The 125,354-nt window shown below is 43.2% G+C and overlaps 1 protein-coding gene and 1 long non-coding RNA gene across 3 annotated transcripts; both read left to right on the plus strand.

Moving 5' to 3' along the window:
- Positions 1–28,194: 28,194 nt before the first annotated feature.
- PAPSS2 (3'-phosphoadenosine 5'-phosphosulfate synthase 2) lies at positions 28,195–99,489 on the plus strand. 2 transcript variants are annotated; one of them, XM_053306400.1, is made up of 13 exons: positions 28,195–28,372; positions 70,557–70,671; positions 71,976–72,211; positions 74,060–74,198; positions 74,850–74,968; positions 75,087–75,200; positions 78,961–79,072; positions 81,276–81,305; positions 86,613–86,818; positions 87,653–87,788; positions 89,851–90,119; positions 93,363–93,592; positions 95,661–99,489. In XM_053306400.1, exons 1-13 carry the CDS (start codon positions 28,346–28,348, stop codon positions 95,800–95,802), a joined length of 1,875 nt encoding a protein of 624 aa, XP_053162375.1. In that variant the 5' UTR covers positions 28,195–28,345; the 3' UTR covers positions 95,803–99,489. The 2 variants fall into 2 exon arrangements, with proteins under 2 accessions (XP_053162375.1, XP_053162376.1); XM_053306401.1 differs by lacking the exon at positions 81,276–81,305.
- A 9,909-nt stretch (positions 99,490–109,398) lies between these two features.
- LOC128352218 (uncharacterized) lies at positions 109,399–110,990 on the plus strand. Its single transcript, XR_008320263.1, has 2 exons — positions 109,399–109,910; positions 110,670–110,990. It is a non-coding gene; the product is annotated as an uncharacterized LOC128352218 (long non-coding RNA).
- The last annotated feature ends 14,364 nt before the right edge of the window (positions 110,991–125,354 follow it).

Consider the following 125,354-nt stretch of genomic DNA (forward strand, 5'->3'; position numbering starts at 1 on the left):
TTGAAAGTGTTGACTCAGTGTGCGGCAGCTGTGAGAAAGGCAAATTCCATGCTAGGGATCATTAGGAAGGGGGATGAAAATAAACATACCTATATTATAATACCCTTATACAAAACTATGGTGTGACCACATTTGGAATACTGTGCACAGTTCTGGTCATCATATCTTAAGAAGGACATTGCAGAATGTAAAAGGTGCACAAGAAGGAAACCAAGATGATGATCATGGGGCTGGAGCACTTTCTTTATGAGGAAAGCTACAGCATCTGGGGCTTCATAGTTTGGAAAAGAGTCAACAAAGGAGAGACATGATAGAGGTGTATAAAATTATGCATGGAGTAGATAGAGTGGACAGAATGAAAATTTTCTCTCTCTTTTACACCACTAGTACGAGGGGTCATCCCATGAAACTGAAGGCCAGGAAATTTAGAATCAACAGAAGTATTTTTTCACACAGCACATGTGTGAAATCTATGGATCCATACCACACAATGTGGTGATGGCCACTAGCTTGAATGCCTTTAGAAGGGGCTTAGACAAATTCATGGAGGACAAGTTTATCAATGCCTACTAGTCTAGTGGCTATAGGCCACCTCTAGCCTAAGAGGCAAGATACCTCTAAATACCAGTTGCAAGGGAACAACAGTACAATATGCCCTCATCTCTTTCCTGTGGATTTCTCAGAGGCATCTGGTGGGCCCAGGTGTGAAACAGCATGCTGGACTAGATAGGGCTTGGGCCTGATCCAGCAAATCTGTTCTTATGTTCTTACTACATTGATTATATTGCATCATACAGGAGGACCTCGATAACTGCAGATTCACATATCCATGGTTGGGTAATAGATACTCGACCTTGGCATATGTGGAAAAAACTAGGGGGGAATACATCTACCTTGCATATCTGCAGGCTGGGGATGGTCAAAAATGATCGCGGAGGTCATTTCTGGCTGCCTTTTTGTGTTTCAGCACCTCAAAATGGCTCCATTAAAAAGGGGGGATGGTCATTTTCGGCCACTTTTTCAGCATTCAGGGCACAGCTCGACTCAAGGAGAGCAGCTAAGATGGTAGGCAGCTCCCCCCGCCACATCCTCCACCCAAATTTGGTGTTTTTCTGAGGTTTTCCGGAAACCAGGAATCTAACCCCCAATTCCCCATTGCCTCAATGACTCGATTTTCATGGTTTCCGTATCCACGGTTGTAGCGTGGAACAGAACCCGCACAAACATCAAGGTCCTCCTGTATTAATTTATTACAGAACTACAATCCTAAATAAAGAGTGTGTGGTAAAAATGCAGTCTTTTTAAAGGATACATTACATTATTGCAGCACTCATGATGCTTTTTCCAGTTGTGCGTTCACTGCATTTCTGACAGTGATCATAATATGTGCAGATTACCATCTGTGCCAGAAACTTGGTAATTTTTAAGCTTTTAGGATGACCAATGAATGGATAAGCAAACGCACACACGCACACACTCCTTACACTTAATCATAGTATATTTTGCTATGTATATCACTTTCAGTGTTTTTGCATAGAAGTGGCTTGTAAATATTGGAACTCAATATCAGCAAATTATACATGTGGTACCCAAAATATCTCTGGTTCTCCTTCATTACGTGACATGGTGTTACATTCCTCTTCACTATGTGAACCTGCCTTACAATGACAGTAGAACAAACATTTGAACCAAGCATTATGTGAGAAATCCACTACAAGCAAGAGTCTGCCATAAACCTGTAATTGATGAGGTCTATATAACCTGACACACCTCCCAAGCCTTACATAAAGTAATTTGTGAGCTTTGTTCACAACCCGTGCTTGTTCAGAAGAATTATGACTTTATCCCAGCCTCATAATAAATTTTACTCCAGCTCTTCTCTCAGCTACACGCTACTCTGAGGATATGTGCCAAGACATGTTTTATAGCTGAACATTATGTTTAAAAAATGATGTAGTGTTGTAGAATATGGTCACCATTAAGCAGACATCTAGCTTATTTAATGCCCATTGAAATCAATAAGCATTAATCAGCCTGTGTTCTGGCAGCCCCCCACCACACCCCACACTACAGTTCAATTAATCATTGTGGCACAGCATCAAATGCTGCCTTTTCCCCACTCTTCAAGGGCCCCTACATTTATGGGACCCATCACCATATCTCCCAAGAAGGGAGCCCTCCTCCATTACTGTTCCACTGCAGACAGCTACATCTCCGCAGCTTGGCCAGCCCACTCCAGCCTTGTATACACAGTAGGGTGGAGTGGACTGGTAGGGTTAGAAGGGCAGGAAAGTATGGGATTTCACACAGGAAGGGTCCTGTGTGAAATCCCACACTAGGCTCTCCTTCGCTAATTGACTGCTTGATCCTTGCATGTGTACACCCTATGCTGTTAGAAAGTGGAACTGTAGCTTGGGAAGCCAGCAGTACTTACCTCCTCGTGAACTGTTAACACAGTCCCTTCATCCTTTGGCTCCTAGGGAGGGATAGCTGTATGAAGCAGAGGAGGACTGTACCAGCTAGGGGTATATGTGAGAGGGGCAAGTGAGGAAAATGACATACATACTGACAATCCACAGAGGGACTAGTGAGGGAAATCTCTCTTTGTTTTTGCCAGCCCTGCCCTGCATTATTGGCTCATTATTGGCGGAGCAGGGCTATACCTCACAGGTATTTGGGATCTTTCCCTATTAAACACAGAGATTTTACCCTGCCTCTTGAGCAAAGCAAAGGTTCCCACCACCTATGACTCTGAAGTGCTTCTCTCTTCCCTGTTAGGTAGGCCACAAAGAACATAAGAGCAGCCCTGCTGGATCAGGCCTAAGGACCTGTTTCATACAGTGGCCCACCAGATGCCACTGGTAGCCCACAAGCAGGAGCTGAGGGCATGCCCTCTCTCTTGCTGTTACTCCCCTGCAGCTGGTATTCAGAGGCATCCTGCCCCTTAGGTCTGTGAATCCAGTACAAATTGTAACATGGGCACTTTCATCCTCCCTACCACAAAAAGCTTTATCCCATACATCCCCAAACTGCGGCCCTCCAGATGTTGCTCAACTACAACTTCCAGCATACCCAGACACAAAAAAATGTGTCTAGGGATGCTGGGAGTTGTAGTTCAGCAACATCTGGATGGCTGCAGTTTGGGGGTGCCTGCTTTATCCGTTTTGAAAAATTGGGAGCGTTGAATGATGTTCTTATGCTTCTTTTGTTCAAACTCCTTGTTTCCAAATGCCCTTGCAACACTATAATCTATATAATATGACAGGGGAATATAGAGCCAGTTGCTCATGTTATTCTGTACTGTCAGTTTTATAGGGATGCTCATATTAAGTTTATTGCTTCTCTCTTAAAGAATCATCCTGGCCATATGGATCAATTTTACTTGGATTTTTTGCTGTCAAATTTTAAATCTGTTACTTCTATAAATGTAGCCAAGTTTTGTTTTGTTGCATCCAAACTTCATAGAGCTTGTATTAGCAATTTGATTATTTTGTAAATTATAAATGTATTATTTTAAATGTTAAGCTGGTCTAAGGACCGTAATAAATTTACTTACTATAATATGACATTCTTCAAAGTTTCAGGTCTTTGGCAGCCTATCTAGAGTTGCCATGGACTGAACCTGGGAGCTTCTGCATTGAAAGCAGGTATTCTACCCCTGAGCTATAGGTATTCTGTGTACTCTGGAGACCAGAAGAGGTGTACTGTATTTATCAGAATAGGAGGTAACTATCAATTTAAGATGACCCCATAACAAAACTGAGGTTAAATATAGGTTATACTTGTATTCACTGGAAAGGAACATGACACTGAATTTAAGATGACCCTTAAGACAATTTCTAACATCAAAGAACTTGGAAAAACCCTAGTCTTGGATTCAAGTGAATACAGTAATTTATTTACTCATAAGTTTTCTGTGCCTATAAATCCTACCAGCAGCACTGATGCTGCTGTCCCACTCTCCCTGGGATCTCAGTGGTGCTTGTCCTGCTCCCATTCTGATGCCACACCCTGGCTTTTGCTGCCTTTTAGCCTTATCTTTTCCCTCATGATAACAGCCTTGCAGGCCAGGCCAGATAGATAGATAGATAGATAATGAATTTAAATTTTCTGATGAGCTGGACAGATTATCATCTCATCTGGCATGTACATTTGATTTTATATATACATAGTACTCCATGTTAATTTTATGTGCTATATCAATATTTAAAGTTCCTTAATAGCCACAAGTATTTGATGGCTATCTATTCCATAGATATCTATGGAAATCTATGGAATTCTCTGCCATGGGATGTGGTGATGTCCACTAACTTGGATGGCTTTAAGGGCACTTGGACAAATTAACCAAAGACAGGTCTATCAATGGATACTAATCTGGTGGCTATAGGCCACCTCCAGCCTCAGAGGTAAGATGTCTCTAAATTCCAGTGGCAGGGGAACAACAGCAGGAGAGAGGGTGTGCTCTCGCCTGTGGGCTTCTCAGAAGCATCTGGTGGGCCACTGTGAAACAGGATGCTGGACTAGATAGGCCTTGGTTCTGATCCAGTACGGCTGTTCTTATGTTGAACTGAAATATTTTATTGGGGGGGGGTATCCCATAAAGCATAAAGAATGTGGTTTAATGATTATATACACATTCCAAGTTTTATATAGAAATTATTTTCATTGGAACAGTTGTAAAAGTTTATAAAGGTAATATTATTATTTATTTACACAGTCAGACAGGTGTTATTGACTGGTTTGTTTTATCCAGACTTCGAGTCCTTCCCAAGGACCTAGGATGGCTGAATTTTATTGTCAATGTTGTTGCTGTTGTTATAGATATCGTCGCAGAATATAGGCTGTTCCCAGTAAAGCTGCTTTTTGTAATTGGCTGGTGGTGATTTCTGTGGCCCCTATGGTGTTGAGGTGCTCTTCAAGGTCTTTTGAAACTGCACCCAGGGCGCCAATGACCACTGGGATTATTTTGGTCTTTTTCTGCTACAGCCTTTCAATTTAAATTTGTAGATCTTTGTATTTGGTGATTTTTTCTATTTCTTTTTCTTCTATTCTGCTATCCCCTGGTATTGCTATGTCGATTATTTTGACTTGTTTTTCTTTCTTCTCGACTACAGTTATATCTGGTGTATTGTGTGGCAGATGTTTGTCTGTTTGTAGTCGGAAATCCCATATTTTTACATCTTCATTTTCTTCAACTTTTTCAATTTTATGGTCCCACCAATTTTTGGCTACAGGTAGCTTGTATTTTTTGCAGATCTTCCAGTGTATCATCCCTGCTACCTTGTCATGCCTTTGTCTGTAGTCAGTCTGTGCGATCTTTTTACAACAGCTGATTAGGTGGTCCACTGTTTCATCTGCTTCTTTACAAAGGCGGCACTTGCTGTTTGTTGTGGATTTTTCGACTTTTGCTCTTATTGCATTTGTTCTTAGTGCCTGTTCTTGTGCAGCCAGTATTAAACCCTCTGTTTCTTTCTTCAAGTTGCCATTCTTAAGCCATTGCCAGGTCTTGGTGATGTCTGATTTTCCACTTGTATTGTGCAAATATTGACCATGCAGGGGCTTATTTCTCCATTTTTCTGCTCGGTTCTTGACTTGTTCTTTCTTGTAGGCCTGCTTTCTTTCATTGCTGTTGAATAGTTTCGCGTTATTGACCATTTGAAGTGCATCTTCTTCACTGTCCTTTATATATTCTTCAAGGCCTCTTTTCTTCTCCTCTACTGATGGCCTTGCAGCATTCCTCTTCCACCTGAGCTGCGAGGGAGGTATAGCCTATCGACATCACTGCGGGGGTGCAGAGCATGATTGGTGGTCATGATTTTCCTGGTCTTACGATCCAGCGTCTCTAGCTCTGCCTGGGTCCAGTCTATTATCCCTGCAGTGTATCTGATAACAGGTATAGCCCAGGTGTTGATGGCTTGTATGGTGTTCCTGCCATTGAGTTTGGACTTGAGGATTTTTCTAACTCTCCTGATGTATTCACTTCCCATTTTTCTTTTAACTTCAGTGTGTGCGATGTTATCAGCCTGGAGAATGCCCAAGTATTTGTAAGGTTCTTTCTCTTCCAGGTTCTTTATCTTGCTTCCATTGGGCAGTTCTATTCCTTCTGTTTTTGTTATTTTCCCTCTTTTCATTATTAATGCAGCACACTTGTCTAGTCCAAACTCCATTGCTATATCGCTACTGAATATACGGACAGTGCTTAGCAGTGATTCGATTTCTGACTGGGACTTTCCATACAACTTCAGATTGTCCATGTACAGCAGATGGTTGATTTTACTTGATGTTTTAGATGTTTGGTATCCGAGGCCTGTTTTGTTTAGTATTTGTGAAAGTGGAGTCATGGCGATTACAAAAAACAGAGGGGATAGTGAGTCCCCTTGGAAAATGCCTCTTCTAATGCTAACCTGTCCAAGTGCCTCACCATTGATTGTTAACTGTGTACTCCATATGCTCATTGCTTTTTTTATATAAATATCTGAATATTTTTGCTGACACCAGTTGTTTCTAAACATTTTAGTATCCATGTGTGAGGCAATGAATCGAAGGCTTTCTTGTAGTCAATCCATGCAACACTTAGATTGGTTTTTCTTCTCTTGCAGTTTTCTAAAATCATTTTGTCAATCAGCAGCTGGTCTTTTGTGCCTCTGGTGTTTGGGCAATTTCCTTTCTGTTCAACTGGAAGCTGTTTGTTAGTTAATAGGTGTTGCATCACTTCATCTGCTATTATTCCAGTTAATAGTTTGAACATGGTTGGCAGGCGGGTTATCGGTCTATAATTACTTGGATCTGCACCTTTTGCTGGGTCCTTCATGATGAGATGAGTTTTCCCAGTTGTTAGCCAATATCACCTCCTTGCAAAATGTGATTGAACTGTTTTGATAGTTGTTTATGAAGGCTTGTTAGGTGTTTAAGCCAGAAGCCATGCAGTTCATTGTCGCCTGGCACAGTCCAATTTTTAATTTTCTTTGCTCTTTCACTTATTAATTCTGGTGTTATTATTAGATCTTGCATTTGTTGGTTACATTTTTTGACCTCTTTCATCCAGCCTGCTTTTTTATTATAATCTATTGGATTGTCCCATAATTTCCCCCAGAATTGCCCTGTTTCTTCTTTATTTGGTGTTTCTAGGTTTCTTGCAGTTTCTTCTTCTATGCTTTGGTAGAAACGTCTCTGATACAACTGGAATTGGAGATTCTGCCTGTGTTGTGTAATTCTGGCTTCATACCTGCTAATCTTCTTTGACACTGCTGTTATTTGCTGCTTTATTATTTCTAGGACTTGTCTAATTTTCCTTGAATCTAGGTGGTATTTTTGGATCAGATACCGTTTGGTGTTTTCATTCTTCAGCTTCTTGTCTTTCATATCTTTCAATTTACTACCATCTGATCTAAGCCTGGAGATTTTATTTTCTAATCTAATCTTCCATTTAGGTGATGTTCTGCTTTCTTTTTTTACAGGTCCACTGATCTTATATCCGAGCTCTTGTGTTGTTATTGTTGCTGCACTGTACATTAGTTGGTTTGTTTCTTGCAAATTATTGGTTGTTATCTCTGCAAGTGCAGCATTGACATCTTTTAATGCCTGAGCGAGTTGTTTTTTGGCAACTGTTTTTAGAGCTGGAAGTGAACCCTGGTGGTTGTTTGGTTCATGTGCTCAATTATTTTTTGCTTTAGTTCTTGTTGCTTTTCTGTTAAACGGCATTCGGGTTTTTGAGGTGAAGGCAAAGGGGTGGTTGCCTGGTTTTGATTTTGAAACAGTTCAGTAACAGTGGCATCCTCGATTTCCAACACCTCCTCCACCTGCGCCTGAGCAACTTCTTCAACTGGTGGTAATTCTTCTTCCATATCTTGAGCCTGTGTTGCTCTTTGCAGTTCTTCCAGCTCAACTCCTGTGAATACTTTATTTCTTATTATGTATCTTCTCTGGTCTGCTAGCCTTTGTTCTGTTATTTCTGTATCTGGATGCTTATTTTTCCAAATTTTGTACATTCTTTTAAAATAACCTCTTCTAGTTGGACTAGACTTGTAATAGCAGATCATTATTTCCTTGTTGGCATTTTTCGTTTTTTTTTTTTTTTGGTTAAGCGATGTTTCTTCCACTAACTTTGCTGTCTTCAGCCCTGGTTGCTCAATTGAAGATCCTGAGTCCTGTTGCCCACTTGCCACCAGATGTCCAGGGACTATAGCACCTGGCGTGGTCCTTGTTGACCCGGGCGATGACCGATCCGGTAAAGATTTATTAAAGTTACGTCTCACCATATTGTTGATGGGAGAGGCACTCTTTGTCTGGCTCCTCTGGTGAGACCTGCCCAGTATGGTTGGACCTCTGGCATAGCTCTCACCTTCCTCAGAGCACACAAGCCCCACAACCACGCCAAGGTAGTGCCTCACTGGGGGTTGTTGTTGTTGTTATCTATCATCATCATCATCATCATCATCATCATCATCATCATCATCAATTATATTAATTCTCGTAGACGTGCCTCTGTGGGGATGCGTCCCGGCAACCCAGCGGATTGGCTGGGCAGTGAACGCTCCGGATTGGCTGGGCAAGGGAAGTGGAGGAAAGGAAAAGAAGGAAAGCGGGCAAGCGGAGAGGAGAACTGAACGGACTGGGGTGGGGGAGGGGGAGCTGTGGGGAGAGAAAGTGGTGGAGTGGCTGCTTCGGAAGACGCTCACTAGAGGGAGGGCCATGCAGGAAGGAGCCGGCTGAACGCTTGGCTGCCCAAGGAGGTGGTGGCAACGGCCAGCTGGGAAAACACAAGCAGCCTAGAAAGCTGTGGGGTGGGGCGAAAGCACGAATAAGAGAGAGAAAATGAGAAAGAGGGAAAAATGGAGGAGGAAGCAAGCTGGGGCAGAAGGCTGGTGGGGAGGGGACTGGGGTAGAAGGCTTGGGGGGAGAGCGGACTGGGGCAGAAGGCTTGGGGGGAAAGCGGACTGGGGCAGAAGGCTTGGGGGGAGAGCGGACTGGGGCAGAAGGCTTGGGGGGAGAGCGGACTGGGGCAGAAGGCTTGGGGGGAGAGCGGACTGGGGCAGAAGGCTTGGGGGGAGAGCCAACTGGGGCTGAAGGCAGGGGGGAGAGCAGACTGTGGGGAGTGTACTGAAGGCTGGGGGGAGTGTACTGCGGAGGCAAGCGGTGGGCCGCGGAGCCGGTACTTGGCTCAGCAGCGGGCCCGCCCGCAGAGGCCAGGCGGCAGTGGGCCTGGCTTGCCCGTGGAAGCCAGGCGGCGGGCCACGGAGGCCAGCTTGCCCATGGAGGCAAGGCGCCCGTGGGAGGGCAGGGTGGGAGGGAACCGGGCGGCGAAACTTCCCTGTTCGCCGCCTGGGAGGAGGAGCAGCGGCGGCAGGGCCCTTTGCGGCCACCCGCCACCCGCCACCCGGTAAGGCCTGTGGCAGCAGAGGTAAAGAACTCAGTGCGGGGAGGGGGAGGGCAAGAGAGAGTGGGGTAGGGGGAGGAGGGAGGGCAGGAGAGAGTGGGGCAGGAGGGAGGCGCGCGGGGGAGAGACAGAGCGAGCGAGTGAGGCGCGCGGAGGAGAGACAGAGCGAGCGAGCGAGGCGCCCGGGGGAGAGACAGAGCGAGCGAGGCGCGTGGGGGAGAGACAGAGCGAGCGAGCGAGGCGCGTGGGGGAGAGACAGAGCAAGTGAGAGAGCTGTGGGAGGACCAGCCAAACAAATTCTCCCAAATAACCCCCCAAAAGAAGTGAACTACCGCACAGATGCTCTGTGCAGGTTCAGCTAGTTATTATTAATTCGATTTCTATACTGCCCTTCCGGAAATGGCTCCGGGCGGTTTACACAGAGAAATAATATATAAATAAGATGCACTATATTATTGTATTGTATATTATATAGTATAGTATAGTATAGTATAGTAGTACAATACACTATAGTATTGTATACAAATACTTCCAACCACCCCAGTGGAACAAAATAAATGAGCCACTGCTCTTTGTGTTTGGAAGTGAACCTAAAACTAATCATAGTTTTAATTTTGCTTTCACTTGCAGTCAGAGTTAGCATAAGAATTTTACCTTGGCTGTGCAAGTCAAATAAAAACCAGCGAGGTGAATTCATAAGTTTACTTTTCATATGTATGTATATGTATGTGCACACACATACATATACCTCTGTCTCATTTCAATCAATAGGGTCATCTATGTGTGAGACATCAGCGGTGGAGGCACAGCGGGGAAGCAGTTTGCCTAGGGAGCAAGAGGCTGTTAGTTCGAATCCCCGCCGGTGTGCTTCCCAGACTGTGCCTAATAAATATATATTTGTAGTCACCTATATTGGGCAGCAGCGATATAGGAAGGTGCGGGAGGAGGATGCTCACTTCAGTGACAATGGCAAAAGGCATCAGCTCATACTGTGCAGGAGAAAGGCATTGGTAAACCACTCCTGTATTCTACCAAGAAAATCACAATGCTCTGTGGTCGCCAGGAGTCGACACCGACTTGATGGCAAAATATTTCCTTTTTATGTGACAGACAGACACAGACACACACACACCCTGGGAAGAATTACCCGACAAAAAGGAGTTACAACTTTGAAGCTGCTTAATTTACTTGATATTGTACTGGTACCTATTCATTATGTTGCATAGAGTTAAATTAGTATTTTTAGAAATGGAATTTTTTCACAAACAAAATGTAGCAGGGGAACATTTTCTACTCACATGTCCTTGGCCTCTGATTTCATGTGATCTTGCTATTTTCTCATTAAAACTTCTATGAGAAACTCGATTCATGTCTAGAAACTTTATACACTGTAATTTCACTGCTTTACAATCATTGATAACAAATTTCCTTTTATAAGCAAATTGTTTTACAATAATCAAACCAGTTCATTATTAAAGTGTCTCTTTCAATATTTCTGATAAATTAAATGCTTTAAAATAACTGACCATTATTTCACATTTTACTAGTCAATCGACTAAATCCTTTTTGACTGGTCATATGCTCAACATGATTAGCATAACACATACTCATATCAGTTTCATTTCACAGTCAATAAATACTTTATTTGAAAATTTGGAATTGCTTTCTGATAAGCAGAATGGCAGGAAGGATCCTCCCCCTTGCAATTTCTTTCACATATTAGTCATCAGTTTTTTTTAAAAAAACCCTCTTATAGGTATGCCATCACATTATTCATCCATTCACTAAGAAAGTTTCCACACTTGAGTGTAAAAAACATTCAGACATTTCTTAAAACATTTGTGCCATATGTGAATGTGGTTAATGAGGGATAACCTGAGGAAAATAAATCAGATGGACACTTTAGCCAATGAAGATTTGCAGAAGGGTCTTTTTTTTTTTTTAAGTACAAACGAATTTAAGTAGTGTGTGTGAAAATGTCCTGATTTTAAAGGTTGTGCAGCACAATCTTCAGCATATTTACTCAGATATAAATCCCACTAAGTTCCAAGTGTGCATAACTTGCCGTTCATCTTGGAAGGTCTTACTTCTGCTTTTGTGACTGCTGTGTCATACTTCTGAGGAACCTGCTGCTGAGAGGCTGCTGGATCACTGTAACCACCAGGAACAGTTGCTGCTTTATCTTCCTTGTACTTTTGCCTGCTCTAAAGATATTAATAGTTGGCTGGTTCTGGCAATATTAGCCCAACAGCACACCACAAGCTGGACCAATCTGTCCTATGTTGCATGTCTCTTCCACTGCCTTTCTGTCTCTTCCATTATTCAGTTTTAGCAAGAGAAAATGCAGTTGTATTGCATGGTTATGAAAAGTTGCAACAGTGTATTGGCATACAATAAGCATTACAAGCATAACAAACACACACACACACTTCCAGAAGGAGGGGCAAGGTATAGAGAAGAATCCTTTCTTACTCTTCACTCCCCCATGTCTTCACCTATTCCAACTAAGGAAATCTGCACTGGGAAGTAGCCTTCCACACGCATATCACTTGCTGGATGAAGAACCATGGGCCTACATCAAATTTGCATTCATTTCAAATGCATACTGGGCATGGATGCTATTTATCTGCACTGCATTGCTGTCAACAGAACACAAACTTTGGTGTGCATCTGAATGCGCGTTCTGATATGGATGCACTGGATGAGCAGCCAAGTGCACATTTAATGGGAAATAATGCAAAGCCGATAGATAACATATGCACGAATGCATATACATTTACTCTTAGATTCTTTAAAATAAAAGCGGACATTCCTCCTCATAGACAACAGCTCCTAGGTGGTGGGAAAGATGGAGAGGCATGTCTAAGGGCATGTGTCCTCTGATCCAACTCCCCCCACTCTTAGGCCCAGGCTGAGGAGAAGCAAGGTCTAGGAAGGGGTGGGCATACTTGGCCCTCCAGCTGTTGTTGAACTACAACTTGCAACATCCCCAGTCACAATAATTGTGGTAGGTGATGAAGAGAGATGTAGTTCAACAACAGCCCCTGGTCTAGGAGTTGTGGAAAGTAAAGGACAGGCAGTTCAGAGACAAGATGCCTGAAGCAATGGTGCAAAGCAGGCAACAGAGTGAGAATGAGGAACCTGAAACAAATGTAGGTGGAAAGAAAGACTTGCAGGAAAGGGCAGAGAACTATGGCAAAGGGGACTGATCAGATAGAGGCCTCTGTGGAATCCTCCACAATAAGATGAGGGGGGATATGCTAGGGCATAGACAGAGGCGTATCTAGGAAAAATAGCGCCTAGGGCAAACACTGAAATTGCGCCCCCTGTCCAAGCATCTGACACCCATCTTTCAGATAACTTTACCATAATATCAGCTGAAAAATACAAGTCAAGCTCGTTAATCTTTTAATATTTCAAAAACTATTTAGCAGTGGACTTAGCCAGACCAAAAAATGTTGGAAAACTACAAATTTCAGTATGCTGGAGCTCATGAAATACCCAAATACTATGTGGAGATGTACTTGGAAAACTAAACAGAAGTGCCTGTCTAATTCTCTACTATGCTTTGTAGCATCACCATTACATAAGTTTTAAAAATCAATGGAGAATTTGACTTTTCCCAGATACTCTGAAAATAATTAAAGGATATGCAGAGTAAACTGTGTCACTGCTTGGAATATATTCTAGTATTTCAGAAAGACAGTTAAAATGAGAGAAAGAGAGCAAGAAACTCCCAGTGGGCCTTAATCTTAAGGGTTTCACACTGATTCAAAGACAAACTCACCATTAATAGCCACATTAGCAAGACATCACATTTAACTCACTTATCACAAGAAGCAAAGTAAGAGCAAATGAATACAATCCTAGCTGTTAAGCGTCAGCTCAGTATTCACAAGCCCTGATTCTCTGTACATAGTGCCAATCTGAATATGTGTACAGTGTCTTATATTATATTTTTATTATTATTATTTTTACCCATAGCCCCTTTGGGGGGCTTCCTAAAGGCTGGGGGGGGGGTTGCAAAGATTCCCCCTCAACCCGCTGGCCTCTAGGGCCTTGCAGGGACCATTTGAGCATGTGCAGTGGACGTTTTTAAAAATAATCTTTTTTTTAAAAGGCCACTGAAAACAAAATGGCCACCGCGCATGCTCAAATGGCCTCTGCAAAGCCTGGCATGATCTAGAGCCTCACAGAGGCTATTTGAGCATGCACGGTGGCCATTTTGTTTTTGGCAGCCTTTAAAAAAAATTTTTTTTTTACAAAATGGCGTCCCCCTTCAAGTGGCGCCCGGGGCACGTGCCCTGCCTGCTCTACCCCTAGATACGCCCCTGAGCATAGAGAAGAATGTTAGAGAGGCAGGTCAATAGAGATGGTGGCTAAAGGTAATGGGACAAAATAGGCAGTGAAATGAATGGCTAGTGGAGATGCTAGACATGTTCTGACAATCATTAACTGGGTTATTTTGGGGACTGAGTGCACTCCTAATTTACAGCCGTGTGAGTTAAAAGCTAGGTTGGAGGAGGAGAAAGTGATCATGTGGGAGGCAGGCACAGGCTCTGATAGCATTTCCTTCTACCTTGGCAATTTACTGGGTAAAAGTACTGGGCAGGACGATGAGGTCGGAGACTGCACCCACCTCCCACATGATCACTTTCCCCTTCTCCAGCCTAGCTTGTAACTCACAGATGACTGAAAACAGAGAGCATGCACAGCCCCTGAAACTGGGTACGGCACCTGTCCTATCCAGTTAATGATAATCAGAACAAGCCTACTGAATTAAAGAAGACCCAATGAACAGTAGAGACTGTAGGGACTGTTCATACTTGGCAGGAAGGAGCTAGGGAGCCAAGGGGGTTAGGGTTCTTAGGTCTCGACTCTGATGCATCTGTACATCAGACATTCAAAGTGTGTTTAAACCTACCACCTATTCCAAATAATAACCACCAGTTATTTTGATGAAACTCTCACCCCTCAGTGAGAGGAGAGCCTTTGCATATTTTTAATCCCCTTTCCCTAGTGTCTATTTTCACCTCAAGCTCACTGTCCATATACGCAAATTATATCCACTAGTAGAATTAGGCAGAATTTGGAGGGCAAAATCAAAATTCAAATCAAACACCCTAAGATTCAGTGTGAGCTGATTATGAGAACAAGTGTAAAATGTAGAACATTTAAGAATCCTATCTGCCCATAATCAAGCAGAATAGAGGATACTGTCTGAAAAAAAGGTCCTCTTAACCTCTGAAACAATTTTGGTATGCTTTTTCAAACAATAAAGCCTAGGTATGATGAGGATTATTGGGGTGAGATCCAGAGAAAAGAAATGGATGGTGTAGCATATATAAGCTGTATAAGAAACTAATGTGAGTGGTTGAAAGAGTTACAAGAACTTCCCTTTAAAGACTTGTTCTAAAAGATATCATAGAAGCCTTTCCAGGAATTTTTTTTTTAAATGGACAGAAAGTATGGTTACTGTAAGCTAAAAGTGCCAAGTGTGATGAATATTTCTGAGTTAACACAAAAGGTAGTTTGATGAGGAAAGAACAGGATATGCGTATATATGCAGCTTCACAATAAAATAATAACTGGGTAGGAAGAGGAGTACAGAGCAGAATGTTTAAGTTAGCAGATATAATTCTGTAAAACTAAGGCACAGTGATGAATGCAAGTGGCACAGAATACTGTGGGACTTGGTTTTAATGTGTAATATATATACCACTTTTCAACAAAAAGCTCACAAAGCCATTTACAGATACCAGCAACAGCCACTGGAAAAACCAATATGTTGGATTGAATGGGAACAGTTGCTCTCCCCCTGCTAAATATAAGGGAACTACCACTTGAAGATGCCTCTTTGCCCAGTTGAGCTTACTTTCCAAGTATAGATCTATAGGATTGGGCAGTTGACTTCATCATGACTAGTTCCATTGCTTTCAGTAGGATTTGTGAAAAATTCTTGCTGTATTGTAAATGAAGTCTCAGGAGAACAAGAATTCAATTAAGTAATAAGAAAATGATACTGGCTGACACTCTGTGCTGGTGTAACAGTAACTGACATCCAGGCCAATACTGCACCATCGCATGAGGGGGAAGGGTGATTTTCAACAATACTCCCTGCCCTCTGAAGATCATTGTACCTCTTGAAAATATGTCCCTGAGGGTCCTGTGGTCCTCAGGGATATATTTTTGAGAGGCACACTGGGCTTCAGAGGGAAAGGGGAAGCATAGAAAGTCAGCCCTTCACCCTCACATGATGCATGACATTGGTCTGGATGCCAGCCACTGTTGTACCACCACAGTGCTAGTCTAGATGTCACTTGCTGTATGTAAGTAATCTTTAGTGTGCACCCTTTAGGCAGTGCAAGTTAGTAAAAGGTCAATTAGAGAAAAACTTTATAATCTGATAGTAGTCCACAATTTTCTACCTATGGCTTTTAACAAACATTTTGAAAATGCAAATTATTACTCACTCTTCTGCTGTAAGAATGCAGAAAGGTCACTTTGGTTTTATTGGAAAATCCCTGATATGTAGAATTTTTGCAATAGCTGATAATGTCAACCTGCCTGCCTGGCTTGGCTGCACACCTGCACCCTCTATAACATGATTCATGGCTTTTCCATAGTAGCCACACTGTTTCTCTGCTTCTGGTTCACCATGACATATACATTTCAGTCAGTGGGAATGTGATTAGTCATTCCTGATGCTGCAAAATCAATAGTATAATTGCAATGGATTGGAGAATAATACTTTATATATTTTCTGCCTTCAGGCATAAATAGAACTTTATTACCCCTCCTATAAGACCTGGTGGAAGACTTTTTAACCAGTGACTTTTAATCAAGATCTATAGGTAAGGGCTTCCTGACCTAGCCTCAATGGGTCATGCTGAGAATCAAGCCACCTGTACAGAAAAACCTCCCTCAATTTCCTTTGTCTTTAGAAAAGGCCTGAAAAGAACTAGCTGCTCAGCAGGTCAAAAGCTCATAAATCCCTTTTGTTTACAACCAACAAGGTCCGTGGCTCAGATGAGTACACCCTTGATCACCTCTCCATGCCAACCTTTGGCTATAAGATCCCCTCATCCTCTGCTCTCACTGTACGAATGTGTGTGTTGTTGTAGTTTTGATGTGTTTACTTTTCCCCAGTCCCCTTTTACCTGGTTTGCTGCAGTTCTAGAGGTATCTCACTTACACCTGTGCACCACAGAGACTACTGTTGTCTCACACAGAGTAACTTGCTTGCACCCTCTGTTTCCTGGAGATATCTCAGTGTACCCCAGGTAGTAGACTCTGGCCATGAATGGGAACACTCCCTTCCTCAAAGCCAGAAATCTTGCTGGTTTGGTTTCCTTCCCCACATCTAAAGGCCTTCACTTACTTCACAAGAAAGAAGCCAGCATCTTCGTGACACTCCCCCCCCCCACTCTAGATTTATGGACCACTGCTTAGAATAAGTATATGATAATGTCTCTGTTCCTCCTTATCTTCCATTCCTCAACTCTATTCCCTATTCTTCCACATCAGATTTCTGAATGTGCATTGGAGGCAATATGGTATTAGAGCTCTAGCCTCTTGAAGGAAAACCTCTACCCAGGAGATCACTAACTATTGCTTTGTCTTGTAAATGTGTGCTTCAGTAGCCTCTGTTTTCAAAGAACCTGCCTTGACTTGGTTACTCCCTTCAGGGCACCCTAACACTAGGAAGCGATTCTCACAACCACAGGAAAGCAGGATAAGGGAGCCTAGCCCGCTTTCCTACAGCCATGTGCTGCAATAGGAGCCGCGCAACTCCCGGCAGCAAACGGCAGAAAGTACCCCCCCTTAAACGAGGTTAGCAGAGCGAGCACTCCACTAACCCCATTTACCTGATCGCGAGTCACCACAGCACAACTCTGCAATGTGGCGACTCATGAGTAGACCCCCAACCAGGAGGCTACAACAAACCTCCTGGCATGGGGGTCTCCCTAACATACCCCGTGCACTTGCCCAGGGCATGCTGGGACTTCTGGGGGCCGGGTGGCTTCCAATCCCCACTGCCCCTACCGGCTCCGTCATGGAGCTGGTAGTTGTGTGGGTGGCAGGGCTCGGTGCTGGATCGTCTGCAGGGAGAGCGGGGAGAGCGGGGCAAGCCTGTTCTCCCCGCAGAAGTCCTGCAGGCTCTACACACGGATCATGTGTAGAGCCTCTATGTGTCTTTGCTTGCAGCCAGCTTTTCTTGGCTATCTTATTTACTAACTTGGCTGTATGCACATTTGCCCAATTTGAGTTAATTTGCCTGAAGAAGAGTCCGCAATAGCCTGATGAAGGGCTGTTGGCAAGTGTTGGTAGTTGACGAAATGTCTAAAGCTTATATATTTGTTAAAAATTAGTTGTCTTTGTTCTTGTTTGTCATTTTTTGGTTTGTTAGTTGGATAACTGCATGTTTGACCATTTTGTTTGACAACTTTATGTGAACCACATAGAGCCTTTGGAGTCAGGCGGTATATAAATTAAATGAATAAAAAAGTACATTAAATAAACAAACTTGTTTGATCATAGGGGACAGTGGGATGAGTGGACACACCATGGGAAACAATGCCTCTATCATACTTCTTTGTGTCTTGAACCAAATCCAGTTCTACACATGCAGCAGAATGAAATGGTAATGATGTAATAGAGTCCTGGGGTGGAGGAACTTCAAAAATTGTGCCCTCCAGGTCAGTCTTTTTTAATCTGCATTTTGACAGAATGACTGTTTTGTTAGAATTAGATAAATACTAGTAATATTAACAATATTATTGCAGATAATTGTAACGTAAAGTTTGCCATCGAGTTGGTGTCGACTCCTGGCAACCACAGAGCCCTGTGGTTGTCTTTGGTAGAATACAGGAGGGGTTTACCATTGCCATCTCCCGCGCAGTATGAGATAATGCCTTTCATCATCTTCCTATATCACTGCTGCATGATATTGGTGTTTCCCATAGTCTGGGAAACATACCAGCAGGGATTCGAACCAGCAATCACTGACTTGCTAGTCAAGTCATTTCCCTGCTGTGCCATTAGGTGGCTGCAAACAATTGTAGATACTAGTAATACAGTATTATAACAGTAGTAAATATAACTTCGTTATTTATGGATGGAAGCTGGGGAATGTATGTGAGCAGTTTATCCATTCTAGGTACTGCTCAAAAGTTAAACTGAAGTTGAAAGTCATTGAGGCTATTCTGACAATTACCAGAAAGCAGGCTAAGGGAGCCTAGCCTGCTTTCTGGTGCTTGTTGGAACCACCAGGCTCGCAAGTCAAGTGAGCCTGTTGGTTCCAAGGTGGCTAGTCGACCTAAATCTCCCTCCCCTTAAACAAGGTTAATGGAGCAAGTGCTCCGTTAACCTCATTTATATGCTTGTGTGCTGCCACGGTGCGCAGCGACACGAGTAGACCCCCGGCTGGGAGGCTAGAAGCAGCCTCCTGGTTCCGGGGGGGGGGCGGTCCTTGCAGAATGCCCCACACGTTTGCCATGCAGGTTTTAACCCATTAGTATCTGTGGATATTGGAAATGAGTGTCTATTAGCAGTTCCACAACTAAAGATGTTCTCCTGTATATGCATCTTCATTTGTAAAAAAAAGAGGAACCACTAGCAACTCTAGGGAGAGGAGAAGTAACAGATACACTGCTGCCCAGCAAACCTTGAGGAAGCCTGAACAGTGTTTCTTTACTTAGGGAAGCTCAAAGTCATGACTGAGATTATTTTTAACCAGCCTTAGAAAGAAATCAACCCTTAGTGAATTTACAGTGTAAATCCTCTAAAGCCACAGCAGCACAACAATGGTTTCCTTATACTATTGCATGATACAACTAAATTTGGAACAATAAATGTAGCTAAACTAAACCAATCTGTACTAATCCTTAGTATTGTCAAGATTATTTATTACAAGGGAGCTGCGTTGTGTTGCCAAAGGACCAGTTGTTATTTGCATATATATGGAGAGAGAGAGAGAGAGAGAGAGAGAGAGAGAGAGAGAGAGAGAGAGAGAGAGCAAATAACAACTGGTCCTTTGGCAACACAATGCAGCTCCCTTGTAATAAATAATCTTGACAATACTAAGGATTAGTACAGATTTGTTTAGTTTAGCTACATTTATTTCCTCAGTCGTCTTCTCCGCTTTGTGTGTAAATATTGTCTTTCAAGTTTTTCAATGGCAAAATCCGACATTAGTTATTACTGTTACATATGCAATAATTTATTCTCTTTGTTCATGGATTAGAGATGTGCTGCTGACCACGCAAATGGCACCCACGCATGCGATGTGTATGCCAATGCTGCACACGGTTTTTTGGGACAAGTGCTGCCACAGCAGGAAGCTGCATGCAACGCCAGAGAGCAGGTAAGGGCCTGTCTCCTTAAAAAAAAAAAAAAAGATCCTGCTCCCTGCTGCCAGACCAGCTCAGACCTCATCCAAACACATTGGGTGCCAAACCAGTGCACAAACCTCGATTTGTGCACATCCCTAGCATGGATAGCAGGAATATATCCTCCAATAAGATGGTTAAATGTAAATGATATATTCTAAGATAAGGGCCAAATTTAGCATGGGAACCAGGACAGAATCCTATCTTTGAGCACATGTGTTCCCCCCTTTGCTCACAAGGAGATAAAGGAGTTCACTTCCAATCCTGGTGATGTTCAAACTGGACATTCTATTTTTTTATAGCCAGTTTCCAAAACCAAACCAGGATATTGCAGCTTCAGATTCTAATTTATTTTGAAACTCTAGCTAGAATAAGTCAGGACTGCCCGTGCCCAATTCAGATACAAGAGATCTTGGCTTGTTCTAAGCCAAGATTGGAAGTAGACGCCTTCCTCCCTTCACACACAAAAAGGAGTGGGGAAGCACACACATCCGAGGCTTGGGGACGTCATATGAAGCCAGGATTCAATCCTGGCTCTGAATTATTTCCAAACAGAGCTAAGATAATGTTAACATGACTAATATTTTTCCAATTATGGCCAAGATGATGTTAATATGAGCATATTTTTCCAGACTGAGTTTATATAGGAGCAGTTTCAGTACTTATATGCTAAGATGGTTTTGCTATCTGAAATTTAAGTTCTATTAACTTTATTTTTTGGAGAGTGATTGCTCTTTCAAACACTGATCACCCTGAAATTTGAATGTTTGATGTTGCCAATTGAAATGTGAAAGACCTCTCACTCCTACTACCAAAATGCTTTTACATCTGTTTTCAAACAGAAGCAGTAATTTTGACCATAAATTACTTCACTGTTTTTTTACAAATTGTCATTTCAGTGGGGATAATTTGCCTCCATCTTGAGATGTTTTGATTATTCTATATTCCCATGCTCTAATTCGGGAGAACGTTGCTTTTGAAAGAGGCTCTCTACGTACCTATACCTGTCTAGGGTGACAGTAGTTATAATATACTAGCATTGCCTGTGTTTTGCCTTTACCTTTATTTCTAGTGTGATGTTTGAAACTTCTGTTGTATTTTCCAACCCAATATTATAACAGAGTAATACTGCAATATGGGTTTCTATAGCAGAAATTTCCAAATGATGTGCTGCAAATGAGTAAAGATACCAGACTTTTTATTGGTTCAAATGCTGTTTGTGAGAGAATGGAGTGTTAAACTCTACTTTTCAGTTGTTCAGCTATCTACATTATATAACTAGGTTTCTCATTTTCTTTTCTAGATCTATAGGTTAGAGTATGCACTGTTCTCCTTCTATTTCATATAAAAGGAGGCTACACACATGCGTACAAAACCAGGCTAAGGAAGCCCAGCCTGGTTTTGCATGCATGTGTGAACCACTAGTATCAGGCCAATCCCGGCGACACCACAGTGGCAAACGTGCTTACTGAGCCTCCCTTTAAAATGAGGTTAGGAGGGCGAGCACTCTCCTAATCTCATTTTTCCATTTGTGTGTCAATCGGAGCTACTTGCACGATGCGTTATGGGCACTTTGGAGGCCAGGATGACTCATCCCGGCCCTCAACCCTCCCTGCTGCCTGGACCAATGGTGAATCATTTGGTTGCAAGTGGAGTGCGCTCAGCAACAGCGGATCAGTCGTCTGCAGAGAAGGTAGGTTTAGCCTACCTTCCCCGCAGCCCGCCCTCAAGCCCTTCTCACTGCACGTAAGAAAGGGCTCAGTGTGTGAGAGTGTGATTGCCGTATCTTCACATAGGGTTTATTTCAGTGCAGTGAACCTCACACACAGGTTTTCCTCACTATAACACTACTTACATATATGTCAGTATCAGGACTCTCCCCCAATGCCCTGTAAAGCAGGGCACTCACACAAACAGGCAGCGAGCAGATCAACAGCTGGGGTTGCCCAGCCACAACAAAGCCAAAGGCAACCATGATGGGAGGCGGAGGAAGGCAAGAAAGCTGGGAGGGTGGCCATCCTTGACTGGGTCAGAATGGTCAGAACCCCCTCCCATCCTTCTGAGGCCAGTATGCCCAGGGGTTGTGAGGCTTGTGAAGAGGAAACGCCACAGTCAACAAAAAGGGCCAGACATCATAACATTCATTTCCAGTTACAAAAAGTTACACAATATTTCCTTACAGTAAGAAAAATCAGTCATCCAAATACATACTCAGATGCAATTTCAGGCCAGCATTTGAAGTTGTTTTAATAAATCTGCTTCTCTGCAGCATATAGGCTCTTTGGTTCATCCCATGTTGCCTCTCAAAACACACCAGTTGATTCAACTAAAATGAACCAATTCAGATCCAAAGCAAGCTGTGTTTCCTACTTCGAGTATATCTTAGAGAGCGCCTTCTGCTGCATGATCCCTACCACAGGTTAAGATCATCTGAGGAGGTCCGTCTCCAGTTACCATCAGTTTGTCTGGTGGCGACTCACAGGCGGGCCTTCTCTGTAGCTGTTCCTGGGCTATGGGATGCACTCCCAGCAGAAATCCGTAATTTGAGTTCATTACTGTCTTTCAGGAAAGCCCTTAAAACCTATCTGTTTGGCCTGGACTTCCAGGGTTTTTAGCTGTTTGAATGTTTAATTTGTTTTATTCTGTTTTTATAGTTTTGATTTTAATTTTTAATTGGTTTTAATTATTTTTATTCTGTTGTAAACCGCCCTGAGCCATTCTGGAAGGGCTAAATCAATCAAACAAACAAACAAACAAATAAATAAGCGATCCTGAAAGAAGAAGAAAATCCTGCTTTTCTATAGAAACTTCCTGTGCTCCAAATTGTGTTCAAATTAAGCCTGGAAGAAGCCAATGTGCATGATATGTATCCAATGTGCAATCTGCAAGGGCTAATGACTCAGATGCACTGCATACACATGCAGTTTGCACAGAACCTTCACTTCTCTGTGGCTGGAATGGGAAAAATATCGGGCTACAGTGGCCTCTAGCTTTGATGGCATGAAAAAATAAATTAGCTAAATGCATGGAGAAGCTATCAGAGCTGGCCTTACAATGGAGCAATATGAAGGTGTCATTTCAGGTAGAAGATTCCAGAGAGAATGGTATTTTTCCTGCCTGTGATTTTCACTTCTGCAGGGTTTTTTTGAAATTAAAAATAAATATGAGCTCTAATCCACAATGGGGATGTGTGTCATTTTGACTTTGTGCTGCAGGTGCAAAAATACTTGAGGCAAGTTTGTCTAAGATAGCAAAGAATTGAACCTCCATGTTTAATAGCAATATACCTGAGGATGGTAACAATTACCAGAGGATCAGTGTCTCTAAAGTATCCACTTTTTATCTGGCAAATAACATACAGCATAGTCATTAACAAAAACAAGTAGGACATCAAGAGGGTTATTGTGAGGATGTACAAATATGCTACCTTGCTTCACTTATGAAATAGGAAGGGAAATTTACCTATCTGGCAACGTTATATGGAAGCAGTATTAGGTGGTCAGCATTACCCCTGCTAATTGGGCAAAGAAGCACCTTATATTTAGCAGATGGACAGCAACTGTCCCTATACAGTCTAGTATAGCGTCCTTCCAGTGAATGTTGCTGGTATGTCCCTTGTATTTCTCTTTAAATCATGAGCCCCTTGGGACAGAAGAAGGACTTTATTTACAATCAATGATCACATGCACAAAAGTCAAATCCAAACCACCACCACCCCATATACAATACAATGAAATACCAATAGATACAGCAAATCAAATTAAGTATAATAATGGTAGCAAGATCAGGGGCCTAGAGCACCTTTCTTATGAGGCAAGACTACAACACCTGGGGCTTTTTAGTTTCGAAAAAGACGACTGCAGGGAGACATGATCAAGGTCTATAAAATCATACATGGGGTGGAGAAAGTGGATAGAGAGAAATTGTTCTCTCTCTCACATAACACTAGAACCAGGGGTCATCCCATGAAATTGATTGCCAGGAAATCTAGGCCCAACAAACGGAAGTACTTTTTCACACAATGCATAATCCACTTGCAGAATTCTCTGCCAGAGGATGTGGTGACAGCCAACAACCTGGATGGCTTTAAGAAGGGTTTGGATAACTTCATGGAGGAGAGGTCTATCAACGGCTACTAGTCAGAGGGCTGTGGGCCACCTCCAGCCTCAAAGGCAGGATGCCTCTGAGTACCAGTTGCAGGGGAGTAACAGCAGGAGGGTGGGCAACTCCTCAACTCCTGCCTGTGGCTCCCAGCGGCATCTAGTGGGCCACTGTGCGAAACAGGATGCTGAACTAGATGGGCCTTGGGCCTGATCCAGCAGGGCTGTTCTTATGTTCTTAAGATCAAATTACATCTTGTCAGCATTCCTTTGTAGTCTGATTTTCATGGCTGTCAAACAAAAGTTGGCTATCTTTCGGGTAACATCTACACACTCATCAGAGAGGAGAAAATGTAGTAAGACCCGTCCCTACCTGGCCTATTCAATAACAAGGGTGTAATCAAGCTGGCACGTGAGTCTTTATACAAGGAGCAGTATAAAAGAATATGGTGTATTTTCTCAAGCATTCTTTCACCACAAGGACAGATCCTATTGGCTTGAGGTGTTTTATTATACCTGCCCAAAAGTACTGCTAAGGGGAGCACATCAAATCTGGCTCTGAAGAATGCTTTACATAATTTGGGGAAGGTAAGTAATGATATTTTGCTGGAGAACAGCTGATATTTACATAATACTCTCGGGCAAAGATCATAATGAGATCCTTTTATTATTTATTATTATTTTATTATTTTTACATTTATATCCCGCTCTTCCTCCAAGGAGCCCAGAGCAGTGTACTACATACTTGAGTTTCTCTTTCACAACAACCCTGTGAAGTAGGTTAGGCTGAGAGAGAAGTGACTGGCCCAGAGTCACCCAGATAGTTTCATGGCTGAATGGGGATTTGAACTCGGGTCTCCCCGGTCCTAGTCCAGCACTCTAACCACTACACCACGCTGGCTCTCTTTTGGCATTCTACATCCTCTAGTGCTTGCGCAAAAACCCTCTGGGCCTGGACAAGGCCAAAAGACAGCAGGTACTCTAGGACAAAGATTTCTCCCTCAGTGCCATCTCCCATCCTGATTTATAATTATCAGTGAGCACCAGAGGAGCCAACCCCACAGGGGACAATTTGAGCTTCAGCTAACAGTTGCTCATCAGCTTCCATGACCTTGCCTCCACTCTTAGAATCCCTATCTCCAACCTCAAACTTACGTTGGACAAACATCTAGGTGCGCCAAGAATTGTCCTCAAGAATTTAGTTTGGACAATCTCCATCTCCTCATGCTTTATGTAAATTCCTAGTTGTGTGTCATACAAAATTTGGGCCAACAACTTGGCCTCAAACAGCTTCAGGGCAGCTGGTACCAATTCCCCCCTTTTGCCATATAAGAATCTTAATACAGCTGCAGAGCTCCTCTGAGCTGACTGCATGGCACTGCTGATGTGGGGCTTCCAAGAGCCTGTAGCATTAAGAACTACCCCCAAATGTCTAGAGCTCCGCACCTGTTCAATTTTGTTACCCCCAACTGTCCAATTGATTGATGACCTTTGGGGAATACCAGAACTTGCGTTTTCTGGTTATTAATCTCCATGTGATTTTCCAAACAATACTGGGAGACACTCCTAAGAGATCTTTTCAGGCCAATTGTTGTGCGCGAAATTAACCGCAGCAGCATCCGCATAAAGCAAACGGGAAACCTGAATACATGCCAAAATTGGAGCATGAAACTCTGGCTTATCCAGGCTAGTGGCCAACAAGGAAATATAATAAAAACTGAAAAGAGAGGGGCCCAGGATACAGCCTTGTCTGACTCCCTTCTTTACAGATATTGTATTCAATAACAACTCCTGTGGGTTACATCTTACTCATAATGAGTTATCAGAGTACAACTTTTGAATAAGTAAAAGCAGACACCTGTCTATATTGATTGCTTTAAGTTTTTTTCCCATAAAATTGACCTCGAAATGGAATCTTGGGACAGAGAACCATCTTCTTATTCCTTTTCTGTGTCAATAAATTTGAAAGTTTTTTTGTTGGTTTTGAAATGTGGTATAATAAAGATAACTAGCTGGCCTAGGCGCAGAGAATCTGCATCTCTAGTTCTCCCTCGTTCTTGGCCCCCCTCCCTCGTTCTCAGCCCTCCCACTCCCCCTCTGTTTTTTCTCTCTGGCCTGCCGCCTGGCCAGCTGGTTTTTTCCAGCTGCCCGCCACTTTCTCTCCCCCCTGGTAGCTTTCTTCCCCCCCACCTGCCACCACAGCTGCTTTTGCTCCCCCCCCCACTGCTGCTGCTTTCTCTCCCCGCCCACCCGCTTGCTGGCCTGTCTGTTGGTCTTATGTTCCCCACCCACAGTCACTTTCCTCTCCCCCTCCCCTAGCTTGCAAACTCTCGTGAGAGCTGCCACACATGAGATTAGCGAAGGGTACGTCTAAGAGATTTATATAGATAGATAGATAATAAAAATAGGGCATTAATCACAGCCATTAATCACAGTGGCAAATGCACTTGGGGGTAGTAATTAATGCAAATTTTAGAGGGTTTTTAAAAACAGTTTATGGAGATTGTGTTTTCTAAAAGGAAAATAACTAGAAAAATAAAAACTATAAACAAACTATATCCATAATATGTTCTGTTCATTATGGATAAAATCACTAAATATTATGTTTTAAGTTTTGAACAGGTAGCAATTTTAGCAATTGTTGTCCTGTTAGTGAGTGTTGCGGCCAGCCACTGTAAGACACAAAAAGCTGGTCCTTTATGTTCTTGTAGCAATACAGTTCTTAAATTCTTAACTTGTTTTTGGTCACGGTAAAGGAAGAGCCTTTCTGTGGTTTTGCAAAAGTGCCCCTGCTCCGGCACCACTGTCATTTCCAGAGGTGGTCCATTTTACTGCCTGAGGCAAAGGACAACAGGACACTTCTCTATATGAGGTGGGCACTCATTTTTTTGAGGGTAATCTAACTAGGTAGCATGGAGACATACGAGCACCAGGGGCGTAACTACCATTAGGCAAGGGGAGGCGGCTGCCTGGGGCCCCCCACACCTCGAGGGCCCCCCCCAGAGGCAAGTCACATGACTCCCCAACACCCACAGAGCTTCGGTGCTGTAGAAAAGCCAACCCCAAGTTCGGAGCAAAGGCGGCATGCATGCAGCAAAGTCCTTGTCTGCAGAAGCAACTCTGAGCCGGAGCGCTCTTCCCTATGGGAGGGTGGAGGGATGGGGTTAAAGCGAGGGAGTGGAGTTTTCTAGAGAAGCTGGCATAATGGGGATGTGAGTGTGAGTGCACTATATATTGTGAAGTGTGTGTATCAGTGAGGGGCCCATTTTAAAATTTTGTCTCTGGGCCCACTCCAGCCTTGTTACGCCCCTGACAAGCACTCTCAGGTTATGCCACCAAGCCAGGCAGTGGTAGGAGGGGTGTTTCCAGCTCAGTGGGGAAGGGTAAAGAGGTGCGCTGCAGTGGGGCACGGAGTGTAAAATGAACAGTGGGTCTCAATGGGCAAGGAAGGGTGGTGCTTGTGGTTATGGGGGCTTGGCACCTGCCATCTCCTGTACCCTTCCCTATACCTGTGCCTGAGGCAACTACCACCCTACTGCATGGAACAGTTGCCCTGGGCAATGCCTGGTCTGTGGATAGTCAGACTTAAAAAGAAGAGCATTGGGACAACTGCTTCTGCGGGCTGGCAACTCTACCGTCAGTCAGCACTTAGGTCCTCATTGCGCTCATTGTCACCTTCTTTTTGCACAGACACAGGATATTCCCAGAGGGCACTTCATGAGAGCTTCAGTGGCGGGGGGGGGGGGATTTTAAAATCTTGTCTCTGGGACCACTACAACCTTGCTACGCCCCTGCCCCCCAGTCAAACAGCATGGTCCACATGGAGATGCTCAGAACGGTGCAACCTCTACCACCTCCACCCCATGACCCCAAATCACTATGCTCAGGCCAGGGTGCTCTTCGGCTTCCTTGGTTTGCACTCAGGTTTCCTTAGCCTAGTGCCCTCTGAGAATATCCTGAAGGTAAGGATGCGCTTTTGCCTCGGGAGGAGTGTTAACGTTGCCTCTGTCCGTTGCTGCGAAGTACACCTTAAGAGGGAATTATTCTGTGAGAAAGAACAATACTTTGGCTGCAAGAAGCGCTGCCCCTGAGGGCGAATCACGAGAATCTCTCGGGTCGGATGCCCAGAAGAGCAGACAGAGCGGATGACTGTGTGCAAACGCTCAAGCGGGGTGGGGGTGGGGGTTCCTCAGCCCCTGCAGAGGGCCTATCCGCTCTCCCCTTGCCCAAGACTCTCCCCGTCCGTGGCGGCCGCCGGTGCAGGAGACAAGAGCGAGGGGAGGAGCCGGAGGAGGGGTGAGCTGTGGACTGGGAAGGCGGTCCAGACTCCAGGGAAGTGCTACGTGTCTTCCCGGCCCTTATACTTACCCGCTTCCCACTCAGTAGCCAGCTCAGCGGGAGCCAACTCTTAGCCTTTTCCACACTGCCAGCAGCCAAGGCGGTCGTCGCTGCCGGGTCTTGCCGCGCGAGCCAGCAACATGTCCGAGAACAAGAAGCAAAGGATGGTAAGTGCTGCCTCAGCAGTTCTCTCTCCGCGCGCGCAGCAGTAGCAGCCGCCGCATCGCCGTGCCTGTGGAGAGCGCTTTTGCGGCTCCCCGGCTGCGCGCGCGCTCTTCGCCAGACTGGCGGCAATCGGTGGCAGCGCAGCCGGTTGGTTCGCAGCTGGGGCAGAAGCAGGGCAGGCACGTCGCAAGAGGTTGAGCTGGGTGGCGTTCGATGCACGCCTCCTCGGGAATCAAGCCCACTGTGTTCAGTGCGTGGGACTTAACTTATGGCATACCCTCTCAGACATGCCCTCTCAGAGTTGGGCGCTGGCGCCTTGTTTGCCAGGGGAAAGAGCGGTATTGAGAAAGACTTGCTGGGTGGTTTGGGCAGAGAGGCCGCCGGGTGGTTCAGTTGCTGAAAGCAGGCTTCAAACCTGTGCAGATTTACTTTGGGAGTAAGGCAGCCCCAGACGATGGGGAAAACAACCACAACAACTGCAGGCAAGTTTGTCCACACATGTGAGGTTACTGGTGCTTGAAGTTGCATAAACATCTGATGGCCGCATGTTACTTAACAGGCTGAAAACAGAGAAGCAACCATTGTAATGTGTGAAGCTGCCCAAATTAATGCTCCGTTGCATCCAGTGAGACCAACTCCCGAGTAAATGCACAAATGAGTGTGCTACACTGAACTTTGGCTAGATCCTCTCTGTATCCCCCACCGTCAGTCAAATCCTCATTTTTCTCATTCATCAGCCTGCTCTAGCTGTCCTTCAGTGGTCTAGCTGTCCTTCAGGACATTAACGCAACAGTAGTCTGCTTCTGTGCACTTTACACCTGAGCCTCCACTGGTCTCCTGCCTCTGCCTCTCAAGCTTAAAGGAGCTGGAGAATAAAGGTGCTTAAATGAAAGGCAGTCAGCAGCCACTTAGTGCCAGGCTGTGCCAACATGCCTCCACCACTCACCCACTTCTACAATTTGTGCTGCCCATGGATGCTGATGACTACACTGCACTCAAATATTGTCTGCAGGGGCAGACAGAGAGCTAGACCAGCAAAACCCTTTGGGTGCATCTGCACTGTTAAGCCACGGAGCTTACTGGTTTGATTGATTAATTTCCAATCATCAGAATGATTTTTATTTATTTAATCCCCTCCCACATTTTTGCCCTGAAGATAACAGTTCACTGAATTTGAGGAGTGGAAAGAAGATGCCTTTATGATGGCCATTTGGTGTTCTGTATGCACTCTAAAAGAAATTGCAATAATTTTGTCCACGGTCTTGGAATTTTTAAAAAATGAGAAGTGCTTTTCTTTGACCTAGAAGGCTAGTTCTCTTCTTATGATGCCAACTTCATTGTGGTAATTGTAATTATTCAGTGATGAGGGTAAGAACTCTGCATGTTCAAAGTACCCCCCCCTTCCATGTTTAAGGAACTGCAAACAGATTCTGGTTTGAACCCTACCTCAGTTTAAGCCTCACTTCAAAGTAGGCTGCCCAATGAATTTTAAAATGACTTTTCAGAAATGATGTGAATTAGGGTTATGAGTTTTGATTTGTTTTTGTTTTTTTGCAGTTCTCACATCTGTGATCTGCATGTAAGTTTTACATTGACTGAAATGTGTGATCCATGAAAAAAATGACTTTTGCTTTCTTGCATTAACAGCATTCACAAGTGAAGCATTTCAAGTTCAAAGCCTTTCTTGGTGTGACATTTAAAAAACCTCTTTGCTTTGATGCCTGTTTTGTAGTGCCAGTATACTGAAATAAAAAGACATGCTTAGGGTATGATTGCACAGACCTTTAATGATGTGTAGGTGGGAGTGTATTTGGATGCATTTACTGAGGACATCCAATTCCCCTTGATCCACACAAGGTGGATAAGTTGGCTCACATTGACTCAGGATTAAGCAGCATTTCCTTTTCACAGCACCCTGAATTTAGTTCTCACTGCCTCCTACCCATATGAATAGTAGACAAGAATATTAGTAAAGGACAATCGGGGTGCCTCTAGAACAACTAGTTTTGGGGAGCAAAGGAGTGGTAAAGAATGTTATTAAGGGAGAGAGGATCAGCTACACGTTAAATACAGAGGTAAGTTAATTAATGTTAGTTTATTTACCTTATTAATGAAGCTTGCTTGACGTTTTCAAATTAATTCAGAAAATGGGCCAGATTCCTTTTAGAAAATACTAAGCCTATTTTTTACGACCATAATAGGGGGAGGGCAGGCTAGGGGGAGGCAGGGATGGACCTACCTTCCCCCCAGATGATTGGCGATGTCCACTTCGGCACGCCATTGTGCGCCCACATGATCTGTTGCTGCTCCGTGCAGTGTGGATCTCTGGAGACCAAGACTCATTTTTCCGGCCTCCAGGGATTCCTCTGGGAGTCAGGCACTCTAGGCAACCTTGAATTCATGACCTCAATCCTGGGGTAAAGGGCTTGCTCACAGCCTTTAACCCAGTTTAAAGCCTGGGGTAAATTGCCAGTGCTGCCCAAGCCTGCTCGTGTGCACAGCCTCACTGTCTTTTTGGAATGACCCTGCACTCACCTGCACACATGATCTCTCTCATCTCAGTTCCTGCCAGGAACGGAACTAAGAGCTGACCTGGCTCCTGGGAGGTTGAAAGAGTCTCCCACCTCCTTGGCTGCACTAGTTTCTGCTGCTTGTTCTGTAGTATAGCAGTGAGTGGATTGGTTTCTTTAAACAATGGAGGCCTTTCAAAATTAATTTAAGCTATAGAACCATACTGACTGTATTATCCGACACTTTGCTGTAAAGTTCTAGTCTGGTGGATGGGGGAGCAGGAGATATTTGGGGGAATGCTCGCTACCCCCCAGCCCTTGGAGTCATCCCTGAGGCCAGTGATGCCTCTGCTGCTTCTGGGTAAGAAGTGTCATGTCAGCGTGGAACCATTACATTGTCATCACCTTCTCCCAGGTGTCTGGTTTGGTGCTAAAGGGTTGAACTGAAAATGAGAGAATGTCCTGTGTAGATGTAAAACTTTCTTAAAGTAAAGGATGTCATAAATACTTTGCTTCCTACTCAACATTTAGAGAGAATTCAGACAGTAGATTTCTACATTGCTGGTTGTAACAGTTTATTATTAAACTAAAAGTTTTTAAAAAGAAAACTTGGGGCCAACCCCAGCTAAATCAGAGAGACAGAGCTTCATTGAGCTTTGCACAACAGATTCCTTCTGTTTGCAGAGTGCCACATCTCCTAACCCTGGCATTTGTACAGAGTCAGAGTCCTGGACTCCCCAAAAATTCTGTGTCTGGATGTGCCCTGACTTAACACCCACAGAGTACTGAGAGTTCCCTGAAAGATTAATTTCTGTTGTCCAGATTACAGCGTGTACAGAGCAGTGAGCAGGAGAAACCAAAGTACAGCAAGCCAGAGGTTGTTGCAGGAGAAGAAATGAGATTAGTAAAACACACTTGGATAGCTCAAGATAGAAAACCGCCATCACACGCACAGAGCAGAGAGAAAAGAAATCAGTGCTATGAAAGATAGTTATAAGTTACAAGTTGAACCTCTGCACAATGGGAAATTTGCCAAATTCTGGGGATATAATTCTAGTGATTTGTATGGGGCCTATTTGGTTCATTAATGAAAGTTTATAAATCAGCAACTTGGGGCACGAGTGCAGATATGTCTCACAAGGCTGGGATCCTGGGTCATAATCCATTGCCTTGTACCCAGGAGTTCCTGCTGCATTCCTTGGGTGACATCATAAGAACAGCTCTGCTGGAACAGGCCCAAGGCCTATTTAGTCCAGCATCCTGTTTCCCCAGTGGCCCACCAGATGTCTCTGAGAAGCCTACAGGCAAGAGGTGAGAGCACACCCTCTCTCCTGCTGTTACTTGCCTGCCACTGGTATCTAGAGACATCTTATCTGTGAGGCTGGAGTTGGCCTACAGTCACCAGATTAGTAGCCACTGATAGACCTATCCTCCATGAATTAGTCTAAGCCCTTCTTAAAGCCATCCAAGCTAGTAGCCATCACCACATTCCATGGCAGAGAATTCCATAGATTAATTATGCACTGTGTAAAAAAGTACTTTCTTTTGTTGTTCCTAAATTTCATGGCCATCAGTTTTGTGGGAGGACCCCTGGTTCTAGTGTTGTGGGAGAGAGAGAAAATTCTCTCTGTCCACTCTCTCTATCCCATGCATAATTTTATACACCTCTATTATGTCTCCCCATAGTTGCCTCTTTTCTAAACTAAAAAGCCCCAGATTCTGGAGCATTGCCTCATGAGGAAGGTGCTCCAGACCCTGATCATCTTGGTTGTCCTCTTCGGCACCTTTTAATGTTCTACAATGTCCTTCTTAAGATATGGTGACCCAAACTCCCATATTTGGCAGTATGCCAAATATGGCCACGCCATAGATTTTTATAAGGGCCTTATAATATTATCATTTCAATCCCCTTTTATTTTCAGTCCTCTTCCTAATGATCCTTAGCATGGACTTTGCCTTTTTCACACTGAGTCGACACTTTCAACAAGCTGTCCACCACAACCCCAAGCAGAGGCGTATCTAGGGAAAATAGTGCCTAGGGCAAGCACTGAAATTGCGCCCCCTGTCCAAACATCTGACAGCCATCTTTCAGATAACTTTACCATAATATCAGCTGAAAAATACAAGTCAAGCTCGTTAATCTTTTAATATTTCAAAAACTATTTAGCAGTGGACATAGCCAGACCAAAAAATGCTGGAAAACTACGAATTTCAGTATGCTGGGGATCATGAAATACCCGAACACTATGTGGAGGTGTACTTGGAAAACTAAACAGAAGTGCCTGTCTAATTCTCTGCTATGCATTGTAGCATCACTATTACATACGTTTTAATAATAAATGGAGAATTTGACTTTTCCCAGATACTCTGAAAATAATTAAAGGATATGCAGAGTAAACTGTGTCACTGCTTGGAATATATTCTAGTATTTCAGAAAGACAGTTAAAATGAGAGAAAGAGAGCAAGAAAACAAAATGGCCACTGCACATGCTCAAGTGGCCTCTACGAGGCCTTGCATGGCCTAGGGCCTCACAGAGGCCATTTTAGGATGCACAGTGGCCATTTTGTTTTCGGTGACCATTTTTAAATTTTTAAAAATGGCGCCCCCCCTTCAAGTGGCACCCAGGGCACGTCCCAACATAAATATGCCCCTAACCCCAAGCTCTCTCTACTGGTCAGGCACTGACAGCTCAGACCCATCAGTGTATGTGAAGTTGTGGGGGTGGGGGGTTGCCCACTTTACACTTGCTTACACTGAACTACATTTGCCATTTTGTCACCCACTCACCCAGTTTGGAAAGATCCTTTTGGAGCTCCTCACAATCTGTTGTGGATTTCACTACCCTAAATAGTTTAGTGTCTTCTGCAAATTTGGTCACTTCACGGCTTACTCCAATTTCTAAGCCATTTATGAACAATTTAAAGAGCACTGGTCCCAGTCCAGATCCTGGGTGACACCACTTCTTACTTCCCTCCATTGTGAAAACTGTCGCATTTATTCCTACCTTCTGTTTCCTGTCCTTCAACAAGTTGCCAATCAACACATGAACCTGTCTCCTTATCCCATGTATGCTAAGTTTACTCAAGAGCCTTTGGTGGGGAACTTTGTCAAAAGTTTTTTGAAGTCCAACTGGATCACTCTTATCCACACAGCTGTTGACACTCTCAAAGGACTCCAAAAAGTTAGTCAGGCAAGACTTGCCTTTGCAGAAGCCATGCTGGTTCTCCTTCAGAGTCCAATGGCTTATAGTATCTGTTCTTTCTCTCTGAAGTGCATTCTTCAAGAAGTACCTAAGTGAAATAAGTTGACAGGAAAGCCCTGCAAGACCACATTATCATGGTTTCGAATAATATTTGTTTCCTTTAGCTTCATTGTTTGACAAACAGGCACTTATAGGTGTTTCCTAGGCTCTTTAAAAGCTGCGCGTGATTGGGATAGGAGTGTACATTTTTAGAGTCAATTATCTCAAAGAATCAAAGGTACCAGGGTTGCAATCCTGCACACAAGCTGTTGAAGTCAACGGGGTTTAAGCAACCTTATCATATGAAGGATTGCGGCCAATATAGAGAATATTACTCTTTATTTAATCAATTTCTGTTGGTGAGAGTGAGGTTGGTAGAATGTTTGAAATGTTTAGTGAGGTGAGAGGAGAGAAGGAGGGCACCACCAATGTATTCAAACATGTGAAAGATCTTGGAGTTGTTGCTTGGATAAAAAAAATTAATATGTGCTAGAGAACTTAATTGCACTAATATAAGCTCTCTTTTGGTACCTGCTTGAGATTTACCTCCTCACTTACCTTAAAAAACAAACAAACTAGCTGAGCCAGGTACAGAGCATCTGTGCTTCCGGCCGACCAACCCACTGCCGCTGCCTTTTCCTCCACCCCCACCCGGCTTTCTGGCCAGGTGGCCAGCCCACTTCTCCACCCACACTTTCAGGCTGGTGGGCCGGCCGGCCCACTTCTTCTCCCTACTTCTCTGCCCCCTGCGCTTTCTGGCTGGCGACCCGGCCAGGGCGGGCCACTGCCACCTCCTCCGGGTGGGTAGGCCAGGGCCTGCCCCTGCCGTATCTTCACCTGGATGGGCCAGGGCCTGCCGCTGCCTCCCACCTCCTCCTCCTGGCAGCCAGGCCAGGCCGCCTCCTCAGGCTGCTTTGCGACCCACTGCCATTTTCTTTTTCCTCCATTGCCTGCCCCGTCTCTGAGCAGCAGCTCCGCCCCCACCTTTTCATTGGTCGCGGCTGCAACAGGGGAGGGGCTTGCCACGCATCCGTCCATCTTAGAGAATTAAGCAGATAGATAATTCTCTAAGGTGTACCCGTGGCTAATCCCGTGCGTGGCAGCTCTCACGATAGTTCACAAGCAGAAGCACCTGATTGGGTAGTGGGGATTCCATATGCAGATAGGGAGGATGAGCCTGTGGCACTGTGGTGATTGGGGAGTGGGATTCCATATGCAGATAGGGAGGAGGATGGTTAAGGTAAATTGGAATGCAGCTGTTACTGGTTGGAAGTTGTTCTTGATTGCAGAGCAGAGGCATCTATATACATAAAAGGATAGTGGGCAGGGGTCTGTGAAGAGAGAGGTCATGAGGGAGGAAAGAGCCCCTTCAGGGGAAGGAGGCTGCTGTTGTGTGGATTAGATGAAGAAACCAGATGAACAAGATCTGTTAACTCAGGAAGGGAGAGAGAGAGAGAAGGAGGAAAGGGAAGAAAGACGGGAAGAGCAAGTGGATGAGAGAGAAAGAGAGAAAAAGAAGGGAGGGGAAGAGAGAAAGAAGGAAGGGTGAGGGACAGGCCCAAGCCTTTCAGTGGCCTGAGGGGAATGAGTGGCCATGGCAGCGCCTATTGGCAGCAAGGAAGGGCCCAGTCAGCCACTGCTGCTGTTTGGGGCTACCAACGCCATTCTCAGGCAGGCAGGCTGGCTGGCAGGGGATGGACCCGGGCCTGTCAGTGGCCTGAGGAGAACAAGCAGCAGCAAGAAAGGGCTCAGTTAACTGCTGCTGCTCCTGTGGGGAGAAGCTGGAGCAGGGCTCAGGTGAGGGTGGGGAGGTCGCTGGGGATAGGGGGCTGCATCTTGGCCAATAGGCACCAGCAACACTGCAGCTGTGACCAAGAGGGGTGAGGGTGATGGTGAGGGTGATTGAGTAAAGGGATGGGGGAATGACCAAGAGGGGTGAGGGGGGTAGAAGCAACCAGATGGAGAAGGAGGAGAAGTACGGCTCAGGTGAGGATGGAGAGATCTCTTAGGTGAGGGGGGTTGTGGCAGGGGGTGAGGGGAACAATCAAATACTAGTGTGCAGAGATGCTCTGTGCAGGTTAAGTTAGTTATATATAAAGATGAGGAAACAGCACCAAGTTTGTACAAGACAGCTCTAGAGAAAAGCTGGGCGGGGAGATGGGTGGGGCGGGACTTGCATTTTTTTAGGCAACGACATAATATTTTGATGTGTCTCAGATTTACTCCAAACATGAATCAAGATGTGTGCACTTTCAGACTTCACAGATCTGTTTTCAAAGAGAGACATGTGAAGCCTAAAAGCTTGTAGTGCATTTTCCAGCACATTTCTAGCCACAGCTAGTTGTCAAAGCAGTTTGGAGGTTTAACATTGTCACAGAGGACAGCTCAGATCATACTATCTCTTCCCAAAACTTTTGCACACCTGGAGTGGGATGCTGCTGCCCTTCACTTTTCTGAAAATCAGAATGAGGATGAAACTCAAAAGCCCCAAGTACTAACATAATTGGACGAAGAGTGAGAAACAAACGTGGTAGTAGATATAATAAGTAAAACTAGCCGGCCCGGGTGCAGAGCATTTGCACCTCTAGTTCTCCTTCATTCTCAGCCTCCCTCCCTTGTTCTTGGACCCTCATTCTCAGCCCTCCCCCCTCCTCTTCCCTCTTCCCCCCTACAATTTTTCCCCCTTCTCTGGCTGGCCACTTGGCCAGCTGCTCTTTCTGGCCACCGCTTTCATCCCCCCCACCAGTTGCCACCGCTTTCTGTCCCCCCCGCCACCGCTTTCTCCTCTCTGCTGCCACTTTTGCTTTCCCCGCCCGCCGCTGCTTTCTCTCCCTGCCTGTTTGCTGGCCTATCTGTTGGCCTTATGTTCCCCGCCGCCGCCACTTTCCTCTCCCCCTCCTCTTGCTTGTGAACTCTTACGAGAGCTGCTATGCATGGGATTAGCAAGGGGCATGTCTAAGATAATTACATATATAGATCATTACCAAGATTAGACGCGAATCTGAGGCCACAGTTCTATGCACATTTATCTGAGAGTAAGCCAGTGGGAGTTGTTTCTGAGTAAACATGCATATGAACCACTAATTCCAACACATTTGAAACATCACGTATCTCAGAATTTAACAGAAGTGATGTGCAGATCCATACACGAAGACTGTGTAAATATCAGCTAAGTGCCTTCAGTTTCAGTTGACCCAGATTAGCCCTCATCGGATTTTGGGGTAGATTTCCACCCCCAGGCTCATAAAGCTGCATAAACAAGCAGACCACTACACTTCCAGCTATGCTTTTGTTGTCAAACGGTTACCTGCCATCTTCAAGTATGGACCCTTACCAGTTACGAAATTTATGTTATTAATAAAACTAGCTGACCCGGCACAGAGCATCTGCTCCCCTAGTTCTCCCCCAGCTGTGCGTGCAACCCATCTGGCTGGCTGCTGCATCTTCATTTCGTCCCCATCCCTTCAGACAGTTTGTTCTCACCCCCCATCCCTTCAACCAGTTTGTTCTCACCCCCCATCCCTTCAGCCAGTTTGTTCTCTCCCCCATCCCTTCAGCCGGTTTGTTCTAGCCCAGATCACTTCACCCCCAGGTTCGCAGCTCGTGCCACCTAGGAGGAAAACTAAAAGCTGGGTGTGGAAAAACTCCCAGGAGTGTACCTGTAAATCAGGTTTCAGGTTTGTTTGTTTAAAAGGGAAAGGTGCTACCTAATGGCACAGTGGGGAAATGCTTGACTAACAAGCAGAAGGTTGCCAGTTCGAATCCCCACTGGTACTATATTAGGCAGCAGCGATATAGGAAGATGCTGAAAGGCATCATCTCATACTGCACGGAAGGAGGCAATAGGAAACCCCTCCTGTATTCTACTAAAGAAAACTACAGGGCTCTCTGGGTGCCAGGAGTCAAGATTGACTTGACGGCACACTTTACCTTTACAAAGGATGCACTTTACATTTCTAAGCTGATTTCTTTGTTGGCATCCATGAGTTTTTACCTCCATTTTTGTTTAACTCACAGTTCTGAAGTGTGCACTGAGAGCTTTATAAATGCTTCCACTTGCACGACTGGTGCACGGTCTAAACATAGACTGTGCACTGCTGTAGTGAGACTGCTGGAGTGAGACAATCTTTCACTCATTGAGTTCATTGTCCTTGGACTTCCAGGCTGCCAACAAAGCTATCAGTTGGTATTTACTATGACAGCAAGTCAATAAGGTTAACAGTTTTGCATCGTGAAATAAGACTATCAATTTATTCCAAATAATGTGCAGCCTCCAGATTAGTTAGTCATGTCTAAGCACTACTGAAAGCAATTAAACAAGTTAGTAAAGACCAACTTAATTTCAATGGAACTTAGTAATAATTAACTCAATCTGGATCCTATTTATTTATATGTGTTACAAAAATGTTACTTAACATTCATTCAAAGAGCTTCCAAAGGATTATTGTAATCCATCCTGGAGACTGAGAGAGAATTACAAAATCTTTAGTCCAGAATTAATATATGAATTAACAATATACTTGTGAGAATTAGGGCTGTCAACCAATTAAAGGTTTTAGATTAGTAATCAACTGCCTTTTAATAAGCAATCAAATTAAATTTAAATGTATTTGCATATTATCAAAATGTTAATATAGGAGTCCTTAAAATACTGTGAGAACTTATAACTTAATAAAAGCTACAATAGACAAAAGGTTGCTTACTCATGGTGAACCGGGAGAGTGAACAGGGGTTTTGTTTGTTTTGGTGAAAAGGCACCTGGCCCTTGCCAACTCCTAGTCAAACTCCCTAAACTCCTAAACTCCCAAGGAGTTGTTCAAAATTCCTTAGTCAAACTTGTTCATCCAACTCAAGACTGTTAACTCTTGTTTGAAACAGTTTTTCAACCTTTATTAAAGATTCTTTAATTGCCACCACTTTTTTTAATGAAATCCTGTGTTCAAACAGTCTACCAAGTTATGATCGTGGTAGGATCATGTATAAACTATGCGAAGAGGTAACTAAACTATGATCTCTGATTTGTGCAGCAGTGCTTCTAGTCTATAGAAGTGACTGTGAAAATAGAACCAGGGTGTAGCTATAACTGAGTGAATGGGTTCAAAGATTACGGGGGCCCCAGCTCCACCCTCCCTATTTTCTTCATTCTCTCCAGAATCTAGGTTGAGTGGCTGCTCAGGCCAAGACACTGGCAGGGGACTACTACCAGTGGGCTGTCAGACACTGCCACCTTAAGTCTGTACACATATGGCTATTAGACTTTCCTGTGACTGAGGTTCCATTATCCAGTACTCTGACATGAAGATGACACCCTTTTAAACTGCAGAAAGCTGGCCAAACACCCACTGCAGTTTGCTAGGTGCCAGCCAACCATTAGGGAGGAAGGTGGAGTAAGCAGGTGTCCCAGGCATGAGGAGAGATGGGATCTTACCAGATAGTAGAAGGGGGTCTATTCTATGGGCCCTCTAAAATCCTGGAGCTGGCCCTGGTGAGAAGTTAGATGGGATGGGGGAAAGTGTATTGGTTACTTATGGGGAATGTAGGCAAGGGAACTCTTCTCGCGATTAGTGAGAAGAGCTCTGGGGCGGTCTGCAGGGAGAAGGCTTACCCTTCCTGCTGACGATTGTCCTTGCTTCCCTGGGCGGGCGGATTGCCCACCCAGACAACCAGCGGTTGCTCCCTGTAACTCCAAGGGTCGGGGTGCTGGGATGCACTGCCATGCGCTGCCCCGCTCCCCCAGAGCTTCAGTAATGCACCACACAAGTGTGTGGTGCATTATTGGGATCCCCCCATCCAAGCAAGCAGCCACAGCTGACACATGAGCAAATAAATGAGGTTAAGGGAGTGCTCGCTCAATCCCAGCAGCTCAATCCCAGTGGTTCACATGCATGTGCAAAGCTGGCCTGGACTCTCTTAGCCCGGTTTGGCACATGTGTGTGAATAGCCTCAAGGAATATTTTCAAACTATTTCCAAAACTGCCTTAAAACTGTAACACATGTTTTTATTTGGTCTAATATAAAATTTGTTCACCAAATTTTCAATTAATGAACACATGCTCAGATCAGAATATAAGGTGAGTACGAATAGGGTAAGTGCACAAGGCTATTTCAATTCTGTTCATATTGTTTTTGTAACAAAGTGGTACTGTACTGTTTTGTTTTTGTTATTATTCCACAAGGGTATTTTCTTACGGTGGTGTCTTCTAGCCTCTGCTCATTAGGGAAGTTCTGTGGCTGGAAATAAACCATTAGAGAAGGATGCTTATGGGACTCATTGTACTCTGAAGGTTATGAAATCTGGTTAGCTCATGCTGTGTGTTGTGTTGTTTGTGCAGTTGTTTTTTTTACAGTTTTATAAATGTGTTAGGAAACTATAAGATCATTTAAACAGCAAACATCCTTTCTTACAGACCCCTGTATTGTAACATCTTTTGAACTTAAGAACATCACAGATCGGTTTAAAAGTATCAACTGTGTCCTACATCATCATCTATTTTGCAAAGGCAAAACCCCCCAACAAACCTGATTCACCTCTTTGTTGTCAGCAAAGGAGGCTGTATTCAAACTACTGAGATGCCAGGGAGTAAATGCCTATCCTACTGCTTCTTCTGTTAATAACGTAAAGGTAAAGTGTGCTGGCGAGTCGGTGTCGACTCCTGGCAACCACAGAGCCCTGTGGCTGTCTTTGGTAGAATACAGGAGAGGTTTACCATTGCCTCCTCCCATGCAGTATGAGCTGATGCCTTTCAGCAACTTCCTATATTGCTGCTGCCCAATATAGCACCAGCAGAGATTCGAACCAGCAACCTTTTGCTTGTTAGTCAAGCATTTCCCTGCTGCACCACTTAAGGTACTTCCCCAGTTATTAGTTCTCTAGTTAAAACGCTGCTGTCCCACACCTGGTGTGGAGGAAGCATGGGGCCTGATGCTGATCAGCTGCGCTCCCCCAAATTGCTCCCTTAAAAGGGTTTTTACGCTGCCATCATCAGCTGTTTACTCTCCATGGAGGCAGGCTGACAGCCTATCGAATCACAACTTGACTCTCCCAGAGCCCTATAGGAAGGGTTCAGTGTGTTAAAGCAGGATATTCCCTTTTTAGCCCCCAAAAGGAGCAATCCTCCCAAAATGTTCCAGCGCCTTTCCAGTAGCAAAATGGCCTAATGGCAGCATGAGTAGAGCAGAACTAAGCCATTCCAGCACAGACTAGAGCAGAATTAAAACATGTAAAAATCTAATATAATTAAAGGAACAGTTTACAGGCAATTAAAATTGCAAAAGCAGATGTTCAAAAGCAAAGCGGTTTACCTTTCATTCTCCCCTGCAATGTTGCTGGGGTCAGGAGGCTAATAGTCTTAGTTACAAAGTTGGATTCTAAAGGCTGAAAGTTGGCTGCATGTTTGAAGTAGTCTTTGACCCTAGCTGGAAAAAGAACCCTTCACATGTGCAAGAGTCCTCCATTGGAGAGGGCTAAATGAAGCCAGGATAAAACTCACATCCAGCATGTTTTATAAGAGACATTAAAAAAAAAATGTTTGTGTTTTTTCTGTCTGACACTAGGAAACTGCAGAGCTAGGTGTGAATTAAAAAACAACACCACTTTTTATCTATGCAGATATCCAGGCTAGATGTTGGGAGATTGCTCGTGGGTTTTGAAGACAAAGAATTAGCTATTACTTTGATGGGAAGACTTGCCCAAATCATAGAAAAGCAATTTACCTGATGGCTCACAGATCTGATATCTTATTTATTGAGCCCGTTCTCATGAATCCTTGAGCGGGCTTGAGGGCGGGTGGTGACAAACGCAGCAGAAGCTTACCTTCCATGCAAACAATCTGGATAGAATTCCTGGGCACGCAGGTCACATGCCCATTCGAGTCACTGCTGCTCTCTCCCTTAACCTTGTTTATGAGGTGGGCTCCCTAGGCGGGTTTGCCCTCGAAGAAGGCTGCCTTCACCTTTCTGCCTTCACCTTTCCCCCCAGATGACCAAGTAGATCATCTTGGGTGCGCCTCCCACGCGCCCACATGTATAGCCCTGCTCCTTGTAGCTCTCTGAAGCACAGAGCAGGGCAGAGGGATCTGGGGCTGGAACTTAGTGTTCCAGCTTCCAGGCTTCCCTCAATGCAATACACAAGATGTGCGAGTTGCATTGGGAATTCCCCCCTCAGCATTTACTAAACTGTGGAAAGAAATATTTAATACAGCCCTTTATCTGATGTGCTCATTAGTATGCATAGTCAGCTTTTTACCTGAAGGAGCATTCAACAGTATTTTTATCCACATGAAGTAGTACACTGCAGATTCCGTACCTCAGTCAATCAACTAATTTTGCACAATATGTGGAAAGATTCCAAACAAAATTGCCAATCTAAGCATCTCCATCTTTAACCACCAAGGCATATTGGTTTTCATAACAAATAGTCGATAACTCCTGCTTCGAAATTGTATTTTAAAGGATTTTTATGGTTATCCTATGACCCTTATTTCAATGTAAGAAGTGTAAAGAGTGTATGGAGTAAACAGTGGGAGTTCACTTGTTCAAATAAGAGAACAGCTACACTAGGGATTCTTATTATTACAGTAAGCCTCCTTAGGCTAGAAATGACAAGCTTTTTGAATCCTCTTGCTTTCCTCTTCTCTTCTATGTTCTACCCAGGTACCAACAGTGCCTCTGTGGCCATATTAAGACAACAGAATGTTTAATGATCAGTTATATAAACCAACAAAAACAGATAAGCAGGAGGACTAGCAAAACACTTCACCCACATCTATTGCTAAGTGTAAAGTACCAGGATAAAATTATGGAGTGATGGGAAAAGATGTGATTCACTTTCACATAGCTTATGACTGCCCATCCGTGTATGAAGCAAGTAGATCAGATTTGCCTCCTTGCATACTAAACTCCACATTGTTGCTCACAGCAACAAGGTTAAGAATAGTCTGGTAAGAACCCGTGCCTCTATTACCAACTGTCCAAACCTCATTAGGGAAGTTCAGAAAATAACAAGTCCACTCTGAGCTTGTAAATGATGACTAATATAATCTATTACATTCACAAAAAAGTCTAATGGTGTAGTAATAATCCAGTTGGAAATATAAAACACAGTAAAACAATGTCACTAATATAGTCAAGTGCAGAAAACAAAGGTCACTCAGAAAAACTCAATACAGTAAGCATTGATGTAAATCTTCTGGAAGATTTTGAACCAGGAAGGTCTATTGAAAATAGTCTTTTAAAAATTCCAGTATCCTAAATTGATTGAGATCTGATTTAGCAGGTTTAGTTGATTTATATTTAATAAACAAAGCAAAAAAAAAGTCATAATAATTAGGGATGTGGTTAATTAGGGACCAAGGTTTGTGCACTGGTTCGGCACCATGAGGAAATGAGAGGTAAGTGGGATCTTTAAATAAGAGGCACGGCACACACATGGTGTTCGCACATGTGCGGGCGCCATTTGCATGGTCAGCAACACCATGCTGACCAAATGGCGCCTGTGCATGTGCAGACACGATGTCTGTGCCAGCGCCACATGCAGGTACTTGGGATGAGCGCTGCCGCCGCAGGAAGCTGTATGCGGCAGCAGAGAGCAGGTAAGGACCTGCTGTCCTCTTATTTAAAGATCCTGCTTGCCGCTCCCCTCCCCGCGGCACCAAACTGGTTCGGACCTAGTCCAAAACAGGTCAGTGCCGAACCATTGCCAGATCTCAGTTCATGCACATTCCTGGTGTTACTTTTGCATTTTGTATAAATAGCTCAGTTTTTCTCTGGTAGCCCAAAGTATTTAAATTTAACTATTTGATTAGTGATGGGACCAATATGATCAAACCATGATTTGTTAGTTAGATACGTAAGCTGAGCCTGCATGCTCCTTCCCCACTCCCCTAACCTCCTTGGCTTTATTGCAGAGCTGTGACATCATAATCCCGGCTTGTTTAAATACAGTTCTGTGGCTCATGTGAATCTGAGAACAGTTTGACTTGGTTACATCTTCCCTTGTAAGCCACAGTTGCTCGCTTCACATGAGCCCCATAGCTGTGATTTAACAAAGGTGGATGTCTGGTGGTTCAGCAGGAAAGGAGCAAGGGAAGAGGGAGAATGAGATTGGCTTGCATTCCTGATTGAAACTTACCTACTTAATGTGGTTTTAATGTTATGTTCAAACAGCTTCAGAGGTTTACTTTTGCACCTCACAATCATCTGGGCTGGTGGGAAAATGGGAATCCTAGACCTAAGTGGTGTGCATGCTCACAATTTTTTGTTATGAGAACCCAGGAATGTAGGACCTGCAAGCATGCTTAGCAGTGGCGCCCTTTTGACCGGACTTCTGGTCCGAAATCTGGTCCTCCACCATGGGGGTGGGGAGGGTATATTCTGCCAGGGACCTGGGTGGTGGCCACACTGCCGGCCTGTGCTGTGCTGCTGCTGCTGACCACCATACAGCAGCCCGCCCTCCCACTGATGCAGCCTGCCCAATCTCCTGTTTCATCATGAGAACATGCTCTTAGAGACTGTTTTTGTGGGAATACTTGTATTATTATTATTATTATTATTATTATTACATTTATACCCCACTCTTCCTCGAAGGAGCCCAGAGCGGTGTACTACATACTTGAGTTTGTCCTCACAACAACCCTGTGAAGTAGGTTAAGCTGAGAGAGAAGTGACTGGCCCAGAGTCACCCAGCTAGTTTCATGGCTGAATGGGGATTTGAACTCGGGTCTCCCAGGTCCTAGTCCAGCACTCTAACCACTACACCACATTGGCTCTCTTGTAAGCATTATAAAACATGTGATGAAGGAATAACAGGTTTGGCTGGTTCTGACCTGTGTATGTTAGCAGGTGGTGGCAATAAGAATGTAATAACCATATCTGCATTATTCCTTTTGTACACAGTTACTTCCTTTTGCATACGATTAATATGTTGCTGTATTCAATGAAACTGTGAACTAGTTCTCTGATTAGCCACCGATGCTATGCTCTGTGATTGGATTAAACTATCTCTCCTGAGGTTGTTTGTGTGATAATATCAGTATTACTATATTAGCCTTGTAGCTTCCTTTTCCGGGGGAGGGTGTGTGTCTCCATTTTGAGAGCCTGACATGTCGTTAAAACAAATAGAGGTACTCCACATGATTAGTATGAAGCGCTTCAAGGTGGTTTGTGGGGAGAGCACGTGTGAGTGCAGGGGCATTCTGGGGGGACCCCTGAGCCCTGGAGCCTGCTTGTAACCTCCCAGTTGGGGGTCTACTTGTGTGTCACCATGCACCGTGGCAGCGCACAAGCAGAAAAACAAGGTTAACTTCATTTAAGGGGAGGGGAGATTAGGCAGGCTAGCTGCCTTGGAACCACCGGGCTCGCCCGGTGGTTCCAACGATCACCAGGAAGCGGGCTAGGCTCCCTTAACCCACTTTCTGCTGGTTGTCAGAATAGCTCCACAATACTGAGCTAGATAGACCAATGGTCTGACTCAGTACAGGTGAAACTCGGAAAATTAGAATATCGTGCAAAAGTCCATTAATTTCAGTAATGCAAATTAAAAGGTGAAACTGATATATGAGACAGACGCATTACATGCAAAGCGAGATAAGTCAAGCCTTAATTTGTTATAATTGTGATGATCATGGCGTACAGCTCATGAAAACCCCAAATCCACAATCCCAGAAAATTAGAATATTACATGGAACCAAGAAGACAAGGACTGTAGAATAGAACAATATCGGACCTCTGAAAAGTATAAGCATGCATATGTATTCAGTACTTGGTTTGGGCCCCTTTTGCAGCAATTACTGCCTCAGTGCGGCGTGGCATGGATGCTATCAGCCTGTGGCACTGATGAAGTATTATGGAAGACCAGAATGCTTCATTAGTGGCCTTCAGCTCTTCTGCATTGATTGGTCTCATGTCTCTCATCCTTCTCTTGGCAATGCCCCATAGATTCTCTATGGGGTCAGGTCAGGCGAGTTTGCTGGCCAATCAAGCACAGTACACTGTATACTTTTTGGAGGTCCAATATTGTTCTATTCTACAATCCTTGTCTTCTTGGTTCCATGTAATATTCTAATTTTCTGGGATTGTGGATTTGGGGTTTTCATGAGCTGTACGCCATGATCATCACAATTATAACAAATTAAGGCTTGACTTATCTCGCTTTGCATGTAATGCGTCTATCTCATATATCAGTTTCACCTTTTAATTTGCATTACTGAAATCAATGGACTTTTGCACAATATTCTAATTTTCCGAGTTTCACCTGTATATGGCAGCTCCCTATGTTCCTATGTTCTTCTCTGAATTTCCAGCAAATGGTGTAAAGTCCTCCACACATTGAACTGATCACAGGTGGGATATTTCCCACATCACATGACAGTTCATTTGTATGCATTTCCCATTTGTTGTTTAAAGTGGGGTGGTGGTGAAGATCTTGCACCCCTGCCCTCCATACCTACCGTGGAAGGCAGGAATGGGCTCTGCACATATGTATAGTGCACATATTTCCCTTTCACTAACCTAAGAGACTGGAAGGAGGGCAGGGGAATCAGACGCACAGAAACCTGGGGTGAGGACAGCTGTAATCTCCTATACGTTCTACATGTTGTTTGCATATTTGAAAAAAGGGCTACAGTCACCTGTAAAAGTTTTTCACTTTTAACAGGCTGTTTTTAACTTCGATTAATGGTTGTTGGCCAGTGTTCTCTCTATTCCCCCTCCCCCGCATCTGTAGGGGGAATGATGTTTGTCCTGGGCGGCAGTATCAAGGCAGTGTGCGTGCACCTCCACTCAGAATGGGGCCATCCTGATTCACCCTGAACTAAAATTAACTCAGCAGACATTTTTAAAAACCTGTATGCATGCGTAGATGCACACACCTTAGAGGGAACACTGCTGTTGGCCCTTTATTTTTTGGCTGTTTTTATTCTCTGTTTTAATTGTGTGTTTACTGTTTATTATGTCTGATTGTTGTGGGTGAAGACCTTGCCATTGTAAGCCTCTCCACTGCTTGCGCGGGGCACACTGGGATGCGGGAGGACTTCCTCTTGATCCCAGCTCGGGACTCCACTGTGGTGCCGCTTGTGTGGTCATGCAGTGTGGCAGAGCCTGAGATGGCCGCCGCTCATCTAGGGGAAGCCTTCCCAGCAGCCCTCCCAAGCAGCGTGGCTGTATGGACAACCTTCATATAGTTTCATGCAATTCTAACTATATAAAAAGTTTATTTTATGAAGTATGCTTTTACTGATTTTAAGAGATCAGTCTTGAAAGCAGTCAACATTATGTCAGATGAGGTGCTAAACTGACTACATTCATCTGTAGTGAGCTTAGCATCTAAGCTGCCATGCACAAAAGTGTCTGTATCTTTATGGACAGACTGTGCTTTCAAACTGAAGGGGCACCTGAAAAATTCCAGTGAGTCATGGGCAACCGCAGACCTTGCCTCCGTTATTGTTTTATGTTTTACAGAGTGAGGCATTTATGGCTTGCTTTTTCCAGTGACACCTACATGCTACAGGTCTGATCTCTCTCCTCTTGCAGCTTTATTGGCATTTCCTGAATTCATTTCCAAGGAAAGTGGTGTTTTGTTTTGTTTTTAATAGTAAATGTCAGAATATAGCAAGTGCATTACATAAGTGCTTAGATTGGAGCTGCACATCATACAATCCTCATTAGCACTGCGGTGATATTACTCTGGTGTGAGAGGAAGCAAATATTTAGTATCATTGTTAGCAAGCATCTTTGAATTTCTATATGTTTAAAATGTAGTTTGGACCAGTTCAGGTGTAATGTGCTTGACCTTTTGATCTCAGTTGGAGTTGGAGTGGACTGTTGAGTTTACATGTTCTATCCCACAGTTCTTCTTCCCTTCCCTTTTCCTCTCAGAACCCCCTCTTACCCCTTGATGGTGACTCAGCACTATTATTAACCATAGCTAAGGTTATCTATGGTTCCTTCTTAACTCTCTTAACCAGGACATGAAACTTGAAATATTTCAGGACTGAGGTCAAAGAGACTACATTTCTGAACCAGCTTATCAAAGAACATTATAGGGATAACAGTAATTGCTCTAAACAAACACTGTGTTCTCATGTTGTTGCAGAAATGAGATACATTGCATTATTCCTTAGGGATCAGCTGAACACCTTAAGGTTTAACTGCACTCTTAGAGAAAAAGTAGCATTCCTAACCTTCCTTGAATATTTAGCTAAAGGGCAAACAAATCAACTTTATAAAGTCACTGTGTATCTTTCAAGAGACCATGTGTAGTGCACAGCAGTTAAATGTTTACTTTACAAGTGCAGTTAACTGCACTTTCTGCAGTTTTATGCAATGAATTTATTTTTCTGTCTTTCTCCCCAACATATTTATCACAAAGCTGTGAAATGCAGAGCCCTTGCATTCCACAGTACTGGTGAAATATGGCTGTTTTGCTTCTAGTTAGTAGAAATTTTGTAACTTGTAAAGCAGAATAAGCATACACCTACAATATATTTAACTCTGTTTTTAGATCGTTAAAAGACCTCTCTCAGGCCTCACATGCGTCTAAATATGGAAATCTGAAAGTGTTACACAATGAGCAGTTTAACATATAATATATTTTGCTTATATTAATTTTATAACCACCTGCTTTAAAATTTTAACTTTTCGGATCTTGTCAACAATTTTATGTCCACCAAGATCATAGATTTTCTCTAGTCTAGAGCAGCTAACTTTGTGGCAGAGGAGTAGGATGGAGCTTGCCAGCTGCAGTCTACTTGCCAGACAACTTCCAGATCCATTATTACATATGGAGGAGGAAAACTTTACATACACGCCATGGCTCCAGTGGACAGGAAAGCACCACAGACTCTTCCTTCTCTCCAACTGAGTTGCATAAACATATGTCATCAAGTGCAACAGCATTGTTGGGGCTAGGGTTGGGTCCCAACATTAGCAGGTGTCTAAACTTTGTGTCCCCAAGCTGTAACTCTAGCACCTGAGCTTATGCACACAGGATTGATTGATTCATTGATTCATTGATTCATTCAATTTCTATACCACCCTTCCAAAAATGGCTCAGGGTGGTTTACACAGAGAAATAACAAATAAATAAGATGAATCCCTGTCCCCAAAGGGCTCACAATCTAAAAGAAACATAAGCTAGACACCAGCAACAGTCACTGGAGGTACTGTGCTGGGGGTGGATAGGGCCATATTAGAGCAGAACTTGACAAATTCCAGGCACTGGGGGCCACAGCACCTAAACATTTAACTGTGGTGTCTAAACTAGGATATTCAGAGTTATTTGATACATTGATAAGCAGAGTTATTTGATAAATTCTTTTATTTATCGCAGCCCTAGTTTTGTTTTAAGTACATTACTTGTAAAGGTGATAAAGAGGAGCCCATTTACCCTCCCCATCCACCATGTCAGTAGCTAAGTCCGGTAATTTTGTCAAGTGCCCATTGTCTGGCTGGCAAATTGTGTGGTTTGCTTGTAAAGCAAAAAAAAAAAAAAAAGTTCAAGGCCTAATAGAGTACTTTTAGGCAAAATAATAGTATATAATGCACAGGAGTACAAAAGGGAGAAAGAATTTTCTGAAAATTTTAAATCGTATCAGGCTCTCATCAGGGAGAGTGGAAAGTTGCACCCTGGATGAGACCTTATTGTCAAGGAGCAGTACAACAGTTATCTATACTATTATTGTAGCTGTACGTTACAGAGGGGAACCACAGACAGAATCCTCTCCTATAGGTGGGTCAACCTGTAAGCTGCCGGTAGGCAGGATATAAAAAGCCAGGCTATTGGTCTGTTTAAGCCTGCATTGTCTGCTTTGACTGACAGATTTGGATTTTCAGGCAGATGTATTTTTTCAGGACTACTACCTTCAGTAATTTTCAAAGCAGAGACACTACAAATTGAATTTGGGATCTTCTACATCCAAAGCATGTGCTCTGCCACTGAGCTATAACAACCCTATTGCCCCAATCCAGTCAGGACTATTTGTGCACCACAACAAACTTCTGAATGCATATCTATCTCTGCAAGAGGCCTAGCACTGAAAGCTCCTGCATGTAAGAAAAAGGCTCCTCTCCTGCTGCTGGAGGTTGTGTATGTGGGGTGGTTTATTGGATTAGGGTTGCCTACGTAGTACCTGTATTATAATCAAAGCCAAGTCAGATCTGGCTTTCCCAAGTGCTTTAATACAACGAAAGTATTAAAGTGCTTTAATCAAGCAAAGCTGTCCCCTTCTGATGACACCACCCAACTCGAAGGAAGTTCGCTCCCTGCAAAACATGCTATGATTACACCAGTCATGAGTTTGGTTGATTAAGTCTGGCTCAGGTATTTATTTTCCATGTTTAGGATGACAATGCTAGTATTTGGTGGGGAAATCTTCATGCAGCAGCATGTACAGCCTGCCTTTACATAAAAGACTTTCTGGGTTGGAGCCAACATCTTTTTGGTGGAGAAATAAAGCCCATTTAAGCCTATAGGTATTATCAGGATTATTTTGCAGCTTATATTAGCTTGAAGGTTATGTTAAAACATAGCTGTTTAAATGCTTAAAAAAATTGAGCAGAGTGGTCTAAGGTTTACAAGAAATATGGCTCAAGAAATAAGGAGCAATTTAACAGATGATTGTGTCATTTAATGTTAATAGCTGTGATCATGAAGATTATATTGTTTGCCTTGAACTAGTGCAGAGATAACAAAGATAACAGTTTCTGATGTATCATCCTTGGATAGAGGGTCCTTAGGTGAATCTCAAGTTCATCTGTGGCAATGGGGAAGGCAGTGTGCTCTTAAAATGAGTCTTAAACAGATTTCACTGTTACTTGTAATCTGGGTCCAAGACAGCTCACAGATAGAGCCACTTTTTCCTATGCTGCCCCATGAACCCAACAAAAACAGCTTTATCAGTGTTATTTCGATCCCTTTCCGTGCCTTTAACTAGGGATATGCACAGAATCAGTTCTGTGCACTCCTAGGAGGGGGGGTGACCTTAAAGGGCAGGGAGGGTGTCTCCTACCTGCCCATCCCTGCCCTGCAGCTTTTCTCCTGCTGGTGTTCTCCCAATAAGCGTGGGTGCGGGGCTGCAGCGTTCCTCCTTGCAGCCCTGTTCAGCATTGCCATGCAAATGGCCAACATGCATGTGCATTACAGAGGGGGACCACAAGCAGAACCCTCTCCTATAGGTGGGTCAACCTGTAAGCATGTGCATCGGCCATTTGCGTAGTGATGTTGAACAGGGCTGCAAGGAGGAATGCTGCAGCCCTGCACCCATGCTTTTTGGGAGAGCACTGGTGGGGGAGAAAGAGATGGGGTGGGGTCTGGCAGGTAGGCAGCTCCTTCCCTGTCATTTAAAACAACCCTCCCCCACCCTCCGAACTGTTTTGAACGCTGGTCGATGGAACCGGTTTGTCACTCCAGAAAAGGAGCTCTGAACTGGTTCCATGCACATTCCTACCTTTAACCCATTTTCTAGTCAAGGAAAATCATCATTCTATTCAAACAGATTTTATATTCCGTACTTTTTTTTTTTAAAGGCCATCAGATCACAATTCTTTGGTGGTGGCATAAAACTAGAATTTCTTGAAACTTATTTATCCACTGCTATAGCTCAGCACATTGTTTCCCTCAGAGTGTTGAATTTTCACATCATGATTCAAATCTGAGATATTCTACTCTGAGCAAAATTAATATTGCTTGCCATAGGAGAAGTTCACACATTTTGTTTTTGAATACAAAGATGTCTGTAGTCAGGAACTGTGCTTGTAGAATGTGGCTAGTGGCAAGAATGGGCAGTGCCAGGGCACATGGACGTTTGAAGGGCCCATCAAGCGGAACCACATGATCATGTAATCTGCCTTCTCCACTTCTCTTCCAAATGCTCAGAATACCAGTAGAGAAGAGTGAATTACGGATCATATGTAAGGATGTGAATGATATCCCCTTGCTATGGAAAGGGGCAGTCTCTTCAAGAGACACTCTTGCTCTGGGAGGTAAAGGAACCCATAGAATCTTGAAGCTGGCCCTGGTGGGGAAGCCTTTCTTGGTTTGGTTTTGTTATGCACAGTGCCAGAAATCTGGTTACTGTTCGTTACAAAAGAAGAATAATCATATTTTAATGTGAAAAGACTAATTCTGGCACTGACTGATCATGGAAGGAACAGAACATCCAGGAAGAACATTTCTTCTTTTTCCAGGCTAACCTCTGGAAACAAATGGTCATTGTGTAGAAACTTGCATTTACTTGAGTTGAGGAATTTAATTCTGTGTGAATTTTTTGTCCTGTCCCTTCTCTCTGGTTTGTTTAGTTTTCTTAACAAGACAGAAGAGCAATTGAAAAGTACGCTTGGGCTCAGATTGGAACTAAACTTGATAAACTTGGGTTTGTCTTGGAAATGTGATCAGCATTACCCAGGATCACTCAGTTCAGACGTAATGAACAAATCTGATTTGAATTGGAAGTAGAATTATTTTGACTCTCTCATAGCACAGGCAATGGAGGGACGCAAAGCGCAGATGCTTGAAATCTCTGACAAAGCTGGGATATTATCTTTCCTGGCTCTGTGTTAAGTCTGGCTGACAAATTGAACCAGAAGACTTCTTTAGAGCTGCTTATTAGCTCAGAATCAAAAGCTGATTTTTGTTTGTCAATATATATACATATCTCCTTTTTGTTGTTGTTAATACCTTAGTCTAACAGTGAAATCTGAAAAAGAGTTAGTGCTCTTCAGCATGATATTGTGGATCACCCTTTCAGTTCAGTGGATCACCTAAATCAGTTTCAGTGGTTACCCAGATCAGTTAAACAATCCTTTTGCAAATGTGCCACATGTAAAGGTCATCACAAAATCAAAAACTGAGGCTATTCACGTGATTGCCCTGGGCGGGCGGGGAGGGCATGGGGCGGGGAAGGCTGCCTTCACCTTAACTTCCCCCCAGACGACCAAGCAGGTCCTCTTTGGCATGCCCACATGAGCAGCCCTGCTCCCTGTAGCGCCATGAAGCATGGAGCAGGGGGGAGGGATTCAGGGCTGGAACTTCTTGTTGTTGAGCAGGACGGAGGGATTGAGCGTGCATAGTGCATTGGGAATTCCCCCCTCAGACGGGTGCTCTGTGACTCCTCGAGCTGCACATGGCCTGAGGAATCACACAATTCCCGGTAGCCGGGTTAAGGGTGCGAAAGCATCCTTAATCTCAGCTAATAGCCAGGTTAACAGCCGGCTAACAGGCGGGCAGGAAGTGGAGGCATCCGTGAGGATCCCACTGCTTCTCATGACCAGCCTCACCCTACCTGGGACAGCCCAGGCAGGGTTAGGCTGGTTGTGAGAACAGCTTCACTGTCTTCTACCTGGGTTTGGAAGCTGTGTGTGCTCCCAATTCTTGGTTGTGTGGAAGCAAGGTAGGAGGAAAACCTGGGTAGAAGTGATTGTGTGGAAGCAAGGTAGGAGGAAAAGCTTCTTAAGTTCTCCACCAACCTTGCTTCCACACAATTACTTCTACCCAGGTTTTCCTCTAACCTTGCTTCCACACAACCAAAAGTTGGGAACATACACAGCTCCCAAACCCAGGTAGAATACTGCTTTTGATTGTGTGAATGACCTGATTGAGGTGCTTCACACGATTAGTGTGAAACGCCTCGAGGTGGTTTGGCCAAGAGCGGGCTTAGAAGACGATTGCCTGTGGAGCCCTGGGCGGCCAGATCAGCCGCCCACACAACTACCGGTTTCATCACGGAGCCGGTGGGAGCTGTGGGGACCGAGGGCCACTCAGCCCACAGAAGTCCCAGGATGCCCCGCTCAAGCGCACGGGGCATTCTCTGGGGACCTCTGAGCTGGGAAGGCTGCTTGTAGCCTCCCGGTTGGGGGTCTACTCCTGTGTCACCGTGTGCTGCGGGGGCACACGAGCAGAAAAACAAGGTTAATGGCGCGCTCACTCTGTTAACCTCGTTTAAGGGGGTGGGGAATTAGGTGGGCTAGCCACCTTGGAACCAACAAGCTCACTTGCGAGCCCAGTGGTTCCAACAATCACCAGGAAGCAAGCTAGTCTCCCTTAGCCCGCTTTCTGCTGATCGTCAGAATAGCTTCATTAAGTGCTAGCTATAGTATGAGCTACTGCCACTCAATGTGTCTACAGTACACATGGAGACTACAGTGCCTTGGTGTATTTGCTGCTAGTCTGCTGTACTGGGAAGTCGACAATAGTTCTGTGATGGAGAAAAGGAGCGCTTTCTCATGAGCAGTGAGAAAGGCCTACAGGGGTTGCTGGGAGGAAGCCCGAAAGTGTTTAGCTACCCACACAAGCAGTTTGCTGTTCTTGGGTGGGTGGATTGCCCGCCCAGATGAGCACCAGCTGCCCACAGCTCTGAGGGTTGGGGTGCCAGGATGCGTTGCCCCGCCTCCTGGAGCTCCAATAACAACAGCTATCACCCTATCATGAGTCTATCACCCATGTTATTCTTTATTGCCAGTTTTAGAAGGACACTCACCCCAAATTTATTTCTCCTATTTTAGCCATTTATCCTGGCCACACAGACCAATTTTATTTGGAAATTATGCTGGCCAATTTTAAATCTGTAATTTCAGATAATGTGGCAAAGTTCTGTTTTGTGGCGTCGAAGCTCCATAAAGACTGTATTAGTAATTCGAACAGTTTGTGATTTTGTAAACTTTTGAAATTCTTGAATTTTCTTATTAATGCTATTAATGGTTATTGTTTGGTCTGTGACTGCAATAAACATACTACTACTACAACAACAACAAATATTTATATACCGCTTTTCAACAAAGGTTTCCAAAGCGCTTTACACAGAGAAATAATAAATACATAAATAAGATGGATCCCTGTCCCCAGAGGGCTCACAATCTAAAAAGAAACATAAGATAGTCATTGGAGGGAGGCTGTGCTGGGGGTGGATAGGGCCTGTTACTCTCCCCCTGCTAAATAAAGAGAATTACCATGTTTAAAAGGTGCCTCTTTGCCAAGTTAGCAGGTTAAGTCACCTACCCACACAAGCAGTTTGCTGTTCTTGGGTGCGCGGATTGCCTGCCCAGAGGAGCACCAGCTGTTGCCAGCAGCTCTAAAGGATGGGGGCGTGTTGCTCCACCCCCCCAGAGCTCCAATAATGCACCGCACAATTCCCCCCTCCCCTGCAAGCCGCAGTGGCTAACAGATGCAGCTGACAGACGATTATGGGGAACCCCTTTCCCCTGCAAGCAGCCATGGCTGATGGACGAGCCAAAAAACGGGGTTCAGAGAGCGCTCGCTCATTTTAAATGGAGGCTTCATAGGTGGGTTTGCTGCTGTGGTGCCACCAGGATCAGTCTGATCCCAGCCGTTCACACACCCGTACGAAACTGGGCTTCCTTAGCCCGGTTTTGCACGTGCGTGTGAATAGCCTCCCAGGCAGGAGAGCAAGCCTGATATGCCATTGTCAGATCCATGAATACTTGAATTCTTTACCAGGAGTGCCCAAATCCCCCGTTGCTTATGCCATTTGTGGCACCCATGTTGCAGGTTAATCACTAATATGTCAGATCACGTTTGTAGTATACAATCTTTATCATTATGAGCAAAATAATTATGTTCAACTTCTGACTTGCCAGTGTGGTGGCTAGAACATCAGACCAGGACCAGATTCAATTCTCCATGGTTCCGCCATAAAGCTCACTGGATGACTTTTGCTCTGTTGCTGTCTCTCAGCCTAACTTAACTCTCAGAGTTGTTGTGGGGATAAATAGTATTGCCTTGAGCTCCTTGAAAGAAAGGTGGGGTAGAAAGTCATTGAATAAATAAATTATCACAGCCCAGGATGATAGATATCTGTGCTGTTTGGGGTCAATCCATTCCTTGATCCAGGCCAGCTTTTGAATGGGGCTTTAGTTACTTATATTCCAGTCCTTGCGTAGAGGCTGGGCTAACAAACAGCCAGCATCAAAAGCACTAAAAAGCAGTCTGTACTTCCTTCTCTGTATTATTATTATTTATTTACACCGTCAGACAGGTGTTATTGACTGGTTTGTTTTATCCAGACATTGAGTCCTTCCCAAGGACCTGGGATGCCAGAATTTTATTGTCAATTGTTATAGATATCGTCGCAGAATATAGGCTGTTCCCAGTAAAGCTGCTTTTTGTAATTGGCTGATGGTGATTTCTGTGGCCCCTATGGTGTTGAGGTGCTCTTCAAGGTCTTTTGGAACTGCACCCAGGGCGCCAATGACCACTGGGATTATTTTGGTCTTTTTCTGCCACAGCCTTTCAATTTCAATTTGTAGATCTTTATATTTGGTGATTTTTTCTATTTCTTTTTCTTCTATTCTGCTATCCCCTGGTATTGCTATGTCGATTATTTTAACTTGTTTTTCTTTCTTCTCGACTACAGTGATATCTGGTGTATTGTGTGGCAGATGTTTGTCTGTTTGTGGTCAGAAGTCCCATCATATTTTTACATCTTCATTTTCTTCAACTTTTTCAATTTTATGGTCCCACCAATTCTTGGCTACAGGTAGCTTGTATTTTTTGCAGATGTTCCAGTGTATCATCCCTGCTACCTTGTCATCTACTATTATTATTATTATTATTATTATTTCTTGTTTACACAGTCAGACAGGTGTTATTGACTGGTTTGTTTTATCCAGACATCGAGTACTTCCCAAGGACCTGGGATGCCAGAATTTTATCATCAATACTGTTGGTTATTATAGATATCATCGCAAAATATATGCTGTTCCCAATAAAGCTGCTTTTTGTAATTGGCTGATGGTGATTTCTGTGGCCCCTATGGTGTTGTTGTTGTTGTTTTTGTTATTATTTTTACATTTATATCCCGCTCTTCCTCCAAGGAGCCCAGAGTGGTGTACTACATTCTTGAGTTTCTCTTTCACAACAACCCTGTGAAGTTGGTTAGGCTGAGAGAGAAGTGTCACCCAGCTAGTTTCATGGCTGAATGGGGATTTGAACTCAGGTCTCCCCGGTCCTAGTCCAGCACTCTAACCACTACACCACGCTGGCTCTCTCCACACTGGTACATTATGAAGCTCTTCCCACAATCAGTAGGAAGCTGGCTAAGGGAACCTAGCCTGCTTTTTACTGATTGTCGGAACCATCGGGCTTGTGGGCAAGCCTGGTGGTTCCAAGGCAGCTAGCCCGCCTAATTCCCCCTCCCCTTAAACGAGGTTAATAGAGTGAGCTCTCCGTTAACCTTGTTTTAATGCTTGTGTGCCGCCACGGTGTGTGGCGACACACGAGTAGACCCTTAACTGGAAGGCTGCAGCCAGCCTCCCTGCCTTGGAGGTCTCTCCAGAATGCCCCGTGTGCCTGCGCGGGGCATCATGGAACTTCTGGGGGCCAGGCAGCCCCCGATCCCTGCAGCTTCCACTGGCTCTGTGACAGAGCTGGCAGTCGTGTGGGCAGCCAATCCAGCCACCTAGGGGAGAGCGGGCTAAGCCTGCTCTCCCTGCAGACCCACCAGAAGCTCTTCTCACTAGTCGTGAGAAGAGCTTCAATATCTATTTCATTAAACTATTCATATTCCTGATTCCACTCCACTGCCTTGTCCTTGCATACTGCAACTCCTTCCCTTGAATTCTACAATATCATGAAAATGTCTCAATAAGAATATGTCCCTATACATTGGAATCTGCCCTGAAGGTCTGTTTTGGTTACAATTTAAAGTAGTGCCTGCGCTTACATGATCTTGCCCACACACACTGAGGTATTTGGAAGAGTTCCACATCCCTTCAAAACTGTGACTGATGGGTATTCAGAATAGGCCCTTCTCAATTGTGGTCCAGACTATACAGCTCTTTCCCTAGGAGGCTCAACTGCCTCCTTCCTTATTAACCTTCAGATTTTTAGTGAAGACTATCTTATTTTGATGGGCATCCAGTATTTGTTAGTTACTCCCTGACTATTTATTTTAGTGCGGCTGCTGGCTTTGCTGTTTGTTCTGCTGCTTTGGTATTTTTGTGGTATTGTTTAATATCTGTGTATTTTATTGATTTTTATTGTATTTTTATTGCTTTTCTATACTCTGCTTTGAGGTCTCTTTTGGATAAAAGGGGTTTCTACATTTTAGTATAAAGAAGGCATCTTTATTATTATTATTATTATTTAGAATATTTATATGTTTTTACATATATTTATATATTTCACATATATTACATATTTTTTCAAGAAAAATATTTCTAAAGCAGTTTACATAGCAAAGAGTGAAAAGGTGGTTCCCTGTCTCAAAAGGGCTCTCAATCCAAAAATTATTACAAGGGTACAGCAGCAACAGTCACTGGGAGGGGTGCTGTGTGTGGATGAATCAGAACAGTTGCTTCCCCCTGATAAATATGAGAGACATAGCATTCAATAGGTGCGTCTTGCTTGGGTAGCAGGAGTTAACAGGTATAGCTTGTGTTGTAATACAGAGAAGGGAATTTTTTTTTTCCTATGGGCTTGGGCAATAATCTTGGACTCGAAAGTGTAATGAGTAGGAGCTGAGACTCAAAGGTTATGAATTACTGAACCCAATGCCACTAATTCAATGTAGCACAGAGATAGGATGTATTATATAACTCACAGATTCAAAGGGCTAGGTTCAAATAAGTTCACATGTGTACAGAAAAATCTGACTGGAGCCATTACCAGCGAAGGGCTGTTTCACACACCTTTCATGTTATGGCTGTAAACTGCAGATCAGTCCTAAAGATTTTTATGATTTGTCTTGTCCAGATAAAAAAATAATCCTAAGCATTTTACCACTCAGCCTATCTTTCGCCCTATTCAAACATCATGTTCAACGCAAGTACAATCTGTGTACAGTGTATGTATGTACAGATCATTATGCATGTACAGTTCTTTGGACATTATGTTCTTCCAACATTCTATAAACAACATTCTCTTTCCCACCCCACCCTTAGAGGCTCAACATTCATACAAATAAATGAAAGTACTAAGCTTTCATTTGCTAAGCATATATGGAACTATTCCTATATCAAACTTCAAAAAATGTATCAAAAATGATATTGTATGATCATTAAGAGTTTTAGAGATATTGAGTGTTAAAATTCTCAGCCCTTAATATTTAGGATCTGGTTCTCCATAGTGACATTTTGGGAGAATGGACATTGTTAGTTAAGGAGTGTCATACTGGATTCAGGAGGCTCAAACAGTTTTTACTTACTGGGAAATGCACTTGGACTTTTGAAGAACCACTGAGATTCTCACAGCTCTCTCAGAGCAAACTATGCTCTAAAATCAACTGGCTCAGTTTTTCATCAAAATCGTCTCAAGTAGAGCACTCCCATTTGTTGATGGCAGCTGAAGTATCACTTACATATACATACTAAGCAGGGGACCAAGGAACAGGTAGTACTGGCTAGCTGCCTTTTTGATGCTGTAGTCCAGTGCATTAAAGGCACTTTAAAATTCATCTTGGTGGTAGATCAATCTTTCACTCTCTGAAAGTGGCCAAAGTGCAGTTTGATTTATGTGGGGTTTTGTTTTTAAAAAGTTAACCTAAATATTCTGTCTGGCCTCATATTAATTTATTATTTTTGCTGCACAGTGTTGTCTCTTTACTGTAGCGTAATCTAGTACCTTAAATGTTTTTTCTGGTCCCTCAGGCTAACAGGGCATTACTGGAACAAGTCCTGCTTGATGTATAATAGCTGCCAGGCCTCGGGCAAATTTACTTTTCAAAACTTGTACACAGAGTACATCAGTTTACACTAGTGCCTCAAAAGAATTGATTTTTGAAATGGTGGAAAATAGTAGACCTAGCAGAATATATTGTATTTAAACCTTTATGTATTTTGTGGCAAAATAATTATGGGACAAAATCTTACTTACATATGCAGTTGTTTGTCACATCTTAAAAACTGAGCAACTGAAATGAAAGTTCATGTTAGTTTGGGTCAGATCGTATTTTACCATTTCATGAAGGGAGCTCCTTTCATTCATAGAAGGAGAGTTGCACTCATGGAAAGGGTGCTCATATGAGCATAATCTTCCTTCCGTGGATAGAAGGAACTCTGCTCAAGGAATGCTCTTAGTATCTAACCTGTTATAAGAACCACTCTTATAAAATTGCAGTGGAAATATACAGTCCAAAGAGCACAATTGACTTCCTTAGTTTTGTCATGTTAGGAGGGGGAAAGGTTCTATTTTATTATCAAGTCAGTTTGCAGTATTGTTTCTGAAATTGCTAACTCATGGTTGTGAGCTTATTCTGGAAATGAACAAATGGTGTGAATTAGTTTCAATTAGGTGAAGTATCCATAATTGTTTAGTGAAATGGATTTGGTTTTTTGTGTTTTGGGGACCATCCATTGATTATGGAACACTTTGTAAGACTTTTTAAAAACTCTGTTCTTCCCTTGTCACACATTTGCTTCATTTTAACAAATATTAAATCTCTTCTCTGTGTCAGAACTTTGCTACTCTTTCCTTTCCCTGACTGGATGGATGAATGCTTTATGAATGGCCCCTGAAGTATAATAATTGCTTGGTGATCATAAATGCATTTAGATATAGTATACATGAATAGATTACAAGTGGTTGATTCCTTTTTGGAGCAGCTTTGTTTGTAGCAAGCTTTCCAGTTCCACGGAACTCTTGTAGAGATCAAACAGAACTATTCTGAACTTAAGATCAAAGGGTATTAAAACTTTAACATTAAAGGTCAGTTTCTTAAAGGCCAACATATTGTTCAGGTAGCATTTGAGGGGGGAAATATCTTTCAGTTCAGAAATTTTGGCATTTCAGTCTGTCTACAAACTGAATGACAGCTTGTTTGGCATAGCCAGGATGGCTCTATGGGTCTCCTTAAAATACCTTCTGTGTTGTATGTTTGGTAGAGGGGAAGGATTGGTGCAGGAGTGCCAAAATTAACAAGAATAAAGTGCTAAGGTTGTACCAGCAGGCAAAAGTGGTTCCCTTCAGTTTGCTCAAAGAACACTGAATGAAAAATGAGATCCAGGAGTAGCAATTACCCTGGCACTGGTGATTCACCTTTGCTGAGGCCATGGAATCAATGAGCATTTATCCAGGGCGTTCTCTATACCATCACCTCAAGTTTATCATTTTTAGAATACAAGGAGGCTTTCTGGCACTGAGGAGACTGAAGTGTAATGCTGGACTCTGTCACACCCTTTAAATATATACAGTACCACTCCTTTAAGACTAGAGTTTGTGAGAAGATCACCTACATGAACTGACGCCTTTGAAGGAACCTAAGGGAACATCTTGTTCAGAGTCTTGCAGAATATCCTGTATCTTAAAGTATCCTTTCTTGATACCTCTCCATCATTTACCTGAAAACCTCAAAAGTACAAAGTATACCACTGTAGGTGGCTTGTTACAGTGCTGAACTGCTCTTACACTTTAGTAGTTCTTTATTAACTTGTGGAGAGGGAAAATGAGATGGTGCACACTCTCTTCTCTTCTCTGCACACTTTGATTATTCACAGTTTTTGAATGTCTGAAAAGGGTTGATAAAAAAAAGTATATGAGTAAAAATCACCAACATTACAATACCAGCATTAAAATGTGATCTATCTGTTCTCTGAGTTACTTGTTTTGGAATAAAATGTCTGTATTGTCTGTCACCAATGCTTTTTAACATCTGCATGAAACCTCTGGATGAGGTAATAAGGAGATTTGGTACAGGGTGTTACCAGTACACTGATGACACACAAATCTATTTCTCCTTATCATTATCATCAGGAAATGGCATTCATTCCCTAAATGCCCACCTACAAGCAGTAATGGGCTGGATGAGGGACAACAAATTCAAGCTGGATCCAAACTTGTGGGGGATTGGAATTTGAGGCATGACTTAGAACTCCCTGTCCTGCATGGGTTTACACTCCGCCAAAAGGAACAGGTTTGCAGCTTGGGAGTGCTCTAGGATCCAGGTCTTACCCTGGTATCCCAGGTGGAGGCTAGGGCCAGGACCGCTTTCCATCAGCTTCGGCTGATTTGCCAGCTGTGTCCATTCCTTGATGAAAATGATCTCAAAACAGTAGTGCATCAGCTGGTAACCTCCAGGCTTGACTATTGCAATGCGCTCTATGTGGGGCTGCCTTTGTATGTAGTTTGGGAACTTCAGTTAGTTCAAAATGCAGCAGCCAGACTGGTCTCTGGGGTAAACCAGAGAGACCATATTATGCCTGTTCTCAAACAGTTGCATTGGCTGCCAATATGTTTCTGGGCAAAATACAAAGTGCTGGTTTGTGGTGATCAGCCCTACCCTAAAGAATGAATCGGAAGTGAATCCTGTCCTGTCTGTCAAGCAGTGACCTCTAGGGACCAGCTACTCAGCACACGGTGACCGGGACCTAGAGGGTCTGGTGGCAAGAAGTAAAGGGGGTCTTTGTTCTCAGAAGGAGCCAGGAGGGCAATGAGAGAAGATGGGGAAAAGGCTTCGTTAGCACCAGCAATGAAGTCTTGCTGCCTCATGGCCAACAGCCAGCCTGGAGACTTCTCTCATGGAAGGACATCTGCAGATCCTGTAGAGATAGGATTGCAGGAAGCTTAAATTCTCTCCTGGAGTTTGGGGTGAGTTCATGGAGAAAAGAAGCCAAGGGCTTTTGGATTCAGAAAGGGAATACTGTGATAGCTAGCCTGTATTAGATGATTCACTTTCCTTTTTTGTTTTGCAAAATCTTACACCTGGTCTATTGTGTTTTATTTTGTAATGTAACCTTCTATGAAACACTAGCTTGAGCCCTTTCTAGCCAACCGCCTTTAGAAGCATCTGTACCCTGTAACGGTACTTTTAAAGGTTTCTTGCAACTGGGGGTGCTTTTTGAATTATCTTTGCAATTGAGTAACCATGATTTTTAAAGCGTGCCACTCCAAATACTATCTGGGGTGTTCTTTGGAAGTAATCTTGTAAAGTACTGAGTATTTCTTTTTACCTGTAACTTAAAACTGAGAGAGCCTCAGACTGAAGCAGTCTGTAATATTTTGAATAAAGTTTTTCTCTCTCTCCCCCCCCCCTTTATATTTCACCTGCCTCTGGGTAGATTTTTAACTCAGGAAAAGGGGTTTTTACTCTGGTGCAAACCTGCCTCAGTGTTAATTGTTCAGGAACTTACCAAGTTTGCTCCTCACAGGTAGACTGCACGTGGAAAGTTTTCTGTATTTTTCCATTGGTAAACAAAGGAGAGTTTCCCTGGAATTTTGCCCATACCAGGGAGGGAATAAACTCTGTTCAAATTGGGTGTGGTGGCAGCTAAGGAATAGCCTTTGTTGAGCAAACATGGAGGAATGAATCAGCATTTTTCTTTTCCCCACGTGGGCTTGCCTTGAGACAAAGGCTGGGCTTAAAACTGCTATCCACTACATGGTCATTACCTTTAAAGCCCTAAATGGCTTAGGTCCGGGTTACCTTAGAGAGCGTCTTTTTCTGTATGATCCCTATTGCACATTGAAGTCATTTGGAGAGGCCAATCTCCAGTTGCTACCGGCACATGTGGTGGTGATTTGGAGCTGGGCCTTCTCTGTAGCTGCTCCTGTCCTATGGAATGCTCTCCAGGCAGATATCCATAGTTTGGGCGCATTGTTGGCCTTCAAGAGAGCAATAAAGACTTACTTGTTTGGCCTGGCCTTCCAAGGTTTTTACATTGTTTTTATGTATTTTTAATTGATTTTAAATGGCTCTGAACAGTTTTAGATTTGTTTTTATATAGTTTTAACCTATTTGTTTTAAATGTTGTTTGTTGTAGTATTTTACCTGTTGTGCACTGCCCAGAACCTTTGGATGGGGTGGTATTGAAGTGTAATTAATTAATTAACAAACAAACAAATAAAACAAACAACAAACAAACAAAACAAACAAATAAAACAAACAAACAGGTATAAGGCCTGTTAATTGTTATTTGATACATAAAGCATTGTATGTCAGGAGATTTTCATCATAAAACCCCCGATGATATTCAGAAGTCTGTACAACCTCATCAACTTCACACTCCCTCCTAGTCTGCAGTTCACAGCCTGTGGAGAGGGTGGGTAGTTTGTGATTCTACTATTTTCCATTGCTTTCTATACTGGATATTCATCTAGACCAGGGTTTCTTAACCTTGGGCCACCAGATGTTGTTGGACTACAACTCCCAGAATCCCCAGCCACAAAGGCAACTCTACAATTCTGGGAGTTGTAGTCCAACAACATCTGGGGGCCCAAGGTTAAGAAACCCCGATCTAGACACTTTTATTTGGGCTGTAGATTTGCCTTGTAAAACCACTGCTTTCCCTCTTTGTATGAAAGCTGCAACAAATAGCTGCTTCAGGGGCAAATAGGGGGTGGATTTGGGCTGCAAAAATAATACAGGCGTCAGCCACTCCCACACCATGTCTCAAGCTGGATTCTTTGTTTGTTTGGTTTTGTTTGTACACAAACCCAAACTTCCATCTCTGGGCGGTTTACAGAAATATAAAACAGAAATTAAAGCCTTAAAACAAATCAAAATCACAGCTCTAGTGAAAAAAGCTTGAGTGAATAAATGTGTCTTTAAAGACACAAAGAGGCTATTCACATGATGGGGCAAAATCGGGCTAGCGGAGGCTAGCCCGATTTTGTTCGATCATGTGAACCACCGGGCTTGGCTGCGAGCCCGGTGGTTCCTAGGCGGGTAACCCACCTAACTACCCCTGCCCTAAAACCAACCTGGTTTTAAAGATCATGAGTAGCTGCGTTGCGGCTCCACGCCACAGTTACTCATGAGTAGATCCCCGGAGGGGAGGCAAAAAGCCACCTCCTGGCTCCAGGGGTCTCCCCAGCCCCCACCGGCTCCATCATGGAACCGGCAATCATGTGGGTGGCCAATCCGGCCACCCAGGGCTCCTGCCCGGATCATCTGTGGGGAGAGCGGGCTTAGCCTGCTCTCCCCGCTGTGCTTCCCAAACCGGGTCTCACCGATCGTGAGACCCAGCTCATTATCTCTCTCCCCCACAACTGTATTTGGACATAAAAGTCCACTTCCTGGTGTAAACCTGTCTGTTTAACACATGGCTTGACAAATCCCAGTGCCAGTGCACCTAGAAATTTAACTGTGGCACCTAGACAAGGATAGTCAGAGAAAGAGTTATTTAACAAAATCTTTATTTGTCCCAGGCAGCTCAGTTTCTGTTTGAAGTAAGTTACTTCTAAAGAGAAGCCCATTCACCCTTCCCCCATAATCCTCGTCACTAAAGCCCTGTTCAGATATCTATCCATATCTATAATTCTCCTGGGTGTGCCTTGGAATGTGCGTCCCAGCACCCAGCTGATTGGCTGGGCGGCGGACGGGCCTGATTGGCTGAGGCGCACCCAGGAGGATTGGTCGCTGCAGCAGCAGCAGGCCTGGCCACAGAGGCCAGAGGCAGCAGCGGGTCCAGCCCAGCCGCAGAGGCAAGGCCCAGGAGGGTGGGAAGGGGGGGGCAGAAGTGGCGGTGGGGAGGAGAAGTGGCTGGACCTGGAAGTGGAGACTGGGGCAGAATGTGATGGGGGGGGGGGAGAGGTAACCGCCGGCCCCAAAGAGCGCACAGATGCTCTGTGCGGGGTCGGCTAGTTCTTTTTAAATGGCTGTACATGAGTGCATCCATCACAGAGCGCACTGGAAGCCCTGGTGCATCACACACCCTGCTTCCCACTCTTTTCATGGTGACTGTAGCGTTAGTCTGAAGAGACAAGTGCTGTAACCGTGATGGCAGAGATTTCCATGATCTGCAGGCTTGTCCACCTGAGCTTGCTGATTGCAGAAATGCCTGCCCTCACAATTATAATGTTTGCTTCTTCAGATAAGTGCTGTGGTAACCGTGAGGAGAGCAGGCGGCAAGGTGAGTGATGTGCTGGAATGGGACGTCTGGCACACTTTGTGATGCCTGTACTTTAAAAAGAATGTTTAAATAGGACTTCTGTCTGAAAATTTTGTCAAGTGTTCATTGTATGGCTCCTAAATTTTTGAAAGCAAAGAAAATTTGTCCAGGCCTCCTTTTTCATCATAATATATAATTTGTCCCTCAGACTGTGAGTGCACATGTTTCACTATCAGGTGTCTGACACTGATAAGAGCTGTAAATATTAGTTTTAATTTTTTGACTGGAAAGCTCGATTTGGATTATATATTGATAAAGGTAGATTTCCCAAGCTCTAGGTTTTTAAGTTTCAAGAAACATTTTTCCTCTAGCAAAGCACTTACTTAACTGCTTATAAGTTGTAGCAGAAACATAATAACGTTCGGGTTATAATGTAGACTTGGAATGTGTTCTAGGTCTTATTCTCAAATATCAGTTTGTTTTTAAGGGTTTCGGTGATGAGATTTTTGGCTGCACTCTGGTAGTTGATTTTTTTTTTTAAAGCTTTGACTTCTCAAGGATGTTTTGAAATTCTGAAGTTATGGATTAAGCCAGTCTTTCCTGATAAACAGCCAAAACTTGTACAGTCCTTTGTCAACCCATTCAGTTTGAAAAAGTTTCACAGAACTGACTTATACTATCTGCAGGATTAATAGCACAAATCAGATTTAGGCATATTGAGACACACGGGGATTTACTGGGAGGAATGAAGGAGGCTGCATATTTATTCTGCACGAAACAGAATACCAGGGAGTTTTGTCTCTTTAAGAATAATTCAGCTAAACATGAACTGTTTAAGGGAGCTGGAGCTCATGCTGGAATTTCCTGCAAGTGAAAGAATTCTGATAGCTTGCAGGGTTTCATAAATGTATCTTGAGAGTTTGCAGAATCTTTGAAGACAAACTTCTTTTTGAGAGTTGATATTGTGTAGTGCAGGGGTTCTCAACCTTGGGTCCCAGATGTTGCTGGACTTCAACTCCCATAATCCCCAACCAAAGGCCACTAGGGCTGGGGATTATGGGAGATGAAGTCCAACAATATCTGGGGACCCAAGGTTGAGAATCCCTGGTGTAGTGGCTAAGAGAGTGAACGGCCAAGTTCCCAGTTCAAACATTTCCATTCCAATAAGTTCACTAGGTGAAATGTTAGGTAAACTACTCTTACCAGTCTCCATCTCTTTTTCTACAACATGGGGAGAATAATACTGAACTTCTTTTCCAGTGCAGCTCTGGGCCAGTTCAGATGAACATGGCTCCCATTACTCCACTAAGCATGATTAAAGTGGGAATATACTGATTACACACCTGCTGTGACATCCTTAAAGGATGTGATGATGTGTTCTCAGCACATCCTTTATTTATTTGCATGTGAGGGGTGATCATGCAAATCATCTACACAGTTTAAAGGACATGCTGAGAACCCATCAGCCTGTCCTTTAATCACGGGGGGGGGGGCACATTCCCACCTTAATTGTGTGCAGTGCAGCGGGGGCTGTGTTCGTCTGAACTGACCCAGTAGGAATTACAGAAATAGTTTATGAAGCATTCTGAGCACTTAGAACAGCGTAAATACTATTTATTATAGTATTGTAAGTAACAACATATATTATTATATACATTGTTATTGTTCTGAATCTTCTGTAATATTAATATTGAAAATGATTGCAGCAAAAAATCATAAACACATAGTTCAATATCTCTGGTTTTGTCTGGGATTCCATTCTGAGAGGTGGATTTTTTTGTTGTTGTTGGAAGGAAAAGAATGAGTTTCCCCTATTGATTATTAGATAAATTTGATTTAATTGAGAGCAGTCAATAAGACTAACTATATTTCCCATAAGTGGTTATTTGTCACATTCTATTTTTAATTTTATTTTATTTTCAACAAATACAGCACATGTGTAAAAACTGTGCAGCAATGGAAAAGAACAAACAATAAAAATTCGAATATAAGCCAGAAATTAAGAGCCATTTGAAGTTATATGCAAGTCCAGTGTTAGGAAGAGATTGCCAGTTGCGGAGCATGCAGGTACAACTCGATGGGAGACATTTGAAAACAAAATTCAAGAAAGAACATCATTCCAAAAATTGATTTGAATTGATGGAGGGTTACAAACTGACCATTCCTTATTGACAGTTATTTGTCACATTCTAAGAAAATTAAGATTCAGCAAACAAACAACAAGTTAACAAGCTTTTGTTGTTCATGTGTTTAAAATATTTTCATTTCATACCTTCCCTACCCTTTCTGGCTCTCCCCATCACCTCCTGACCTCAGGAGAAGTTACAAGTTACCACTGCAGCCAGCTGTGTAAGCAGTAGGCCAAAAACCTTCCCCATTGGCAGATCTGCTTACAAGGAAACTCTCTAACCTGCCACTGGATGAGGCAAGCTGGGGAACGAACTCTTAAGAAAAATCCTCTAACGCAGGAGTGCACAACTCAAGTGCCCCAGTGGGCTGGAACCAACCATGACATGGTGCGCAGGGCCTGAGGCCAATTTTCAGCACATTATTACATTAAAATTAACACTCTTAAAAAAATCATTAGCTGCTTGTGGATCTTTTCCTCTTGTCAAGGAACCCACAATTTTAAGAAAGAATAGTGGCCCGAAAATAGGTCCTGGCCCTGCTCAGTCAGTCCAGGGGCACCTGGAATGCATGCCAGCCCCAAACAAACGCCAAGTCCTCTCCTCTCTCTAATCACTGTTGCTTTCAGGCTGCAATCTTAGTCATGCTTACTTGGGAGTAAGCCTCACTGCATATACCAAGGAATGTATTTCTGATTAAACATGCATAGGATGGCATTGTAAGGCAGTTTCTAGGGAGGACAGAGAATGGCCCCCTTTGGAGAAGAGGGAGCTGTTCGAAAGAGTGACCCCTCTGCCTTTCTGGAGTGCCTTCTGCCTGTGCCTGCCTCTGTGTCTGTGTAGACAATATTGAGCTAGATCAGGGTTTCTCAATGTGTGGGTCCCCAGATGTTATTGGACTTCAACTCCCATAATCCCCAGCCCCAGTGGCCTTTGGTTGGGAATTATGGGAGTTGAAGTCCAATTACATCTGGGGACCCACACGTTGAGAAACCATGAGCTAGATGGACCATTGGTCTGACTCAGTAGAAGGCAGCTTCCTGTGTTCCTATACATCTTATCTGCTCTCAAGCACCAAACTGCATTGAGCTGCTGCTGCTCATCAGGGAGACAAACCAGGAGCTCTTCTTGGTTCCTACTGTTGCTGCAGGATATTCCCACGTGGGCCAGCAAAATAATAATAATCATCATCATCATCATCATCATCATCCCTGTGGGCCAGATCCGGCCCCCATGCCTTATGTGGTGTAGGCCTGCTCTAATGGATAGACCTGCTTCCTTGACACTTGAAAGTTTAGGACCCCTAATTGGGAAATTGACAAGCAAGCCCCCATCTATAAATGGACTGCCTCTCATGAATAAATGCCCTAGTTCCAGTTTTAAGCGTCAACCTACAGTGTGCCTTGCGGTGACTGTCTAGATACTGTGAAGAATTTTGTGAGGAAGGTTCTGCTTCTTCAATCAGATGCTGACTTTGTCAGCGAAACTCTGTTGAGGGATGCTACTGGACAGACGTGCGGACTACACCAGTTGGTACAGGCAATATAAATGATAGTGATAAATGATTATAAATGGTGATATATATGACTATATTCGTTAGTATCCCTATCTCACAAGCTAATAATGATACAAGGTAGCCATCTTATTTATTTTGAACCTCTCAGCATGTTTTTTTTAAAAAAATTTCTGGGAAGCAGATGCTGAAAAGCCACAGGGAGGCTGTTCTTATGAGCAGCTAAGTCAACCAGGCTAGGGCAGCTAAGCCCAGGCTTGGCTGCCTGTGAGAACTAGCGGGAGCCAAGTGACTCCTGACGGTGCGGCAGCAGCAGCAAACTTGCCTACAGAGTCCACTGGTTAGCTGAGGTTATGGGCTTGAGTGCACCCTTAACTCTGACTAACTGCTCATGTGTGAACGCCAGCTGTTCCCAGCCAGCACTGGCATAGGAGCGGGCATCACAGGGGAGATCCCCACAATGTACTTTGCACAGTGCATTGTGGGATTTCTCGGGGCTAGGACCACATGTCCTGACCCCTGCACCTCCACACTGCCTAGGGCAGTACTGGACCATCTGGGTGCACTACCTGCGTGCCATGACCCACCCAGACCCGGCAGCCAGATTGTCTGCAATGAAGGCAAGCTTCTGCTACCTCTCCTCCCTCTCCCACCCTCATCCCTTACTTGGTGCCATTAGATAGGAATGACTACAGACCACACTGATAGGTCTGGCCAAAGGATGATGTCAGCATCTGAGTCTTCCATGGAATATTGTCCTTCATTATTTGAGATTATGTCTGCTTAATACTATAATGCCAAAACAGGACACGTAGAAGACCATTGTGCTATTGGAGAAGTAAAGGTTTTTCTTAAGCCCATCTGAAGTCAATGATAGAGGGCACTGTGGTTGTGCATTAGCTTGTGTGTGACTTTTATTTTTTTAAAGTTTATTTTCACTGCTTTGTTTTACAGTTTTTGTTTTTGTTTTGTTGCGAGTCACAGTAACAATAGTTTTGTTTTGTTTTTTGTCTATGTGTGCTTAGAATCTCCATAAGTCTACCAATGTGGTCTACCAAGCTCATCACGTTAGCAGAAGTAAGAGAGGACAAATCGTGGGCACAAGAGGTGGATTTCGAGGCTGTACAGTATGGCTAACAGGTATCGTATTTTTGATTAGCAGATTGACATAGTGAGAGAGTTCATTATTTATTACATGCACAGTGCAATAACTTAAAATCAAAGACACAGTTCAAGGGGATGTAACAGACTCTCTAGTTATAATCAGTTCAGCATTACCAAGAGAGAGGCCTTTTAAATACACAGTATTATCACTTTATATTGTATTTCCAGTGTGCAAAGTGATTTGAATGCTTTATTGTGTTCACGGCCATTTGAGGTAGGTGACTATGTTGTTCTAGTTTAGAATAAGCAAAACTGAGAGACCCTGATTTTGCGTTAGGCCAGTCAGCAACTCTTCAATTCATCAGGAATTTGAATGTGGGACTAAAAATTTAATTTGGAGAGATTTTAAGATGGAGATTTGGATGATCGATCCATCCATTGCTTCTTTGATTTCAGTGGTTTGCTGACACACAAAGCTCTTTTGCTTGTTTGTACCCCAAAAGACTGTTTAAAAAAACTTCATAGAAGATGTATAGTTAGCCAACTTTCCACTGTGGACATTTCTTCTTTGAGCAGTTAGGATGTTTGTGGACATTTCCCAGCAGATTAGCCAATTAATAAGTAGCATCACAAATTATGGTCAGTAGGCATTGAGGTCATTCACAAAATAAAAACCTGTGTTCTACTTGGGTTTGGGAGCTGTGTGGGCTCCTAATTTTCAGTTGTGTGGAAGCAAGGTAGGAGGAAAACCTGGGTAGAAGTGGTTACGTAGTAGCAAGCTACTCAGGTTTTCCTCCTACCTTGCTTCCACACAACCAAAAATTAGGAGCCCACACAGCTCCCAAACCCAGGTAGAACACAGCTTTTGATTGTGTGAATGGCCTCATTTGTGTGTGGTATGTGTACGTACGTACATACATACATACACACACGCACAGTCTGTATTTAATAGGTCATATAACTGTGAGAAACCAGTGTTTCCTAAGTGGGTTGAACTAAATGAGGCCATTCACACAGTCAAAAACTGTGTTCTACCCAGATTTGGGAGCTGCGTGTGTTCCAAAATTCGGTTGAGTGGAAGCAAGGTAAGAGGAAAAGCTACCCAGATTTTCCTCCTACCTTGCTTCCACACAATCACTTCCACCAAGGTTTTCCTCTTACCTTGCTTCCACAACCAAAAATTGGGAGCACACACAGCTCCCAAACCTGGGTAGAACACAGTTTTTGATCGTGTGAATGACCTCATTGTGTTTCATGACATATTTCTGTACTTGTGGGCTTCTTTTTTGATTTACCTTTAAGATTACTGTTTTATGTTATATGCTACCTGCTATTAACAGGTCTTTCTGGTGCTGGTAAGACAACCATTGGGTTTGCACTGGAGGAGTACCTGGTCTCCCATGGAATCCCTTGCTATTCCCTTGATGGGGATAACATTCGTCATGGTCTGAACAAAAACCTAGGTTTCTCCGCTGATGACCGGGAAGAGAACATCCGCCGTATTGCTGAAGTTGCTAAGCTTTTTGCTGATGCTGGTCTGGTTTGCATCACTAGTTTCATTTCTCCTTTCGCGAAGGTGAACTTGTCAATAAATTCTTCTTTGAAATTGCATATTTTTCCATGGTTGTTAAAAAGTAAACTTTGCTGTATTTTATGAAATGTGCACATTGTAAAAGAACAGTCTTCATATAATTTTTTCCTGAAATGACCCTTTTGAGATAAAGTATATCCAGGCCCAGTAAATGAATTCCTGCCATGTAAAGCATCTTCAGTATTCCAAAACTGTTAGAATGAAGGAGAGAGTATCTGTTCTAAAATATACATACGCCACTCGTGTTTTAGTCACAATTGAGAGAGCCAATTAATGTTGATTCAAAACATTTCTATTCTGCCTTTTCGCTTTCACAAAAGCACCCATGGTGGCTTCCATGAATTCAGAAACAACAACTGTAACAGGAACAGTTTAGTGCCTGCAGTGTGCTAGATGCTTTAGAACAGGAATGGGGCAGATCATTGTGGCTGAGCAATGACAGATAAACCGCATTCTGTACACGCTTAGCCATAGTGCAGCCCAAACACTCATTTGAGCTATAGTGCTGTATGAAGCTGAGCAAATACAGGGACACACAGAGGTCATGCACACAACCTTGCTGGGGAGGACGGGAGAGCTGCAGGGAAGGCAGGAGCTCAGCTGCCTTATCTGTCAGATGAGGAGCCACCATCCTCCCTTCCACATCACTGTGCGCCCACACAAGTCACAGTGCAGCAGAGGGAGATGCTGGGAGTGGGAGGACTTGCCCTCTCCCGCATCCCAGGATGCCCCAGGCATGAGCATGGCAACTGCTCTAATGAGGATGGATCAATCCTGCACTTATCCTTAGTGCAGGATCAGGATCAATCTCAGCATTTCACACGTGCAGCCTAGCCCAGTTTGGGCTTCCCTTAGCTTGGGTTAGGCTGCACGTGTGAATGCCTTTAATGTTTGACTCTCAAGTTGGGATGAGGTGGAGCCTGGTCCTGTTTTGAAGGGCCTATGCCAGCTGCTTTCCAACTAGCTCTCTGGCACCTGTGTCAGTTTAGATGAGGCCGGCTTTGGGCCCAACCTAACCTGGGAGGATGAAGAGGTTCTTAGGAGTTGAAGCTGCTGAAGACTGGCAAAAGCAGACTTGCTTCCCTACCTGTACCACTGCAATTTTCATCACCAGAGCTCTTGACTAGGGAGTCAGATGGGATACTAAAAGGGAATTTCAGCTCGAGATAGAGCTAAAACTCCCACCTGGGCTCCGGGCTCCCACCTGGCTTGCCTCCCATTCGTCAACCAAGAGGGAGTAGTAGTGGCAGGGATGTTCATATTTACACATGTCAAGAAGCCTGTCCACCAGCGCATCTACTAGCCAGTCTACTAGCTCACTTGTCTGTGATATTTCTTGGTTTGACTTGGTTCCAACAGATCAGCTGTTGTGCCCTGTAAACATGTGGGAGCCTTTATTAAAAATCAGAGTCTGTGTTCTGTGGCTGCATGCTCTGTCTTCAGTGTGTATGTTGGGGGGTGGGGCTGCTCAAACTCACCTTTCCCCCAGAGGAGCCTAAAAACACTGCTGAGAGCACAGACTGCGCTCCCAGATGACCCACACTGTGCCATGCAGCACGGAGCTCTGGAGATGGGATGATGCGTCCCGGGTACTCGAGGAGACACGTGATCTCAGCAGCCGGGTTAAGGGAGCACTTGCTCCCTTAACCTTGGCTGAGCCAGGCTTGGGGGTGGTGTTAGGCTGGGCAGGAGCACTGGGATCCACATGAACAGCGTCAGAGAGCTCGAGAGAGTTTTCTGTCAGTGTACTGTCATATTTGTGTGTATGTGTATGCTAAATAGAAAAAATAACCATGACAGTATCACATGCCACATCTGTTTTCCTTTCTACAGGACCGCCAGAATGCACGAAAGATTCTTGAGATGGCTGGACTTCCTTTTTTTGAAGTCTTTGTGGATGCGCCTCTAAATATCTGTGAGAGCAGAGATGTAAAAGGCCTTTACAAAAAAGCACGGGCTGGAGAAATCAAAGGTATGACAATTCTTTTATCATTGGTCAGGGTGCAGCATCTACTCTCCACAGATCATGTCCCTCAGGAATAGCCTATCCCCCTATGGTTGCCAACCTTGACTGAAACTATGCTTGCAGGATTTTCCTCCCAATATTTTTCATACTATCAAGCCATTTTCAATAAACGGAGATTGATGTGGATTCCTGGAAACTCCAGGCCAGTCCTAGAACGTTGGCAACCCAATCTCCAATCCCACCAGCAAGAACTTCTTTCTAGAAGTCTTTTTGAGCAGCAGGCTGGCTTTGGCTGAATCCTACACCACCTCCAATAGGAGTAACCTATGTGCCACTGGATACCCTACTGAGAGATACAGGGACCTTCCCATGTCTGACCCATGGCCAATTGTACAGATGGACTTCCCTTGCACACTCTCCTGCCATCTGCACAATAAGCTAGCTAAAGACCAGAAGACGTACTGTATTGAGAGATAAGTGTATCTCTAACAATTTTTGACATCTGCAGCTGATAAGAGGTCTCCAGTTGCTCATACAGAAGATATAGAAGTCATCCCTAAGCATGAACTTCCTGACAGAGAACATATCTACTTCCTATTTTTACCATTCAGTTGCTATATTATTGTCTTAAGTAAATGACTTGCCAAAAATCTGTAGGATTCACTGGAATTGATTCGGAATATGAGAAACCAGAAGCACCTGAACTTGTATTGAAAACCAGCATATCTACAGTCACTGAATGTATCCAGAGTATTGTGGAACTCTTGCAAGAACAGGTATCTCGTTTTGTTTTGAATATCTGATGTGCCCCTTGAAAAAATCCAAATGCCTTTTTTACAGATTATTTTGTAATGTTTTTCATCCAGTCCCTTATATCTTCTGTTTCTCCCCCAGAACATTGTTCCTCCAACTGCAATCAAAGAAGTTCTTGAACTGTTTGTCCCTGAAAATCAGATTGAACAAGCACGGGCTGAAGCCAATAAGCTGCCTTTTATAAAGATTACCAAGGTAGGAGACTCATTCTTTGAATATGAATAAAATGAATATTTATATACCTTTTTCCAACAAAAGTTCCTGAAGTGGTATACATACATACATACATACATACATACATACATACATACATACATATATACATATAAAAATAATTAAATGGCTCCCTGTCCCCCAAGGGCTCACAATCTGTGTTTAGTTTAAATGTAGCTAAAACTATAGTTGTGTTCATCTGTTTATAGCAAAGCCAACAATCATTTGAGGGTGCCTTCACACATACATCCCTCCCTGCTCTTAGATCTAGGAATGACACTTTGCTTTGTATACCACCTGTTAGAGAGGTACAGTCTATCAATGTGTGGCACTGAACATTCTTGACAGTAGCACTCATGCTGTAAAAACAGTCTTCCCAAGAAGGAATTCCAGCCCCTGTGGCTTTCTATCTGCTTAGTGACAGGATCAGCCCCGGAAGTGAAGAAGACCCAGAGTTGCTGGGGGATGGGGCCAAAGCTCAAGGAGAGAGCATCTGATTTGCATGCAGGTCTCAGGTTCAATCCCTGGCATCTCCAGATAGGGCTGGGGGAAACTCCTGTGACACCTTGGAGAGCCACTGCCAATCAATGAAGATAATTCTGAGTTAGATAGACCAATGGTCTTGACTTATAGCAAGAGGATATAAGGGGGCATAATATATATGGGGACTTATACCCCTTATACATAGGAACATTCCTGTGTTCCTAAGGCTGGTCTTGTCAGTAAGTAGTTTAAGGCAGTCTGCCTCAGGAGGCAGATTTAGAGATACCACTAAAAGGCACCAACTTGTCATTTATCCTTATACTTTTACCACCAAGGAAAGGGCACTGTTTGAACTTTCTGCCTCAGGCACCTAAATGCCTTGGATTGTCTCTGAGAAGAATGTACCATTTAAAAAAAATTCCCAGCACAGATTTTTTTACTGGCTTCTTTTTACTAGTTCTTACTTTTAATAGCAGCTTTTTGCTTTTTACTGCTGCTTTTCTGTTTTTAGTGCATTTTAAAGTGATCTTTGTAGGTGTTGATTGTGAACATTATAATTTTTATTGTAAATCACTTTAAACACCCGGGAGAGCAGTGGCTGAAGAATGTGGTAAGTAAACAAGAGTTCAGTGCAATCTTAAAACCTTGCAGTTTATTGAGGCATAAGCTTTTGTGTGCTACAAGCCATTTCATTAGATGCAATATAGGAGAACAGCATAGATGAGTAGGTTTGTTTTAGAGTGTGGTCCACGCCTCTGCTTTCTGTATCGGTGTCCCCCATTGTTATCTGAGTACACTGAAATCCCTCCCACCAAAAAAAATTGTGGCACACTGCCCCACCCCGAACTGTTCCCCTCCTTCTAATTTTTGCAGTGGCAAAGCCACCACACCATTTTTATTTACTGGTGTGCTTATTTAGGAGTTGGCTAGCTCCCTTATGCACCAGGGGCAGCTCCCAAAACAGAGAGCTTAAACGGCCCACCTTTGGATCTGTATCAGCATGGCTTAATGTTCCATGGCACACTACTGTGCTGCAGCAGACCAGTTGCGAAATACTTTTCTTTGTAACCATCCGTATGTCATTTATAGAATCAGGCTCCGGGCAAAATTTTATCCATCAGTGAGCTCTGCCACTGTCACTGTTGGGTGTTACTGTCTATACAATGGAAAGCGGCCCAGAAAGACCTTTTGCTCTCTGCTAACCTGGGTGGATCACAATGCTATGGTGTTGTAACACACACTAATGAGACTGGCCAATTGCCAAGACTCGGGGAGTCAGAATCAAAATAAAAATGACAACGGGAGCCCATTGGTAACGAAAGTTCTTAGTTCAATGTTTTTCAAACTATGTTCTTGGAAATCCCTGTTTCCTCTGAAATTTATCTAGTATTGCTCAATAAGACCAGGGATGGCAGATAGATTTCCATGAAAAACAGCTTGCTGCTACTAACAATTGTCCTCTACAATAAACAGCTGGAGGAGAAGGTTGGAGTGTTGGCGTGTTCTGTTTTTGTCTCTTGTGTATGAAAAATACTCAGCAACCACTGTAGTCAATGTTTTCAGCTGGGTTTGTTCCCAACTTCTTTTTCTCTTTCGTGCATTTCATCACAGTGCAAGAGTACACAAAATGTTTCTGATTACATATGCAGCCATCTGCTGGCTTATATTTGCAGATGCAGTCATTATGCATCTATGTCCTTGAAGATTCAGGTCAGGCCATTGCAAGCCTGTCCTTTAGTTTCTTCAGAAATACTAGACTGGTCAGAATGTCCAGTCTCAAAAGGTAATAAAGATCAACCTAGGTTAGTATTTGAAGGCAAGACTGTAGCTTATAGACTCAAAGGATGAAGGTGGCTGTGTTTTTCATCTGAGCTCTTGAACAATTAATACTCTGACTAATACTGATTAATACTCAGTTATCCATGCTGTTTCTTAATTCTGATACTGAATAGAGCTGCGGTTACTAGTTTTGTATTAAAAAATGGTCAATAGCCTTGTTGGTCCATTAGAAACTTCCAAAAGTAACAATTCTAGTAAATTACGACCAATAAAATTACACAAAATCTTTCGCAAGCTTAAGAACTCAAAAGATTTTGTATCGTTTTGGTCAGTCCTAATAAAGGTTGTGTCTGCAGGCAATTTCCACACCACTCGTGCAGTTGCGCACATTTATTTTTTAAAAAAATCAGAGTTTGTGCAGTTCCAGAATGCCTAAAATTGTGCAGATGTCATTGTGTGATACAACAGTAATTGGAAATAATGGCCATAGTGTCACACAACTTCATGTGAGCAATTTTAGGCATTTGCAGAACAATGTCCTTGCAGAACTCAATTGGTGGTGGTTGTTTTTTTAATGCCCATAGCAGGATGGGCAGTGTGGAAACCACCTCCAGTACAACTTGAGGCACTATAACTGTTGTAGATTACAGCTCCCATAATCCCCAACCACAATGGCCATTAACCAGGAATTATGGAAGGTGTAGTCCAACAGCAGCTGGAGGGTTTCAGGTTGACCAACCCTGCTCTAGATTGACCAAGGAACAGTACTTGGACTGAGTGTCTATAGGTGTGGGCTGGCTCTAAATAGGATGTCGTTTGGGACATACCTGGACAGGGGAGCCAAAACCAGACATCGAAGTCACCAGAGGCCAGGAGCAGCCCCCATGTTGTGATGTCTCAAGTATACCTTTTATTTATTTCTTTATAAGTTGATGGCTGCCACATTCACTCCTATATGGAAAAATACTTCATTGTTCTGAGGGACAATGTTGCATCGGGGCAAAGGACTGACACTATTTGATCTCACCTTGAACCAAGAAGGATCTCCATGAGGATGTGCAATGTACCTCTACATACAGAGTCCACATTTTATTCCCAGGGCTTTTCATTATATGTTAGCGTTTGCTCTGCAAATACCATGCCTAGCATAATGATGGAAGTTTACTAGAAAAGAATAAATGATGTTGATGATGTATGCCATTGTTTTTATCATGAATACACGAAATCTATGTTCTTGTAGTGAAGGCAATGTAAGTGCTTGTATTTTATTTATTTGTAATATCTGTCATACATATATCTAAATGAAAGTATATTTTGGTCCACAGAGTTGGATTAGCTTATTTTATTGGAAAATAATTATAAGGCTTTTGCAAGACAGCTTTGATTTAAAGGGTAAAAGAAGACAGTTCTTACCAAAGATTTTTTTTCAGAAAAAAAATCTGCCATGTACTCTGTGTTTGCATGTTTTTTTTCTCTCCAGCTGGATCTACAGTGGGTTCAAGTCCTAAGTGAAGGTTGGGCCACTCCGTTGAAAGGGTTTATGCGTGAGAAAGAATACTTGCAAGTTATCCATTTTGGCACCTTGCTCAATGGTATGATTTTCTGGTTGCTAAAGAGCTTTTGTCTGCCTACATGAACATTTTTGGACATTCAGTTGTAGAAATCCATTTATAGCACCCTTTACCTTGAAATGAATGAAGTGTAGCTGTTAATTGAAATAATTAGCCTTAGCATTACATTGGGTGATTAGTGTTGATAAGAAATAGGAAAAATATACTGATCACAATCAAGTAAATTTGTGCTGTATGTTATACCTTCCCAAATGAACCAAAATAATTCATAGGCTCCCCTCAGAGGATTGCACAGTGAGTTCAGTGAGCACAGTGGGGTTTCTTAGCCCTCTCCCTGCTTTGGAGGAGTAGTTCCACACTTCCAGACAAATTATCCTTGAAATATAAGGGAACATTTTAGTCAGTCAATCAATGAGCCCCTTTTCACAATCAGTGGGAAAAGGGATCCACCCGGCACTGACCAGCAGGCTACTCATGTGTGGGTGCCATGCGGAGCTGTGCATCACTGACACATGAGCACTAAGCCCAGTTTAAGGGCACCCTCTGCCCAAAACCTGGGCTAAGCAGCAGGCTGCCTAAGTGGGTTTGCTGCCATGTCACTGCCAGGAACCGCATGGCTCCTAGCAGTTCATATGCGCCAGCAAAACCAGGCTGGGCTTCCTTGGCCCAGTTTTGTCTGCACATGTGAATAACCCCAGTGTTTCCAAAGATGGTCCTTGGGTTATGTCTCAGATTGTAAAGTCCCCAGGCTTAGAATGTGATACATTAGAAAAATTGCTTGATTGTGGAGACTTCTTAAATTTCTGCTTCCCAGTAAACCTCATTGGATGATCTTGGACCATTTTCTGGGAATAATGAAGGAAAGGTTAATCATGATTAAGGCCTATTGAAACCAATACAACTCAAGTAAGTTAGGAGACTAAGTTAATATTTTTCACTTAATAGTTTTTAAAAAAACAAACTTAATAGTTTGTTAATAGTAATAACAAACCAAATGGTCTTCAAGAGAAATTAAAGTGGTTTAAGAGAGTCATCCCTTCCTGTAGTTTACACTCATATTTCTAGGGATGTACACGAACCAATTTGGTGCTCCCTTCCTGGAGCAGTGGAGCAGGGGCTGACAGGTAAGCAGCACCTTCCCTGTTCCAATTAAATCAGCCAGCATTCAAACTGGTTTGAAGAGTTGTGGGGCGGGGGGGTTGCTTTAAGGGACAGGGAATGTGCTACCTACGTTTCAGCCCCCACCGCACTGCTTCTCCCCTGCTGGCACTCTCCAAAGCAGTGGGTGTGCTAGACTGCAGCGTTCCTGCTTGTGCCCCGATCAGCATAGCCATGCTCATGGCCTACGTGCACAGCACGCATGCGCATGCATGTTGGCCATGAGCATGGCTGCACTGATCGCGGCACAAGCAGGAATGCTGCAGCCCAGCGCGCCTGCTGTTTTGGAGAGTGCCGATGGGAGGAAAACAGTGGATCAGGGGCTGACAGGTAATCAGCACCTTCCCTGTTCCTTAAAGCAACCCCACTTGCCCTTCTGGGAGAGTGTGAACAGTTGGTGCACATTCCTACATATGTCCCACTGTTGCTTCTTGACATTACAGGTTTTGCTGGCTTTGGAAACAATACAAAACCTGCAGCTTGTTTACCAGAGGTGAAAATGAGGTCTGGGCACACGCTATGATCATTGATCCCTCTTGTATACCACCATCAGTTCTCTGGAAAAAACTATTGTCCATCACCAGCTTTATTTGTGACCGAACCCCATTCAATACTTGCAGTCGATTTAATTAAAAAACAAACTTCTGCTAGATAGCACCCACGATCTTTTGGCCTAATCCCTTTTACAGGGCTGGTGCAAGGATAAAATTGTGATAAAACAGCCGTCATCCAACTCTAGTCACATATAACTAGTCATGTGTGGTGACTAGTGTCCCAGAATAGGGATACACTTCCACATTTTCATCAAGACACACACATCCAGCCACTTCACTAAATCTTTATGAACATCATTATATATATGGGGAATATTCATCTGCATCAGTACCAGTTGCACATATGGAAGCTTCTTTCCACATATAGATCTTCTTGATGGGTTGGGTGCCTGGATACCCATAAGCTGCTTGGAAGGAGGACATGGGCCTGATGCATCATTGACATTATAGAGGCTATTTGAGGGAAGGAGGCTGTTAAAATGTGCTTGGTAATTGTGTTTATATTTTGCCAGGAAGGGGTAGAGTTGATAGACCCAAGCATGGTACGTATTCCGTTGTTTTTCACAATGGTATGCAAATAATTACAGTTAAGAGATTTTCCCTAGAAGTTAGAAAATATATGTTATGGAAATGAAAATTTGATACAGAAGACTGGAATCAGTATGAGTATATTCATGATCCAACCAGTTAATACCAGATTTCTCCAGCATCTTTTAATTGGCTGGAAACGTGACTTTTCCTGATCACAAGCCTGATTCCACTGAAGTTCATGGCAAAGGACCTAATGCTTCCATGGATCAGACTTGCACTAAGAACTGCACATGTGTCTGTTATATGATTGCACTCTATCAGGCATGCAGAACAAGTCAACCACTGAGCCAAATGCAGCTCATTAACAATGTGGCCTGCCAGATGCTTAACATCTCTTCTCCCCTACCCCCACCACTGTTTTTGCAGTCATAGGTAAGCAGCAAAAACAGGACATTTATGAAGTCCAGATGAACCTGACTTGTAGCGTTGCATTAGACTTGGTGGATCATATGCTGAGCAGGCCTAAGTTATATTACACATGAAAATGGAAATAATTTCGTAAATTGTTAATTCCAAGTCATTTAATCAACCTTTTTGATGTTGATTTTATGAATTGGACACTTGATATCACATGATAAGGCAATTGATGGATTTTTACTCTAAAATATAAATTTTCAAAGAATTTTGGTGAGACAATTGAAAGGGCTAAACAAAGAAAAATATATCTGGTTGAATCACAATATTAAAGTACTTCTTTTAAAAGTCCCTGATTATGCATGAATTAAACATGGATGACGTACAGACTTTGTGAATATAAAATGTAAATATAACATTTAATATAAGGATAGCATAACCTACCTAGTGTCAAAATAATCAGATAGACAAGATAGAATAGTTAAAATAATGGTAAAATCCATTTAAATTTACTTTCAAATCATAATGAAAATCATTTGTATTACATGGATAAATAAAACTACCATCATACTTCATTTTTAATTTGTTCATTGATCATATTTTTTGAATTGAAAATTTCAAAAAACGTTTATTATATTTGCAACAAAAAGTTTTTAAAATGTCAACAAAATTTGGTAAGTTCACTGTGATTTCATGGGAAACAAATGGATTGTGGGTTTAAATTATCTAAGGAAATAGTTATCCAAGGAGAACAACACATGACTGAGCAGATTACAAATGTTCTGGCACAGAGACACAAGATAAGAAATAAAACAAACGGCTGAAGTATAGTTTGATGTTCAGAAGTAAACTCATCTTTGGACAAAGGATAACAATTGAAAAGTGTAATGAATGTCTACATTACTCTTTAAGAAGGAGCTTAATAAGAAATCAGCTGTAATCTGAAAGAAACTGAATTATGGTAAAAAGAAAGAAACCACTTGTGAAGCCCAAAGGTCAGAAAATAACTTATTTAATTTGCAAGCATTTGATGCAGTCAATGAAAAGAAATTGTTATGGTTGTTGCTGTATCAAAAATATGGGTCATTCTAGAACAGGAATGGGCACATAGTGGGGATGGAGCCGTAGCTCAATGGTGGAGTATCTGTTTTGCATGCAGAAGATTCCAGATTCAATCCCAGGCACCTCCAGGTAGGGCTGGGCAAGTCCTCCTGCCTGAAACCTCGGAGAATCGCTGCCAGTCAGTGTAGACAATATCGAACTAGATGGACCAATGATCTGACCATTGGTACAAGGGAGCTTCCTATATTCCTGTAAACTCTGACATGCCCTTCTGCTGTGCATACACAATTGTTCATATACTGGTGTGCGTGCAAGAAACTGATGGATCAAGGTGAACCATGTATGGAGCTGTAAATAAAGGCCAACCTGACTTACCCCAGGTAAATCTTGAATTCATTGAGGTCTTTCAAAATCTATTTTGGTATTGATGTATACTGCTGTCAGGAATGCCCCTATCCCTAGCAGGGAACTCCACCTCAAAGGGGTTGGGGTTGACCATATGAGTGATCAGGTATGAGACAGAGACAGGAGCTTGCTTCAGGAAGATTTTATTGGATTGTTGCCAAATTCATGTGCAGCGCTACCCAACTCTTGATACCTGGAAGAGAGGGGAGGCTCCACAGCTGTTATGGCTGGTTCTCTTGTCCCCTTGTCTTGGGGGGCCCTTCTCCTCTTTGGGTGCTTCACATTGATGCTTTCAGCCAGCTGAGGGGGAACTACCTTGTGGGTAGCAGCTCAGATGGCAGCTCAGATTCTCATCCCTCTCTCTCTGAACCTGCTTCCACAAGTCCACCAGTAGCAGCCTGCCAAGGCTTGTGCCAAATGGCTCCACCTTGGTGTGCATTAGACTCAGGCTCAGCTGGCCCAGTAGAAGCTTCTGTGGGGTCCCAGGGCAAGTTTAAAGGTGGCACAAGGTCCCCTATACTGCTCACAACCACAATATCCAATTCAGCCTCCAGCAAATCAAAATACATTGCAAAAAGATTTCAGTAGGACAAGCATTGGACAAACAAGCTCTTGAAAACACACACACACACACACACACACACACACACACACACACACCTGAGGCAGTAACACAGCAGAGGCCAACCTTTTTGGCAGACATGCTACAAATCTAAATTATGAGATAATTTGTGTACATTCTGGTATTATACCCCCTTACCTTGGTGTGAATTAACCTCTAGTCTACTGATGGTGCAGTGGGGAAGTAACTTGCCTAGGGAGCAAGAGGTTCCCAGTTCGAATCCCTACTGGTATGTTTCCCAGACTATGGGAGTGCTTCCCAGACTATGGGAAACACTTATATCAGGCAGCAGCGATATAGGAAGATGCTGAAAGGCATCTTCTCACGCTGTGGGGGAGATGGCAATGGTAAACCCCTTCTGTATTCTACCAAAGAAAACCACACGGCTCTGTGGTCACCAGGAGTCAACACTGACTTGTTGGCACAACTTTACTTTACTACTGAGCATTCAGTTTTAGTCTGCTCAGCTGAGAAGTGGATAGCAGCCAGAGCTGGAGAGGCAAGAAGAAGTATAGGCTTGACTCTGTGCCATAGCCAGGTCCCCAAACTCTTCTGCTCCTGACCAGAGACGTCCCAAACCCCTTTACCTCATCAGCTTTTGATATCTGTGCATCTTAATCGCCAACCTTTCAGCTCCCTGCATTTCATCTAGATTTTATAGTTCTTCATGTGTAGTGTTGTCCACTAGATGAAGTACCATATTTTTCGGACCATAAGACGCACTCCCCCCCCCAAAAAAGTGGGGGGGAAATGAGGGTGCGTCTTATAGTCCGAATGCTGTCCAGTAGGGGTGTGCACGGAACCGGAAACTGCGGTCCGGCACTGGGTGGGGGGGTACCTTTAAGAGCAGCGGGAGGGTTTACTTACCCCTCCCGCCGCTCTCTTGCTTGCCGCCGTAATTATTTGATTAATTGGGGCGGCAGGACACCAGCCGCCCCCCTGCCTGGATTAGGGGCCGAATCAGCCCAAGCTACAGCCACTGCCGCCTGCCCACCCGCCCTCCCAGCTGCCCGAGTCCTCACCACCTTCTTCGGCCCGCGTCAGTCGGGCCGATCAGGGACCCGCAATTGGAGAAGGAGAGAGGAGCTCACAAACAGAGCTCCTCTCTCTGCAAAGCCTCGGCCCGAACTGGTGCTTTGGGCGCAAAGTACGCCTGGGAGTTCCGAAGAGTGAGTGAGAACTCGGGCAGCTGGGAGGGCGGGCGGGCGGGCGGCGGCGGCAGTAGCTTGGGCCGATTCGGCCCCTAATCCGGGGGGATTATTTTAGTATACCAGTACTATTTGGTTCAGAATATTTTTTTTCTTGTTTTCCTGCTCTAAAAACTGGGTGCGTCTTATGGTCAGGTGCGTCTTATGGTCCGAAAAATATGGTATATATCACACGACCCTAAACAAGGTTGGAGGAGTCCCCAGCCGGGGTCAGAGAGCTGTGGGCACTTTTGACCCATGGTTGTGAGAATTCAGAAATCAAGGAAGGAGAAGGGGAGAGTGATTGTGTGAGAAGTAGGAGCAGACTACAGTGACTTTTTGTGCACCCTCGGTAAAACGTTGCTTGACGGAATGTGAGTAGGCCATGTCTATCCTGCCCAGCTCCTGCCTCCCACATGATCACTCTCCCCTCTCCTCCCTTGATTTCTGAGTTCACACAACTGTGGATCGGGAGTGCCTAACAGCCCTCCTACAGGGTGCTTCTGTGACCCTGTTTAGGGTTGAGTTAAAGACTTATTGCTTTCTAGTCATAAGAGTTGCCAGCATTAACTGGCCCTGATGATCCTCTCCTTGTAACTGAGGCCTGGCATGCAGAACAAAGCAACTGGTGCTTAAGAAGGTGAGATGATGAGGGAAGCCTCACCTTCTTAAATTCTTCATGTGGGAATTCTATTAAAGGGACCAGAACAGGATTAAAAACAAAATAAGTGGCAACCCTAACAGTAGTTTCTTTATGGAGTGCATGTAGGAAGTAAACTCTCTTCTTAATTATTCTGAAGTGTACAGGGAAGAAATTGTGGACATCATAATTCGTAATTCACAGTAAGTCAGCACATAAGACAGCAGAGTTCAGCAGAAGCATATGGAGAGCAGGATCCTGTGCATAATAGTTGTGTGCAGCTGATGTGAAAGCAAAAAACAAAACAAAACACCTGCTATAGTGACTGGATCCAAAGTTTTATATTGAAAAAGAAGGGTTAAATTCAATTATCTCTCTACTATTGGAAACTGCAGGTATGATGCAACTAGAAGGTACATAGTGTACCTTTTCAATGAGAATAGGATATCCAGTGCTAATAACACTGCTCTTCATGTCATGGAGATGTCAGCACAGTGTTGGCAGCTATTTCATAGTTAAATATTAGTGCAGGTTGAATGTGCAAAACCTAGACCACTACATGCTCTACTATGGATACAGCTGTACTAATCACAGTTCACTTTCTAATATAGCTAGTAAACAACAGAAAATAGCCTTTTGGCCTTTTTTCAAGTTCACATCGCACTTCCACAGTCTAGACTGCTATTCAAATCAGCCAATTTTCTAGAGCACTGCAACAATCCATGTGTGTGCCGGCGTTGCACGAGTGCAGCTGGGAGATGCCCTGCCAGTGCGCAATCTTAGCTGGAGGGAGCACCATCCAACTTCCTGTGGCGGCAAGCAGAGGAGGAGCACGTATGGACCTGCTCTTCTCCCTGTTAAAGATATGGGGAATGTGCCGCGATTCAGAGCTTGAATCTCATTCCATGCACATCCCTATCACTTAGCTACTTTTTTTTCAGATATATTGTTTTTCTTTAGGTTAAATATGACATTGTTCTTTTAACAGATGGCGTTATTAACCTGAGCATTCCCATAGTACTTCCGATAACTGCAGAAGACAAGAAACGTCTGGAAGGTTGCAGTGCATTTACCCTGGAGTACAATGGGCGGAGGATTGCAATACTAAAGCATCCTGAATTTTTTGAGCACAGGAAGGAAGAACGCTGTGCACGTATATGGGGGACCACATGTGCAAAGCATCCACATGTAAAAGTAAGTGAATGCAGCACCAACAGTTCATTCATTTTTGCAGCAATACAATATGAAAGAATTTGCCTTTCTGTTGAGATCATGTGCTCTGCATTCCCCCAGTAAAGGATGTACAAGTCAATAGTCTTGTTTTGGCCATTGGCCATAAATAAAGTATCTGTCTACAAGTCAATAGTGATAAGAAACAGGACCTTCTTGGTAGTGGCCCCAGGTCAGTGGCATGACCTCTCTCAAGAGGGGCAATTGCATACCTTCTTCCTGCCCTCTTGATAGCTATATAGAGCTTACTAGTTTGTGAAAGTTTTTAGACATTGAGAGCTATTGGCTGTTTTTCATGTTGTCATGCTATGGGACAGCTGGAAAAACCAATTATTGTGTCTGCAGTGCTATAATTTTGTTAGTAATTGAATTTTTTTTCATTGTGGTATGTAAACCACTGAAAACTGCCTCAAGCATTTGGAAAAGTGAAGTTAAAGCATTTTAAATGAATAATTAGGCTCAGTTATAGTACCGCTGAACTCCAAGCCTACTAATTTGTTACACATCACATTTGTTGCAGAAGATACAGAAAATGAACTAAAGGCCCTGCTGAGTTCAATTTTTATTCATTCTGAAAATGAACGCAGACCCATACTGGAACTCCAACCGTAGTTTGGCCACCGCTGCTACAGTTGGGCTATTTTAATAGAAATCCACAGTATCTCCCTAATAAAAACTCTTCTTTAGAAGAAGATAGAGGCTGTAACCCCATTTTTTTCAGAAGAAGATAGAGGCTGTAACCTTATTTTTACATTTAAGCATAATCTTATTCTAATTAATGGTGATGCCTTTTGAAAGATGGTGATGGAAAGCGGAGATTGGTTGGCTGGTGGAGACCTCCTCGTACTAGAGAAAATAAAGTGGAATGATGGATTGGACCAATACCGCTTGACACCATTGGAGCTGAGACAGAAGTTTAAAGAAATGAATGCTGGTACGTGTTAATATTTGTGATAGTGTCTCACAGTTAGGAAGGGACCTTCTCCACAGTAGCTGGAGAACTCTGGAACTAGTTGTCCAATGAGATTCATCTGGGCCCAATTTTAAAACTGTTTGGGAAAAGATGTAAAACACATTCCCATGACATATGGCTTATCAAATCAAAAAAGCCCATCAGCCAGTATTAATGCCTGACAGGTGACTGACACCCCCTCCCACTTTTATAGCCCCAGACATGAAGCCAAACAGGAGTTTCCTTGAGTTCCCAGTAAACCAGCTATATATGGCTGTTCGTGCTGTTAAGCTTGCTCGGTAAAGCACTGAGCAGGCTGTTGCAAAGATGGGTTTTGGAGAGTTTTAAATCAAGGATGCTGATTTTCTTATTTTAAAAGTTACTTTTTTATTTTTTTGGTCGTCTGCAGCTTCGTGACAGTTTTATTATTGTTTAATAGGGCTTTGTTGGGTTGTTGCTGTTTTTGCAAGTTTTGCAACACAACTTTTGCATTTTAAAAAATAACAAGTCATTCTATGTAGAGCTGATAGATTCTACTTTCTGCTGCTTTTAACATGGTGACTTTTATTTATGGACCCCACCCTCTACTGTAAATTTGGTTTGTGTCAGCACATGAGTCACAAAGGAGTATTGCCTATACTTTGGGTGGTTACCAACTTGAACCAACATGGCAGATTAGCAAGACTATATCCCTGTCAGGGTCGCCTAATAGGACCCCCTGCCATGTGCTGTAAATTTGGTTTGTATTGGATTCTAAATCAATGGTGTAGTGACCTTGGTAGCAGCCAGTGTCTACATTTTTTGGTGAGCCACTGTTGCCACTGCCCCCCACCCCGCATGCTGCTGGTCATCCTGGCCTCCACTCAACTGCTGCAAGTGGTTGGCTGCCACTGGTCTCTGCTCACTTACAGCTTGCTTCCCTTTGTTGAGCTGTGACACGGTATAATGAAATCACCACTCAGCACCTATTACAGTGTATACCTAACAGGCACTGGGTGGTTATGTCATTTTACTGCATTGTGGCTGGCAAAGGGAAACGATCTAGCTACAGCAACGGTGGTGGTTAGCATGGCCAGCAGTAGACCAATGAGTGGGGTTCTGTGGTGATGGCAGGCAGGGTGGGGGGAGGGAGCCTGAGGCAGGGTGGCAAATTGTGGGGCTTGAAGCGATTCTCAGCAGTTCCCACAAGGTGGCTCCCGGGCAGCCTGTGTGCAGAACACATGGTTGCTCATTGGTAGATGCACCCCTACTGTAAACACAAAAGTTATTCGAGAGGAACACAGACACACGCAGAGACATGGTCATCTCATAAGCCTTCTTTCTTTTGGAAAATAAGCTAAACATGTACACTCTTTTCCACTGAAGTCAATGGGAACTCAAAGTTGCTGGAACATGCCCTAAATAATTAATTTCCTTTCACAAATAATGTTGCACCTTCATGAAATTATCTGAGTGAAAGACCTCCAAGGAGCTAAGAGTCTCCAAGTCAGAATTATGTTGATTTTAGTTATTTTATAATTACCTTGACACAAGAGGCCTTGTCCATGTGTGTGAGTGGTAATGTTTTAAGCCAAGAAATCTTAAAAATGGTTGTATTTAATGTTATATATTTAGCATACACTTTTTCTCTTGAACCATTTGGAGGTGGTTAGCCACCATTCCCTCAATCACCTTGCCCAACCATGGGAGATTGTAGACTGGCCTATAACTATTCATCACTGAGGGATCTAGGGAAAGCTTCTTAAGAAGTGGTCTAATCATTGCTTCCTTCAGACAAAGAGGCATCCTACACTCCCTCAGTGATGAGTTAATGATATCAACTAGGCCACCTCTAACAATTTCCCTGCTAAATAGAAGCAACCAAGTTGGGCAAGGATCCAGAGAACAAGGCTGTTCTGTGGGACTGATGTATGGTACTTGTCAGTGTGGGGCTAACTTGAAGCAGGGGTCCAGACCTCATGCTCTTTAGGGTCCTTAAATCTATGCTGTTGCTCAGTTTTGCATGTTCCTGATCCTTCTGCATTTTCCTCTTCTTAAATTTCAGATGCAGTGTTTGCTTTCCAGCTCCGCAACCCTGTACACAATGGTCACGCCCTGCTGATGCAGGATACCAAACGTCGCCTGCTAGAAAGGGGCTACAAGCATCCTGTGCTGCTCCTGCATCCTCTTGGTGGATGGACCAAGGATGACGATGTGCCCCTTGAGTGGCGCATGAAACAACATGCTGCAGTGCTAGAGGAACATATTCTGGATCCAAAGTCCACAATTGTAGCAATCTTCCCTTCTCCTATGTTGTATGCTGGACCAACAGAGGTATGGCATTTCCTGGGTAACAGCTATAAAAACATGGTTTTTCTGCTCTCTTTTGCTTCTTTCTATGAATGGATTCTCTTTCGACTACTATCTGTCTCTTTCTTCTTTAATATATTTCTTGATCTAACTTTTTCTCTTGTTTTCCTCCTTTAATATTGTTCTGTTTTGTTTTTAAGAATAAAAAAATAGAAATTCCTTTTTATTTATAATTGAAAAAGAAAACTTCCACCAGCTTACTGTGTTTTATAAGACCTATTTTGCTTATTATTATTATATTTTATTATTAAGAATAGTTTTTATTGTTATTATTGCCAAGCAGTACACTATTGCTCGGGGTGTTCACAACACTATTGCTCACAGCATTAATATACTGCTCATACTTCTCACATTAATATAATAGATACAATGTAAAGAAAAAGATTAATAAAATTAAACAAGTTAAAAGACCAGGCTAAAACCACATTTAAAATTACAAATTTTAAAAGTTTTTATTTAAAAGTTAATTCAAAAAACCCCTGAGAACTAAAAAACTAAAAACCTATCAGATATGGAAACAATGGTACACCAGCTGGTTGCACACCCAGACCTAATAAAGACAAGACACATGTGATTGGATGAACTAGGGCCACTTTTATTAATTAATATTACATAATCTGTAATGAGGAACAACAATTAGAGTGTGTGTACCCCCTCTATGGGTCAGCCTCATAAGGAGGACCGCCCCAAACAGGGCGAAAGACTGGGTTTTAATTCAGCCTAGACAAAATCTGGACATCATAACAACTGTGAGGTGTTAACCCCACTGAGGGGAGGCCAACCAGCCCCACCCACCCAGGCTGCAGAATTCTGAGTGGTGGGTACCAGTCAGCATCTAAGTAGGGGCGGATACCAGCCCATGGGCCGCAAAACCTACAAGGGCTGTTCCTCGGCTTGCCTACTCACCTTAAATGGTCTTCAGTCAGACACTGATCAAGACAACCTACACCAACCTGCAGTCACCAGCCACAAAAGCTGGGCAAACCTCAGTTTAGCCCTGCTTACCCCACCCATCCAAAATCCTACAAATACCGAATCGTTCCCATGATTAGCCAAATGAATCCCGTCACCTCGATACAAGGTACTGTCGTGGGTCCGGATGTCAGGGTACGAAATAACATGACCAGCCATGGCCATGACAGCTGACCAACCTCCCGATGGACCTTCCACCAGGCATGATTAAAACACTGAATCCCACCCTGGCCACGCCAACATAACCAGGAAATCATACAAGACCAAGCCAGCACAATATCCGGAAAGCGGGCAATTAAACATTGAAAATTAGCAATTGCCTGCAAAATTAAGGCCTTACCACAAAGCAGCCCAATATTGATCCCACCCAAATGCATATCTAATAGTTGAGGGATGCCATGCTTGGCAATATACTCTCATCCAGGATGGGCATGAAGAGGCTTCAAGTCATCCCACAACATCTAAGCCATTCTGCTTCAGCCACACTGGCAAGATATAACCGGGTGCCAAATGCTGGTCTGATGCAAAATATGCAACTGTGGCCAAGGATGAGAACCTGAACAGGAGATGGCAGCTGTACAACTGAAAAACATAACAGATTAGTATTTTATCAAAGCAATATTACCTGCTAATGGTGTAAAGGCTGAATGAACTGACAGCACTCAGATGAACACCAGTGCAAGATACCATCTGTTTTAAAGCAGACATTAAGACTATTCACTCAACCGGGAGTCGGGGAAGGAGAAGGCGGCACAAAAGTTACCTTCCCCCAGATGATCCAGCAACACCAGTGGTAACCACAGACCACACTCCCACATGAGCCACACTGCTGCACACAGCGCGGACCTCCAGAGGCCAGGACAATGCATCCTCCACATATCCCACAATGCACCGTGCAATGAGCATGGGATACCACTGCAATTGCGGGATACCACTATGAGACAGGAGCTCTAGGAGCCTGTCTCTGTGTGTGCTCGGGCTGCAAGCAGGCAAGCACATATATGATCCTGACATCGGGGTTAAGGATACATGTATGCCCTTCACCTCGGCTAGAGGTTGGGCTTCGAAATGGAATTAGGTGGGCGGGCAGCGCTGGGACCCACGTGGATCCTGGCGCTGCACACGAGCAGCCTAACCCAGGCTGGGCTGCCCTAGCCTAGCTTAGGCTGCTTGTGAGAACAGCCTTAATGTCTCAAAATAACCTGACAATGTTCTTTATCAGAAGTCTAAGCTCATGGTTTTTGCTAGAAGGCCTAGAGTGTTGCATTGGTCCATTGAGGGCCATCGACTCGAGCAGGTCAACATCTACAAGTATCTTGGTGTGATTCTTCACGCCAGAGGGTCTTGGAAGGCCCACATGGACCATGTAGCTAAAAAATGTAGCTAATAAAAAAGAACAAAGGAATTCTGCTGCCATTTTGAGATTTTTTCATACCAAGGGAGGTGAGGTTATATCAACTGCCTTAAGGTTATTTGCAGCCAAATCTAGGAATCAGCTTCTCTATGGTGCCCAACTTGGCCCATACCCTTCTTTTAGGACATTGGAAGTTGTGCAATCTAAATTCATCAGGGCAGTTCTTAGAGCCCCTAGATGTTCTTCTAACATGGCGCTGAGACTCGAATTGGGGATTCAGAGAATTGAAGCCAGGGTATGGATCTTAATCTTAATTTATTGTCTTAAGATCAATTTTCCCCCTCAAGGCTGGATCTGTCTGGTCCTGGCTGATGGATTTTAGTCATCTTGGATGCAAGCTGTCCAGAATAAAATTTCAGCCCTGGGTCTCTCTCAAGATTACCTTTCTCTGTGAAGTTATAACCAGGCTGTACCAGGCTGTCTGTTAGGTTATAACCAGACTCCAATTGTATTATCTTTACCTCGTCACTCAGAAGAATTTTATGTTGCTTTTTTGCTTGCAAGATAAATTTCCTTCCATTATGTACAAGGTGGCTAAGATTTGCTCTATTGCTATTAGGACTCAACAGCAACTAACTTCCTGTCTTGTCTTCTAGATTCTTGGCTCGGTTAGGATGTTGGATAACAGCTGTCTTTATATGCAAATGGGATTTGTTCTCCTTCTGATTACTATTGTTATTTTATGTATTCTTTTGTATCCGTACTTTTCTGTAAAGTTTTAAATTGCATTGCTGATCTTTGATCGCTGATAGTAATACACTAAACTAAACTAAACTTTATCAATAGAACTCTCATTTTATCAATAGAACTCTCATTCTCAGGTTCAGTGGCACTGCAGGTCTCGAATGATTGCTGGAGCCAATTTCTACATTGTGGGACGAGATCCAGCAGGTATGCCTCACCCAGAGACCAAAAAAGATCTGTATGAGCCCACACAAGGCGGGAAGGTGCTGAGCATGGCTCCGGGACTGACCTCTGTGGAAATAATTCCCTTCCGAGTGGCTGCATACAACAAAGTACAAAAGGCGATGGTTTTCTATGATCCAGACAGGTAAGTAACAAAGCAAATGGCAGCTTATCATAGGAAGCTGCCTTATACTGAGTCAAACTATTGGTCCTCCTAGATCAGTATTGTCTACAGACTGGCAGTGGCTTCTCCAGGGTTGCAGGCAGGAGTGTCTCTCAGCCTTCCCTTGGAGGTGCCAGGGAGGGAACTTGGAAACTTCTGCATGCAAGCAGGCAGGTACTCTTCCCAGAGCAGCCCCATTCCCTAAGGGGAATATCTTACAGTGCTCACATTTCTAGTCTCCCATTCAAATGCAACCAGGGCAGACCCTGCTTAGCAAAGGGGACAATTCATGCTTGCTACCACAAGACCAGCCTGGAAAGCAGTTTCTACATGAGGCTTGTCAGGTTTGTCATGACCTACATAGACTAATGTGCTCATTTACATTACAGTGGGCTACATGATGTGCAGTCTCCTGTTGACGCGAAGGGTGTGCTGCAGCTGCCGCGCCACTTCAAAGGCAGCCCCGACGAGCTAGCGATGGGGCTGCGGCACTGTGTCTTGAAGCTTCCGGGCAGCAGTGCTCCTTCCAACGACTTCCAGTGGAAAGGCACTGCTTGCTGCCCAGAAGCGCTTCAAACAGTGGCGGCCAATTAACGCGCCTCCAGGGGGGCGGTGGAGGCACCTTTAAGAGTAAATTAATTCAGTGCTCCCCTCTGCTGCCACAGCACCTGAACACTGTACAGAGCTGCAGCGTGCTGCCCAGCAGCCCCTGTGGCAGGAAGCGCCTCTGCCACTCACCTGGCCGCTGGCAGGGGCTCGGCTCCGTAGAAGCCAGGTGAGTGGTAGAGGCGCTTCCCCGCCGTAGGGGCTGCTGGGTGGCGTGTTGTGGCTCTGAACAGCGTTCAGGTGCCACAGCAGTAGAGGTGAGCACCGCATTAATTTACTCTTAAAGGTGTCTCCCGCTGCTTCCCCCCACCCCCCCGGAGGCGCATTCACAGGCCGCCACTGGCTTCAAAGTCACTATGCAGCAGCCCCATTGCTAGCTCATCAGGGCTGCCTTTCACGTTGCACAGCAACCCTGCCACATCTTTAGCATCAGTGGGAGACTGAGCACCATGTAGCCCACCACTTGGTTTCCAATTTCTCTTCTATGTAAACAGTGATATATACATAAATGTCATGAGAGTTGCTAAAAGGCCATTTAAGTTTCATGTATGAAAACACTTTCATTATTTTTGTACGAGTTTCCAGATTATCGCTGCTTAGCATTGCTCTGGCTGTGGTTATTTACCATGATCCAGTGTCTAGGAAGTGGAACTTGGGGGAGAAGGGGGAAATCATATGCATATCTGTGGCTTCGGTTTGATTTTTCCCCACTGCTAAAGAGACAGGTTGTTGTTAAAAAGAAAACTGCCTATTTGCTTCTACTTTCATGTAACTTGATGGCTCTTATGTGAAAATAATAGTTACTAATAACTATAAGTAACCGTTACTGGTTCACATACTATGCAGCATGCCTCCTGTCTAAGTGACAGGTGTGCTTGCTTCTTCTGCAGCACTGTAAACCCCGCCAGTGTGGCTTGCAAAGGCAGGGAGGCTCTGTGGCAAGTAAGGGGTGTGTCCTTATTCCCAATGGGAGTACAGCGGGAGTGCGAAAACATACTCCTTGGTAGGCACGAAGCCTCCCCATCTTTGCAAGCCACACTAGTGGGGGGTTTACAATGTTGCGGAAGCAGAGAGCACACCTTTCACTTAGGTGGCTTGCTGCACAGCATGTAAGCTGTTAACAAGAATAGTAACAAGCGTAGAGGAGGGCCTGTATATTGCAGACCCCACTGGGGACATGCAATGCTCCATTGTGCTTTTTGTCATGTCTCTGCTGTTCACACCACACAAAGGCATATGCATCTAGTCAGAGGAATGGTTCGAATGATGGTTCGTTGAAAATACCATCCATTTCTACATGCAGCAGAAACAATTAGGTTGAGAAGATGCAATTTTTATGCGTTTTATGCTTTTTTTTTTTTTGTTCTGTCATGTTTATCTTTACTTCATGGTTATCTATGACTCCCCCCAACACACACACACCTTTTTTTTTTTTTTTTGCTAGGCACAATGAATTTGACTTCATTTCTGGCACACGTATGAGGAAACTGGCTCGTGAAGGTGAAAATCCCCCTGATGGATTCATGGCTCCTAAAGCATGGAAAGTGTTGACAGAATACTATACATCCTTGGAAAAAAATAATTGATCCTATTTTTACCCAGAATTGTTCTAAGTGCTATTATACGTCATCTACTTTGAATTGTTCTACTCTTTGTGGGCATTTTCTTCTTGGGCTAGACATGTTTGCCCAATCCCCACCCCCACCCCAAAGTTACTAAGGCATTTACTCTTAATTTCAAAGGAGAGTCATAGAAAATATTTTGCTTACATTGAAAAGTATACATAGATTTGGTTATGAGAATCCAAAGCCATATTATAACTGATCTCAGCCTTTGGAGAGCTGAAAACAGTCAAGCTAAAATAATAAAATAATAATAATTATTATTAATTAATAATCAACTTTGTTAGCCACCCCTTAACAAATTGTTCTCTGGGTGGCTCACAGCACATATCATAAATAAAGGTGAAAGGAAGGCTTTTCATTCCACTTTTTCCTTCCTTCCTTCTTACCTAAATTAAAAAGTTAGTTTCATTTTCTTTTAGGGGGTTGATGACATGATTTTTAAAAAGTAATTAATTATTAAGAGCTGGTATCCTGGAACATTGGTATCCCTAATTATCTGGGATCTTTACTTATTTATTACTTATTTTTCTATGTAAACTGCTTTGAGAACTTTTGTTGAAAAGTGGTATTATATAAGTTGTAATCGTAGTAGCAGTAGGTAATCTCTTCATTTCTTCCAGTTTACTCCTGATTAATATTATGCTCTTGAAATGAAGTGAGAGACTGATGAAGTTACCTCAAAATATTTGTGGAAACCAATGCCACATAGCTTAGTTCACTTCCTACCTAAAACTAGGTCTTCATTCTGGAAGCTGATTTCAGCTTTTGCATGATGAAACCGTTCACAGAAAAGAGCTAAAAGCATTATGAATCAGAGTAAGAAATTAGTTTGAGAAGACACTATGGACGGATACCAGTTCAAGCTCCATCCCACCTCAAAAAAGCCGTTGGTTTCTTAAGCTCTAATTGACTTTTTTCTTGAATTTGTAATCCTTTTCTAGACAGTCATGAACATGTAAACATCTTAACAGATCAAAAGCTGAGATTGTGATGAATCTAAATTCTGAGCAGCTCTGCTTGGTGGCATGTGCAGCTGACAACCCAATAACTTATTCCTGGATTACTGGTGTATGGTTAAGGGTTAACTGACTACATTCCCTTCTGTCTTTACCTCAAAACCTGAATGCTGTTTTAGGAAGAAAATCTATGGTCTCCTAATGTTCCCATTGTGCAGTAATAGTGTGGTTTAGTGGCTAAGAGTTTACACTATGAATCAAGAAATCCCTCATTCAATTCTTATCTGAATTATGAACTCACTAGGTGGTCTTAAGTATGCTGTTCATTCCCTCCGCCACCTAGCTGCAGATTATCCTGAACTAATTTATTGGGTTATGGTACGGATTTCTGAGAATAGTGACTGACATTCATTCACTTGCAGGAGGATGTTGGGCTGGTACAAAACTGTTGTGTAATCACTAGCACTTGCATTGAAGACTAGTGCTGTGCAACTGCAAGCATGCTTGTGGTTGCACAACAGTTGCACAACTACAGCACGCTTCATTTATTTTCATAGGAGGTTTTGTGCTAGAGTTCGAGCACTACGCGCAAGAACTCTAGCATTATGTGCAATAGCACTTTTGCACTAATCCTCATTTTTTGGCACAATTAAGCTAAATTCTTGCACTACCACAAATTTTCTCTTTCTGTAAGTGCTCCATTGCTCTGGATTCCAGCCACTATATGTGAGCTGCTTTGAACACCCTGCGGTACTATGTAAATGCTTTCATTTTCTTTTTAAATCCTATATAGCTGCTGTTAGCCTGTGATGGGGCCTCATTCCCTTCTGCACTCTCCTGGAGCAGTTGTTATCATCATCATCATCAGTAGTAGTAGTAGTATTAGAAATATGTATACACCACTTTTCAACAAAAGGTTTCTCGAAACAGTTTCTTTAGTTAAAGGAACAAGAAGATGGTCCCCTGTCCCAAAGGGGCTCATAATCTATACGGAAACACAAGGGAGGCAACAGCCACTGAAAGGATGCTGTGCTAGGGTAAATAGGGACAGATGCAATATCCCTGCTAAATATAAAGGAGCCACCACTTCAAAGGGTGTCTCTTTGCCCATTTAGCAGGTGTTGGAAGACTGGACACAAATTGTATTTCTGATGGTTTGATGGAATCAGGATCATACCAATGTCTATGCCAGAAATCCAGGCATTAGCACTTAGTGTGGCTAATCTACTGCATTCAGTCAATGATCTCTTTGGTATAGCTTGTAAACTTCTTGTTGGAATCCTAAAGAAAAGTTTCTTGTCTTTGTGGTTGCAAAGCAGAGGTTGGATATGCAGTGGCAAACATGTTCCATGCAAAGCAGTCTGACAACTCCCGCATAATCTAGTTGCTTAAAAACCCATTGCAGCCTGTACCTTAGATTCTTCCAGAATGAGTCTTAGGCATTATAGTGTAAAAATGCAAATACCCATGAAAACTCTGGCTTTTTTTGTGCCAGCACATCAGCTGACTGTGGGGTTGTATATTAATTTTATTGAGTGATTTTTAATCAGAGAACACATGAAGATACTGAGGACTGTTTTGAAATTATGGTCCGTTCCCCTTAATCTTTCTACTGTAGTTACAATCAACAAAGGCACTTCAACTTATTTGGTTGAAAGTTAGTCGTGACTAGCCACCATAAAATCAATGAGACAAATTAGTCAGTACTGACTCAGATCCTATTGCTTTCAGTGGAACTCAGTCCTTGAGTCTCTTTGTGTGCTTGTGTAAATGTTACAAATACAAAGAGAGATGTATAACCTAAGCAATGTAGATTGTACCCTTCAGTTACAGATTATGGAATTGCAGGTGGTGGTGGTTTTCACATCAAGTGAAAACACCCTTAATTTAGCTGGTAAGCGGTTCTGGATGTTCCCCTTTAATTTGAATTCCTGTATTGTGATTGAAGAGGGGGACCCTTCCACAGGTTATCAGTCTAATTTTCAACCCAGCCGAAGTACTTGGATTTAAGACAATATCACTCTGTTGAAGTCAGTGGTACTGAATCAGTTTCATGCCCAGTATTTTTGTTTAATAGAGTTATATTTGTGGGGCAATGCCAGAGCACAGCAATATATAGAAGTGTATATACAGGTGAAACTCGGAAAATTAGAATATCGTGCAAAAGTCCATTAATTTCAGTAATGCAAATTAAAAGGTGAAACTGATATGAGACAGACGCATTACATGCAAAGCGAGATAAGTCAAGCCTTAATTTGTTATAATTGTGATGATCATGGCGTACAGCTCATGAAAACCCCAAATCCACAATCCCAGAAAATTAGAATATTACATGGAACCAATAAAACAAGGATTGTAGAATAGAACAATATCGGACCTCTGAAAAGTATACAGTGTACTGTGCTTGATTGGCCAGCAAACTCGCCTGACCTGACCCCATAGAGAATCTATGGGGCATTGCCAAGAGAAGGATGAGAGACATGAGACCAAACAATGAAGAAGAGCTGAAGGCCGCTAATGAAGCATCCTGGTCTTCCATAACACCTCATCAGTGCCACAGGCTGATAGCATCCATGCCACGCCGCATTGAGGCAGTAATTGCTGCAAAAGGGGCCCAAACCAAGTACTGAATACATATGCATGCTTATACTTTTCAGAGGTCCGATATTGTTCTATTCTACAATCCTTGTCTTCTTGGTTCCATGTAATATTCTAATTTTCTGAGATTGTGGATTTGGGGTTTTCATGAGCTGTACGCCATGATCATCACAATTATAACAAATTAAGGCTTGACTTATCTCGCTTTGCATGTAATGCGTCTGTCTCATATATCAGTTTCACCTTTTAATTTGCATTACTGAAATTAATGGACTTTTGCACGATATTCTAATTTTCCGAGTTTCACCTGTATGGTCACTGTAGAAGTTAATAAGAATAGTTTTTGATAATACAAATTTGTCACATAATAAGTTAAAGACAATTCTCATTAACATTAAGTAGGTTAAAGTTCCTAGGCAGCAGGTTCAAGTGTCCTGTCAAATTCTCCCTCCTCCTCCTCCTCCTCCTCCTCTGTGATCTGCCCCAGTTTCCTCCTATCGTTCCCCTGTTGGCCTCCCTTGTGCAGTGAGCCAAGTCAGCCCAACAGTGTGAATGTGGATCACATTATGCCCAGCAGTTGACCAAGCATTTTAATTAAATACAAACTGCAATGTTAACCAAAGAAAGGAATCTGGGCTTCCCTCTCTAGTCTAGAAGTAAAACAGAAGTAAACCTTTTAAAGATCGTGAAATACTCTGTTTATTTTCTGTGGCCATTATATAACAAACACATTTTAACAATCTCGGAATTGTATTTGAGAATGCTTTTTAAATGGTTCCAGCTTTTAAAGCTTTGGAATATTTAAGAGAAGGGAACCAAAAATGTGTATTATTGTATCTCATGTAAAATGAGTGGGCAGCTGCTGGGCAAAATACACCAGCCATTCATTCACCTGCCAGAATCCACCAGCCAGGGATCTCCAGTAAGCTGCACTGATTTAAACAGAGGTTGCACATCAGCAGTGCTTGGTGGATGGCTCCCATTGCAACATTGCTAGCTAATGTATATTAGCAATACCATAGTGCCTTTTATACCTAAGCCCTCTGGAAGGGACTTTGAAGGTAAAAGTGATCTTGCCATTTGTAATGTGATTGATTTGTATTTGAAATAATGCCAATATGTTTTTCTTTGCCTTGTTTTGGAACCTTTTTCCATTGGCTGAAATGCAGAGCAAGGATGCACCAAGAGTTCCTAACAGAACTTCCCAACTAACTGCACCAGTAAAGAAGGTAAATAGCAATCTTCATTACACTATCCCCATCCCCAGAAAGTCCTCTGTGCTACCCAATCCATTGTGCAACTCTCAGAGACATATTTATGGGTGGTACAGATGGCTTCCTTGGGAAATGAAGGGCATCAAGAATTGCTGCTTCCCTGATGCACCAGTACAGTTAGTTGGGAAGTTATCTTAGGCTGTTCTTTCACTGTACCAGCACATCCTTGCTCTGTATGTCAGCCAGTATCATTAGTCCAAGTAGTTAAATCCCATTTGCTGGATCATTCCTTTTCAGTTTTAAAGAAAGTATATATTCTGTAATATTTTATAGCATATTTATTACAGACTTGAGACTGGAACATAGGCCTTAACTCATGTATTTTGATTAAAATGACTTCTGAATTTGGTATTCCACTACTAGAATTCACTTTTAATGCCAATAAATGTTCCGTATTAAATTGTGGGGTTTCTGTGTTTTGTATTTGTCATTTCTATGGTCTGGAAGGCCTGAGCATCACTGACATAGATACTCTGTCATAGAATGTTAACAAACTGCTGCTTCCTTTAGGGAAAGTAAAGGCACACTTTTTCTGGCAAAGGGCCTAGGTACAAAGCGATCCACATGCTGTTGGGAGAAAGACAACACAGAGGCAATGGTGCTCAGCAGGTGTGTGTGTGTGTGTGTGTGTGTGTGTGTGTGTGTGTGCGCGCGCACATGCACAGCACAGAGTTGTAAAGCACCATCTTGATAACCTTTTTTTTTTAATGGTAGGATAGATTTTTTAAAAAATCTATCCTACCATTCAAAAAAAAGTTATCAAGATGGTTGATGCAAAAATAACCATGATAACCATGATGCAAAAATAATCTTGATAACAATTTTTTAAAAAGGTTATCGAGATGGTTGATGGCTGATGCAAAAATAGAAGAGCTAATAGAAACAGGGAACCCTGAGGTGACTAATACAAGAGAGGTAGAAAGTGTCACGAGAAATTAGAACCTGAGGGAAAGACAAGATAGGAGTTGAAGAAAGAGGGTTGCTACGGAACACCTCAATACAAAAGATATTCCATGGGGACACAGGAAGCTGCCTTATAATGAGGCAGACGGTTGGTCAGTCTGCCTCAGTATTGTCAACATAGACTAGCAGCAGCTTCTCCAAAGTTACAGGCAAGAGTCTCTCTCAGCCATATCATGGAGATGCCAGGGAGGGAACTTGGAACCTAGATGCTCTTCCTAGAGTGGCTCCATCCCCTAAGGGGGATCTCTTACAGTGCTCACATGTTGTCTCCCATTAAAATGCAAACCAGGGTGGACCCTGCTTAGCAAAGGGGGCAATTCATGCTTGCTACCACAAGACCAGCTTTCCTCCTGCTGTTGTCTGCTTTTCTCCATTTGCTGCAATGGGGCAAAACTGCAGTCGCACTGCTTGCACAACTGCAGGATTGGGAAAACTGTGTTTTAATTTGAAGACCTGACTAAGCAAGTATGTTCTATGATATTGCAGGATATCTAGAAACTATCCCCACCCCCGAACTGGTAATTATAATTTACCAATCTAGGGGAGAAAATCTAGGATTGTCTTTATGTCAAATAAACTGGTGGGAAAGTTTGAAAAAGTGGCTGGAGGAGCTTTTAGGAATGAATAAGTGGAGACTCCTTAATTATACACAGATCAAACAGGGAAGGAGATAAATTTTAATTATGTTTCTTTTACCCCAAATCAGTTACGTAAGGAGATCCATTTATCAATATCAAGTTTCATTTGAAAAAAGATGAGATTAATATTAATATTAATTGAGGAGATATTATAGGTGACAATAATAAATCCTAAGTACATAATTTCTGTTTGGCAAATCTTGAAATTCCAATTATGAAACACGGAGGGAGGAGAATGGATTCCCAGAGGCATCAGTACAGACTTGAACCAATTAATGGAGTAGCCAGAGAGTTGGCCAAGCTTCAAATTAAAGAAACCAAAGCAGGAATAGAAGAAGCAGAATCCTCTGTTAAAAAGAGAGTGTTGTCAGCCTATAGAGCTATTTTGTGCTCTAATCCATTAATTGTTAAAAATAAAATAAATTGTTATGCCTTTGATGGTAGGATTTTGTCTGACTGAAAGAACTAGAGGATCTAAAGCTAAATTAAAAAGAAGAAAGAAAGGATAACCTTGCCTGGTGCCTCGAGAAAGCCTGAAGGGCAATGACAAAATTCTATTGGGGGGAAATTGAGTTTGAGGCGCAGATAATAAAATGTCTATCCAGTTTATTAATTCAGGAGGAAAGTCAAATTTAAACATGACATAATTTTACAAGGACCAAGAAACTTTATCAAAGGCTTTCGCTGCATCAAGAGAGAGAACAACAGTAGGAGAGTTGTTTTGAGACAGTGACACTAGACCAATCGGTAAATGGATATTTATCTACACATTGCCAGCCTTGAATGAAACCCACTTGATCAGGATGTTATATCTTCAACAGATTGTAGGCCAAAACAAAAGCCAGGATTTTAATATCAACATTGATTAAAGAAATAGGTCTTTAACTGGCATAGTTAGATGGAACCTTGTCAGACTTAAGCAGAAATTAAATAACTGCATTGGATTGTGATAGTAGAAGAGATTTAGTATGCGGGGTCTCAGAGAGGACTGACAATAACTTTGGAAGCAGGATGTTTGGAAATGTTTTGTACTATTCTACTGGAAATCCATCATGCCACGGTCCTTAAGAGTTAGCCATATTTTTCAAAGCTAGTTGTAATTTATCTAACTGTAAAGGGAACACTAAAGCTGCTTTGCCATCAGCAGCTAAAGAGGGTAGTGAAACACTTCCAAAAAGCATAGAGAGATCAACATCATTGGGTTCAGAATCAGTAGTATAGAGCTCAGTATAAAATTTTAAAAATCGTCCATTAATGCTTAGGGGTGAGGTATGGATAGTCTGCTGGGTGTCCCAAAAATAAGAAATAACAGTACATGATTGAATTTGTTTTAATCTGTATGCTAGGAGCTTCCGTGCGCGTTCACCATGTTCCCAATACCTTTGTTTAGTGCAGGTTAGGGCCCATTCTGCCTTGGAGACCCTTTTGCTCACTCAGGCCTTTTCAATTTGTTTAACTGATTTTAAAAGAGTTTTAAAATTGCTTTGTATTGTATTTTCTTTCCCCCGTTTTTGGTCTGTTATGATTTAACGTGTTGTGTGTTTTTATTTCATGTTTTAATGTTGTGTTGTGAATCACCCATAGAAAAACAAGTCACTCACCTGTAACTGATGATCTGGTAGTGATCCATTGACATCCATTAGAAATGGGTTCTGCGCCTATGCCAAAGGCAACTGTTAGTGTGGACTACCACAGCTCCTCTCGGCGCTTGTGCCCACTCCAAGTGATCATGTGACTATTTAAGGTGGGTGGAAGTGCCAGTACTTCAGTTCCTTTGCAACCACCGTAGCAGTCAGTTTCTCGGTCACTGCAGCTGCTTCATACTGGTTCCTTTTCCATCGTGAGTTCTAGAAATAAAGATCATTATCAGACTGAAATAAAGTTTATTTTGTATTATTAACTATTAATTATTATTATTATTAGAGTCAACTTTTTTCAATTCAAATTTAACATGCATGAGATCATGATAGAGTGATGGAGATGGATTAAATGTTAGAAGAGTCTTCACTTCACTCTCCGTTTCCCATTGAGATCTATCTTGGCACCTTTTCTTATAGGATGTGAAAGATATACGTTGACCCTGAAAGCCTTATAAGTATTCCATACAATGGCTTCTGTAGGAGAGGAGCCCATATTCAGTTTTTTTTAAATCCTTCAGCTCTAACTTTCAAGGCAAACCAAAAGAGGTGTGTGCGGGGGGTGGGGGGGAAGAGGGAGAAATAAGGGAGGGTGGGTAATTAAATCTCCAGGTTTTGTTTTTTGTTTTTAACCCACTGAAAATTAGATGTATAGGGATGGTAACAAATCATTGAACCCTCCCCTCCACAAATAAAAATCCTGCAGACACACGCACACATTCACTCACTCACAAACCCCCAACAACACACATACACACCAATAGTTTTAAAGTGAAGCACATGGTACACATGTGGACAAATGTGTGGGTACCCCTCCACGAAAAAAAGAAGAACCTACAATTGTATCTGAAATAACTTGAAACTGACAAAAGTAATTGGCACCTATCATTGTTTATTCCACATTTAACAAAAACCAGACTTTTCTTTAGAGCTTTGATGCAACAGAATATTTCAAATAATAACACAAATTAAAATAGCATGGACAAAAATGATGGGACCCTAAACCTAATATTTTGTTGCACAACATTTAGAGGCAATCACAGCAAACAAGCGATTCCTGTAGCTCTCAATGAGACTTCTGCACCTGTCAAGAGCTAGTTTGGCCCATTCTTCCTGAGCAAACTGCTCCAGCTGTGTCAGGTTTGAAGGGTGCCTTCTCCAGACTGCATGTTTCAGTTCTTTCCATAGATGTTCGATAGGATTCAAATCAGGGCTCATAGAAGGCCACTTCAGAATAGTCCAATGTTTTGTCCTTAGCCATTCTTGGGTGCTTTTAGCTGTGTGTGTTGGGTCATTATCCTGTTGGAGGATCAACAGGTTGCTTACCTGTAACTTGGGTTCTTCTAGTGGTCATCTGTGCTCTTACACGGATGAGCTTTGCACCTGCGCAGAGACCACATGGGAGCTTCCAAGCTGAGAACTGCTTTTTGGCGGTAACCTTGCCCCTTCGGTATATAGGCGGCTGCGCGGGCTTCCCTCTCCAGTCTTCTGAGTCCGCAATCTGAAAGAGACTAACAGAAAAGACATGAGAAGAGGGGAGGATGGGTGGGCGTGTAAGAGCACAGCTGACCACTAGAAGAACCCAAGTTACAGGTAAGCAACCTGACGTTCTTCGACATGGTCTCTGTGCTTTACACGAATGGACGCATATCAAGCTGCACCCGTGCCATGCTCACCTGGAGGCGGGATCAGGTGAAGATAGATTGTAGTACCGCCCTGCCAAACATCATGTCTTTTCTGGCTTGGACATCCAGGGCGTAATGATGAATGAAAGAGTGCTTTGACGCCCACGTAGCCGCCTGGCAGATGACATCTAGGGGAATAGACCTGTCAAAGGCAGTATATGTGGCAACCGCTCGCGTCGAATGTGCTTTAAGAGAGGGTGGGAGAGGTTTCTTGGCGATCTGGTATGCCAGGGAGATGGTACAGACCACCCATCTGGATATGGTCTGTGCAGAGGCCTGTTTGCCCTTGTTGGGGCCAGAGTGGAGCACAAAGAGAGACTTGGAGGTTCGAAGGGTAGAGATGCAGTCGATGTAGAAGGCGAGCACCCTGCAGACGTCCAGAGTGTGGAGGCATTGAAGAACACAGGTAAGGAGATAGGTTGGGAATGGTAAAATGAAGTGACTACCTTTGGAAGGAAGGCAATGTCCGGTTGTAGGATGGCCTTTTCTTTATGGAAGGTGAGATAAGGAGGGTCAACTCTAAGAGCCCTGAGTTCACTGACCCATCTGGCCGAGGTGATAGCCGTAAGGAAGGCCACTTTACAGGAAAGGAGGTGGAGAGAAATCGTAGCCATGGGTTTGAAGGGAGCATTCATGAGGGAAGAGAGGACCAAAGTCAGGTCCCAAGCCGGGGCCATGACTGGCGGGTCCGGATAAAGGTGAGTGAGCCCTTTAAGGAAGTGCTTGACATTAGGGTGTTGGAACCATGAGGGTGTGGAGGTAGGGGAGTTAGCCACTATGGCTGCCAGGTGGACCTGTAATGATGGGATTTTAAGTCCGGCCTGCTTAAGGGATAGTAAGTAGGCACAAATATGTTGCACCAAAGCAGAGTGCAGGGGAATTTCTCTGTCCCTTAAATAAGTCTGAAAACGGGTCCATTTGTGGGAGTAAGAGGAAACTGTGGAGGGTTTACGTGAGGCTTGGACTATTCTGAGCAGGTCCGCCAGGAGGGTGGGACTATGTGCCAGGCTGTGAGGTGGAGATGCTGTAGGTCTGGATGGAGAAGGTGACCATTCTGCAGGGAGAGGAGGTGCGGGATGTCTGGGAAGCGGTGGTATTGGTGGTTGGAAAGACAAAGGAGTTGGGGAAACCAGGGCCGCCTGGGCCACCATGGGGTGATGAGGATGCAATGAGGGCGGTCCTGGGAGATCTTCTGAAGGACTCAAGGAAGAAGAGGGATTGGAGGGAAGGCGTAGATGAGACGGTCTGTCCAAGGTAGGGCAAATACGTCCCCTGGGGAATTGGGACTGATCCTGGACCTGGAACAGTACTGGTGACCAGAGGCGTAACTAGGGAAAATAGCGCCTAGGGCAAGCACTGCGCCCCTGTCCAAACAGGAATGATGGGACTTGTAGTCAACAATATCTGGAAATCCCTGTTAAAAGGAACACTGTACCATCTAGACATGGTTGTTGATCAAAACCTGAAAACATGAGCCATTTTTATTAAAGACTTAGAACTACAGTCAGGAGTTATGCGAGGATTCCAAGTGTCATTTTCTCTGTCTCATCTCATTCTTTAAAAAAACATGACTTTGTCCTAGAGGATCACCTGCTCAAATAGCCACTAGCAAAATAGGGGAAGAAGAAGGTGGTGGGGTGTGTGTGTGTGTGTGTCTATAAACCAGTGAATGATTCCTGCCAGCCTTTGTCTTATGATGACTGTTGGCTCATGATGGGGTATATGTGCATTCATCACACTAGTGCTTACTTTGACATCAAGAGGGAGGAGGATACATTAGTTTGCCACACTAGACAGAGGCATTTGCAACAGGAGCAAGACAGCCAAGTTCTGCCAGGGCCAAAACCAGCCCCTGCCAGACTAAGAAATCATTGTAATTTGCCCCTTCCTGTCACAAGCAGTGTGCTGTTCTCTTATTATTGACTCTAACTCTCAGATATCCCAGTCATGGATGGAAAATTCAGGGTCAATTTACAAGAGACACATTTTCTACATGGAAGTTTCTTCTGTGCAGGTGTTGTGCAGAAACCCATGTGTAGTGACTGCCAGGGGCATAGCAAGGTTGGAAAGGGCCAAGATGAGATTTTAAAATGGGCCCCCAGCCCCTCAAAGTCCAGGGCCTCCGCACACCCCAGGCCCCCAAGGATTTAAGTCTGATATTTCAAAATAAGTATGCTGCCTGGAAATACATTTCACTGAATACACACATGCACACTTCACAGTGATATACATTGAGTACTATATATTTGTGCTACTTTTAATGCCTAGAGCACACTAGCAACGTTAATTATTAAAATGGCCCCCTCGCTGCAGATTAGCAAAGGAGACTTTCAACCATGCAGGGTGAGCCTATGTTTGTTTTCTCAGAATTCTGAACAAATTCAGTAAAGTTTGATTCCAGGAGGTTTCTCACATGAGGCTTTTAAAGCCTTTTAACACACATCTCCTCTGGAATGGAGGTGCTGCATTCACATGTTAGCCAGAGTTACCCTGAAGTCCCTGCAAGTTATTGGGGAGCAGTTCACACACAAGAAAAATAAAATAAAATAAAATAAAATAAAAGCACAACACATGCTTCACAGTTCTCACTCAGACCTTCTGGGTTGCAAAACAACTTGAACATAAGTGCATTTATGAATGAATGAATGAAAATAAATAAAATATACTTGTTCCAGAAGTTTTTGTAATTTTCTGCCCTGAAACAAGCCACTTATAGGCCTTTTTAGATAGTTTTTGTTTTTAAAGCCAGCACATTTTTCAGTCTGTTGTAAATTAAATATTCAGAGACTTTTCAGTCTTGCCCCACCCCCCATATCAAAGCCCTATGGCAAGCAGATTTCTATAGGGGTGGGGGGACCACAAAAAGGAATTCACAGCCTACCTGGCAAAAGCTGTGCTGGATGATCTGGGCAGAGGGTCTGCTTCTGCTGCAGAGAACTCTGCCTGCTTCCTCCTTCCTGGCTTGCTTGGCCTGCCGAGTACAGGCTTCAGGGAGGCCTACTCGGAGGCCTCTCTGGAAGCCCCACCCACCCACCGATCAGCTGAGAGGCGGGAAGAGAAGAGCTCTGCAGTTTGCAGCCCTTGCCGATCCTAGGCCTCGCTGAGCAGCCGGAGCTGGAGGCAAGTGGCTGAGGGTCCCTGGGGCTGGGCAGGTGGGCAATGGGGTGGGGGTGGCAGGAACTGGCATGGCGCCCCCACCTCAGTGGCGCCTAGGGCACGTGCCCTGCCTGCCCCCCCCCCAGTTCCGCCTATGCTGGTGACATTGCGCGTTCGCCTCTGACGCGAAGAGGTCTATTTCTTGGAGGAACCAACAGCGGAAGAGGGAGCGGAGCGTGAGTGGATGTAGTTGCCACTCGTGAGACGTGTGAGTTCTGCTTAGCCTTTCCGCCGTGACATTGTCTTGTCCTTGTATGTGAACCGCCAAGGGTGTGATAACATGGTGAATGCACCATAGCCACAGGTCCATGGACAGGAACAGGAGGGGGGTGGAGGACGTGCCACCCTGTCTGTTCAGGTAAGCTTTGGCGGTAGTATTGTCCATTTGAACGAGGACGTGGGAGCCTTGTATTAGGGGAAGAAAGGCTTTCAAGGCCTTGAATATGGCCAAGAGTTCCAGGTAATTGATATGATGGGAGGCTTCGGCCGGGGTCTAGATGCCGTGGATGCTGTGATTGTTGGCATGAGCACCCCAACCATCCAAGGATGCATCCGTGGTGAGTAGAAGGGCTGGGTGGGGAGGGTGGAAGGGGGAACCGATGGCAAGGTTGGTCTTGTCCATCCACCATAGAAGGGAGTGCAGTACCCGAGGCGGAAGTGTTAGTTTGGTGGTGAGGGAGTCCTCCTGAGGAGAGAACACGGAGAGGAACCAGTGCTGGAGAGTCCTGGCCTGTAGCCTGGCATTGGGGAGGACATGGGTGGTGGAAGCCATGTGCCCTAGCAGGCATTGCACCGTACGTGCTGACTAGATAGGGTGGCAGAGAAGGTGTGTTGATAAGTCCAGGATCGCCTGGGTTCTGCGTTGAGGGAGGAAAATTTTGGGTTGCACTGAGTCGAAGAGGATTCCCAAAAATTCTATGGTTTTGGAGGGCGTGAGCTTCAATTTGTCGTACTTCACCCGTAGGCCCAGATCGGAGAGGAGGGTGATGGCCACGTGAAAGTCTCTGAGGAGGGATTGTTGGTCGTGAGCCACCACGAGCCAATCGTCGAGGAACGGAAATATCTGAATACTTTGTTGTTGCAGGGCTGCCACCACTGGGGCCATGCATTTGGTGAACACCCGGGGTGCAGATGCCAGTCTGAAAGGAAGGGCGCAAAATTGGTAAGTGTTGTGTCCTATTTGAAAGCGGAGGTAACGGCGATGCTGAGGTCTGATGGTGATGTGATAATACGCATCTTTGAGATCGATGGAAACGAACCATTGGTTCGTTTGCAGAAGGGAGATGATAGTAGGAATCGTGACCATACGGAACCAGTGGTAAGTTATGTAGGAGTTGAGGTCCCAGATATCCAGAATGGGGCAAGAGAGCCGTCCGGCTTGGGAACAGTGAAGTATCGGGAGTGGAACCCCGAGGTTTGTGGATTGTGAACTAGTTCTATTGCAGATTTTGAGGGTAGAGAGTTGACCTCTTGCAGGAGAGCCGGGGTGGGTGGAATGGGTAACGGAGGGTTGTATGGAGGGGTGGATGCAAACTCTAAAGCATACCCCATCCGCACTATGGTCAAGGCCCAGGAGTCCGTGGTGATATTCTCCCAAGAGGAAATGAAAGGGGAGAGTCTGGTGTCCCAGCAGGGCAGAGGGTGCAAGTCATTGTGCCTTGGCTGGGGGCTGAGATCCCTTGGATCAGTGTTTCATTTTGGTTCCAGAGAAGTTGGAGTGCTTTCTGTAGGGCTGATATCTGTTGGAACAAAAGGACTTGTCCTGGGATTGGTAGTATTGTTGTTTAGAGGTGTATGGCTGGCATTGCCATTTCTGTGGTTTGTAGTGGCGGGTTGAGGGGTTTTGAAGGCCCAGGGAGTGGGCTGTATTGTGCAGTTTCTGTACTTTCTGAAGGGTATCATCCATTTTCTCTCCAAAAAGGGAGGAGCCATCGAAGAGCAGATCCTCAACTCTGGATCTGGCATCTGGCATGAGACCAGAAGATCTAAGCCAGGCGTGGTGGTGAAAGGCAATGGAGGTTGCCATTACTTTGGCGGCCCCTTCAGTGGAATGGCGAATTGCATGCAGTCATTGTTCAGAGACCTGCGTGGCCTCCCGGAGGAAGACCTTAGCTGGAGCCTGTTGATCTGCGGGGAGATGGTCCAAGAATGGAGCAACATGGTCCCAGAGAAAGGATTGATACTTGGCATAGTACGCCTGGTAATTAGTGATTCTAGTCAATAAAGAAGCGATTGAATATAAGCATCTTCCAAAACAGTCTAGTTTCTTTTCCTCCTTGTCTGGTGGGGTGGAAGATGAATATCCCCTGAATTTAGAAAGGGACGATTCGACTACAATTGAATCCGTAGAGGGATGTTGCCTTAAGAAGGAATCATCCTGTTCCGTAGGTGCATGAACTTCGTAAAGGGAATAAAGCCTTTTAGATATCTGTGGGAGGGAAGACGGCTTGGTCCAACAGGCCTGGGCTACTTTAAAAATAGAAGCGTTTAACGGTACCGATAGTGATGGGCAGGTGTCCTCCTCTATTAATTGAAAGAGAGGGTGGGGTTCAGATCTGTCACCTTGGGTTAGCTGGACTCCAAGGGAAGTTGCCATATGTGAAACAAAGTCTGTATAAATACGGAAGTCCTCCGATGAAGAAATGGGCCTAGGGTCCAGTAATAGAGAGGAGGGCGAAGACCCCAGAGATATGCGTTCAGAAATGGAGGATTCCGGGCCCTCTTCATCCGAAGACAAGTCCGACGAATCAGTCAATATCGGAGGTTGAATGGGTCGAATCCAAAGCTGAGGCGTTGGCCTGGAATTGGGAGCAATAGTAGCCGTAGCTGCCTGTACTGGCGAGTTTCTAGGTGGAACCTGTGGAGGCAGAAGAGATGTGGTCCAGGGAGGCGGGGGAGGAGGCAAAGTTGTCGGTCCCGAAGATGGGTTTGGGAGCGAAGCAGAGGCCAGGTAGGCTGGTACAGAAGAGTGAGGAGAGGCGGAACGTCGGAGGGGAGGCTCCCCAGCCGTGGAGGCCTGCTGGCGTTGACGAACTTCTTGGTGAGCATAGAAGTAGTCAGCCTCCTCCTCAACCTGTCTTGCATAGCGCTCATCCAGAGCAGCCTCCAGATTCTGGTTAGCCCAACGGCACGGTTGTTCTGGAGGGAGCTCCTCGTGAGAGTCATGGTCGGACCCATACATGGGATCGTGAGGGCTGGAGACATAGGCGACCTCTGTATCTAGGACGGTTTCAGTTTTTAGATCGACGTTCGGTATCGTGCGTCGATTTCTGCCTCTTTTTGTTTTTGGACAGCTGGATAGAACGCAGTTCAATCAACGCTGCCGTCGAGATCGATACTGCCACCGAATTCCTCGGTATTGACGTTGAAGCTCAAGCCGCGGGATCAATGGGCAGATTCACCTTGGGGGTAGTCGCCGAAACTCCCAGAGGAGATGAAATGGGCTGTAAGCCCTGGGCTGCAGGAGAGGTATTGGATAAGACCTGCATAGTGGACAGTTTGTCCAAGCCCGTAGGTTGGAAGGATTGTTCCCAGAGCCAAGAACGAATTCGAGAGGCTCAATTTTTGCGCGCCTGCTTGGTGAAGGCCGCGCAGTGAATGCAAGAATCAACCTTATGAGATTCCCCAAGGCAAAAAAGGCAGAGCTTGAGGCCGTCGGTCGAGGGGATCTTAGATTTGCAGCGACCACACTGCTTAAAATTTGTAGTCTTTGCCACTTCCGGTTCCGACACTGACTGAGCAAGACGCTTCTCTTTGAGTCTCCAAGTCTCCGAGAGAAGACCTGCAGAAAGTAACTGGGCAGGGGGGACTCTATAACTACCCCCACCCCACTGGATTAAAGTGGGAGGTATAAAAGACTCACCAGCCCGGAGACATCAGCTCCTGTTGCGAAGGGGCGTGGGGAAGCCGCAGTCTCCCCGCACCAGTCGAACGACAGGGCTAAAGTCAAGGAGAGTTCTGTAGTGTGGAGTTCAGGCTGCCTGAAAACCAAGCTCAGAAGTGTTGCAATTTCTACTAAATGCCAATGAGGTAACAAAGGAATTTATTAAGAATCTCATCTAAAAGAACAAGGAAAATAACAACTTGCAAGAGAGCCCTACCCAACAATGTTTTCTGGCTGCTTTTGGATGCCAAGGTACGGTCGGGATACTATAGCTCTATACAGAGAGTGATTAAGACTTTATAAGTACATCTACAGAGAAAAAGAGCTATACCTTTGCAGTATTTTTTGAAGAGAGGGATGTTTAACGCTCACTCTAACCTTTATGTTTTCAAACGGCTACCAATTCTGCTGAAGTAAATTATAGTGAACTAAATCTTGCCAAAGCTAGTCAAAGTAGTCTAAGATACTAAATTGTCAGTCTACAATCTCATTCTAAGTGTAAAGATTCGATGTTGGACAACACGGAGGTGACTACAGTGAACTCCTGGGCGTCTTGTGATGTTTTGAAGAGCGTGAAATATAGCTTCTACCTTCTTTTTGGTATAGTTGATTTTGGGTGTGAGTCTATAAATACGAACTTGAGGAAACCTGTGTCTATATAACAGAGTGAACAAACGGACACACTTTGAGTAAAGAATAATTCAAAAAAGTTAAAGGGTGAATTGGATTCAAAGTGGAAACTATACCTCCCCCTTTGAAGTTACAGGAGGGGTATATTGGCTAAAGATTTAACCTTGTTGTAAACATCCAATTTGTTACTGTAGCCTTGTATATTAGAATGTCTAAGAATAAGAATACTCCAACTGGAACTCAAACCCATATGGCTAGAAGATTATCAGTGGGAACGATTCCCCAAGTGGAAAGGTCCACTGGTGAAATTTGGGAGCTGCTTCAAGCCATTAATAGTAAATTAGATACAAATAATGAAGTAGTGCAGTCTATGGTTAATGATATGCAAACTCTTAAAGAGGATATACAACAGATAAAAGCAGATTCACAGGTCTTAAAGCAAGATATGTTGCAGTTGAATAAGGAGGTACAAGTGATGAAACAAGGGATCATAGACAATTCAAACAAATGTAACAACTTGGAAGAAATAAGTAAGAGAACGGTGGAGGATACTAAGCTAACTTCTAAAAAAGTAGAAGCTGTAAGCCAGGAGATAAAAGAATTGGAAAAGGAAAAGGAAGAGTTAGCCGACCAACTTGCAATGCTGCAAATGGTGCAGAGGGAAAGAATGCTCAGAATAAGGGGAATTCCAGAAAGTACAACTCAAAATTTACTAGATGTTCTGACAAATGAATTAGCTAAACTCTTGCAGGTGAACATACCTAATATAGAAGGACTGATTGAAGATGCCTACAGAGTAAACAACACTTTTCCAGTCTCCCATAAAGTGCCTAGAGATTGTATAATTAAACTTAATTCCAAATCTACCTCAGATCATATTATACAAGCCCATTTTCAAGATAAATGGTAAATTAACGGTCAAATTATAATGGTGATGAAATAAATCCCAAAGAGATTTCTTATGAAATGAAAAGAATACAAAGATTTGACTGATATTCTAAAACAAAACAAAATCCCCTTTAGATGGGAGTTCCCTCAAGGGGTTGCCTTTACCTTTAAAAATAAGAAATATAGACTAACCGAAGACTTAAAAGTAAAACAATTTCTTCGTAGGTACAGGAACAATCTTCAGATCTCAGAGGACGTACAAAAGACACAAGGCGCTAAATAAGGGAGGAATTAGCAATATAAACAAATAGTCAGTATGGAAATAAAATTCTTTTCTTTAAATGTAAATGGCTTAAACATAAAAACAAAATGCCAAAAAATATTTCATGATTTGAGAAAAAGAAAATTGGATTTGATTTGCCTACAGGAAGTGCATATAAGAAGGAGAGATAGAAAGTATTTACAAAACAAAGCACTAGGTCAGCAATTCGAAACCCTAGATATCAAGAAAAAAAGGGGCGTAGTTTTTTTTATATAAAAGACTTTTTAGAGCCAAAATTGTTATATAAAGATGATTATGGAAGAGTATTGGTGGTAGAGATAAAGGTTGGAGATTTAAAATACATAGTAGTGGGCATATATGCCCCCAATGAGGCAAAAGCAGAATTCTATAGAAAACTGGAAAAACAACTAACAGAGATAGATAGGCAACGGATTATATTAATGGGAGACTTTAATGGAATTGTCTCAACGCAGGCTGACAGAGATATAACAGACTTGAGGAAAAATGATGGGAAATTACCAAGAGCTTTTTTCAATATGGCTGAGCATTTTGGTTTACACAACATATGGAGAATTAAAAACTCAGATGCGAGGGAGTATACTTTCTTTTCAGATAGACACAGGATGCACACGAGAATAGACATGATTTGGGCCAATGCAGACGTGTTGATAACAATTAAAGATATTGATATATTGCCAAGAATATTTTCTGACCATAATCCTATAGAATTAAAGTGGAAAATTGGAATAAAGAAAAATTATCAATGGAAATTAAATGAGTCCCTTTTGAATCAACCTAAAGTTGTGAAAGCAGGTTTACAAAAACTTAGAGAATATTTTGAGATAAATTTAAAGGACGATCTACAAATAAAGACAATATGGGACGCAAGTAAAGCGGTGATGAGGGTTTTTTTTATTCAACAAAATGCATATTGGGGGGAAAAGAAACAAGATAATAAGGATTTAATCCAGATCCAAATTAAAGATTTTGGAAGGGAAACTGATTGGGAAAAAAGGTGATCAAACTTTAATTCAACACCTAAAGGCATTAAAACAGAAATACTCCATGTTGATGGTGGAGGAGATGGAAAGAAATCTAAAAATTTTAAAACAGGCAAACAAACCGGGAAAATATTTGGCTTGGAAACTAAGAGTTGAACGGCAAAAGAACTATATAACGAGTCTGAGCACGTCCAGTGGTATTATTAACCAACAGTCAATGATTAAAAGAGAATTTTACAAATACTATAAGGACTTTTATCAAAAAAGAAAGGCTGAGTTAAATGAAGTAGAACAATTTTTACAATTAAGAAACTTACCACAATTAAATTCTGAACGGGAAAAATTGAACTTTCCAATTTCCAGTGAAGAAGTTAAGGATGCTATTAAGCGAGCAAAAGGGGGGAAATTGCCAGGGCCAGATGGGCTCCCAATTATATATTATAAAACCTTTAGTGAAGTATTGTCCCAACCATTACAATGGACAATGAATGAAATTATGATGAAGGGTTGGTTTCCTGAATCATGGAGGCAGGCGACTATTACATTAATACCAAAACCCGGTCAAGATACATCTTTGTTTAAAAATTATAGACCAACTAGTATTTTTCAGCCTGTTATAATAATGGGTGCTAGTTCCCCCCCTTATTTCTTCTTCCTCTGCCCCCCCACCTGATTAAGGGCCAATTCAGCCCAAACAATTGCCGCCGCCGTCCATCCACCCGCCCTCCCAGCTGCCTGAGTCCTCCTCTCCCGACCCCCCCCCCCCACATGATTAAGGGCCAAATCGGCCCAAACAATTGCTGCCACGGCCGCCGCCGCCCGCCCTCCCAGCTGCCCGAGTCCTCCTCACCAGCCCCGGCATCCAACTTCCCCGGCCCCGGTGTCCTCTTCCCTCCCGCCTCCCAGAGTGCCAGCCGGCAGCAATAGAACCGGCCAGCATGGCCGCCTGGTGTTGGCGGTCGTGTCTTCCTCAGACTGTTCTGGGCATGCGCTTCGCGCATGCCCAGAACAGCCCAGGGAGACACGGACGCAGACCCCAGCGTTCGAAAGGCATGGACACTCACTTAGCGGATTATTATAGAGGATTTCCCTGCTTAATAACGATTACAAACTATATGCTTCTATACTTGCTAAAAGAATGGAGGGGGTCTTAGCAGAGTTAATTCATGAAGATCAGGCGGCATTCTTACCTAAAAGGCAAATAAAGGATAATGTACAAACCATCTTGAATGTACTAGAATACTATGAAAAACATAATGATAAACAATTGGCCATGTTATTTTTGGATGCAGTGAAAGCATTCAATAATATCTCCTGGCAATTCATGTTGAAAACTTTGGAAGTTTGGTTTGGAGTTAATTACATAAGGGTGATTGGGTCTATATATTCTGAACAAAAAGCAAATATTAAGGTTAATGGAGAACTTACAGATTATTTTAGTATTCAAAAAGGTACTAGACAAGGCTGTCCCCTATCTCCATTATTGTTTATATTGGTTTTGGAAATTATGTGTAGGATGATAAGGGAAGAGACTAAAATACAAGGATTGACAATAGGGACACAAAGATATAAATTAAGAGCCTTTGCAGATGATATAGTGTTATTTTTACAAGATCCTTTCTAATCAATTGATACACTATTGGAGATATTAGAATCATATGGGAACCTGGCAGGGTTCTATATAAATAAAGACAAGACAAAGGTATTAACTAGAAACATGAACAAAGAAGACATTGAAAGATTTGCTCTGAGATCTAGTTTTAAAGTGGAAAAAAAAGGTAAAATATTTAGGAGTGACGCTTACCACAAACAATGCATTATTGTTTCAAAATAATTATATCAAAACTTGGAAAAAAATAAAGACGGATTTGAGCAGACAGGATAGACTGAATTTATCATTAAGTGGAAGAATTTCTGTTATTAAAATGAATGTTCTTCTCAAAATGTTATCTCTTCCAGACAGTACCAATAATAAATTCAATGTTAATTTTCGTCCAATGGCACAAAGATGTAAGGAATTTTGTCTGGCAAGGCAAAAAACCAAGGATAAACTTTAAAAACTTAACAGATGATAGGAAGAGAGGAGGATTTGCACTACCAAATTTTAAGTTATATTTTGAAGCGACATGCCTAACCTGGATAAAAGAATGGATTACATTAAAAAATCCAAGATTGTTGGATTTGGAAGGATTTGATTTAAGGTTCGGGTGGCATGCATATTTATTTTATGACAAGGTAAAAGTAAATAAAGAATTTTTAAATCATTATGTTAGAAAAAGTCTATATATGGTATGGATGAAAAATAAATTTTTGTTAGAAGCAAAAATCCCACTTTGGGTATCCCCACTGGAAGTTATATCTAGAAAACAGAAAAATATGCAACAATCTTGGCCACGTATCGACAATTGCTCGTGCTTCAAGGTGTAAAATACGAACTTAAAAAGTTAGAACATATGCAGGATTGGAATATTTCTTGGTTCCAATACCATCAAATCAATGCTTTATTTAAGCAAGACTGTAAAAAGGGTTTTAACCAACTAAAGTCAGAATTCGAACTACAGTTGTGCGATAAGGAAGAAAAACTCATATCCAGGATGTATGGCCTATTACTATTGGAAGACACAAGAACGGAGGTAGTAAAAACCTCAATGATTAAATGGGCCCAGGACCTTGGTTATAACATTGACTTGGAAAAATGGGGAAAACATTGGATAAAAGATATAAAATTTACTGCTTGCTCTAATTTAAAGGAAAATATTTTGAAAATGATGTACAGATAGCATCTTATGCCCAAAAAGTTGGCCGTAATCTACAAGAATATGTCAAATAAATGTTGGAAATATAAGAAAGAAGAGGGTTCCTATATACATTTATGGTGGACATGCAATAAATCGAGAGGTTATTGGGACTTAATACATAACGAGCTTAAAAAAGTATTCAAAATGACTTTCCCCAAGAGTCCAGAATCAATACTATTAGGTATTGATAACAATGCTCTCCAGAGGCGTAACTATAGGGGGGGCAGGGGGGGCACGTGCCCCGGGCGCCATCTTTTCTGGTCACGTGGGGGGCGCCGCCATGCCCAAATTTATTTATTTATTTTTAATGTTTTGTTAATACAAATGTTTCCTGCTCAGTGCAGCAGCGCTGCAGCAGTCAAGGGAGCACGTCGGTGCCCCCTTCCCCACGAGCGGTCCCTTCCGTGCTGCCCACGGCCCCCCCCCCATTGCTTTGCTGGCGCCTGGCGGCCAGTCAGTGGCCTGGCTTGGTGGCGGCGGCGGGCGCTTGTGAGGAAAAACCTAAGTATAATGTAGTATGTTGGGGGGGCAGCGGTGGGGGGACGGTGGGGGGGCGCCATTTCAGTGCTTGCCCCGGGCGCCGTTTTCCCTAGTTACGCCTCTGATGCTCTCCCAAGGAAATATTGAACCCTCTTCATGTACTTAACAGCGGCAGCAAGACTGACATTTGCGCGCAAATGGAAAGACAGTCAATGCCTGTCAAAAGAGGATTAGATTCTTAGAGTACTAGAATTGGCAGAAATGGCGAAATTAACATCACTACTAAGAAATAAATTTGAAGAATTTAAAAAAGAATGGGACCCTCTTCTTGTCTATTTAAAAATACATCACAAAATGGATTTTTGTCAGGCTTTTGAGGGCTAACAACAAATGTTTCAAAAACACCCCAAAGTTGTTTTCTATATGAATTACTGGGGAGAGAATGGTTAATCTATAGGCAAGATCCGGTTATTGTTAACAACACTTGTTCCAGTGATGAGATGGAAGTCTTTATTGTGTGTGTTTGTGAGTGTTTGTATCATTTGTGTTTGTCCTTTTGTGTTGTGAAAATTGAATAAAAAGTATAAGAGGGGGGGGGGAAATTGTAGTCTTTGCCTTAGGCCAAAGAAGGTAAATGGAGAGAAGCGGAGGCGAAGAATCCGCAAGACGCCGAGCCCAAAGGCCATGACGGGGTGGAAAGCGAAACTAAAGTTGTCTGAGAGGGGGAACCGGGGGTAAAATAAAAATGCTAAAGAGGGGAAGTACTGAACTAAAAGTTGAGGAGAAAAGGGAGAAGGAGAATGCAGTACTTGTGAAGCATCTAGCAAGGAAGAGCTCAGCGATGTGTCTTCGATCATGGATGAAGAAAGACTGGAGAGGGAAGCCTGCGCAGCCACCTATATACCGAGGGGGCAGGGTTACCGTCAAAAAGCAGTTCTCAGCTTGGAAGCTCCGATGTGGTCTCTGAACAGGCGCAAAGCCCATTCGTGTAAAGCACAGAGACCACGTCGAAGAACCATGACCTGCAACTAAGACAGAGCTTTCTGACACTGGGGAGTACGTTTCACTCCAGAATGTCTTGATAGTCTTGAGATTTCATTGTTCCCTGCACAGACTCAAGGCACTCCGTGCCAGACGCAGCAAAGCAGCCCCAAAACATAACCGAGCCTTCTCCATGTTTCACAGTAGGTATGGCATTCTTTTCTTTTGAAGCTTCATTTTTTCGTCTGTGGACATAGAGCCGATGTGACTTGCCAAAAAGCTCCTGCTTTGTCTTAGCTGTCCAAAGGACATTCTCCCAGAAGCATTGTGGCTTGCCAATTTATGCATTTTAGCAAACTCCAGTCTGGCTTTTTAATGTTTTTCTTCCAACAGTGGAATCCTCCCGGGTCTTCTTCCATTGAGCCTTCTGTCACTCAAAAAGCGACGGATGGTGCGATCAGACACTGATGGACCTTGACCTTGGAGTTCATCTTGTATCTCTTTGGAAGTTGTCCTTGGCCTTTTGTCTACCATTCTCACTATCCTTCTGCCCATTCTGGGGTCGATTTTCCCCTTGTGGCCACGTCCAGGGAGGTTGGCTACAGTCCCATGGACCTTGAACTTCTTAATAATATTTGCAACTGTTGTCACAGGAACATCAAACTGCTTGGAGATGGTCTTATAGCCTTTGCCTTTAACATGCTTGTCTATAATTTTCTTTGTGATCTCCTCAGACAACTCTCTCCTTTGCTTTCTCTGGTCCATGTTCATTGTGGGATACACGACGATACCAAACAGCAGAGTGACTACTTTTCTCTATTTAAATAGGCCGAATGACTGATTACACGATTGGAGACATAGGAACATAGGAAACTGCCATATACTGAGTCAGACCATTGGTTTATCTAGCTCAGTATTTTCTTCACAGATTGGCAGCGGCTTCTCCAAGGTTGCAGGCAGGAATCTCTCTCAGCCCTATCTTGGAGAAGCCAGGGAGGGAACTTGAAACCTTCTGCTCTTCCCAGAGCGGCTGCATCTCCTGAGGGGAATATCTTGCAGTGCTCACACATCAAGTCTCCCATTCATATGCAACCAGGGCAGACCCTGCTTAGCTATGGGGACAAGTCATGCTTGCTACCACAAGACCAGCTCTCCTCTCCATGATACTCCTTAGTATCATGTATCAAAGGTGATACTAAGTAAAGAAAACAGCTAATTTGAAAAATCACTCTAATGTAATTATTCATGATCTTTTCTAGGGGTACTAACAAATGTGTCCAGGCCACTTTCGAATATCTTTGTAGAATAAGCAATACTTTATCTCTTTTCACACTTGCTTTGCTTTACTCAGTGACATATCAAAGGCATGCAGGTATACATGGGACAATTGCTTTTCATTTAATTGCTTTTCAGGAGGCATAAAACACTTTTTCAATGAGCTGTAAGGGTACCAACAAATTTGTCCATGTGTGTATATCAAAGCCAGGAATATAAACAGGCCAAATAATAAATGTGACACAATATTAACTCCTCATTCACCCAAAAACCAACAAAATTATCTGCAGGAAAACTGGAAACAAAGTAAAGAGAGTACATTATGAATTGGGATGAGTTCATCTTGAAGAAATGAAGTGCCTGTAAGTGATTAAATGTAATATTATACTAAGAGAGGCCTAACCGGGTTTCTCAACCTTCAGCAGGAGATTGGCAGGAAGAATTCAGAGCTTTCTGAAAGAAAGCTTTCTGCTTCTGTAGCATTGTTGAAGGAATGATGACAACCCTTGTGACATACACAGAAAGTAGCAGGGAAACAAATGTAAAACTTGATATTGTGGGCTCTGGCTAATTGGTAAGAAAGCTTCACAACGCTCAATCACATCCTTGGAATAATCTGGGCAAATCATGACACAAGAACCATTTTCTCCCCAGCGAAGTTCTCTCTGTAGAATGTTTTCTTTAGTAGGAAATTGCAGGAATGTGTTGATAAATGCCTGAGGCCTCCGTCCCTCACGGGATGGTGGGATGGGGGCTCTGTGATGTTTTTCAATCTCTAAAACAGTGTCTCCCAACCAGGGTTCCTCCAAATGTTGCTGAACAACAACTCCCATCTCTTCCCAGTTACAATGTATAGTCACACAGTTGGAGGTAACAGGTGGAGAGGCAGGAACGTTCTAAACACTCTCCAACTCCAACAATTTGTAAATTATTTCTATGAGAATGGCATTCCAAATCCTCCACTTTAGTTGTAGCATTTCATTTTCATTGTACACCGTCTGGACAGAGGCGTATCTAGAGAAAATAGCACCTAGGGCAAGCACTGAAATTGCACCCCGTCCAAACATCTGTCACCCATCTTTCATATAACTTTACCATAATATCAGCTGAAAAATACAAGTCAAGCGTGTTAATCTTTTAATATTTCAAAAAACTATTTAGCAGTGGACATAGCCAGACCAAAAAATGCTGGAAAACTACAAATTTCAGTATGCTGGGGCTGATGAAATACCCAAAAACTATGTGGAGGTATACTTGGAAAACTAAACAGAAGTGTCTGTCTAATTCTCTACTATGCATTCTAGCATCACTATGCATTCTAGCATCACTATTACTATGCATTCTAGCATCACTATTACATAAGTTTTAAAAATCAATGGAGAATTTGACTTTTCCCAGATACTCTGTAAATAATTAAAGGATATGCAGAGTAAACTGTGTCACTGCTTGGAATATATTCTAGTATTTCAGAAAGACTTAACATGAGAGAAAGAGAGCAAGAAACTCCCAGTGGGCCTTAATACTGAGGATTTCACACTGATTTAAAGACAAACTCACCATTAATAGCCATATTATTAAGACATCACATGTAACTCACTTATCACAAGAAGCAAAGTAAGAGCAAATCCTAGCTCCTAGATACAATCCTAGCTCATATGTTTCAGCTCAGTATTCACAAGCCCTGATTCTCTGTACATAGTGGCAAACTAAATATGTGTACAGTGACTTATATTATATTACATTAATTTTTTTTACCTGTAGCCCCTTCAGGGGGCTTCCTAAAGGCTGGGGGAGGGGTCTGCAAAGGTCCCCCCCTGCTGGGCTCTAGGGCCTCACAGGGACCATTTGAGCATGTGCACGGACCATTTTTAATTTTTTTTTTAAAAATGGCCTCTGAAAACAAAATGGCCACCGTGCATGCTCAAATGGCCTCTGCGTGTCCTGGCATGGCTTGGGCAGGCCATTTGAGCATGTGCGGTGGCCATTTTGTTTTCAGCAGCCATTCCTAATTTTTTTTTAAAAAAAATTAGAAAATGGCACCCCCCTTCAAGTGGCGCCCGGGGCAAGTGCCCTGCCTGCCCTACCCTAGATACGCCCCTGCGTCTGGACGGTGGTGCCCATTTTAGTATCACGGTCTTCAGTAAAGGATATACAACTCTCCACAGCCCCCAACCTTGTGCCCGAGTATATACTGACTGTAAAATATTTAAAGATCACTCTTTTGTGAATATCTATACCCATTTCCTTTAACATTTTTGTTTTATCATTAAGCCCATTAGACTTCACCATTTCAGCTTGCAGAGGAATTTTAACTGGATATGTGAATTGAATTGCTTTCAGTTAATAGTTCACCATAGTGCTGATTGAAAGATGGTTAAGGGCTGTGAAAATAGAGCTGGAATTCCACACGAGGCAGGAATTCCCTAACAGCATGTCCTCTGCAAGCTGAAATGGTGAAGTCTCGTGAGCTTAATGATAAAAAGAGCTTTCCCTTGTCATCAGGTCCTCTCTCCCCATTCACCTTGAAAGCTCAGATCCTACAGTCCTAGCTCTGTTAAATAAAATGGGTATAGATATTCAAATAAGTGGTTTGCATCCTCACTGGAAGCCATCTTAACCACAATCCCAGCACCTGCATCTTAAAAGTTGGCTTCAAAACCTAATGTATTGCTTTCTCATATCTTTCCATTCAGAATTGGTTGATGTTTTTATTGATTGGGACAACAGGTACTGTGAAATGTTTTTGGAATGCCCCCACCCCCACAACAAGAAACACATCTGGGAATAAGAGAAATAGATACTTATGTTATCTTTACCCAAGCTTTCTCTTTGGTAGAAGCCACTAGGCTTCCTTAAAAATGGAAAGATTGAATAGCAGTTCTGTAAACAGAGTTGAGGCTTCAGAATCTATCTATATAGTTAATAACATCCTGTCATTGATTAAAAAGCTAGATCTACACCTGGATATATGTCCCGCCTTGGGGCTATATTTTAACGAAAGGCGGTATAAAAATGCATAAATAAATAAATAAATATGGGGTGAGTTGCTTTGAAGGCCCTAGTCTCAAAAAGAAGTGTATACATTAATATATGGACCACAGATTTTAAAACACTAAATAATAATAAATAGTCCAATTTAGAAGTATGAGAACAGAAGAAAATTGCTCAGATATTTCCACGTTTCAATCAGGCAAGCAATGTGCCTCTCAAACTAGTAGGAACTGCTTGGGTAGTGAGGGGAGAGACGGTGGTGGTGGTGGTGGTGGAGCACAAGAGAAAGCATACGTGTGAAATCTGAATTTCTAAGCAAGATCAAAATCCACTCATTTTGATCCAAAGAACAGAGTATGGATACAGCTATTTTGTGAGCACACAGAAGTTCTGCTGATTTTCCAAGTACACTACAGCTTTTAGAGCCCATCTATTATTCCCTTTTAAATTTTAATTCTTGAAATTTGATATTGATTTCCTGTAGAATTGAGGATTGTATATCACAGGTAAATAACAGAAGTCTTTCACTTGAAGAACGCTTTAAAAAAGAAATCAACTGCCATTCACATCCTAATGAAATTAATAGAACTACCTTTATATTAAATCAAGGTTTCTGCCTGTGGGCAGTGGCCAACATCCACTGCTCCCTCTAAGGCATGTGCACATTCACAAGTTTTTGGATGTCTGCTCAGTTCATTTTAGATCCCACTCAGGTTGAATTAGAAAGGCCCCATTCTGAATGCAGGTGCGCACAAACACTGCCTTGATAATGCCACCCAGAACAAAACTCATTCTGCACAGAGATGAAAAAATATTAGTGTGACCACTGCTGACATCTAGATTAATGCTTTGCTGGCATTATGGTAGAAGGCAATTTTTGCTGATCTCTCCTTCTCTCTGAAGCCTACTGAACCTAACATATCCCTTGGGGTTGTGTGAGTATCAATAAATGGTGAAAACGATTTAGGTTACAAAATGGAATAATAAATTGAGTTTTTCTTCTTGCAGGAAACAAGCTCATTCACAAATGTTTGGAATTATATTATGTGGGCTGTTACTTCAAGTTTTGCAAGACACAAATGATGGAAACAACTAGCACCTCATATAAGTGCTCAGAAGATTATACTGATTCTGTGGGTTTATTGAAATTCAGAGAACAGATTAAAAAAAACCAAGAGAATGGACAGAGAACGTTAGTCATTCTTCCTCCAAATACAGACACATCAACGATCCAAATAAACTGATTAAGACTATGCAAAGCATTGTTCTCTGGATTTATAGTGTCCCAGCTTATTGCAATAGTCATTAGCATAAATGGCTTTAAGAAAAAAGATTCAGCACCAGATTTATTTAGTGGCTACAAACTGTGAGAGCAATAGCACTTCAGTGCAAAATC

This window comes from Hemicordylus capensis, chromosome 3, assembly GCF_027244095.1.
Source record: "Hemicordylus capensis ecotype Gifberg chromosome 3, rHemCap1.1.pri, whole genome shotgun sequence".
Taxonomy (NCBI): Eukaryota; Metazoa; Chordata; class Lepidosauria; order Squamata; family Cordylidae; genus Hemicordylus; species Hemicordylus capensis.

What these genes read in the sequence shown, in the direction of transcription:
- PAPSS2 (XM_053306400.1), top strand. Translation starts at nt 28,346, where the DNA reads ATGTCCGAGAACAAGAAGCAAAGGATG. An exon ending in CAAAGCATCCACATGTAAAA is followed by an intron (nt 86,819 to 87,652) that starts GTAAGTGAATGC and finishes GCCTTTTGAAAG; the next exon opens with ATGGTGATGGAAAGCGGAGA. An exon ending in GTTTTCTATGATCCAGACAG is followed by an intron (nt 93,593 to 95,660) that starts GTAAGTAACAAA and finishes TTTTTTTGCTAG; the next exon opens with GCACAATGAATTTGACTTCA.